This window comes from Rhinolophus sinicus, chromosome 2, assembly GCF_057876585.1.
Source record: "Rhinolophus sinicus isolate RSI-liver-muscle chromosome 2, RSI-T2T, whole genome shotgun sequence".
Taxonomy (NCBI): Eukaryota; Metazoa; Chordata; class Mammalia; order Chiroptera; family Rhinolophidae; genus Rhinolophus; species Rhinolophus sinicus.
This window is the reverse complement of record NC_142502.1, coordinates 97637382-97778326: the sequence shown is the minus strand read 5'-3', so window position 1 is coordinate 97778326 and position 140945 is coordinate 97637382. Positions and strand designations below refer to the sequence as shown.

At 44.0% G+C, this 140945-nt stretch overlaps 7 protein-coding genes and 1 pseudogene across 24 annotated transcripts; 6 read left to right on the top strand and 2 right to left on the bottom strand.

Moving 5' to 3' along the window:
- Positions 1 to 17691: 17691 nt before the first annotated feature.
- On the bottom strand, positions 17692 to 28010 carry UNC5CL (unc-5 family C-terminal like). The gene is made up of 9 exons (XM_074332869.2): positions 27841 to 28010; positions 23812 to 24233; positions 22774 to 23074; positions 21723 to 21985; positions 20905 to 21006; positions 20493 to 20560; positions 19559 to 19659; positions 19300 to 19413; positions 17692 to 17914 (listed from the first exon to the last, which is right to left on the bottom strand). The coding sequence occupies exons 1-9, from the start codon at positions 28008 to 28010 to the stop codon at positions 17695 to 17697; spliced, it is 1761 nt and encodes a 586-aa protein (XP_074188970.2). The 3' UTR covers positions 17692 to 17694.
- Positions 28011 to 30063: 2053 nt separating this feature from the next.
- Positions 30064 to 33205, top strand: TSPO2 (translocator protein 2). Of its 2 annotated transcripts, none has more exons than XM_088795766.1 (4): positions 30064 to 30165; positions 31427 to 31618; positions 32003 to 32144; positions 32708 to 33205. In XM_088795766.1, the coding sequence occupies exons 2-4, from the start codon at positions 31446 to 31448 to the stop codon at positions 32906 to 32908; spliced, it is 516 nt and encodes a 171-aa protein (XP_088651892.1). In that variant the 5' UTR covers positions 30064 to 30165; positions 31427 to 31445; the 3' UTR covers positions 32909 to 33205. The 2 variants fall into 2 exon arrangements, with proteins under 2 accessions (XP_088651892.1, XP_088651891.1); XM_088795765.1 differs by having other exon boundaries at positions 32633 to 33205.
- Positions 33206 to 42675: 9470 nt separating this feature from the next.
- APOBEC2 (apolipoprotein B mRNA editing enzyme catalytic subunit 2) lies at positions 42676 to 54534 on the top strand. The gene is made up of 3 exons (XM_088795759.1): positions 42676 to 42960; positions 51163 to 51724; positions 54111 to 54534. The coding sequence occupies exons 1-2, from the start codon at positions 42830 to 42832 to the stop codon at positions 51704 to 51706; spliced, it is 675 nt and encodes a 224-aa protein (XP_088651885.1). The 5' UTR covers positions 42676 to 42829; the 3' UTR covers positions 51707 to 51724; positions 54111 to 54534.
- A 793-nt stretch (positions 54535 to 55327) lies between these two features.
- Positions 55328 to 62205, bottom strand: OARD1 (O-acyl-ADP-ribose deacylase 1). 5 transcript variants are annotated; one of them, XM_088795763.1, is made up of 6 exons: positions 62072 to 62205; positions 61293 to 61372; positions 60818 to 60962; positions 59738 to 59796; positions 58636 to 58748; positions 55328 to 57117 (listed from the first exon to the last, which is right to left on the bottom strand). In XM_088795763.1, the coding sequence occupies exons 2-6, from the start codon at positions 61329 to 61331 to the stop codon at positions 57015 to 57017; spliced, it is 459 nt and encodes a 152-aa protein (XP_088651889.1). In that variant the 5' UTR covers positions 61332 to 61372; positions 62072 to 62205; the 3' UTR covers positions 55328 to 57014. The 5 variants fall into 5 exon arrangements, with proteins under 5 accessions (XP_088651889.1, XP_088651888.1, XP_088651886.1 ...); XM_088795762.1 differs by having other exon boundaries at positions 61946 to 62083; XM_088795760.1 differs by lacking the exon at positions 62072 to 62205 and adding an exon at positions 61932 to 62070.
- Positions 62152 to 87928, top strand: NFYA (nuclear transcription factor Y subunit alpha). Of its 13 annotated transcripts, none has more exons than XM_088795750.1 (10): positions 62152 to 62268; positions 68703 to 68851; positions 70415 to 70501; positions 73311 to 73457; positions 77649 to 77780; positions 77973 to 78078; positions 79333 to 79499; positions 80635 to 80808; positions 81638 to 81739; positions 85268 to 87928. In XM_088795750.1, exons 2-10 carry the CDS (start codon positions 68777 to 68779, stop codon positions 85319 to 85321), a joined length of 1044 nt encoding a protein of 347 aa, XP_088651876.1. In that variant the 5' UTR covers positions 62152 to 62268; positions 68703 to 68776; the 3' UTR covers positions 85322 to 87928. The 13 variants fall into 13 exon arrangements, with proteins under 13 accessions (XP_088651876.1, XP_088651880.1, XP_088651873.1 ...); XM_088795754.1 differs by lacking the exon at positions 62152 to 62268 and adding an exon at positions 62526 to 62696 and having other exon boundaries at positions 68706 to 68851; positions 70418 to 70498; XM_088795747.1 differs by lacking the exon at positions 62152 to 62268 and adding an exon at positions 62551 to 62696 and having other exon boundaries at positions 68706 to 68851.
- Positions 87929 to 88932: 1004 nt separating this feature from the next.
- On the top strand, positions 88933 to 115314 carry LOC148758832 (adenylate cyclase type 10-like). The gene is made up of 16 exons (XM_088794325.1): positions 88933 to 89104; positions 90455 to 90559; positions 94186 to 94224; positions 94943 to 95086; positions 103165 to 103370; positions 103648 to 103738; positions 103844 to 103932; positions 105199 to 105390; positions 106103 to 106224; positions 110592 to 110668; positions 110773 to 110962; positions 111454 to 111509; positions 112466 to 112619; positions 112781 to 112970; positions 113759 to 113845; positions 115039 to 115314. The coding sequence occupies exons 1-16, from the start codon at positions 88948 to 88950 to the stop codon at positions 115312 to 115314; spliced, it is 2175 nt and encodes a 724-aa protein (XP_088650451.1). The 5' UTR covers positions 88933 to 88947.
- On the top strand, positions 96489 to 97873 carry LOC148758833 (N-acetyllactosaminide alpha-1,3-galactosyltransferase-like; annotated as a pseudogene).
- Positions 115315 to 129229: 13915 nt separating the features above from the next.
- Positions 129230 to 135113, top strand: LOC148758831 (adenylate cyclase type 10-like). The gene is made up of 9 exons (XM_088796333.1): positions 129230 to 129240; positions 129512 to 129719; positions 131668 to 131872; positions 131964 to 132060; positions 132523 to 132641; positions 132895 to 133012; positions 133437 to 133635; positions 134141 to 134354; positions 134870 to 135113. Exons 1-9 carry the CDS (start codon positions 129230 to 129232, stop codon positions 134935 to 134937), a joined length of 1239 nt encoding a protein of 412 aa, XP_088652459.1. The 3' UTR covers positions 134938 to 135113.
- Positions 135114 to 140945: the final 5832 nt, after the last annotated feature.

The window sequence follows — 140945 nt, the reverse complement described above, 5'->3', positions numbered from 1 at the left end:
GCAAACAAAATCAGGCTAGTTATTATAACTAGCGGACGAAAAAGCTATGGGCTCTGCCTGAGACAAGGTCAAGAGGTGAGAACGAGAAATGCAATAAAGGGCTTGAAAACAAGAGTTGGAGAAAAATAAAGCCACTTCCGTATAATACCGCATTGAGTCAAATTGGTAAACAAACAAACCAATCCCCCAACACAACACCAGGAGGTGAAATTCACCAAATAGAGAAACGCTTTCTTGTGCACCTTGAGCCACTGTTACTGAGGAGGATTGCTGCAGGACACGTGACATGCGATCCTCCACGCCAATGGATACACATTCTCAGGGAAAACAGGGCACTCGAGGGCAACAAAATTGGTTCTTAGAGGGGGAGAGCAAAAAGTCTGAGATATTTCAAAGTTTTATGATCCTAAAAAGTTCAGCCCTACCCAGTAAAATATTAATACTTAGTATTTAATTTGTATAGGATAAAGAAAAATGAAATGAAGTGAAATTGTTTCCTCAGGGGAGCAACAATGAGGAAAAATCTAGAAACAATGAGCTAGAGAGATAGAAAACACTCTATTGCAATCCAGAGCTGATGCTCCTACACCATTTTTCTGGCTTCAAGTAGAGTTTTCACTGAATTCGCTTTGATATCCTGCCTTTTGAGGGCGCCACTCCCCGCCTTCCAAGGTGTTCTTTCTATAAGGACCCAGAAGAGAACTTTCTTTCAGGTCTTGCTATAAAGATAAGCAGTGCTTCTACTGGATAAATGGTTTGTTTACCTTTTATGTGTACTAGAAATTCTCAAATTTTATCAAGTTTCCCTCTTTCCTTCAGCTACCGGGGAGCTCAGGGCACCTCCTGTAACATCTACAGAACTGGGTGGTATGCATACCTGGGGCTTCTTCTCAACTGTGCTTTTAGTATTTTTCTACTTTTAATTCTGTCACCATTCTCTCAACTATGTTTTAACTCTTTTCCATTTCATGTATTTTTATGAGCCCCCTACAATTCTTTGTGGAATACGTGGGGGTATAAATATATAAAGAGGAGTACTTCTTCCTCCTCCCTCTGAAGATTTTTATTCACCCCATTATCCAGTCTATGCAGTGGCTTTTTTTTTTCTCTCTTAACTCAGTGTAGAACTGATGCCTCTTCCATCAAGTTTTACTTTCATCCAAGTTTTCCAGGATACCGAGATCATCTTGAACACTGATTCTGTAACCTCATGCATTTCCCAGTCCTCTCAGCTTTGAGTTACCCATAGCGCCAAGGAGCTACAGACTTACTGACAACAATGTTGAATGAACAGGGCTAACGGAGATCCCTGTGGTATGCCACTAGAGACCACTTTGCAGCCAGTATCAACACATTAGTCCCCTTTTTTCTTTGACATGGTCAAATCTTTCCTTTGATATGGTAGTTAGTTCATCACATTCTACCCTCAGTCCACTGGGATGGCCCAGAGACTTGGTCAAATGCCTCTCTGGACTTCAAGAAGTCTCTGTCCGCAACATTCCTCACACCACCACTCTTCATGCCTCTCCCCAAAGGGACTAGATTAGAACTGGATCCAGGAACTCGACTCTCCTGCAACCTTGCTGCTGCCACCTCTGTGTTAGGAGTTTGACATTGCATCCCAAAAGCAAGAAGCCTGGGCTGCCGGCAACACCAGTAAAATGGATACCCCATGCAGAGCTTTGTATCCGCTTCTAAATGGAGTCTCATGTAGGTTCTCCTGACTGGTGCAGCCTGTCACGTGCTTGACCCCAGCTACAAAAGATGCTAAAAATTCCAGTTGTCTGGGTTCTGCCTTGGGACAGCAGTCAGGACTTCCAGCAAGCATTAGAACAGTATTCAAAAGGCACCAAGCAGTCAGACAATATGGCACCTGTCCCTGGAGCCCAAATGGTGGAGCATGGCTGTTGCACAGAGCCCGGGCTCCATCTTGCAGACCTCAGGCCCTGCTCCAAGCTGCCAGGAGAGGAAACCTAATTGGCTGACCTTGGATCACGTGCTCTCCACAGGCTCTCTAGCTCGTCTAGGGCTGTGGAATCAGGCAGTGTGTGAAGGCTGTCAGTGCTCCACCTGCATCCCCACAGAGCCCTTGAGCAGGTCCCGGTGTGTGTCCACCTGAGTCAGCCAGTTCCTGAATCTCTTTGTCAGAGGACTGTTCTCAGGCTGCCTAACTCCATGGAATTTACATCGCCCTAGGATATTAATCAGTAAGTGACAAAATGAGGGGTAAACATACTGCAGTCTCGTCCCCAATCAAGACAACTCCAAAATGAGACCTACACTATTTCTAGAGTTCCCCTGTGGGACTAAGCCAAAGTTTCCACGGGACCTTGCTTTATACTCCCTTCTCTCCCCCACCCCACTTCCTCGTGCCCCCACTCATTTTTTCCTGGGAACCCTTCTTAACACTTTTATACAAATCTTCATCTCAGGGTCTGCTTCTGGGGAACCCAACTGAGACAGACAAACATGGCTGCCGGAGGTCCACAATGGTAAGTCAGGTATCACTGCACAAGGCAATGAGAAAACCCCCCCTGTGCCATCATCTCCCTGGTTTAACCCTTTCCAGACCACCCTGGTCCTGAAAGTGGGGACCTAACCTCCAAATTTCTGTCTTGGCCCCAATCCAAAACCAGAGCTGAGACTCAAAACCAACCTTCTTGAAGGCATGTACACCTTCCCATAATCCTGCTGGTGAGAACATCCCAGCTCACTGTGCTGTAACCTCCAGGATTAACTCTTCTCCCCCTTTTGAATGTCAAGAGCGCATATGCCCATCTTTTGTCTCTGAGCACAAATCCCCTCCTCTATAATTTATCAAAGATTAATGACAGTGGCTTTGAAATCGCATGTCAAGTTCCTCCAGGGCCACAGGACATAATTCATCAGGCTCAGAGCCCCGAATTCATTACAGCGGCTGCGGCTGCCTTTCCTGCATCCACACGTGTCCTTGACTACAATCCCCTCTTTGCAATGTTTTCCCTACCCTTTCCAGGTAGAAAACCACTTTTTTCCTCACTGGAGAAGGAGGAAGTAAAACACTAATTAGATAGCACTGCCCTCACTTTGTCTTCAGCCCTGAGCATTACGTTATTTTCTCCAAGCAATGCCCACCCTAATCTGTGCATGCTCAACCGAGATAAATAGGATTCCTCACAGAATTCACAACTCTTAGTTCATTCAAGGCGTTAGACTTCCCGCCTTGGTTCTTACAGATAGGGACACACTGCTAGATTCTGTCTTCACCTAGTGACATTTAGGAGACTCCAAGGGCGCCTTTACACAAATCTAACCTCCGTGGCCACTTCTAAAGCCCAGGCCAACTGTTTTGGGACCCAGTCTGCTGGGTCTCTTGCTGACAGCTATCCCTCCTTTATCCTTTGTCATTTCCCTCCTTAAGCGCCTGATTAAAAAGTTCTTAATCAACTCTCAGCCCATATTTCAATCCCCTTTGCTTTCATTCCTGAGGGCAGGGCTCAAGAAATGGCCCCTTCCAGCACTTTGAGAGGAGGCCCACCTGACCCCACCATCAGGAAGCATTCACTTCCTGCAAGGTTAGCCCCCAGGCAATTGTCTTTAGGGTCATCTGAATTTTGGAGCCATCCTAGCATGAGTGAACCCCTGCCTTACGTGTTCCCCCATTTCCTACTATTTTCCCTTGCATTTTTGTATTATTCTCTTTTTATCTAAACTATAAGAGAGATTCACCTAGTTCCTTCAGCTCAAGTACCCTTTTCCTCTTCAGCTGGATCAATGCTATTTTAAGACAACAACAATGCCATGAAGAGTCAACGAGAATCTAATAAAAATAGTTATCTGCAGAAGGTGTGCAGAAATGTAGTGGAAATGGTAAGAATGAGACTTCTCCCCATATATTCCTTTTTATATTTTTTTTTATTTTTCAATCATTTAAATGTGTTCCCTGTTTCAAAAATAAATTTAAACCAACAACTAACTCTATATAAAATCATATAGGGAAAAAAATGTAATTCAAGTAATTTTGAACACAGTACCCTGACGACATACCCTTAATGGTATATGTTCTAAAGAGAAAGGCACAACAAAGAGGCCTCAAATCTGACTTAGTGGGTTTGTTGTTTGGAGTATTTCAGGTGTAGTAATTCTAAAACTACTTTGTGCATATTGTTGAATAGAGAAAATTAGTAAATATATTGACGTTGTTGAGAACTAAGTACTCACTGGGAGAGAAAGGAAACATCACTATGGAGTGTGAAAAGGGGAGGAAGAACCTGAAGTGTTGGATTTGAATTGGACGTATCAAAGTGATTTCAAGATTTGTTTAAAAAATATGTATCTTTCCTAGCTCCGTCCACTGAAAAGGCCTAGAAACAATACCCCAACAATAATGAGCACCCACATTTCCAAATACTGGGGGTTTTAATGCCATTCTCCATTAAAAGGAACCAGGCAGGGCTCCTTGGAGAAATGAATGATTCAATTCTGCAGCAAAGAAAGTACAAAGTGAGCCCAGAACATCGGGTTATACTAAAAGTCAAGAAAGTGCTTAAATTCTAACAAAGGCATAGCAAAGGAACACTGGAGCAGCTCAAGCTTTAACATTTGTGATGAATTATGACACAATGAATTTTTTTTTTTAAGTTCATAGTGATATTCAAAATGGTGGACAAACTCTTTTTTTTTTTTTCATAAGAAAGTCTGTTAATGAAGTAGAAGAAATGATAGAATTAGGAAAAATTACCATTTTCATATTGCAATGTAGTAATCTACTCAGCTAGGGATCATCCGTGTGCTTACTCTCTTAATGTTGGGTAAGATGTTGGTAAAATATTCATGCAATCAAATTGTAATCCCCTCAGATTACTATTCATTAAAAAGGTGCAATGGAGAAAGACACCACTGAACCAATGATCAACTTAGCATGACTAATAGCAGGACCAGTGACCTGAAATGACTCCCAATGTGCCGCAGTGGGAGGTGCCCCCCACCGAGCAGTGTGCTTACCAAAGAATTTAATCTGAATTCAATGAGAGGAAACAATCAGAGAGACCCAGACTGTGGCACAGTCCACAATAGAAAAGGCATGGATTCTTCATAAAGGTCAATGTCAAGAGAGACCAAAAAACTGGAAGGAGCTATTCTAGATTCAAGGATAATAAAAAAGACATGCAATGCAGCACCCTTGATTGGTGTGGGGCTGGGGAGATTACAAAGAACCTTCTGGAGACAATAGGGGTAATTTGAATATGGATGGTATGTTAAATAATGTTGTGTCACTATTACTTTTCTTTGGTGTAATATTTTATTGTGCTTATGTAGGAGAGTATGTTTAGGTAAGGCATGCTGAAATATTTAAGGGAAAGTATTGTGATGTCTACAAATTAACTCAAGGATTCTATTTATATATATGGAAAGAGAGAGAGACAGAGATTAGCATGTGTGGTGAATGTAAGTGAGAGGTACTAGATGTTCACTGTACTCTTCTTTCAACTTATCTATAGATTTGAATTTTTTCTAAATTAAATGTTGAAGTAGGGAATTCCTGGCCCGTACCTCAACCATTTAAATCAACATCTCCAGTTCCCCAGAAGCGTTTACTGGGTGGCCAGCTCTGAGAACCACTGGTCTGCATTATTCACGATGGCATCCTTCACTCCCATTATCTGCTCTCAGCCTCCACGGACTCTGGAAATAGGTCCCTTAAAAGTCACAGGGGCCTCTGAAGCTCCAGCTGGCCTCTGCAGCTCAGACTCAAAAGCTCAGGCAGAGGAGGAGCAAGTAAGTGCCCTTGTAAAAGCTTCTACTTGGCTCAGGAACCGTGACCGTGTTTAGGTCCTGCTGGCTCCCTCTTCCAGAAGGCCTCTCCCTTCAAGGAGCCCCCTGCCCTCTGAGGCACTCCCTCATGCTGCCCCTCAGAGCTGCTTTTGAGAAGCTGAGGCCAGAGGCTGTGTCTTCCTCTCTCCCCCAAACCCCCCACTCCCACCCCATGCTCACACAGCCTCCACACCTTCAGATAACATGTGCCAGGTGAACTCATTCACACTGTGTGCCCTCTTGGTGGGGGGAAGTGAAAAAGTACGTGATCTTAAAGAAAGGATTTTACTATTTTGTCCAGAAAGCCCAGAGGCCGAAGGTCAAGGGAGGAAATAGAGAAAGGTGGAATGGAAGAATCTTCTACAGAGAGCAGACTCACGCTCACTCATCCTGGGCCCTTTATAGGTGCAGGCACTGCAGTAGTGCTCTACCTATGGCATCTCATGAAGTCCACCCAAGGACCCAACCTCATGAAGTAGGTACTGCTGTCGTCCTCATTTTACGCCACAAAAAAATGAGGCCCAGAAAGGTTAATTAACTTGCCCAGCATCGCACAGCATGAACACTAGCCATCTGGGACCAAAGCCCACAGTCTTAACCACGGTGCTGTACTTTACTGCCATTGTAGGGGGCTTGAAGGGAAGGGAAGGGAAGCAAGAGCTAAAATTTATCAAGCACTTGCTAAGACATTATCTTGTTGAATTCTCTCTGCAGCTCCATGAAGTAGCTCTTATCTTTTCTGTTTTGAGGAAGCTACGTAAATGGACTCTGAGATAAAGTGACTCAGTTCTGCCATGTTCACGTTGCACAAAGGCATCACCATTGGCATTGCGCTCTGTGTGAATGGCGCACAGAGTCTGTTAGAGGACCAGACATCCCCCTGGAGTTGTGTGATGCAGGAGCCAGAGTGACTTGCCCAGAGAAACAGTGGGTGGTCCCAGGATTTGAAACTAGGATCTCTAGGACCTCAGCCACTTTCCACAGCACTGCACTCCTCCCCAGAAAAGCCCTGCTGCCCCCTCCCTGTCAGAGCCTTCCTGTGTGCAAGGAGAACTCTACATGCCCCCGGGAGGGTCAGAGGCCAGCTCTTCTTCACAGACCTCAGCTGTAAAAAGGGTGAGAACTTTGCCTTCCTGGGGATGAGGAGGTGTGTGGGGAGGGGTTGAGAAAGGAGAGGCGGAGAAGTCTGAGACACAGGTCCCGCCTCCCCACCTCAGCACACTGTGGCAAGGGATACACATAGCTAGGGTGACCACCTAGTCCCCACTGTCCCAGTACTTGCCCTGCTTTGGCACTGAAAGTCTCACATCCTGGGAAACCCTCAGTCCCGTCAAACGCAGATGGTCGATGTTTTAGCTCAGGCTGCCACGTTTCACCCATTTTTGCCCCTCCCCACCATTACAGAGCTCCTACCTCACCCCAAATCTCAGCCAGTTATTACTGGGGACCTCGGGAGGTTTCTCCTGCAAGCCCCTGGTCGTCTGCCGTGTTCTGCGGCTCATTCCCATCCCATCTGTAGATGTCCTCTGTCCTCAGGTGCTCCAGGGTGGGGCCTCACTGGGGCCCCGCTACCAGTCGAGCTGGTCACCACAGCGTGGATTCAAGAAGCTTCCTGCTAAGGTCAGAAGTCCACTGGACTCCCCTGGACTGAAGCCTCTCAACATTCCATGCAGTAGAAGAGCAGATGCCTGCTACAGGCCATGCTAAGTCACCTGGGCACTAGAGCAAGGCAGCCCATGTGAAAGCCACTCCTGAATTCTCTACTCAGAGACTCAGAGACGAATGCAAAGTTCTGATATACAAACAGAGGCATAGTAAGAGCTAACATTTGCTGAGCATTTACTATGTGCCAAGGCTCCATGCCAAGCAGTTCATTTGGGAAACTCATCTAATTCTGACCGGTAGATAGTCTGTTGTCACAAAGAGACCCAACAATAGAACTCAGTGGCTTAGGGAAGTTAGACGTTTCTCTCTCACATAACATCTGAGGGAATTTGCCTTGTCAGCGACAGCTCTGCTTCAGGCAGAGTCAGTGACCCAGGCTGTCTCCAGCTTGTTTCTCTGCCATCCCCCAAAAGTGGTCCTCGTCCTCACGGTGGAAGGGAGATCACTGCCATGTCTGTTTCCAGCCAGTGTGGGGGACGGAGGGAGCATGGAGGAGGCACGCTGATTGCCCTCCAGCACTGGGCCTGGAAGTCTCCTGCATCACCCTACTCATATTCTGTCGGGAAGAGCTTCCTCACCCGGCCTCGCCTCATGGCAGTGAGACTGGGAAAGCTGTGCCCAATACCATTCTTTTACAGTGAAGAAGAGGGAATTATGTTCTGATGGACAGCTGTCAGCCTCCACTCAGTCACACCCAAAGACTATCATATGGATAAATGTTTGGCCGAGGTAATAGCTACCTAACCTGACAAACTAATTTTAGTCGTTGAGGTAGAGCTGGAACCCCTTCTGATAAAATGGGTGTTTTGCTTGTTTTATTAACAAGGGATCTAATGGAGATGCAAGACTTCACTCTAACAGGGAGGAGGATTTGGGCAGACTTTTCAAATGGCATCACTGTCCAAGTTTTCGAAGGCGGAGGCTTGGATTTGAGTCCGGGGCCTTTACTTAGGAAAGTCACTGGGTGATTTTCCATCACTGGGTGATTTTCCATCACTGGGTGATTTTCCTAAGGCCCCAGACTCAAATCCTTCAGTTCTCAGCCCTCAGTTTCCTGTAGAATAGACTCCAGGAAGATAATGGCTGAGGCATGGCCTGTTAAGCTGAGAAGTGTTGTCACATGTCAGGGATTATTTTTGGTTTAAGGGGACCTGCATTTCTACCACCAAAGGTGCCCCTCAGGAAAGCTACAGGTGGTCCTGTCCAAGGTCTGTACTTAAGATGAACAGGTTTCTGAAAGTGAGCCAGAGAGAGAGCGAGAGAGAGCGAGAGCGAGAGCGAGAGCGAGAGCGAGAGCGAGAGAGAGAGAGAGAGAGAGAGAGAGAATGTGTTTGCTGCTCAGCCAGCTGGGCAGCTAATCATTTATCCCCACGGATGACTTGATTTGTGATTATATTAGCAAGTACTTATTGAACAGTTTCCTGAAGGCCTGTAGTAAATTGGATGCTACACAGGAACCCTATAAATTTTTACAACCCCACATTCTTCAAATATTGGGATGGTATAAAAGATAACTGAGGAGGAAGGGGAGAAAAGGAGGACCCATGGGGAGGTGGGTGAGAAGAGAAAGAGGGAGAGGTTGATTGTCTTTCTTATTTCCAAGTACCAAAGAATGTGTTCACCAATGAGAACAAAGCAAGCCATCGTGCAAATTATTAAAATACATAATCGGGCCTAGCCTGAGCTAATATTCATTACAACAGCTCACAGGTGCCGAGTGCTTATTAAGTGCCAGATACTATGCTAAGTGTTTTATATACACTATCTCATTTAACCCTGGCATCCCTGAAGATGGCACCATTATTGTGACACTACTGTTAGCCCCACTTTGCAGATCCAGAAATGGAGGCAGACAGATGTTCAGTGACTCACTCAAGGTCACACAGATAATAAATGACAGACTCAGGTGTGAAACCCAGGTCTGTCTGTTTCCTGACGCTGTGCCCTTAACCATGGTGCCTGGCTAACTAACACTTGTTGGCCATAGGTCTCAGTCTCGTTGTGAAATGGGGTCACTACATCCAACCCTGTTTTCCCTATAGGGTTGTTGTGAGGACCCACGGAGAAATGATTGCCAAAGAGTACTGGGAACTTACAAAACTCTATGGGAAAGGATTAAACAGTATTGCTCCGAGTTTTGCTAAGATGATCCTACTGGAGAGGATCGTAGCTGGAGAACAAAACTGTTAGGAGCAGCCAAGGTTAAAATATGCCACTTTTGCTAGAAATTTCAGAGGAAGAATGTTGTTGACTGGGCTGGCAGAGAACAGTTCCAAGCACCAGAGGTCACGGTGGTTTTCACCCCTGACCACCCCACCCGAACATCTAGTATCAACAGTGTAGCCATCATGCTGTGAAAAATCCTCAAGAAGGCCTATGAGAGCGCCATGTACAGAGGAACCAAGACCCCTGGCCAGTAACCAGCACCAACTTGCCAGCCAGGTGGATGGATCCTTGTGGATGTGGGTCTTCCAGCCACAGCCACACATGCATATGAAGCAACCACCAGAGAGACCCTGAACCAAAAAATTACCCGTGACCTATAGAAACTGTGAGAGCTAATTTTACTAACAATTGTCACCCCAATAAATTTAAAAAAAGAAAAAGAAAAAAAGAAACTGTGAGAGCTAATAAATGATGATTGCTGTTTCAAGCCACTCCATTTGGGGGTAATTTGTTACACAGCAGTAGATAGCTAATACAGAGTCTAGGCTATTCCATGGCTTACGAATACGGTGAAGGGGTGTTATCCTGGGCTCTTGGCTCCAAGCAAGAGAAACCAATTCTGGCCAACATAAGCCAAAGGGGAATTTTCTGGGAGAGGCCCCTGGCAACCGGGGCCCCAGAACGCCAGCCTTGGCTCAGAAAGAGGAATATTCAGGTAGGCACACCTCCATGGCTCAAGAGCCACTAGCCATTCCACACAGCCCGTCTTAGTCATTTCAGCCTGCCATAATAGGATACCATAGACGGGTGCCTTAACAACAAACATTAAATTCTCACGGTGCTGGAGGCTGGGAAGGCCAAAATCAAGGTGCCAGCACTTTGGTGTCAGGTGAGAGCTCACTTCCTGGTTTCACGTGGGCATCTTGTATCCTCACATGAGAGAGAGCAGAGCAGAGAGAGGAGAAGCAAGATCTCTCGTGTCTCTCCGTATAGGAGCACTACTCTTATTCGTGAGAGCTCTACCTTTACGACCTAATTACCCCAAAGACCCCACTTCCTAATACCATCACATTGAAAGCTCATATTTTAAAATATGAATTTTAGGGGAATGCAAACATTCAGTCAATAACACATTTTCAATCTACTATCTCAGGATTCACTGTCTGGAGTGATAATGACATGGATTATGTCCCAGAGCCCTGGCTACACCAAGGGCAGGAGAGAAAGAGTCTGCCTCTTTGGTATTATCTTCCTCTAAGACTACTCCAAGTTGGGGAAAGATGATTCCTGAAAGGACACTGGGGTGCTGTTGGAGAGGGGGAATGGGATGTTTCACAGTCAAAATCAATAAATGTCAAGCCCAGGGGTCACTTCATAGTGTTACAAAAAGGAAGACCTCAAATATTATGGAAGCAGACAGTGTGCAGGCAGCAGTGGGTTTTACATTTGTGGCTTCATCAATCCTCCAACAGTCTTTCACAGAGGGTTTTATTATCACTGTCATCCAGACAGGGAGATGGAACCTCAGACATATGACATAACTTGTCCAGGTCTTCATGGAAAGTGATGGAGCTGGTTTTTAAGTTCATATCGGTGAGGTTCCAGAGTCCTTACTTTGTCCCAGACTACCAGGCTTCCAAGGCTAGGCCTCAGGGGACTGGAACCACATTCTGCTTGGAAGAAATCAAATAAAAAGAGTTCTTTACGTCTGATATACTGCTGAGGAGGATGTACCTGAGTCATATCTGACCAACTTGGTCCAGAAAGAAGAGGAGAGGCAGTCATAGACAGAACAGACAGCACAGACACACAAAGGTGCGTTTCCAGAAATGGGAGCTTCCCAAGGGCTCAGACCCTGCACACTAAAAGTCCGCTTCTTCCACCTCATCACAGATGGCCTCTTCAGCCCCAGCTCACAAACCCAGCCCTGGGGAAGCCCATGGGTTGGTACACAATAGGCACAAGCAAGATGTGAAGGTTTTCCTCGTCGATATTTGAGATGACAGATGCCACAGGGTCCCCTTCTGTGTCACATACTCTCACATTTTTCTGGGATTGCCTGGGACAGGGTGGCTGGCTTTTCCCTAGATCAGGTGTTAGGCCCTTCCCCATCCCCATCTCTATTCTCTACTCCACTAAGGAATGTTTCTAAAATCCCATCTTCTCCCACTTAAGCATTTCCTCAATATTATTCTTAATTTTCTGATTGCATCTTTCCTAGTTTATTTGGAAAACAAATCGACTCCCACCTAAATGTTGCTAACTAATATAAAGCATATTCCTGTCCTTGGGCTAATGTCTTTAGGACATTATGACACTAACCAGCTAGTATTCACGTGAGCTTTTTGTTGGCCGGGAGGAACCATAACATCTCCACCAACAAGAAACTATCATAAGCTAGAATTAAAACAGCATGAAAAAGATTACCTAAAGATAACAAAATAAATGAGGGAACACTATGATTCTAAGCACATAATAAGTAGTCAAATATGTGCTGAGCAGATGAATAAACATATCTGTGTAAGGCTTTAAAAAGGATGAGCAAGGATGACAGTTCTCATAAAAGAGTATTCCTAGGTTTCTGTATTTCAAAGCCCAATAATTTGTTTTGTTTTGTTTTAATTTGGGGAAGAGAAATCAACATAGGATTAACTATCTTTTTTATTTTGCCAAGTACAGACATTTCAATAACACTATCATCTCCATCACTATCCTTTCATAACATAATAGACCCTTTGACACCAATAAAGAAGGAAGGGTACGATCACAGAATAAGGGACAGCTTTATTGGATGGGGGTCTTAGTTGTACATTATAGAATCCCCCTCTAGCTAGTTTAAGCACAAAACAATGTATTATAGAATCTAGATAGTTCACAGACTCATTGGAAAGCCTGAAGGAACAGACTGTAAGTAGCACTTACCCAAACCACACTATAGAACGATGCCACCAAGGAAGCTGGCAAGTCATGAAGATTCTGCCATAGCTGCTGGCTCCTGGACTACTTCAGCGCCTCAAAATAAGCAGCAGCCTCATGCCCTGTTCAACTCCTCATGCTATTTAATGCCAAGTCAAGGTCCTCCATGAGTTCAGCTGATTGGCAGAACCTGAACATATCTAGATCCCCGTGTTCCAAAGAGTCTGGGAAATGTAGCTTTAGTTTTCAGCCTCTGCAGTACAGGAAGTCATGTGGGGCTGGAGAAGGTATTAAGTCAGGTCATTACTGTTGGTGAGCTTTTGCTGCACTTTCATGAAACATGTCAAGGTCTGATCCTGGATTGCGCAGGGATCAGAGGGACATCCTGAGTGATATGTGCAGTAATACTCTAGTGAGAAGAATCTGACGGTCAGGGGAATAACACCAACACCTGCTAAAGGCGTGATTCTTCTTATGAAGAGATTTTGCTGCCTGGAGCCACAGCATTAACCACACCTGAGCAATAGTGGACCTCTGTCATATTCATGGCTGTCCAACAAGTTTTGAGTAGCTTTTTCCATATTTGGGGATATTTGCATGTAATGAGTCCCACTCAGCTCCCCAATATTAATGTCAGAGTTCAAATTTCCAGACTCCTTTGCAGCTAGGATTTGGCATGCGATCTGGGCTCTGACAATCTGATGCCACCCTTGAGATGGATCCAGAAATGGGGAGCACGAAGAAGTAGACAGTGCAGTGCATGGAGATTCCATTTTTGCCGACAGGGATGGCAGCGGAAACCTCAGCTTTCAGAGGCGGTATGAGGTCTGGTTCCCAACTTGGAAGTGGCAGTGGTAGTGGCAGGAGCAGCTGCAGTAAAGCTGAGTTTCTGAGATTTTGTACTCCATAGTAGCAGCCATAGTAATACCAGTTTTCCCCCCTTGGGCTGGTTTTACAGCACAGTTTGGGGCATCATTGCTGGAAACTACCTCAATTCTATTTCTTAGCCCTCCAAATGATTATTTATGTCTCAGGGTAAAATCTCCTGTCTGCCTCAACCAGCCAGAGTGAATTCTGTTGCCAGTAACCAAGAACCCACCTATATGCTGGATGAGCCAGGAACCCCTGAATCTAAATCTCCTGCCTCTCCACCATACAGCAGTGTGAGCCATTCGTGCAGCAAGGGGGTCTACCTAGACCTCATTCCTCCAATTCCTTCTTGAGTTAGGTATAGAGAGAGACAGAAGTGCCCTTCTCTCTGACTGCCACCATTCCAGGAGCTCCTACAGAACAAGAATGCTTTTCTTCACTGAATTTTTATCACCAATATATTGTGCAGGGCAGATAATCAGCAAATGTTTGATGAATGAATGAATGAATGAATGAATGGTCAAGTACACTATAAAGTTATGCCTAGCTGGATCCATAATCTAGATCTGCACTGTCCATTACAGTACCTACTAGCCACACTTGAAATGTGGCTAATGCAACTGAGGAACTAAATTTTATTTTATTTCAATTGATTTAAATTTTAAAATTTATACCTAATTTTACTTTTGGAAAACTTTTAGCTTGTTTAACTTGTGTATGTAAATATACTTTTTCAGCTACAAATTTTATGAAAACTAAATACAGATCAAATGTTTCCGGTGAACATTTAGCACATTTTTGATACAAATTGAGATGTGCTATAATTGTAAAACTACACACCAAATTCCAAACCCATTATGAAAAAAAGAATGTAAACTATGCCATTAATATTTTTTATATTGTTTACATGTGGAAATTACAATATTCTGGATATTTTAGGTTCAACAATATATGTTAAAACTGACTTCACCCCACAGCAAATTTAAAAAATAGTAATAACTAAAAAAAAGAACAAAACTGACTTCACCTGTTTCTTTTTACATTTTTTTTAAAGGGGAACAGGACTTTATTGGGGAACAGGTGTGTACTTCCAGAACTTTTTTCCAAGTCAAGTTGTTGTCCTTTCAATCTTAGTTGTGGAGGGCGCAGCTCAGCTCCAGGTCTAGTCACCATTGCTAGTTGCAGGGGACGCAGCCCACCATCCCTTGCGGGAGTTGAACCGGCAACCTTCTGGTTGAGAGGACACATTCCAACCAACTGAGCCATCTGAGAGCTCAGCTCAAGGTGCCTGTTCAATCTTAGTTGCAGGGGGCGGAGCCCACCATCCCTTGCGGGAGTCGAGGAATTGAACTAGCAGCCTTGCGGTTGAGAGCCCACTGGCCCATGTGGGAATCGAACCAGCAGCCTTTAGAGTTAGGAGCACGGAGCTCTAACCACCTGAGCCACCAGGCAGGCCATCTTTTTACAATTTTTGACGTGGTTACTAGAAATGTAGAATTAAATATGCGGCTTTCATTGTAGTTCTGTTGGACAGCATGGATCTGGATGCTGGGTGAATGTCACTCAGCAGGCAGACGGGATGCCGATGACACATGTCACCTCTGAGCACTGGAGCCTCTAATACTATAGACCAAGTCCCGACCTCTCCTGCTTTCTCCCCTCCCAGCTCTAAACCCAACAGGAGGTTTAGGCACGGGCCGCTACAACATGTGTAAGAGCAGAAGGTTTTAGGGACCAGGCAGATTACCTACCAGGGAAAGGGCTAGAGGTAAGGCCACAAGCAGTGGCCAAATGCTCTATTTAAGAGTAATACGCAAAGAAAAAAATTCCCAAGTGAATGCCCACTGGTTCACCAGTGTGCCATCTCTGCCCAGCCCATGGAATGAAAAGGCCCTTGGAGAGCCTGGAACACGGTCGCTTTGTTCCAAGGGTGAAGAGACTGAAGCCAAAGAGCTGAAAGCTATGCTAACGAGCGCTAGAGTCAGGGCTGAAAGCTGTCTCCTAATGTGCCCAGAACACGCCATTTCTCAGCTTTAGATACATGCCAGTTGGGCTTGATTTGAGAAAGGCAGGATCCACCCAACAGAGATCAGGCAGCCTGCCACCTACCCCAAGATTTCCAAGCTTCCTTTTCCCGGCACTGCGAGCCCATTCTGAAGAATTGCGGCAGGGACCAGAAGGCATTCGTCCCATTACAGAAACCCTCGTGGCTTCTATTCACAGTTCCAGAAGGCGCGAAATTCTTAAAATGATTTGTTCCAGGGTAGGGAGGAACACAAAATAAAGATGGCTTTGGCTGGCTGGGAAGCAAGGAAGAGGATAGGAGAGAAAGGGAAAACCATGCTGGAACTCCAGGAGAGAAAGATGCTCTTAGCAGAACAACCCTGAGCGGAGTGCAGGGTGAGGAGACTGAGGCACCAACCTGGAGTGTCTGGCAGCCCCTAGTGGGGTGGGAGGACTAACGAGAAGGGTGGGAGAGGATGGATGGGGCTAGAGGAAGAGGGAGAGGGTGGAAGGGCCCCACTTGCTTCTAACAGAAAGAGAAGTGAACCCTCCTTATTTTCCATGCTGTACCCGGACAAGTTTCATACCGGAAGCACAATCTACAAAATGCTTCCTCCAACCTGCCCTCATCGGTACAATTTTACCAAATAAAACCATATCCACAATAAAATTTATCAATCTGAGTGAAATACAGTTAGTAACAAAGAAAGGCAATTTTCATATTTTATTATACAACATCGTTCATCATTGAAAAAAGCCTAACATTTTTTAATTAAAAACAGAAGTAATTGTTCAGTGCTGCTAGAGAAATTGCTCACCGGCCCTTGAAAATATTAACACCTGTTTGCAAACAAAAGATTGCTAGAGTTGCGTCAAACTCTTTGTTCTCTTTTCAGGACTCAGCTATTAATCTCTTTTCTATACAGTGTCTAACACATAGTAGGTGCTGAATAAATATTTGTTGACTGAATGGGGTGTTCTTTAACGCCTATGCTTTATTTTTTAACCCTAAGCTGGATCTTGACTCGTGGGGTAAAGTCCCCATCCACCCATTCCTAGTGTAGCCCAGTGTCCTTCAATACCCTTTGATTCATAACATTGGTTTAGAGACACTTGCCTGAGGGGAATGACTGAGGGTTTCAGAGAGAGAAAGAAACACACAAACACAGGCACAATAATGAGGTAGAAATAAAAAGATGCTAAGACGTAGAGTAACAGATAGACTCAGGGGTGGAGGACTGCAGGAGACAGTGACAGCAAAATGAAGTCTGGGAGACTTAAACCTTACACAGTTTGAGATAACGAGATAAAAAGGTTGGGCAAGAATGATAATCTTGAAGTTTCTTTCCAGTTTTGATATTTTATAACAGACATTATAGCAGAGAAAGGAAGACAAGGCAAGGATGGGAGGATAAAAAGACAAAGGAAGGCAAAGGAGACAGGTGGACAGCCAGCCAGGTATGACTGCCCATCTTTAGATCTGGTCTTGAATCCCCCCCCCCCACACACACACATAGGGTCCGGCTCCTTACTGCCTGAGCACTCCACGCTCACTCTTGGCTCCTTCTACTGTCAGTCTATTTGCCATCTCCCCCTAACCCCTCCTAAAGATCTCTGAGCCATGCTTTGCATGCCCAGTCCTCTCTCCAACAAACTCCATGAAGCTTTCTTACTGCTCCAGCCCATATTCAGCTCCCTCCCTTCTCAACTCCTAAAGCAGCACAGGTCATACCACACCCACATCTCGTAATCACAAGATATTATGTGTTGTTTTAGAGTTTGCCCTCAGCTCATATGAACGCATCTTCACTCCTACAAGGTAACTGGGGGCTTGTCAAGGCTCCAACAATTTCTCTCATATATTCCAGAATTCCCCATGATACCCAGTCCAATGCTGCGTATCACTAAGTGCTGAGTGAATACTTGTGGACCGACCAGTCCCCAGGGGGTGCCAACAGGGCAACTTAACAGTCCATTGGTCTATTCAATAGTTTTCCAGAGGCGGCCGTTTGGGGCCATCTCCTGGGCTCCTGCGCCCCCTGCTGTCCAGGAAGGGATCTGCTTGCGGAATCAAGCGAGTCCTAAGGGTGGTCGTGACACGGGAATGGTGGCACTCCAGCCTCACGGTGGCCCCAGGTACCGTCCGAGGGTTCCGATGAGGTTGGTGGGCAGAGCCAGGAGCAGCTCCTATGTTCTTCCTACGTGTCCAGGCCACCCCACGGCCTCCACTGGCCCAGAGTGCTGCAGACCGCCCCACCCCGCCCCACCCTACCCGGGTTCTCAGAGCTTCACGTCCAGCTCCAGCTCCAGGCCCTTGTTCTCCCAGGCGCCCCCGCGTACTACGGGGGCTGGGCTACTGCCCAGGTAGTTCTGGATGACAGAGGCACAGTCCAGCCGCTCCATGAGGGTCATGAGATAGTGCAGCTCCTGCAGGCTGCCGTTCTGCTCCTCAAACAGCTCCAGGATGGCGGCTGCCGGGCTGCGCTGGCAGGACATGAATCTGGCCGGGAGCGGGGTGGGAGGAGAGAAGAGCGAGGGACAATGCAGCGAGATCCATCCCCTCCCCCAAGCTCTGGTCCTCATCCTGCTGTTGCCTGCCTTGCGGGGGTACCCCAGGTCTGGGAGGGCCCAGGACGGATACAGGAGATTGCACTGGCTCAAAGGCAACTCCTCCCTACGCCTCAGTTTCCTCTTCTTACACCGAGGGCCTGGATGAAAGGACCTTTAAGGTTGCTTCTAGCACTGAGGTCCTGTAATTGCCCTCTTTACATCTCCTACCCCAAACATACTCTTCCCTCCTCCTTCCTCTCTGTCAGGCCACAACAAGCTGCCCACCACTGGGGAAATAGCTGTTCTACACCAGGCTTTTACCAAGACCCTCCCCTACACGTAAACCTTCCAGTCTCTTTTACCCACTAACCAAACCCACACCCCTGACTTTCTGGAGCATCCACCATTCGGCCACGCCCTGTTCTTTCTAACCTTTTCTACCTGCTGTCACCCTGAACCTGCCTTTTGCAGGCCTATCCCTTTCCCACTTTTCACACTACTCCCCCAAACAGAACGGCTGATCCCCCTTCCTCACCTCCTGAAGCCCTTTCTAATTCCCACCTCCCAGGAGGAAACCCTTCTGCACCCGTCGGTTCAGACTTCTGACCAGAAGTCTTTATTATTCTTGCTTTAGCTATTTTGTGCCTCTGTTTTCAACTGACAAGGCAATATTGGATACATACAATAAGGCACAAGAAACATTTGCCTTTATTTTGTTAAGCTCTCTGTATCCCTTACTGGAGTGTGAGCTCCTGGGGGCTGAGACCATTCATCTTGTGTCCCAAAGCTTAGCATAGTAGTAGGTCCTGGATAAATGTTTAATAAATGGGTGATTCAAAAATCCACCCTGTTTTCAGATAGGCCCAGCTCTAATCCCATCTCCTGGGGGCAGTCTTCCCTGACTACTGCACTCATAGTCTGGGTTCTGGGGCTTAGCTCAGAATTATTCTCCTACTGATTTCCCGTGACAGTGACCATGGCTACATTGCCCCCATTATTGCTAACATTTATTGAATTAACATGTGCCAAGTGCTCAGCTACATGCTTTACACACATTATCTTATAGTCATTCTACCCCTCAGGGCACAGCATGTCAAGCACTCAGTATGCACCAAACGACTTACATGTTAACTGACTCATTTTTAAGTATTTATTGAGCACCTACTAGGAGCCAGGCATCATTCTAGGTACTGAGAATACAGTGATAAATAGAAAGAGCTGCCCTTTTATGGGGATTAGGGTGGGGGTAGTCATTCTCTACATTTTAAGTTGCTCCCTTATGTGGGGTCCTGAGAACTCCCCTCCTCTCTCATCCTCAGACCTTGCCCCTCTTACCGAATCTTCATGCCGCAGAGCCCCAGGTGGGAGGCCAGTCGACGCCAGTCATTGCCCGTGATGCTGTTCGGCTCCAACAACATCTGCAGTTGCTCAAAGAGCTCAGGGGGCAACCTGAGGCCAGAGGAAAAGGTGTTCTCAGAGGAGAGGATCAAAGACACCCAGTCTGGTTCCTCCAAATGCTGCATTTGCCCCATAGGCACTGGGGCGGGAATCCCAAACACCCCCCATACAGCAGCACAAGCAACCCCCACCTCACCTATTGCATTGGGGTGGCTGGAAGACAGGGGGTGGCGCTGCCCAGGAATCTTCCTCTGATGCCTGGAATCTGAGGATTTCCATGTACTTGGTTTCCAAGCCCTAGGCCAACAAAGGGGCCAGGAACACATTTGGGGATCATAAGTCATCCCCTGAGCAAGAAGCTGGGGAACCTGCCTCCATTCCTCATGTCTCTCCTTCACCCTGTCACCCAGAGCCACTTTGCCAGGAGACTCAGCCCCACCCCACCCAGGACCTCCCACCCTCTGCTTCCCTGACCCTGGTACATTCAGGCTTAAGATAGCCTACTGAGTTCTTTGGGACCAGGGATGTGAAGACCAAACAGAGTGCATCCTAAGACACCAGGAGAAGTCCTTTGTGGGGTTCTGGAGCAGGGGGGAGGTCATCCAAAAATAGAGACACTGAACTCAAGCACACTTGTCCCCTTCCCTCCATGCCTCCTTTCCTTGGTTCCTCCTCCCCAAGTGACACCCCTGAGGGGTAGCTGCCTACTCTCCACTAAGATGTCACCATGGTTCCCCTGATTTCTTCATGTCTTCCCTTGGGAAATAACTTGCACCCTGCACCTGAAGGCCCCCTTCCTGGCCACTCTCCACACTGACGATACACGACATTATCTCTCAGATGTAGATCATCAGCCTACAACGGAACCATTTCTCTTTGATGCCCAAGTTCCTCTGGGTTGAGAGAAGGGGTTAATATAAGGTTTGTTTCTTCTACCCTCCTACTGGATTCATCCATGGATAGACAAGAGAGCGTCAGGGATGAAGGGTAACTTGGAGGCCAGGTGCCGTCTTCACCTGCTTGATTATGTAATTAGGGCTATACTTACTGGGCACCAGACCCCTCGCCCACTTTGCCCAGGATGCCCCTCCAAGGCCCCGCCCTTCCTCTGCTCCTCAGCTCCAACTCACATCCTGGAAGGTGTGCATGGTGACAATGATCTCATTGGTTAGTGCCGAGCAGTCCTCATTCTCATTAGCTACAAAAAGGAGAGGACATGGCAGGTGAGAGAGGACAAGGCCTGGGATAAGAGAGCAGGAAAAGTAAAAGGGGACTGTACAGTGAGGCTTTAGAAATCTGAAGAAGCTGGGCAGCGTGCTCCGTCTTTCTCTCTGCAAAGATCTGCTGTGCTCCTCACCTTTAAAAGGTCTGAGTGCATGGCAGCATGAGTTGCTGCAGAACTCCAGGGTGACCAGGAAGGGAGAGGAGAGGAGGGGAAGAGAGAGGAAGGGAGGGGAGGGGAGGAGAGGAGAGGAGAGGAGAAAGGGGGGGGGGAGGGGAAGGGAGGGGAGGGCACAAGGTGGACTCGGGCTCCGGGACTACCTGCTTTTCTCCGGAAGCAGAAGGAGCGGAAGGGACACTTCCCGTGCCAGATGTGGAGATGGGGAACCAGCTGGCAACTGCTTTCATCCACATTCTCCCAACCTGGGGAGGGGCAGAGAGCAGAGGGTCTCAGAGAGCAGGGCCTTCTACAAGTGTTTAAGGAAGCCTGCTCTGTGGCAGGTGCTGTGCAGGTGATGTAGCGAGGGACGAAGAAGGGGCAAAGTCAGGCGGGTGTCTCAAGTGAATGGGAATCCCCAGAGCCTGGGCAGGGGACCCCACGAGAGGTCTTCTTTGTACCATCGCACACTCCCTACACACACCACACAGACCCTCCACCATGGATCCTTCCCTCCAAACCCCCCTCCCCCCCACACTAACCCCAGAAGCAGCCATGCACGTGTGCCCTGTCCACACACACACAGATGCCCTAGTCCCAGGGGCAATTCCCACAGCCCATGCCACAAAGAGGGCCCAATCAGAGAAGACTGAGACTCCTCCTCTGACACCAGCTCCATCCTGGTGGATTAATAAATCCTTCCCCTTCCTCCTGGAAATGCCACACTCTCCTCCCCTCCTCCCACCCTGTCCTACCATGGAGGGACCAGGGCTGATGGAGCCACAGAGGGAGGAAGTGGGCAGAGCCTGGGGTATCCTGGAGGCAGCAGCGGAAGACAGAGGGGCCCCTTGAAGATGCTGCCTGCCCAGGAGTCTCTGTAAAAACCTTAAGGTTCCCAGATTTCCACAACAGGGGGAGGCCTGGACCCCTCCCTTTAGTGATGCTCCCTATTGCCTTGTTCCCCGGCTCCCGCCTCCCTCACCTTCGGAGATGTACTTGAGCTTCAGGTACTGGTCACCTCGGGCCCCAGTGAAGTCAAAGAGCTGGCAGGGCCCACGCAGACGCCCGCCATGGGGCTGCTCATTGGTCACTGCCCACTGCAGGGCACAGGGCGTATTGTTGAGGAAGTAGACACGCAGCTGCAGGTGAGACTGCCCTGGCGCCAGCGGTGAGCAGAACACGGCCAGCTGCAGCCATTTGCGAGCTTCGTGGCCCGCTGGTGCCTCCAGCACACAGGTGTAGAGGCTGCGGAGTAGATGGGAGATGGTGGCCAGGACAGGGCAGGGGGAGGCAGGGACACCGGCACACCAGCCACCCAGCTCCTGCTGTGCCAGAGAACTCTGTGGGGGCCTCCCAAGGAGCCAAGGAGACAGTTCAGGGAGTGTATGGGGGATCTAGGGGGTAGGGAGCTGGCAGGAGGACAAAAAGTGAGTCCCATGCAGTGGCCATCACAGAGTGGGGAGAAGAGCCAGCAAATATTCTCCAGCTTGGGAGAGAGGGAAGGTGGACTCAGGGCCACCATGCTTTGGAGGGTCCCACAGATGGCTGGCCCTGCTCTGGTTAATGGGTGGCAAGGAGAATGAGAGGAAGCAGGGCCCAAGATCCTAGAAAAACAGAGCTAAGGACAGATAGGAGATGGGATGGTGTCTTAGAGAACTGGAGGAAACAAACTGCCCCGGACAGCTGGGGACAGTCCTGAACAGGTGCCCAGGCCACAGACAGACAATGTTAGAGAGACAACGGTAGGGAGGGGACAGGCTCCCTCTAGACAGATGGCTGGGGTTGAGTCAGACCCTTGCAGACAGGCAGAGAGACCAAGTGGGGGTGGGGGGTGATGTGTGGTCCTGGACAGGTTTGGTGTGAACAAGCTGCTATAGATACTAGGACAGTGGGACCAAGAAGGGACATGAGGGAATAAGGGATTTGCAGGCCATCTGGGACAAATAAAGGGACGGATGAGGATGACGAAGAGGTGAGGATGAGACAGACAGAGAAAATGTGCAGGAAGGACAGGCTGATGGGCTCGTGTCTACCTGAAGTGGGAGAGTTCAATGCGACACTCGTCCAGGGAAGTGTGGACGCCCGACTGCGCCAGGGGCTCCCATGCCTTAGCGTCGAGCAGGTTGGTGTTGCTGCTGAAGGTGCGGGCATGGCTGGGCTGCTGGGCACAGTGCTTGAACGTGAGGGTGCAGGGCTTCAGGAAGGAGGCCCCGTGGGGGCTACACGCCACCACGGGGCTCACTAGCCCCTGGGCTTGGGACAATGACGGGGCGTCCGACAGGTCCCACACCAAGATCAGTGACACCCGCTCCTGGCGGCCCACAGCCACGGCACCTGGGGAGACAGAGAGCTGCGATGGGCCTGGCAGGGGAAGCCAGGCCAGAGTGGGAGGGGAAGTGGGGCAGGAGCCAGGAGATGGGGTGCACACACAGAAGACAGCACGGAAGGAGAGCATGACAGCTGTGAGCTGGCCGGTGGTGACATCCTGGGCAAGTCACCGCCTTCCTTCCAGGGCAGCCGCTAGCCCATGCAGGGCCTGTATGTATTTATAAAAGGTGTTCTTCCTCCAGATACGATTTCCTTTATTGGAGGATCGTCATAACATACTATTCATTAGAACACGGCACTTGACTTCCACCTGCCAGGAAGTTGTCATAAAAATACATCCATTTTTGGAGTCAATAAAGTCATAATAAAAATATAAACAATGTTCAAAATTATGAAGATGTCTATGAATGACGCTCCTTCCAGTGTGGATCCCTGGCCCAATGCACAATCTGAGCAACTAGCGTGTTCCCCTGAAAATAAGACAGGGCCTTATATCATATTTCCTTGAAAATAAGACCGGGTCTTACATTAATTTTTGCTCCAAAAGACACATGAGGGCTTCTTTTCAGAGGATGTCTTATTTTTTTCATGTACAACAATCTTTATTTATTCAAATACCGTCATGTCATCTTCTGGAACATCGTCATAACGTACGAAATGCGTCCATCTGGCTGAGGATCTTAACTGGGGCTTATTTTCGGGGAAACACGATACATGCTGAGAAGGGAGCTGGGCGCTGTTACCTGGAGGGATAAGCAGAGAGATGCCCGTATCCTGGAGTATCAGGCAGCCGCCACGGTGATCCACCTCTCGAGCCGAAAACACCAACAGTTTGTGCATCAGCTGACGGATGATGGTCTGGCCCTGAGTGGGCGTGTGCAGTTCCTGGTAGAAGGCAACCATCTCCGGAAGGGTGGCCGGTGGGCAATGCCTTGGGGATTCACTTTCTGGTAGGGGAACGGGCTCAGACACTGGCTCCTCTTGGCTCTCCAGGTTCCAGCGGGCCCGCAGCAGCCAGCGAGGACAGTGCCATCGCAGGCACTGGACCAGAAGGAGGGCACTCGCCACCGGAATCCCCACCAGCAGTAGGAACTGGGTGGGTTGGAAAGAACTCTCATGGAAGCACATCCGCCTGGTTGCTTGATGTTGCCAGCTCGCCTGCACCCTACCAGCCAATGGCCAAGGGCAGGAGGAAAAAAGGATTCAGTGCCAGGCTAAGCCTTTTGAATGTCATGGAGGCCTAGACTTGGCTTTCAAGTGGCTGCAATGAGGGAGCAAATTGTCTTTATTCCAGTGCACCCCACACACCTCAGCCAGATCAGTGCCTTGAACAAAGAGCTTCACCTATTTATTTCTTACTCGAGAACCTACCGTAACTCCTCATGATTTAAACATCAAATTAAACTCCCCTGAGGCAGAAAGAGCTTGGATTTAGAGTTAGAGGATGGGAATTCAAATGCCACCTTGGTCACTGGCTGAGTGAGCTTGTCATATTGCTTAAGATGCCTCAGTTTCCTCATCTGTGAAAATATCTACCTTGATCTACATGTGCTGCTATAGAAAAATCTTTAAGTGGAAAAGCAAGTCACAGAGAGCTAGACATCTTCTGATCTCATTAACGTAATAACAAAACGATATACAAATACAGATACATATTTATGGGTATATACATGTAAAGTATATTGAAAAGTCTAGAGTAGAGCTGTGCAATAAAAATATAATGTGAGCTACATATATAATTTTAAACTTTCTAGGGGCCACGTTAAAAAACGTAAAAAGAAACAGGAGAAGTTTATTTTAATAACATTTTATTTCACCCAATATATTCAAAATAGTATCCTTCGGACAGGTAAGCAATATAAAATTATTAATGAGATCTCTTACACTCCTTTTTCACACTACGTCTTTGAGCTCCGTGTGTATTTTACACTTACAGCACATTGCAATTAGGACTTGCTCTATTTCAAGTGCTCAGTCGCCACATGTGCTAATGATTCTTTCTTGGACTTGCAGGTCTGGGAAACACACCCCAAACTATTCCCATTGGTCATTACTGAAAGAGATGAGAATTGGAGAGGGTGGAAGGTGTGACCCAGGACTTCCAATTTTCTTAAACTCTCTATTTTCTGTATCCTTTGAATTTTTCACACCAGGCATGTGTTTTATATTAACTTTGCAATTCTTTATAAAAGCTATTACAAGTGGGAAAAAGATTACCTCTCAGAGAGATTGCGAGCATGGCGTGAGATCATATGAAAAGCATTTGTGATGATAAAGCACTGTCCAAATATGCTTGTTTATTTATGCCCCTCCTTCTGCCAGAAAGGTCTGAAGGGAGCTCACAGGGATACGTGAAATATAACATGAGTAACCAAAGTTAAAAGTGGAGGCAAAAAGAGAAAGAAAAACAAAGGTGGGGGCCTCCAGTGAGGCTGGAATGAGGCAGGACAAAGCAGACACTGACCACCTGCTCACCGGGCTATCCACCAGGGACCTCAGACTGGGACCTGGGCCTTCCAGCAGCTTCCTACACAGATGTCAGCTCTTCCTGAGGCCCTCCAGAACCTACTGCCTCCCCTTCCTACTTTCCCCCTCCCTTAATTTCCAACACCCTATACTCCCACCAGATTGGGCTTCTCACACCTCGTTAATTCTCACTTCTGGCTTTTGTTCATGCTGTTCTCTTTCACCCCTCACCTGCACTCCCCACCTGCCTCATCTCCCCACCTGGACCCCTCCTGCTCCAGAGGCCTCCCCACCCCACCACCACCACCCTCAGCTCACCAGCTCTTGACAGTCTCACGCCTCTGAAATCTCTCTCCACTGCCGTCCTACCATACTGAGTAGCTCTTGATGTGCTGTCGCATGTGGTTTTCCCACCCAAATGAACATTTTCTGAGCACCAACTGTGTACCAGGCACTGTGGGACGTTCAGTCCTGCCAAAAATGGCATCTTGTTTGGATCTCAAGTCCAGGAGGGAATGGGACTCATTTGATCCATGGTTGATTCACTAGGGTCTGCAGTTGAAAAGCTTCTGGCATCCATTCCTTCCCACTCCCTTCACTCAAACCATCCATAGGATGCGGAGGCCTTGACCCAGCTTCCTGGTCTTTCCCTGCCCACCTGCTTCCTTCCTTCCTCGGAACCCATGAAACCTAACCCCCCTTCCTAGTTCCTTCCAGACAGGGGCAGAAACTCCTCTGTATCCTCAGGGTTGAGGACTGAGGCAGGATCTGTCTCCCCATCTACTCTCTGAACATGGAGACAGGAAGGGGAGGTTGGGCATTATTCCCTTTGCCTTAGAACCCAACTGTGCAGACAGAGCAGCAGGCCCCTCACAGGGCACACGAGTCAAGTAGGTGAGTTGGCAATGCCCCAAATCGGGTGGAATGGGGTTGGAGCAGCAAGCTTCCCTTTGCGTCCCATCCATGCCTTTGGGTTCTTCCACAGTAAAGAGAACTGGAACAATAGGAGCTAACATTTACCGGGCTTTACTCCGCACCATGGTGTTACAGCACTCTAAGAGCCCTCTCTCATTTGATCCTTATAGTAGCCTTTGAACTAGGTGTTATTTTTATGTCCATTTCACAGAAAAGGAAGCCAAGTTTTCTCTCCACAGTTAGGATGGATGGGAGATTATTAAGCTACAACTGAGGCAGAAGAATGAGCAGGGACGACAAGGACTTCTAGAAATTCCCCCTTTCTCTCCCTGCCCCTTCTTTTTCCCCGGGTCTCTTCCTTTCCTCTGCTAGAGGAAATGAAGTTGGAAAAGAAAGAAACAAAAATAAAGTAAAAATACATATAAGGAACTAAAGGCACATCCTTGGGTCTGCAGTGAGTGACACACGCCCCTCCCCCAGCCCACCAAGACACCAGAGGCTGGGGATGGACCAGCTAATGTGAAAGAAAGGAGGGTCTTTGTTCTGTTTCCAGAGCAATCACCTTCCTGGGGCCTCCAAAGGCCAGAGTCCAAATCCCCTCGACTCCATTAGGTGGCACAGCAGAGTCTCCTTGCCCGGACTCCCGGCCTGGAGCAGTTGGTATGTAAGGCTCCCCAAAGCCCTGCTGGGCCCCTGACATGAAGCCCAATCACTACCTGGCCTGGAGCAGATTAACTCCTCCCCCAGCTCAGCCCCTCTTCTCCCAGGCTCACAGCTCTCTCCAGGCTGCCTTGGCCCTCACTCCATCCTCCACCTTCCCCCAGGAGGGAGAAGGGTCCCAAATGGACAGCATGGCAACCAGCTCACTGTAGACCGGAGCTTCTTATTACCCCATGCCCGACTTCTTATTACCCGGCCCCCAGTGTGACTTGCCCCAGACTCCAGATCATCCTGGGTAGCGGTTCCCCAAGCTGAGGGTCCTTTAGAATGCTGCCATTACCTGTCCCTAGGGAGTCACCTCTAGCATAAAGATCCATGCTCCTGTTGCAAAGCTCTGCTCATCTCCTTTGAGGAAATTCTCAAACCGGCTCCCACGTCTCTGGTTCTTACCATGCCTATTCAACCCTGATAGGTCTCCAGTTATTGAAGGACACAAAAAGTATCAGATGAATGAGTCCAAACCTCAGTCATAGGAAGCATTCATCTGCATAGCATACACGGCCACAGTGCGTAGAATCATGCCCCTGGTCCTCACACCCACTGGGCAGTGGCCCTCTCCCCAGCCCCTTCTTCCTGTCCTCCAGCAGAGGGTCTCCACTCTCTGGCAGCTGAGCTGGCCTGGCTCCCTTGTAATGCCCTCCCCAGCCCAGCAGCCCCAGCGGCATGCTCACCTGGCTGTGTAGGTGCTCCCAGAAGCCGCCGGTTTATCCCGGAACAGTAGTTCCTTCTCTGACAAACAGAGAGGCCAGCCAGACCCTGTCACCAGGCCAGCAGACAAGTGCAGGTGGGTGGGGAATCCAGCAGGTGTGGCCTGGTGCTTCCTGGCAGTCCTGCCTCCCATAGAATCCTGTTGGCAAAGTCCAGCCAACGTGAGGGAGGAACCAAGGATCCCAGAGGTCAGTGGACATGCTAGTGTAGGTCTGGAAGGGAGTGGACAGAGAGCAGACAACCTCTGTACAGGTGTAGGCAGCCCCTAGGTACAGATGAAAGCCCTCCCTACAGTGCCCTCTATTGGGGAGTGGCTGGTCCCAGCCAGAGGCTATTGAAATGGCAGAAGGTAAGAGGTGGGAAGCCTAACCAGAGCCTTTCAAACTATAAAGTACACATGCACCACCTAGGGATCTTAAAATGTGGGTTCTGGTCCCATAGGTCTGGGGTGGGGTCTGAGATGCTGCATCTCTGAGAAGCTCCCAGGTGCTGCCAATGGGCCGGTCCAGGGAGCGTAGTATCTAGTTCCACCCCATTCCTGCGGAGATGACGGAGGAGGCACTGACAGGGATAATGATTCACATCTTGCTGGTGGCACTGGGCTGTACCCATATCTGCTCCCTACCCTGTGTTATTTTCACTGCCCACACTCACAGCTGGCAGGAACACTGCCCCTTGGGGGAGAACTGGACTTAGGGCCATTTCCCAGCCTAAGTCCTTCCTTCTAAACTCTGCCTAGGAAAGATGGTGCCACTGGAATGAAAGCGCCCTGTGAAAAAGGGCTTTTTTGTCTTTTAGGTGTTTGTATCCTCAGCTCCTGGTACAGCCTGATGCAGGTGTTCAATAAAGACTTGTGGAATGAATGAGGGGACCAGCTGAGAGGGAAGAGGACACATTGGATCGAGACTGCCAGCACTGGACCCAGGTGACCCAACTGTCACTATGTAACCTTAGGCGAGTTACTCAACCTCTGCACTTTCACTCATCTGTCAAGTGCAGAGAATCAGATCTACCTTGCAAGGGTAATGCTTGTCATTACGGAGCTAATAAATATAAAGTGCTCACCACAAAATGGGTGCTTAATACGTGGTAGCTGTTATCTCCATGATCTGGTCTCCTGCGGTTGAGGAACCATGGTGAACTCCCCTAGTCCTCCAGTTATTATTGCTCATGAAAAATAAGTAACTGCCGGGGCAGCCAGATGGCTCAGTTGGTTAGAGTGTGAGCTTTCAACAACAAGGTTGCCAGTTCAATTCCCGCATGGGATGGTGGGCTGCGCCCCCCTGCAACTAAAGATTGAAAACGGCAACTGGACTTAGAGCTGAGCTGCACCCCCCCCATAACTAGATTGAAGGACAACAACTTGGAGCTGATGGGCTCTGGAGAAACACACTGTTCCTCAATATTCCCCAATAAAAATTAAAAAAAAGTAACTGCTGCTGCTTTCATCTCAGTTTATGGTTCTCTTTTCCTTGATTGCAACCCCACCCCTTCTGCAGCTGCCTTCCCAAGGGTGGAGGAGAAAGGTTGGGATAAATACCTCTCAGGGTCCCACAAATGAAGAGATGGGCAAAGAAACAGCAGAAAGCAGCCAACCTGGGAAGGAAGGGGACCTCATGCCTGAAGGACGAGCAAGGCAGAGGTGTTCAGAACTTTGATGGGGACGAAGAAGGGAGATGTTAGTCTTTGCTGGACAAAGCTCTGTCTGAGTCACACAGAAGGCTGCCTTCTCCTCTGAGTCAGAAAGTTCTAGGGGGTTGTAAAAGCTCTGTCAAGCTTGCCTTCCAAGACAGCAAGGACCATGGCAACTAACAGGCTGTCACCAGGAGCTGTGTCCATGTTTTATGAACTCACTTCCAAAGTTGGTTCTTGTTTCACTGGGAGGCAATTCCAGTTACAGGAAGGTTCTGGGGAAATCTTAGGGCCCTACCACGCCTGCAGACACAACGTTTCACAGGGTGCAGAGACCACAGAATGCAGAGGAGTCTCTCAGCCTGGAATGTTCTGTCTCAAGAGGTCTGGTTCTCGCGGTGCCAAAGCATCAACCATCGATCAAGGAGCCCCTCCAGAAGTCAAGGCTAGTAGATTAGGGGTTCCCTGCTGAGAGATCCCTTCAGAGACATGCAGGCAGCAAGCTGGGCTCCCCAGCCAATATCACCACCCTAGTCATTGGAGAAAGGCAGGCCAGCTGGGAGCCCTGCTCCACCCTTCTCCCCGTCCCCCACCCTCCTTGCCTTCCACACATCATATATCATCGGGCACCCAGTCTGGAAGGTGTGCCGTCTGAGGTAAGGGGAACATGGGCCTAAGAAGAAGGAGGCACTGGGAATGGTTGAAAACAGGAGAAAAGAGGATGGGGAGGAGGAGGACAGGAGGGGGGCCTCCGACACTGGATAGGAAAATAGAAAACACAGAGATAGAGAGATAGGAAGGCAGAAGACAAAGAGTGAGGAACAGAGAAAGAGAAACAAAAGGATGCACAGTCAGGCAGACTGGTCAGCCTGTCCCTGGAACTTCCCAGACATACGCGTAGTTGGGGCCCTTAACAGGAAAGGATGAAGTAAGCACTGAGAATAACCACCTTTTTTCCTTGCCTTCCAATCCTATCAATCATAGGGAAGAAAATGAAATATCATGTATATATGAGAAGAATAAAACTGGGTGGGGGTCTTGGTTGGAGGAAGGTCTGTGCATCATCCCACATGGGAATGACATGCAAAGCAACATGCAAATGAGTATGGCAGCTTCTTAATAGAAAAAAAATCAGGTGGTTGTTTCCTTGAAAAGTCAGGCCACAAGAAATCCGGGTATGTGTGTTTGCAGCCCTGTGGCATCCTCTTCTCTCTCAGCTGGAAGTGGAGCGATGTAGGGGGAGCCTCCCCCAGCCCATGAGGGGAAGATGAGACCTAAGGCTTCAGAGAAAGGAACCCATAGTGTCACTCGGCTGAGTTTGCATTCAGGCAGGAGCTCAGGCTGGGTGGGCCCCTGGCGTTGGCCAGTCTGGAATAGTGAGATAAGCCTGGGGCGGGTGGACTGGCCCCAATGTTGACTAGAAAAGACCCCCAGGGATCTCTGACTCCTGCCTTCTGAACATGGTCCTTCCAGGTTAGCTATGTCAGTTCCGTTGAGTTCAGTCTAAGGCACCATCCCCGTTGTGGGTCTGTTTGTACCTGGCCAAGTGTCGCCTGTGGAAAGTAGAAAAGATGGTCATACGTGAACCTGAGCTGCAGGATTCAGATACAGCTTGGGGGGAGGAGCCTTTCACTCAGAAGCAGTTACCGATACCAGATAGCATCCTCCAAGTACCTAAAGAGAGGTGTGGGCAAAGTAAGTCCACGGAAGCCAGGAAAGAGGCACAGCAGTACAGGCTCACAGGAGCAGGACAGGAGGTGCCCGGCACAGGAGGTGCCCGGCACAGGTGCCCTATGCCTAGGCCTCCCATGGGGGGAGGGGAGTCGTGACAGGGAATAGTGTCAGGGAGGAGGAAGAGCACACACATGGAAAGGATTAAGGGGAAACCTCACCATCAACACGCACTCTGTGCCCCAGGTTTCCCTCCTCGAGGAGAATGTGGCCTCAAGGGGCCATCTTTGTGGCCCTGCCCCATCTGGGGCCTCTCCTGGTCTGGCTGCTCGCCCCTCATCGGATGGCTGGTTGGTGTGACAGCCCGAGAAAGCTGCCCTGGTGCCCACCCCACAAAGTCTTGCTGCTTGTGTGGACAGCCATCTATTCTGTCATGGGGTAAGCACCCATTTTTCATGCCATGGCCCGGTTACCCACTGGGGTGGAAACGAGTCCCTACCTAAACTACTGCTGCACATTGACCTGGAAAAGGACCCCACTGTGCCTCTTATGATGGGTTCCTTCTGGGCCTGCCTAGGATTCCAGTCAGCCCTCTTCTTCCACCGTCTCCGAGTCTCCCCTACCCCCTCAACCACCTCACCATACTCAACTGCCCCCACCCTCTCCCCTCGCCCAGCTGTCAAATGATGCCTAGACCCACTTGTTCCCATTTCAGCCCATAGTGTTCCCTCTTTGCAACCAGGAGTCCTGATGTCAGAGGGCTTCCTCCATTTGCTATGGAACATCCTCCCTCTGAGCGTTTCTGCCACCATCTCTCCACAGCTATGCCTCCTACCTAGTGTGGAAGGACCTGGGAGGGGGCTTTGGGAGGCCCCTGGCCCTGCCTCTTGGCCTCTATGCTGTGCAGCTCACCATCAGCTGGACCGTCCTGATTCTCTTCTTTGCAGCCCATGCCCCTGGTCTGGTAAGGTGCCCGGTGCTCAGCAGTGGAAGCAGTGTAGGAGCAGATGAGACCACCAGGCCCCCAGAAGCACATAATCTACCATGTTTCCCCGAATATAAGACATAGCGGGACCATCAGCTCTAATGTGTCTTTTGGAGCAAAAATTAATAAGACCCGGTCTTATTTTACTATAATATATGACAGGTTATAATATAATATAATATAATATAATATAATATAATATAATATAATATAATATAATATAATATAATATAATACAATATAATACCGGGTCTCGTATCATATAATATGATATAAGACTGGGTTTTATATAAGTCTAGTCTTATATTAATTTTTGCTCCAAAAGACGCATTAGAGCTGATGGTCCGGCTAGGTCTTATTTTCGGGGAAACACGTTAGCAGATCAGTCAGCGGCAGGCAGGTAACAAGTGAGCAGACTTCTCTGAGCTCTGGTGTGATGCATAGAGCTGCATGTATTTGGCTCACAGGGCCCCAGGTGCTGCAGAAAGGTGGGGGGCCTGGTCCTGAGCGCAGCCTGTCTGACCACCCTGCCCCCGGCTCAGGCCCTGCTGCCTCTACTGCTGCTCTACGGTCTTGTGGTGAGCACGGCACTGATCTGGCACCCCATCAACAAGCTGGCTGCCCTGCTCCTGCTGCCCTACCTGGCCTGGCTCACTGTGACCGCTTCCATCACCTACCACCTGTGGAGGGACAGCCTTTGTCCAGAGCACCAGCCTCAGCCCGTGGGAGAGAAGAGCGACTGAGGCACCAGGGCACAGGAGACGAGGAGGAGGAAGGCCAGGGCAGAGGTGGGAGGACGGCAGGCAGGCTGTGGGGCTCGGGTGGGGAGGCAGGGGGAGGTGGCCAGCGACTGATGAGTCCCTAAGCGTGACTCACCCCAATGTGGCCACTATCCTGGGTCCCCTAGTGCCAGTTTTCATTAGAATTGAGAGAAATGGGAAAGAGAAAGGAAACTTATTTTACACTTAATATAAATTAATAAATCCTGGTTTTGTAAACATTAATTTAGTAATATCAATGAATAAAATCCTGTTATTAACTTTGAGGGTGTGACATGAAGTGTGTGTGTGGGAGTGTATGAGGGTGGGGGTCGCACAGTGGGAACAGAAGTGTCTGTGCATGTGTGTAAGTGTGCACGTGAATGGGCAAATGAATGTGTGGACACATGTATGAGGCAGGCTGACACACCATCTCTACGCCACTCACGTGCCCTCCAGAATCTGGCCAAAAAAGGTAGGACTTAGGTTTTTAATTACCTGAAAAACGAAATCTTTTTGAAAAATCACATAAAAGCAAAACAGAAAAGTAGATAAAGTAAAAAAAGGATAATAATTTTACATGTCAAGTTTATTATATATTACATTACTTATGTATTATATTATGTAATATTAATTTTATTTAATTAACTTATTTTAATTACTATGTCATATTAATAACCGTGTTTAATATATAATATGGTTATATGATATATATTGTACATTATATGCCATACTAAGGCCTTATGTGATTAATATAAGTAATATTACAGATCATTTTTATTTTTGTTTTCATATACTCTTATACTATTGGTTTCTTGCATCAATTAATAATTATTATAATAAGAAAAAATGTTGAAAAAAAGATGTAAGCCTCATGTTGACAAGTGAATACAATTAGAGCTTCTTGTTCAGCCTTGTCTCTTGCTTCTCTTTCTGAACCTTTTCATTGGCATTTTTATTTTCATCTCTTCTGCCTCTTGTTTTCTTCTTGTTTCAAAGCCCTGAAGGTAGCAAGGAGTGACTGCCCTGGGGCTGCCTCCCCAAATCCTAAACAAGGCAAGCGGGAAGACCCAGACGCCTTTCACCTTCGCCTTCCAATAGGAGCTTTTAAAACTATTGCCCAGGCTCTCTAGGGAAGGGCCTGGGCATCAGTGTTTTTCAAACTCCACAGGGCTTCCTCCTATGCAGCCCACTGAGAACCACTGCTAAGAGTGCACCAGAGCCTTTTGGGAGCTTATTAAAAATGCATATTCCGGGGTGGCCAGATGGCTCAGTTGGTTAGAGCGCGAGCTCTTAACAACAGGGTTGCTGGTTTGATTCCCACATGGGCCCGTGAGCTGCACCCTCCACAACTACCGTGTTTCCCAAAAATAAGATCTAGCCAGACTAAGGGTCTTTTGGAGCAAAAATTAATATAAGGCCCGGTCTTATTTTACTATAAGAACCCAGTCTATAATATAATATAATATAATATAATATAATATAATATAATATAATATAATATAATATAATACCGGGTCTTATATTAATTTTTGCTCCAAAAGATGCATTAGAGCTGATTGTTTGGCTAGGTCTTATTTTCGGGGAAAGAGGGTAGATTGAAGACAACAAGTCGTCGCTGAGCTGCTGGAGGGATGGCAGGATGGCTCAGTTGGTTAGAGTGCAAGTTCTTAACAACAAGGTTGCCGGTGCGATTCCTGCATGGGACAGTTGGCTGCGCCCCCTGCAACTAAGACTGAAAACAGTGACTGGACTTGGAGCTGAGCCACGCCGTCCACACCTAGATTGAAGGACCATGACTTGACTTGGAGCTGATAGACCCTGGAAAAACACACTGTTCCCCAATAAAAAAATTTTAAAAAGAAAGATTTTTTTAAAAAATGCATATTCCTTAGACCCCACCCGAGACCTACAAATCAGAACTTTGGGGGTGGGTTCCAGGCATCTTTGGATTTAACAAGCTCCCAGCACTTATGGTCAGTGGTCAGCTGGTCTCTAAAAATTTGAGCACTCTACGCATGAAGAGTCTCTTGGGACCCTTTTCACTTTGACAACTGTGGTTCTGTGAGCTGAGTTCTGAGGCTGGAACAAACTATGCCCTCTCAGTGGGAGCCAACGACCACACAAGGGGAGAAGCCAGAGGACATCATCCTTTGAAGGAGAAGGAGAAGGAGACTGGCTCTTTCTGGAGCTCACCCAGGGAGAACAGGTGAGAAGAAATCTCACATTCCCCTCCTCCTCACTAACGGCATGCTCTGCCCAGCACTGGTTGGTCACCCGCATTGATAGAGGGCACACGGTGTCCCACCCACCTTTGTACCTCCAGCCCCACAGGGCACAGAGCAGGTGGCCATACATCTTTCTTGACAGATGATGGATGGATGGATGGATGGATGGATGGATGGATGGATGGATGGATGGAGGATGGAATGAACCCATTATCCTATTAAAAGAAAATGCTGACACACACCACACCAACACCTGCACCCCACTCTGGACCAATTGGAGAAGGGAAGGACATTCATAATTGAAACTTCTCAGGTGTTTCTAATATGCAGCCACATTGAGGACAGCTGCCATAGGGCGTTGCCCAGTGACCTCCTGGGGCACTGGACTCCAGACCCACGGATTCATCATCTGCTGGAATGAGGGCCATAGGATGCAGTGGTTTGCAGTTCTCGCCCTGGAGACAAACCTGGGCTTGGATACTGACTCTGTCATTCATTAACTGACAAACCGGTGCAGCTTACTTCACTGTGCTTGGTTTTCCTCAGCTTTAAAATGGAGACCTCATAGAATTGTGGGAGGAGAATAAATGACATAATGAGTAAAAAAGGTGTCTTAAGCACAGAGGAGGGCTTGATAAATGTTAGCTGGTCTAGGAGGGGCACCCCGAAGGCCACCTGTTTAAAAAAGCACACGTGGTTCTGATTCATGCGACAATTGGAGACCCACCCACCCTGCTTCAAGATCCCAGCAGTACTTTCCTAACTTCCTAAGAGCCAGGAGAGTGAGGAACCTTCCCTTCGGGTCTGTGGGCTAGCCTGACCAGTGCCAAACACACAAAACGATTTGCTCTTTATCTTATGCATTCACGAGGATTTTCTCTTCACCTCCATTAAATTTCTCAAACCTGTTTTAGTTGAATTTCTAACTCCATTTATGTAGCTACTTTTAACTTACAAGTGTAACCTGCAAATATGGATGGAGGATGGGTTTGGGGGCCACTCTACATCGGTTCTTATCCTGGCTCCATGGTCGTGTGGTCTCAGACTAAACACCCTAGAAGTATCTGTCATTATTATGACCATCATCATCTCATTTAGGTGTTATAAAGAAAGATTTCATTCATGTCACCAACTAATTCTAGAAGTAAAACTGACCCTCCAAGAAGATGCAGCATGCTATCGCGTGACCTTGACCTCTCCGGGTTCAGCTCATGCCACAAACCAAGGGTCCAGATGCCTCTAGTTTTCAATATTTGGCCCTAGAAGGGAGTTTCATTTGGGCAGTGTCCCAAGCCCTGCAATAGCAAGACTGCCCGATATGGCATGAGCCAAACTAAAGAATTTCCTGGCTTTGTGCAAAAACAGCTGGAAGAGTCAGGGCCCCAACCCCAAACTCCCATCTTCTGACCCCCAAAGTCATCCTCAAAATTATCCCGCCCCCCGCTACACACACCAGCTCCTTGGTTCCTGGGTGGGAGCCTCTAATCCCCAATCTCCCACCCTGCCTGGGCCTCTTCCTCCACCCCACCTCTCAGTTCCGAACCTGCCTGGAGCACACGCTGCCCTCAGGCCCTCCTCTCTTGCTCCCCAGAATTGTGCCTAACCACAGTCGGAGCTGCCTCCTGTCTTGGCCAGATGTATGCCACGATTCCACCATCCAAATCATGTGTGTGCTTCTCTGTCCTTGGGCAGTGTTTTTCCATTTGCCTCTGAGTGGACACATGGTGTCTGAAGATGATTCCCTCGGTGGGTAGGGGGAGAGACAGCTCTTCTTCGGCTGTACAGATCTCCCACCCAATGTCTGGAGAGGTGGGGAGCAGCACCAGGTAAACTAGCAGCCCAGAAGTGGTATGTCTCATTGTACCGTACCCTAGTTCCTCCTTTCCTCCCCTGAACCCTTCACTCGTCCCCCCTTTGCCAATGTCTGCAGAAGGGAGACGCCCAGGACGAGGTGAGGAGGGCAGATGGGTAGGGGGATGTCCAGTGGAGAAAGGTTGGTGGGCTGGGCTGAGGGGGGGGCAGAGTGCAGGAAGTGCTTTCTCTGTGCATGGCTGGCCCCCCCTGCCTACAGGCAGGGACAGGTGATGCAGTAGTGGAAGGCCTCCTGAGTGTTGTCAGGCCCAGGCCAGGGCTCCAAAGTCTGCCTTCCTTTGTGGTGGCCACCATCCATTCTATCTCCTCAGGTTCCTCAGCGCCTCAAGCCCCATTTCAGAGTTCTCCTTTGTGGTAGTTCCCAAAAATAAGCAGACACTATTGCTTTAAGGATTGATTGCTGACCCTCATTAGTGGTTCACAAGGAAGCCATCCATAAAAAGCCTGGCTTGGGTCAGGACCCCCTCAGAACTGAACCCCCTTTTTCATCCTCAGGTAGAGAGTCCAGAGAGGCGTCTTCCCCCTCCCAGGCTTTCAGGGACCATTCACACAATATGCCCCCTCTTCTACAGTGCAAGCCACGAGAAGCCCTCTCTCTGTCACAGCTGGAGCCTCAGCAGTGTCTATTCAGCCTCATTTGTCCCTCTAGTGTCTATATCTCTGAGGTCCCCCAGCACCCCCAGAAATGATCTACACCAGAAAAATCCCTTCCCCTCCATCTGCACTTACTCCAACACATTTCTAAGGACGGAAATTGCTAACGACTGAAATTCTCCTCTCAAAATGTGATGGTTAAGTTTCCTGTTTTCTCCCAATAGGTTCTTTGGCCTCGAAAACACTCCTTCAAAAAGGAACACTATGAGGGGTGGCCGGTTAGCTCCATTGGTTAGCACATGGTGCTAATAACACCAAGGTTGTCGGTTCGAATCCCCGCATGGGCCACGGTGACCTGCACCCTCCTAAAACAAAACAAACAAACAAACAAAAAAAAAAACGGAACACCATTAGTCACCATAATGTACATGATTCTTATCAGATAACTTTCCTCAAACTCCAAACCTGGGAGCCTGGCGGTGCTGGGAGTGGCCACTGGGAGTGGCCACTGGAATGGAGGAGCTTGATGACCAGGACTAAAGTCCCGGTGTCACCACTTGGCGCAGGGCGACGTGTCCTGCGTGGCAAGCCAAGCATTGGGTCCTGCACGGGAGGAGACTGAAAACCCTGGGATTCTAGTGCCTTCTCCAATCCCAGCCTCAGACTCAGGGAGACCCTTGGCTCCCACCCCATACCCAACCAAAGCTCTCGACACACCATGTTTATGTCAACAGAGCAGTTGCTGGAGGGGGCAGGCTCCTGCCTGCCAAGGAGTGTCCAGCTCCTTGTTTGTGTACGTCGTCTCGGTAGTGACCAAGGGGCAGGCATGCCCTGGCTGGGTCTCTGGGGCAACGCACTGTTGAGGTCCCAGCTGTCCCTCTTCTCACTCCATCAGCGTGCTCCCGGGGTGTCTTCTTTCACAGGGTGAGAATTTAAACCTTCCCCTGGTAAGGCTACTATTTTCCACCAGCCCCTCCTGGCTTCTCTACTCCCTTCCCGGTGAGGGCTGCTCAGCATCCAGCTGAAACCCAAGGAATCGCTGTGCCTGGCCCTTCTCCCCAGCAACCTCCTAGTACCTCTGAATGTTTCCTGAAATGACCATGGGAAATGGGACCGGCAGACTCAGGCTGCGGTTTCTCCTGTGCCTAACCCAGCTCCTTCCAGCCACTGCTACCTGACGGAGGGGGCTGGGGTCTAGAGGGACAGACTAGGAGAATTCCCTTTTTGGTTTCAATCCTCACTCACCAGCTGGCTGGTGTCTCTGCGCTTATACCCCCTACACACGCACACCCTCCCTCATATACTAATTGCTTCCACAGCCCAATCTCCCTACAAGAACCCCTCCCCCAACCCCCTTCTTATATCTTCCTCCCTCAGAGCCTGGTCTCTGGAGTCCTGGCAGCAGTAGGGATGAATGGTGAAGGGGTTAAGAGCATGACACTGGAAGCATGTGGCTCTCATTAACTATGTCATCTTGGGCAAGTCACTTAACCTCTCTGGTCTCAATTTCCTCACCAAAAAAAAAAAAAAAATGAGGCTAATACTACCACCTACCCCAATGTCCTAGGGAGGACTAGATGAGTTTATCTATGTGACCTGCTTACACGAGTGTCAGGCCCCCAGGAAGGACTGTGCTAGTGTCTCCCCTCACTGTTGCTGAATTCCAGGCAGCATAGCACAAAGGGAAAAGCTTGGAACTTGGAGGCTGACAGACCTGGGTTCAAATCCCAGCATCCCACTGACTTCTTCTATGACCTTAAACTAGATACCTTATTTCCCAGTTTCCTCCTTTGCAGGAGGAGCATATTGATAGAAACTTACCCAATAGTATTAATATGGGGAATGGGGGATGCCTGCCCTAAAAAGAGTATAGTGGCAGCTGCATGAGGAGGCGTCAGGCTCCTGGCACCCGATCCCCCAGATTAGCTGCTGCACTCTGAAGCTGGCAGGGGAAACTGCTCTGACTTGGAAAGAAGAGCAGGGACCAGCCAGGAATTCAGGCCCCCAGGAGGTGCCATAAATAGCCAGAGTTGTCTGAGGGCCTCCAGGGAAGGGGGGGAGGGGTTTGGAACAGAGCAGTGGAAAAAGGAAGTTGTCAGTCATCGGGCCAGAGGAGGGTCTAGGGCACTCACTCAAATATCAAAGGAAAAACTGTGTGTGGGTAGGAGTGAGGGGTCATCTCTTCAGACAGGACCAGCCTGGGACCACGTCCCAACATCACTCAGAGTCAGCATGTTTTGGCCTCACTATTCATCTCCACCTTGCAGGTCCTCAGGAGCCAGCCCTGCTTCTTCCTTTCCATCCCTTTCACCATTCTAGAATAGAGAGCAATAACTCAGCCTGTCACTGGTGTGAACACTGAAGCCCAGAGATGCTAAGTGATTTGGCGGAAATCACACAGTGAATCAGGGCTGAGATGGGGATTTTCCCCCCCCACCTCCGGATCCAGAGCTATACATGACAGACGAAACATAAGATTTCCTCAGGGAGGAAGTCTCTCCCACGGTGAAACAGTGAACTGAAAGCACCCCTCCTCCTTGCTTTCCACCCCCAGACATTTTTCTCCCTTTATCCAAGCACATCACTATAGTTTTGACTAGGCAATGGGAGAAGGACCCATGTTGATAATGCTTCAGAGATATAGTCATCAAAGCTAGCTGGAAGCAGCCCTGGAAGTAAGAACTTAGGCCCCGAAGACCCAGACTTACCTCCTCTTGTATAAATCTTGTATAAATCCCTTCACCTTTCGGAGCCACAGGTCCCTAACTTGCAAAACATCATAAAGACTGGGAGCTCCTGGTGAGGCAGTACCTTCTTCATCTCTGTCTTCTTGGTATTTACTACAGTGTCTGGCACATAGGAGCCCTTGATAAATGCAGATCAAATAAAAGAATGAAGTCAACTCTTTGCATGTAAATGTTGTGTGTGTGATGATAATAATAATAATATATGCTTGTGGTTTACCAGCTACCACCTGCCTTTTCCTTTTGGACACAGGCACTCCTGTCACTATCCTGGGCTTTAAGGCCCTGGAAAAAAAATGCCTGGAAAAAAAAAATCTCTGGATAAGATGCTTTTAGTAATAAACCTAATCGTTAGGGTAACTATATATAATAGTTTATTGTCTATACTGGGGTACTTTGGGGGTGAAATGGGCGCTGGTAATAATTATGCCTGGACAGCAGGTATAAACTATGACCCTCCCAGGTGAACCAAAATGCTTGGGCATCTTAGGGTACCGTCTGCACAGAATTCTCTGGAGGAGAGAGTCCCAAATCCTCCAAAACATCCTAATTCCTGTTCTCTAGTCAGGCCATGGAAAGGATGCCTCCCTTCTCATCTCCACCACCCAAACCCACGGGGAGTTGTATTCAGACCAGTCCCCCTATGTTCTTACATTCCTCATTTTCAATCTCTGGGTGACCCAGACCCCACTCTTTCATTGCCCTAAGAATGTCCTAGAGTGTTTGCACTGCCCCAAACATGAAAACCTGTGGTCCCTGCTACGTAAGCACCTGGTACATGAACTACAAAAACTATTCATCCATCTTCCAATGCTATTCCATCTCAGGGATTTTTCTAGGAGACCCAGTCATCTCTCATTAGCTTCAATAGGCTTATAGCTGGTCCCTCTGCTGCAGCTGTTTCCCACCTTTCGTCTATCTTCAACCAAGCAGTCTGGGGAATTCTGTAAAACATAAGTCAGACCATGTGTCTCATCTATTCAAAGATGGTGGCTTCCCATCTCACTCAGAGAAAAAACCAAGGTCCCTATAACATCCCATCAGCCCCCCCCCCCCCCCAGCCTATTTCGCCCTTGTTTATTTCTCTGGCCTCATTGTCTAGGATTCTCCAGATACACAGGTGTCCTTTCTTCTTCCCGCCTCAGGACCTTTGCATCTGCTCTTCCCCTCCTTGGAACACTTTCCCCTTAGATATCCACGTGATTATTTCCCTCACCTCTTTCATCTCTCTTTTCAGCTGTTTCCTTTTCAAAGTCCTCCCCTGGCCACCTTATAAAAAATGTAACACACCCCCATCACTCTGTCCCCCTTCCCTGCCTTTCTCCTTAGCATTTAGCTCTACCAAATAGATCATATGGACGAGTATTACTTATCCTGTTTATTGCCCAACCCCCTCAATCTCTATGATGGCAGGGATTTTCATTTGTTTTATTCCTTGCTATATCCCCAGTACCTGACACAGCACCTGGCACATACCAGGTGCTCAATAAATATTTGTTAAATGAATAAAAGACCAACTAAGGTAGAGCATAGCATGGTGGTTGAATGTTTGGTCTCTGGAGTAAAAAGAGCCTGGGTTTTAATCCTGGCTCGGCAATTTATGGGTTTATGAGCTTAACCAAGGCCCTTACCCCTTCCGTTAGTCTCAGTTTCCTCATATGTATAACATGGGGGTAATACACGTTGCCTCCCAGACTAAGAGAATTAAGTCCAATTTTTCATGAAAATAAACCACTCAACTCATTGCCTGGCCTATTTCAAAAATTCTGAGCTTCGTAAATGGCAACATTATAACTAATGGAGGTTCCCAGTAGATTTCACATTGCATTTTGTATCCAAATCAGCATCAGCTCTCTTTGAGTAACAACTCAGTGTCTTTCCAAATCCACAGTTCATATTCCACCCTGAACCTACGTTTCCCCAACCAACTGGCCTGGATCTCTTTGCGACCATCTCAACCCTGCTTAAACCTCTGAGAGAGATTCTTTCCTAAATCTCAGGATGCCTGCCAGTACAGCTGGGAAAGTTGGGTGGGAAACAAAGGGAAGGATATAAGGTAAGGAAGGAGAAGGGAGAGAATATAAATATATGTGTGAGCCGGTGGAGAGAGGGAGAGCAGGTCAAGCCATCCCCACCTGCCAACTTCCTGTCTTTGCCTACTGATAAATAGGAGCTACTAGTGGCCAGATTTTCCATTCCACAACCCCCACCCCCACGCCCGGCCATCCCAGCACCCACTGTCACTCAATTAAAAAGAAAGGGAGAGGGCCTGGGGGAGGGGCAGGAGGCCTCTAGTTATAAAGCCTGTGGTGAGAGGGTGAGCGCGCTCAGCCTGGCCTGCCCAGTCTTCTGCCTGTCATCCCCCAGCGGATAGAGCTGCTGACAGCTGCTTGGGACTCTGCTGCCAGGCCCTGGCCCAGGCTGCTGCCTCTCCGCTCTCTCAGTGACTCCCCAGCCACAACTCCTCCATGGCCCAGAAAGAAGAGGCTGCTGAGGCTTCTGCGCCTGCCTCCCAGAATGGAGAGGATTTGGAGAACCTGGAGGACCCCGAGACGCTGAAGGAGCTGATTGAGCTGCCGCCCTTTGAGATTGTCACAGGGTGAGAGCCCGTGTGGCCTGGGATCGTCTTCTCTGGGAAAGCATGAGCTGGGGACGGGCTGGGGGATTCAGGAAGATCATAGCTGGGGTCACGGTGAAACTGTGAGTACACAGGTGTGAAAGGTAGGGGCTTCAGGAGACACAGCAGCAAAGCCCTTTTGGCTTCTGGGGGTGACACCACGGACCCTCTAATCAGGGGGGATAGGAGAAACTCCTTGGAGGCCCAGAGAATGAAACCACCTGCCGGGTCTTGGGATATCAATGGTTTAGTCCTGGGGAATTTGGTAAGGACATAGAATGACACTGGTACATTTAGGTGTGGCCCCAGGCAAAGGAAATCCTCCCTCCATTTCTCTCTCTGCTTCTGAGTGGGCCTCTCCTCTAGCTGTATATCTCTTGCTCTTTCTTTAGAGCTTCCCTCTGGAGGAGGAGACCCTAAGACAAGGAAAACCATCCCATCCTTTCCTAAGCCAGACTGAAAAGCAGGTTTTTCCTTGTTCTGTCTTTTCTGAGTTTCGCCAGGACTGTCCACATTCACCCCCAAGGAAACAGAGAAGGTATCACAGGCCAGGGCCGGGAGCTTCTGGACAGAGGAGGTATTCCCACCCCCTCAGCTCCCGCCTGGAGGAACCAGGACCCAGAGCAAAGGTCTTGAAGCCCCAAAGAGAAGGCCGCATACAGGGTCCCCCTCTCTTGTCCAGACCACGCCATCTTCAGGAGTAAGACCAAGTGGTCTTCCTTCACTCCTCTCTGTGTGCCTTTAGTAGATGACCCTGCTAAGTTCCTGAACGAAGACTAAAAAGGAGACACATGGGGCTACCTTTTCTCTTGAGCCCGAAGGTTTCCTTCCAGGGGTTCTCCACCAATGCCCACGGGCAGAGTAGGGACCATACTTAGAGAATTTTCAGGAAGAATGGAGGTGTGGTGCCTTCAAGGGGCAGAAGGACCTGCTCTGGCAATTTGGACCTGCTGTTTTAAGCTTGGCAAGTGATTTTCCAGTCCTGGCCTTAGTTTTTCCAATTGTAACATGAGGAAGTTATGCGAGTTGATTCCTAAGGTCCCTTCCAGCTCAGATAGCTTCCGATTTCTAAGAGAACCTGAGGGGGAGAAAATGCATCCTAATTCCTGAGGCAAGATGTCAGTGTAGAACCCCTGAACTTGCATTCGTCCATGCCCAACCATTACCCTGAAAAAAGCAACAGGCACAGCTTAACATAGTCACAGGGAGAGCCTATTGCCGGCAGGCCAGGAGACTCCTCGATTCCAGTGGCTCTCTGTGGAAGGAGATCCTTTTTCTGACACCTAAGCACGCTGGCCCATGCCATCCTGGTCCCAGACATGCCCACGCTGTGATCTCTCCAGGAGCGGGGTAGGTCCCAGAACAGAATTACACTAGGTTTGTTGAGTTGAACAGGCTTTGGGGGTCCAGGGCGGTGGATGCTAAAGGGTTAAATTCCCCTGGTGTAACTTACATCTGTTCAGAGCTTTATAATCACGGCATATGTTCCCATGCATGAGCTCTTTCAACCCTCAGCACAGTGCTAGGAGAGGGAAATATGTTATTGCCACTGTCAGATGGGGCAACTGAATGTCAGGGACATTGAGTGATTTTGCCCAAGACCTCAGAACCAGTAAGTGGCAGCCAAGTGTCCTTTCCATTGTTCTCTTATTCATTCTGGGTCCCAGGTTTCCCAAACAGCTCCACCTCTCTCCATCTGCCAGGTAGTGAGGTTCAGAGGCTACCCTGACCCAAGACTCAGAAAAAGAGGCACAGTGGGCGGCTTTCTGGGCGCTCTGAGAGCAGCTCCAGAGAGGTGGAGCCCTGAGTGTTTCCCAGTCACAAGTAACAGCTGTGGAGATCTGTCTCCTGGGCCCTTCTGGGTAAACAGATGGCTTAAAATAGCCCAGAAGTGTGGCTGTCTCTGTGCAGGGACAGGATGAGGGAAGAGCTTTCCTCTCCTCTCTCCTTCCCTCTCTAGATGCCCTGGAGCCAAAGAGGTCCCAAGCAGGTCCTTTCCTAGCTTGGATTCCCACAGGAAATGGGTCTGGGTGCCTTACATTTGGGGTACTCACTAGTGGAAGAGCAGGTGGCTTTGCAGGAAACAGTCTGAGGTGGGGAGGGAGTACCAGGTAGATACCCTGCTTGTGGTGATTCTGGTTTGAATAGGGCACTCAGGATTGAAAGTAGACATAAGAACATTAACAAAATAACATGGTAGGAAAAGGTCTAAAGCTACCACCCTTTGATCTCACATTGAGAGTGGATCATGTGCTTCTCTTCCCGAGTCTGTGTTCAGTGACTCTATGTTCAGTGACTCCACACGGGTTTCTTGAAATCTCCAGAAGGAGAGTGTTTGCAAAAATCAGCAAATGTTAGAATGCGGGGCTTTTTTCTTTCTTTCTTTCTTTTTCCTTCCTTCCTTCCTTCCTTCCTTCCTTCCTTCCTTCCTTCCTTCCTTCCTTCCTTTCAGTTTGCTAGGTGCTAAACTAGCACAGCCCTAAAAGAGAGGACCCTCTGAAAATGAGAGGATGAGGAGAAGGGATGGGGTTTGGGAGAACTAATGGATAAGATTTGAGGCCCAGAGAACACATCATCCATTAGTTTGTACCAGGTTTAATTTCTTGAATGTTGACAATTGCTCAAAATCTGAAGGGTTGGATCACTCAACCTATATTTCAGATGAGAAAAAACAAGACTTAGAGTCACTTGCCCAAAGCTAATGGATGGAGGAGGGCGTGAACCCCAGGACTGTCTGACTCCAAATCGTCACACTGTGTCTGACAAAGCCATAAAGAGGAGTCTTTTTATAGTCAACAAATATTTACTGACTAGGAATCATGTCTTTCCTGCCTGTTTCCCCCACTAGTATTTAACTTCCACGAGGACAGAGACTTTGTCTTTTTAACTGCTTTGGTGCTAGCACCAAGAAGAGTACCCAGCTCCTAACAGGTACTCAATAAATATTTGTTTTTTAATAAATAAATAAACTAACAAACGAGCCCCTATTATGTGTTGGGATGCGGCATTACCTGTGGGGAGAACTTGAGGAGCCAAGTTCAGGATACATGAAGATCCAGCAGCCCGAGGCTTAGAAGAGACTGTCACTGGTTCGTGGCTGCCTCGGGATTCAGCTTGCTTTAGGGGAGCTCTGGAGCAGCAGAATTGGTTGTCTCCCCATCTTTCCATCCCAGTGACGAGCAACTGTGGCTCGGCCTGGCAGCACCTGTGTGTCTGTCTTTGTCTCTGGGGAGTTATGTTGTGTATGATTATGCATGAAGCTGAACGTGCTCTCCAAGGGGCTATTATGGAACAGAGATGAATGGCACAGGCAGTGATTCTCCTTCCAACCACTTCTTCAGCTTCCAGTAGTTTACTCTGACCACGTGAGCAACACAGACGAGGCAGGGTTCAGAGGAGAAGGGACAGGCAGGAAGTGAGGTGCCTTCCACACCACTCTGAATGCCACGAGGCCCTCCCCCCTCACCTGGACTCTGGAGCATGCTGGGAAGGTTTGTTCCATTAAGATAGAAGACAGCCAGTGACTCTCTGACCACCCTAACCTCCACTGAGAGCTGGTGGAAGGTCAAAGCTCAGTGTAAAGACGGTGCCTCCCAGGGAAAAGGGGCAGGCTCATGGCTTGCCCGGGCAGAATCCTATCCAGAACTGCAAATCAGGAGCTAGCAGCCCGTCAAACTCCTCCTCAGCTCTAGGAAGGCAGTCTGTCAGAAACCTCTCTGCTGCCCTGCCCTCTTCCTTCTGACAAGGCCCACTCCTTAGCATCCACTTTGAACGTGGTCTGAAAAAGGGAAAGGAACCTGAAAGCCAGCAGTTCTGCCTCTTTTGAGCAGGTCATGAAAGGTCTGGTGAGGAAAGCTGAAATGAGTCAACACTCAACTATCTGTGGGTGGATTTTCCACTGCATTGATTATCTTGGAGCAAATGTTTAATCTCAGACCAGCTTCTGCTGTCCTTTGGGTTGCTTCTTTTCGCTATTAGATTTATGCTTAGGAAATGCAAAATGCAAATGTTTTTAAATGTGAACGTGAGATACACACACACACACACACACACACACACACAGAGGGTGCCCAAAAAAATGTATACACATTTTAAGAAAGGAAAAAACTATTAAAATTACACTGATGGTAACCACTTGTAATTGCAGAAGTCAAACGTGACTTGTATTCATCTTTTGTTATCAGTATATATTGAGTATTACAATTTTAATAGTTTTTCTTTTCTTATAATGTGTATACATTTTGGGGGCACCCTCTGTATATATATACACATTTACTCACATCCTTTCACCCTCCAGCAAGCCGACCATTTTTTCCAGATATTAGGAGTCTGTTTCCTCGCATAGAGAATTGCAATGCCCAGTAGCCTGCGTCTAAGCAGATGAAGTGTGAATGGCCTTGTTTGCAGAAAGAATGAGGAAGTGGTGCTTAAAGAGGTGCTCTGTGAGGATGGGAGGAGGGGATAGGAATAATGCTGTTGATTTCTGTGCCAGAAGAAATGACTGAGTCCAGGTGAAAACCTCTACCTTCAGCATCTCTCTCCTGACCATCACTCCAACATACACGTACACACACACCCCACTTTCACAGTAAAATATTTGCTGGGGTTGAGAGTATAAGAAATATGGTTCTCAGGCATATCATGCCAGTAGGGGAAAAAAAAGATGTTTGTGATTATCTAAGAGTTAGTGTCACTCTTTCCTTCCTTCTACTAGTGGGCATAATAATGTTGACTTGTTCTGTGATTCTATAATGTCACCCAAGATGACCATGCTGTCTTAGCTCCCAGGAGAAGTTGCAGACAGACCTCTAACCAACTCTGCTCTCTGGGTTTCCCTGGTGAGAGGCCTAAAAAAAACCTCATTTGACCTTTACGCTCCTTCCAGAAGACCAAAAAGGAGAGAAGCCAAGCAAGCTTAGTCTCTGAGGAAGTCCAAAGGAAAGACAGGGAGCCTAGACCTTCCCTGACATTCCTTTGCCCCTCGAAAGCATTTCCATTCCTGAGGCACCTGTTCTGTCTTACCCTATTGTTTCTGCTGCGGGACAGGTACACCGTTAATATAGGGAAGGTGAACTAATATAGGGAAGAGGCATGAGGACTACTTTTGCAGAAGAAACAAGGAGGTTGGATTCCAGGCCTGCTGCCTGCGTGCTGCCAGGCACAGAGCTCAGGCAGACGCTAATGAATCACACAGAACAGACCATCCAAGGCTATAAAGAAAAGAGATCCCATTATGACCATCCCCGTAGTAAAGCCCACTGCAAATAAGGCACAGGTTGTGCTTCACAGGAGTTAAAAACAAACCTGTCCCTATTGTTCCTGCATCTTACTGAAGTTAACGATAAACTCACCATTGTTCATCTCTCCTCTCCCCCCCCCCCCCCATACCAATGAATTTTCCATAGAAGCGGAAAACATACAAACCCTAGCCTGGGGGATGGAGAGGGTCTCTCTTCCACTAGCAATTAGAGACGGCCACTCTGTTTATTGGGTGACTTTTGTTTTCTTACTGACTCTCTGCTAAATAAACTTACTTTTCCTTTAAACTCTATATATTGGCTCACGCCTGACTTCTTTCCTACGTGAAGCCAAGGACCCTCTCTTCCTGTAACACCATGAGGCTGCTAGCCAGAGGGGTTGGAAAAGATATTTAGAGAGAGGTGAACTTTCTTCTTCTCCCTCGGATTTCACGCTTCTCAGGGTCCTCTCCCCTTGCCAGGGAAGAGGAGGAGGGAGGGGAAAACAGCAGAGCTTAAGAGGGGCTGAGAAAAGCAGCAGTCTCAGGCCATCCAGCCGATTTGGTGTGCTGGACCAAATTCAGACTCACGGCTGGGCTCTACTGGCAAAGTTGGAGCAATACTTTTGCGGGGATTCCAGAAGAAACCTAAGGGACCACACAGGCAGATTTTGCTGAAGCCCCCAAGCCAACCATGCAGTCATGAATACAGCAGGTCCTCAAATAAGGCATTTCTTTCACCATTGATGAGATGCTGTAGGAGCTTAAGTCTTGTTTACATCAATTAGCCTACGGTGAAATTCGTTTCCTCTTATACGTTGTTTCCCTTAAAGTCGCAGACCTTATCTAGCGTTAAGTGAAGACTTACTATATACTTCCAAGGGTTTCACCTGAGAATCCATCATAGTCTAATCCTCTGGATTAGATTTGGGGTGGGGTTGGGGGTGGTCTGGCAAAAGACCTTGAAGAGCAAAAAAGGGCTTGGGTAAGGAAGGTAAGCTGTGTGCTTCTTGGGAGGAAAAAACCACTCCAGGAAGAGAAGGGATCATTTAGCAACTGGCAAAGTTCAGGAGTGGTCTGGTGGGGTGAGCTTAATTAGGGAGAGCTAATCTCAGCAGGGATTGAAAGAGGAGAGGGGAACCATCAGGCCATCCATTCTCCCAAAATGTTAAGTAAATAATAAACACGTCCAACCAGGGACAGAAGGGGCTTAGAGAGCTAAGTATAGTACCCAAAGCAATCCTTGGGGCTGGGTCCTCACACACATCCATCTCCGCAGTGGAAACTGAACTTGACAGCAAGAGACATGGAAACTTGGGTGGAGAAAAATTGGTGATGGGGGAAGGGAGTATTGCAGGGAAATAGCTCAAGTTCACTCAGCTCTTTGGCATCTGCTGCTTATCCCGAAGAAGCCAAAGCCCTGGAACACCAGGGATTCCCCTGCAGCCCGGGGAGTTGGGTGACCTCTCTGGGGAAACAGAAGTCAGGGCGGAGTTAATGATTGCCACATGTATCTTCGGGGGCCGCCAGAGAAGTTACATTTTTTAAAAAGAAAACATTTAACCTGTACAGCTGCTACTCATTCCTCGCTCTCCTTCTGGCATTTTCAGTCTCTCCTGTTAAATCCTCCTCATTTTCCTAGGCCTTCAAACCTGCGCAAATCTTCCCAATTTTAGAAAAACACACACATACACATAAAAGATAAAAACACTCGGCCAACTCTGATGCCCTCTCTAGCTCCTCTCCATTTTTCTCTTTCTTCTTACTATGCAACTTTAAAAACAAACAAACAAACAAACAACACCCTTGGCCTTTCTCTGCTGCTTTCATTTTCTAATCATCCATCTCCCCCTTGAAGCCACTGGACATATTACTCATCACCAAGCCTGGGGACACCAGGTGGGCTGTCTTCATTTCAGGCTTTCCCCAGTTTCACTCTGTCTGCCTAAAGCCCCCACAGCCCTCTTCCATGGATGTGACGTTTATTATGCCTTTCTTTACTCAAGAACCTATAACGATTCTCTATTGCCCCCCGAATCAGAGCGAAACTTTCAAGAGCCTTCGTACATCCTTCACTCTACCTACTCATTTGGAGCCGTTTTCACTTGTTCTCAGCTGCCTTATGTACTTCTCTGTCCAGCTAGAATCCAGCTGCTAGATGCTAAGCATCTGGAAAGCAGAGGCCAACTCTTTCATGGTTTTGAAATGATTCAATACTACATACAAGCTAAATCCTATCAAGATACCCTTAGGTAGTGTGGCCTCAAAGACAAAAATTCTTGGACACTCATGTGAGAACTCTTCTTTCACCCCAGGGCTTGAGAAAGTCACTAGGAGAGCATGGCACTGCAGGTTGTAGGCCACTCCATGCCTAAGATGCAATATACACGAGTGACGAGGGGGAATGAAAGCATGAAATGTTGTTAAATATTTGTTTTGCTGTCATGAGAAAGTTGACATGCAGTCACTTTGCAAAATTACTATTTGAACACCGCTTTTCAAACCTGGCCACCTATTAGGTTCATCTGGAGAACTGTCGCAATGCTGGTGCCTGGGCCCCCCTTCCGGGTGTCCTGCTTTCATTGGTTTGTAGTGGGGCCCAGGCACTGACGTTTGTAGAGTCCTCTAGGTGAGTCTAATGTAGAGCCAAGGTTTTTAAAGTCGCTGAATTTAGAAATGTGCGCATGTGTTACGTGTTGGGAGTGATGGAGTGTTTGGAGACCCTTCCTAAAGGGGTGACCAGAATGCATCTCTCTCCAAATTCTCTCCTCTCCTCCCTTTTGGGTTCTTTCATGCCTTTTTGTCACTGACATTACCATAGACGAGGCCTGTTTTAAAAGTAAGAGTGAATGGGCCTGAGCTCGTGCAGAGCTACCTCCTCCAGGCCTGTCCTAGGAGCTAGAACTCATCCTTCGTCTTCCCTGTGCCTTTGTCTCCTCAACCCCCAGAGAGCGGCTGCCAGTCAACTACTTTAAGTTTCAGTTCCGGAACGTGGAGTACAGCTCAGGGCGCAACAAGACCTTCCTCTGCTATGTGATTGAAGCGCAGGACAAGGAAGGCCAGGTGCAGGCCACCCGGGGATACCTGGAGGACGAGCACGCCACTGCCCACGCGGAGGAAGCCTTCTTCAACACCATCGTGCCGACCTTCGACCCCGCGAAGCGCTACAATGTCACCTGGTACGTGTCCTCCAGCCCCTGCGCAACGTGCGCTGACAACATCATCAAAACCCTCGGCAAAACCAAGAACCTGCGCCTGCTCATTCTGGTGGGGCGCCTCTTCATGTGGGAGGAGCCGGAGGTCCAGGCTGCACTGAGGAAGCTGAAGGAGGCTGGCTGCAGGCTGCGCATCATGAAGCCCCAGGACTTCGAGTACATCTGGCAGAATTTTGTGGAGCAAGAAGAGGGCGAATCCAAGTCCTTTGAGCCCTGGGAGGACATTCAGGAGAACTTCTTGTACTACGAGGAGAAGTTGGCAGACATCCTGAAGTAGGCGACGGCTCGGCCTCACGTGAGTCACTCTGTGTAAACCATCACTCTGTGTAAACTGTCAACTTGGGGAGAAGGCTTGAGGTCCAGTGGACTGAGCGGGACGTTCGATTTTCCTTGGGAAGGATTTTTCTTTTGATTGGGAAGGATTTTTCTTTTGATTGGTTGGTGAAAACATTGTAGAAGACCCCAGCTTCTTTCATTTCTTCTCAATCCTTCTAAGTCCTTTTCCCTCCAACCCTTTTATATCGAATTAACTTTCCCCATCATATGGAATATTTAAGGTTGACAGGAATCGGAAAGCTTTGATGAGACAGAATGACTTTCTGTGGTAAGATCTAGATGGTGCAAGAGCTTGCTACCCGACCATAGCCTGGAAGATATTTCAGTTACCTAAGCATGCCCCCATGGACGTGTCCAGAATCAGTAATTGTACATGCCCTGCTCCCACCCCCATTTGCAATCCCACCATTCCGTTTTTCTCGAAAGCAGGTGTTTCATTCCATCGGGCGATTTTATCACTTTTGGTACTTTTGAAATTCCCTAAATTTGTATTCAACCTCTTTTTGGCCAGAGCAGCTTTCATGTTTTCAAAATGGTTCTGCTTTGAGGGAGACAAATTGCTGTGTGAATGCATAATGCAAGAACTTTTTTTTTTTTTAATGTTGAGAAGACCTCATCAGAACTCATAGAAAAATGCTGAATGCAGAAATGGGCATAGTAACAGCAACAACTCCTTCCCTGCAGAACTGTTTAAAGGGTTAAAAAGATGTCTGTACATTAGGCAGCAGTGCAGAAGTAGCGACTACAGATACCAAGATGTGATAGAACTGGAAGTAAAAATTAGCTGTTTAAGCAAATAATTAGGACACAATTAAGGCCAATTTGGCCTCTTGCTGAGGGTAAATTAGACTCTTGCAGGCACAGACCGATTACCCCCAGGAAAGAGGGTAAAGGATCCTTTACCACCTTTTTTTGATTTTGGTCTAGTTTGCTCCGACAGCAGTGCAATGACTAAGATCCTTTACAAAGCCTGAGTTACTGATCAAAGCCCTCCAGCAACAGGGAAAGGTCTTCACCACGCTCTTATACAACTTTCATTCCGAAACAAGTCACGTATTACTAAAACATGAAAGCAGTTCGCTTCCATGAAGATATTCAATTTATTTGTGGTGTCTCTCACTCTTAATATTCTTAAAAGATGTCACTTCATAGACACATTTTGAAAATATCAATGTTCTGGAGCTTGATGTTGGCAGGTGTTTGCTATTAGACATGCACTCAGGTGCCTGGTAATTCTCCAGCTGAGCATTCACCAATCCATGAAGACACGAATTCCAGCCGTTTCTTACAAAAGGCAGGACCCATTCATTGAATTCAGTGAGACTATGGTCAGGTAATGTCACATGGTACTCTGCTCATATAAAATAAAGACATCACTCTGAGTGGGCGTGAGTGATGATAAAAAGATTTCTAAGGGTGACCTCTGAAGACAACAAAATTAACTTTTAAATTCCTTGATTTTGTTAAGTGTAGGTACTATCACTGGAATTATAAACCCTACATGGATTCTACAGCATGATGACTGGTAACTTCATTTTAACCTTAGTATACTTTCCTCTTAAACATCTTTCAGTCACTGGCCACTTCTTCCAGCTGCCTAACTACCAAGTCCTCGGGGATGTGTGTGTGTGTGTCCCCATTAAGTCAAATAATTAGGTAGCTCAATCTGCTATAAAAATTAAGCATTTCAAGGAGGATTAAATAGAGCTTTTAATTTGGGATAATTGAGGGTTGTATCTTATGCTAAGCTAAACAGAACTAAAATAGAGAAATCAGTTAGAGGGAAAAGTCCATTTCTAAGTCAAATTATTCTTAATAAAGTATTATTGAACATGTTCCACATTATAAGCCTCCTTCCATTAGTGTACATAACTGTATTATCTAGATCCATTAACATGCTTCCCTGTACTCTATTTGACTTGCTCATGTGTCCGAAGAAAAAGGTTAAAATGTACCAAAAAAAATTGGCATGCAACAGAATTGTAATCTAAAAGCCCCAAAAACCAACTCCACTTAATTAAAATACTTCCAAGAAATGGGCATTTGTTAAAATTTGCCTTACGTCTTATTCCATCTTTTTTAGAAAAATGACAGAATACGATTTAACCAAACAGTCAACTCAAGACAGCAGAGTTAAAGCAGATCTCTTCTGGGGCTTCCTCTGTGGGAACCACACCAAAATTGAACAAATTCAATCCTGGGTAAACCAGAAATCCCAGGAGACTATGGAGAACTTCAGGGACTTGTTGGGGAAGGTGCACAGAAACCCTAGTTCAAAAAGAAAACTCTTCATTGTTTGGGGCCAGCATTGCTCTCAGTAACACGCTTTCTGTTTTCTCACCAAGGTCTGCCTGCTGCCACAGAGACAGTGGTGACATGTATGGCCATCTGGGATATGCCTGACTTCCTAATACCAGTTGGAGCTGGACAACATTCGACAAATGACTCCCACTGCACAAAGCCCTCTGAGGACTCAAAATACACTTTTCATGCTGTAAATCATTTTAGCTGTGCCTCTCTCTCCAAGGCTGCTCCCAGGAAAGAGGAAAGTAAGCTGCAAAGAGAAATAGCAACCATATGTAGGCATGAGGCATCCGTGGGGCTGAGGGTCCTAATTATTCCCAAAAATGGGCTGCTTAAGGCAAAGAGCCTCAGACCCAAGATCTGCGCAGATCTTTGAAATATGTCCAGAAATGCATTTTATGTTAAGTTGGTTTTTTTTTAAAGAAAAATAACCAGCAACATTAATAAAAGAAGTGGTGTGGTTTTTCTGTGACTAGGTTTTTTAAGGAACTTGGGACATTTAGAAATTACTATGGATAGTGATCAAGTCCCAGTAACAGAGATGTCCCGGCCTACGAACCAAATCATGACGTTATAAAGGGGGAGGGAGGCTTAAACCAGGACTTGTCTAGGCAACACAAGATGCTAACTCTTCCATGTAGACTTCTCATCCTGGACTTGACCTTCATAAAATATTTTCTTGAGATTATTGTTGACTTTTCCCTTCTCTGAAGACAAGGAATATGGCAGAGGGTGAAACAAGAAGCACAGGAAATCTGTTTATAAGATACACATATCCCAACAGCCAATTAATAAGCAATGAGCCTCTTGATTAAAGAGGTGAGATGTAGGGGGATTTCAATGTTGAGATGCACGTAATGTAAGAGTAGTCAACACGTGGTACTTGATGGTGATGGCAGAAGGAGATCAAAATCTCATTTCTTAAAAAGTTGGAGTCCTATGTAGAAATTTCATGTGTGAATTTCTGGGTGTTTGCCAAACTCTATCTAACTAGGTTCACAGGAATAATGTGTTCATTCTGATTATCAGGCAATGCCTCCTTTCCCCAGGCTTTGAATGTGATAAGTCATCGGAATTTGACCCCAAGACTATCTGCAAATGACAAAGAACTTTATCACATCCCTGCTGAGTTCCACAATTCCACTTACAGCCAGTCCTCAGAGAGACTAAGCTTTGTTAAAAGAATCAAGGTTCATACTCTATGAAAAAAAATCCACGCTAACCCCTTTCAATGTAGAAGAAGCCTATAAAACCAACGTTTTGACCCGTGTTAAGATTTATTTGCATAGCTAGCAAAATAGTTTGATTCTACATTGTCTTTTATCACTCCATTCGCATTTCCAGTTTTGTACATTTAGACATTGTTTCCCTTTTCCCCCCCTTAAATTTTACTATCTGTATGTGAACAGAAGCAAAGCATGGAGAAAAGCATTAGTCTAAAAGTTTGATAATGAACTTGCTCCTGAACTTCCCCACCCTGATAACTTGTCTGGAACTTGTCTGTTCCAGAAATATTAATACAAAAGAAGTGAAATACTTTTTGAAACTGCTGCCTCATATCAGGCTGCAATGTGTTAAGAACACAAGTCTAAAGTACAAAGGTTACATTTAACAGTGCTCTGCTGGTGTTTCAATAAGCCCATTCTAAAATCTAGTTTATAGTTGGGAAAGCAGCAAGTCCTGTGAAGACTGAGAACTCACTCTAGAGGGGAAATCAATAGTAGATCTTGCTGTTTTAACTCCTAACACCACAGTGGGGGGGGGGGGGGGCGAGAAAACTCCACTAGTTTTCCCAATACCTCTGACACTGAAGCACTGGCTAAATGAATCTTTTTTTCCCCACCACAAAAGCAAGAGTAAACAAAGTGCTGCTCTCCTAGCTTAGGAAGAAAACGAGACTAATATTTACTGCTCTCAATCCCAGTTGGTTATACCTCAAAATCCTCTGGAGCTTAAAAACACAAAGAAACCCGGCTATCCTCCCTAACCCCCCCAACTTCCAAAATAGAATTTAAGGGGGAGTGGGTCTTCTTTTTTTTTTTTTTTAAAGAAGATTCATATGGATTTTGTTGCGAACTGACTCATTACTCTGCACTAAGCACTCTGTCAGGCATTTAACATACATTATTTCATTTGTCTCATGAATGGATTCAGACAGGTTCAATCACAGAAACTACACAGGAGACAGAATTACTATGCAGTTTACAATGAAGAGGTTCTGAAAACCTGCCTTTCCACTATGTTGACACTTGCTGTCCATTATTTCTCACCTTGCTGCTCTTCCCACTGGACCCCCTCTCTGACTTTTCCAAATTAAGTTACAGGTGAATCCTCCATGATCCAAGTCCAGAATAACCTAGACATGTATACAGAGCCTCAGTGGAGCCCAAGACACTGATTTTCCCATTTTTCACCAAATTTTTCCACCAAATTCCTTGTTAATAATGTAAAAACCCATTTTTGTAATTTAAACAAACAAAAAAATTCTTTAAAATTCTCTCCTAGGAGGAATCTGATGACATAAGGACAATACCAACTAAATGCACAAGCTACAAGAGACACAAAATTATATGTTCATCCTTCCTGAAGTTTCTCTTCAACAGCAGAGAAGTAGAATAAATGCTGTCACCTAGTGGCAAGCCAAACAAATCAGGTAGCATCCTGGAGCAAAACACGGGTCATAGGCCCAACATTTGATTCCCCACCTACCATCAGGCTGTCTACTACCTACCTTCCTGGAAAAAAAAAAAAAAAATCACATCCACATTTCCCAAGCAATCCCTCCTCCACAGTTCCAGTCCAATTACAGAAATACAGCCTGGCCTGCAACACAGACTACTTCACATGAAACTTTCTTCTGACAATTTTAAGGTCAGTTTGCCCAGTCCTATGGCCTAGTAAGGATGACACAGGAAAACATGGACACTTCCAAAATGTTCATCTGTTCAGAGTGTGTACACAGTAATTCTGATGTCTGTTGCCTCAAACACCTCCTCAATCATTGCAGATACATTTTCCCATTGCAGACGATCAAGACCACAGCCAATCCTGAAAAAGACAAAAAACATCTCTGTTGGCTATGACGAAGGTATCCAGACAATCACTCTTTCCCTCTTCCTTTAGGCCGCATTCACCCAGAGCATAAGACCAAGTTATCTGGTCTTACGCCCATAGGCAGCCATGGTGGGAGTTTGGAAGTTAATTCCTATTGTGAGTCACCCAAGGCTGTTTCTAGACAGCCCTAACATCCCATAGCTGTCACTTCTCTTTTGCCTAATAAGGTTACCACTTCCCAATTATTTCAAGCTACATTTAGAAATGTATAATTCTGCTGTGACATGGGAGACTCACTATCCTTCTATGCCTACTGATGAAAACTAGCTGTGGGTGGATGGGAAAAGGCTGGTATTTTAAAAATACTCTTATAATAATGGAAAGTTAAAGAAGATAAAAAGAAGACAAAGGACAGGATCTCTGCAAAAAAGAAGTCGAGATGCAATGTTGAAAAATGCCAACCTGATTGCAATTTTGGTCTTTGCAACACCCTGGTAAGAAACCTCGATCAGCCCACAAAACTCTACTACCTAGCACCGTTCTTCTAAGATGTTACTTTATCGATCTTCAACATTCCTAGGGGGAAAAATGGGGGCTCAAAATGGCTAATATCTGGGGCGGCCAGATGGCTCAGTTGGTTAGAGTTCGAGCTCTCAACAACAGGGTTGCTGGTTCAATTCCCACATGGGATGGAAGGCTGGGCCCCCTGCAACTAAGTTTGAAAACAGCAGCTGGACATGGCTGAGCTGCGCCCTCTACAAGTAGATTGAAGGACAACGACTTGGAGCTAATGGGCCCTGGAGAAACACACTGTTCCCCAACAGAATAAAAAAATTAAAATTAAAAAAAAATTTGCTAATTTCATACGTGATGATTAAGTCCCTGGAAAAAAAATTGTGATTAAAAAAAAAGTTTCTGCATAATCCATAAATACATTAAAAACCAGTGTGAGATGAGGCACCCTGTAGCCTTGGACCTTGGAATAAACCTGCATGCATGATCAGCCCCAACTCAAAATTAGACTGACAAGAGAAGTGAATCCAAGCCCATAGCCTGAAAAGGAGGCAAAGGGGATAATGAACCCTCAACGTCACTCCTTAAGTTCCCAATAGGTAGGGTCTAAGATATCACATCTTCACATCCAGGACACAGCCAGACACAGCCGATATGACCTAGCCTCCCTCTGGCTAATTGCCCATGGTGACGACAAACAAGCACGCAGTTTAAAAGGCAGTGATTGTTTACAATTTAAATGTGATTGAACAATGGTTCCTCCCTACTACATAGGCTGAGGCAGTTGTGTGTTTTAAGTTCATTACCCTGATTCTTTCAACGTAGGCTAAGAAATGGGTAGGTCTGACAACTGATTCACTGGTGATTTTTTTAAAGTTTTGAAATTGTCCACCTTTAAATCTATATTTTGGATTAAGCTTTTAAGCCATTTGTCTTTGGATAAGACAATAACCTCCACCAATCAACTAAATCTTCACTTAGAGCCTTGGATTTCCTTGCCTGGGCATGGAGAGGTCGGTGACTCCATTCTTCAGACAATGGGACTTCATGGCCTCTAAACTCTTCTGTAAATTTTCATAAGTTGGCTTGTGTGAAGCCCTTTTCTTTGTAATCTGAGTACAAAGAAAGAATTCAAACTTCTGTTAGTCCAAATTGATAGCAAAAGAAAAGCCATCACATTCTCCCAACATCCTGATAAAATAATGACTGCATTTTTATAGAATAGTCTAGAGCAGGGATGAAAAATGTCAGTGTCCCTTCCAGTTATGGGAGATCCTCAGGAAAATCAACTACATAGGGCCTAAGAAACCCAGACATTGCCACATAATAATCTTTCCTTTTCTCAAGAAGCCCAGGTTAACAGGCTGTGCCTATTGTCTATTGTTTTTAAGCAAGGTAGGTGAAAGTCTTTGTGCCACTTCCAAGAGATAAGCTGCAAATCTCTAGTTAAAGGAAGAACCCAATACTACCTGAAAATTTCCTGTTACGTGTATTTATTTAGAAACCATGCTTGCTTGCTTTTTGTTTTTCTATAAAAGAACAGAGAAACTTACAGCGTCCCAAATAATATTGGGAGTAACATCAGCCTTAAAGATAGCATTCATGAACCCACTCAGTGTGCTGTCTAAAACAAGCTTATAGTGGCTTGGCTATAATTCACCCAGCACCATCACCAAGAAGCCACTCTCTTTCTGGGGCCGAAAAACATTTGGAAAGTGGAAGAATCTCACACTGAGGCAGAGGAAGGAAAGGAGTTAAGCGCATTTGATAGGGAAGAACAAGAGGAAAAACTCCTTTGAGCAATGTCCCTTGTTTCTGTCTCACTATGACTAGGAAGGAATTAAAGTATGGGCGGCATCCCTAACTTTTGCAAATCTTAGAACACAGACCTTTGGTTGATGTCACAATACTCTTTCCCATGGAACTAGGATGCAGTTTCATGTTCCTTTCTAACCCACAGCTCCAAATAACCACCACCACTGGATCTGAGCTGGCATGAGATCAGAGGCTTTTTGATGTCTTTGCCCGTCTAGAATGATCAACACAAATTCCGCACAGCTCCCCAGGTCACCAACCCTTACAACTCAGAGAGTTATCTTACCAAGTAATATATATATCGCCCATCTCTCTTCAGAACAGCCACTTCTCCAGATTTCTTTTCTAAGATAGTTATTTAATAGAAAGGAAAAAGAAAATCAAAACACTCATCTCCATTCTTAGATTTTAAAAAATCTTTACAGATCTGAGTTAACCTCAGAACTAGAAATAACCTAAAGAAATCTATTGTCGCCTATGAACACTTTGCTTCTTATCAGCATTCCTAAATACTGTACTTTAACTTTCAGCTTCTTTAATTATGTTTTCTCAATGTTTTCCTCACACCCTATCTTTTGTCCTGCCCTTATTTTCAAATACACCCTTACTTGTTCACTTAAAAAACTTTAATGTGTTTTTTTTGCCTTGAAATATTTTAGAATGTACAGCATTTTTCATTTGCCAAATGTGTGTTCATTCAATAATGATCTTTTTACATACACAGAGCTAATGTTTAAGCATTATGGAGAACATAGGTGTATAAAAAGGTTCCTAATTATTATGAGTTTTCAATCAAGAAAAGGTGTCATGTTTACAAATAACAATACAAAGCATTAAGAAATTGCTCTTTCAAAGGCTGGCATCAGAATTGCCAGTGGAGACCCCGATTAAGCCTGGACTGTGGTCTGAGCAACTGTTTCAGAAACTCCACGATGTTAATACACATCTCTAGTTTAAAATCATTGGTAGGAAGTGATGGCAGGGGTCTGTAAGGAAGAGGAGGATTCTAAACTCCTAAATACGATATCCGTGAACAGAGGATTTTGAATGCCATGCTAATACCTGTGGACTTTGCTAAGCACTCCAGTGTTATTAAGGGTTTCAGAGAAGTAGAGTATTACTCAGAGAGTTTTATGACAGAGGAGGAAGAGATCAGCGACTTTCACAAGAATTCAGGTTTGGTGTGATAAGGACCCAAACTAGAGACCATTTTTGTGGAGGAAAAACTTAATCTGATGAGTTAAAAGGACTCCGTGGTTATGAACTCCCTCTTTGCATATGTATCTTGTTTAATAATTAAAGTATGAATATAACACAGTCAAAAGATGCTCTAGTGAGGGCAAGTTAAACTGTTTTCAAAACTCACGTTGATTTAACAGTTCCTGCACCCCTCCAAATTTCTTCTTGAAGAGTACAGCTATCCCAGCCCCCATTCGACAATCCTCACTGATACAGTGGGCTAGAGAGTCTGTTTTGGGACATGCAAAAAGGTCTCCTTTTACATAAGTGATCTAAAATGGGCAAAGGGAAAGAAAATGTTTTATTAGATACTGAAAAATACTAGACTATTACTTTCATTTTCTTTTACTGTGTCCTCCACCCCACCCCTTTCATTGAAAGCCAAATCCTCAGAATTTAAGGGGTTAATCACAATGAATTAAAGCTTGCGTAAAGAAAAGAGACTGACGGTCTCTGCCTAAATTGTATTAGCCTTTCTGAAGTAAACCAGCTAGAGGGAAAACAAGACAATTCAATTATTGGTTTAATTAAAAAGTGTTTATGCTTTTAACCTCAATTATTCTGAATTTCAGTTCACCACTAAGTTAATAGTTGTTACGCACTCTGCTTCCTTCTGGATCTTCATTAGGGCTGCCGGCCATGATACTGAGTTGCTATCTCCAGAATTAAAATGTTTCTTCAGCTACGAGAAGGGAAAAGGACAAATGCTTAGGCAGCCTGAATATATTGTATCCAGATCGCCCTGACCACCCACTTATTTCCCCAACTGAATGTGAGTTCGTTCAGCCTCTGGCAGTAACACCAAATTGTTCCGGGGCGAGGAAGAATGCCTAGGTTCGGAGGCAGCCATGCCCCGCTAGTATTTCGCGCTTTCCTGGAGCGTCCCGCTCCGCCAGCGAAGAAAAGGCGGCCCCACGACACGCCTCCTCCTTGGCCCGCGCCCGAGGCGGGCGGATTTAAGACAGTTCAGTAGGTTTGGCCTACAAGAAAAAGGGAGGGACTTGGGGCCGCAACTAGGGAGTGTACGGACCAGGGGGAGTGTACTGCCCGGCCGTAGGCAAGAGGAGAGGAAAGGTGGCCTCTCAAGAAAGGCTTCCTCCCCTTTTTGGGGGGTAGGGCAACAAGTCTAGAGAAGCCTCCCATTCTCTGTTTCCTACCCTACGGCGGGTCAGCGAGGTGCAGAGCCTGTCCCGGAGTCCCGTGGGAAGGAGCGGGAAGGCTCGCTCAACGCCCCAACGTACCAGTTACCCTTCACCTGGAGTCGCCGATACGAGGTCCCGCCCCACGGGAAAAGGCTCCAGATCCGGCCCTGGTAGGTGGGAAACAGCAGACAAGTCCAGACGCGGAGCCAATCCCGCCACAGCCCTTTAATTGCACGCACCTAAGATGGCCGCCCACTACCCGAGCGATGCGGAAACGAGCCCCTCTAGCTAGCTAGCCGAAACTGCACTCTTTGGTTATGGCCGCCGAACTTCCGGCGGTGAATTCCGCGGAGTCTCCTGCCGCCACCCGGGCATGCGTAACGAGACAGCCGACCTCGAGCGGGGGAAAAACGGCGCTTGCGCATTAGCCCCAGAGGTGTGTCTCTAGTGGCCGCATAGAAAGGGGTTGGAGGTTGGCAAAGAAGCTAGTTAGCGCCTGCGTAGTATTACGTTCAGGACGGTGTTTGGAGTCGCAAGGTCTGGTGCGTCCCCAGGGCGCCTGCGTATTCCTTCGGTCGGTCGTGGTACCTAATTAGGAAAGTGGGCGTGGCTTAAGGGGACGCCTGCGCAGTGCTCTTTCAACTGGGGATGGGGCGAGCCCCGAGCGGGGGTTAGGGGGCGTGGCCTCAGAGGCGCCTGCGCGGAGGCGGTTGGAGGGAGGCCCGATTCCCCTTTGTTCGGGTTCGCCATTTTGCGAGGCAGCGGCAGTGGCGGCGGCAGCGGCGGCTGGAGCCTCTGATTGGGTTTCGGAGTCCGGTACTGGAGCCAATCAGCGCGGGCAGCGAACCGGGGGAGCGAGGCACGGTGAGTGTGAGGAGCCAATATCCAGCGGCCCAGAGCCGGCCCCAGCGCCCCGATTGGCGGGTCTCGCTGACCACTCAGGAGAGGCCCAGGCGCCCGTCGAGCCTGGGGAGTCGAGCTGAGCCTAGCCGAATGGGGTGGCTGGGGCCCCCGGCTGGGAGCCTGCGAGCGCCGCGGGGCACTCCCGGCCGAGGCCTGCAGGGGGCCGCCCCGCACGGAGATGGCGCCCCCGGGGGCAGGCACCTCGGGGTCCAAACACTTGCAGGGTGCCAGTGCCAGTTGGGGATGCGTCCCGGTTCCCCCAACTCTAGGCCCCCGTTCTCAGGCCCCTGGCTCGGGAGTGGCGGGCTTGCCTGCCACGAATGCCCCTACGCTCAGGTACACACACGCGCACGCCTCGCTGCCTCGGCGGTTTTCTCCGGGTGGTTCCGACCTCACACTTAAGCCCGCCCTTGCTCTCTTTCCGCTCCGGCCCTCGGGACGGGAAACCTCCCCCCGCGGGGCCCGCGTACCCCAGCCCTCCGTGAGCTGGGTCTGTCTGTCGCCCTCCTGGGTCCGCAGGGAAGCCTGGGCAAGACACGCGCCATGGCTACAGGGCCCGAGTGCGGCGGGGAGAGGGGCCCGGCCCGCCCGCCCCCGCCGTCTCCATGGACTGGATGGCGGGGAGTCCGTCTGCCCACTCCCCCTACCCCGCTGCGTCCCTCCCAGCACGCTCGGCCCGGGTCTGCGGCCCGGCGCCGTTGCCACCCCCTTTTTGGCTCGTCATTTCCTCTTCTCCCCGCCCCGCTTGCCAGGCCCGAACCGCACACCTCAGTCTTGGAGCCCAACCAAACCGTCTCCCTTTCTTCCCCGGGCGCGAAGTCCTGTCCATTCGGTGCCTGGAACCTCACTTGTAGAAAATTGCTAGCCCTGTTCATTCCTTTTCCCCGGAGGCTGCACAGCTTGCTTATGATTTTGTTACTCATTCGTTGCTCATCTTGTGAACTCTCCTAACCCCCGAGGACGTGCAATTCGTTTTTCTTTCACCTTTCTGTGTCACTTTGAACGTGTCTGGCTTGACGCAATTAGCTCAGTCCACAGCCATCTCTTGGTTTATTTTTTTATAATACCTTTTCTAATTCCATGTTGACATGTTCTCAACAGATGTTGTCGGGTTTTCATTAGGGTTAGAAGAAATACCTGTTGACAACCAAATCTGGAGCAGTTAGTGTGTAGCAGACATAAATCTCTGTGCTGGGGTGGGAGTGGGTAAAGGTAAATAAGAACCTTCCCTGCCTGGTGGAGATTGACAGGTGAACAACTAATACCTAACGGTTAGTGTTACAACGGGACCAAGTTCAGTTCTGGAAAGTACAGTACTGATGTGTGAGCTACCAATGGCCTCGGTGGAAGGCTTAACATAGCCACACTTGTGATTGGCCTCCAAGAAGGATGGGATTTCTTACAGGAAAGAATACAGGAGCGTTGCTCACAGAGAGAAGAGCATGGGGTGAGGCACCAAATTGTGCTGTGTGCTCAGAGGGTAGATAGGAAAGGGCAGTGGGCAGTAGTGGGGACAGTTTAGGCTGGACAACCCAGCTTGTAAAAGCACTTGTATATCTTAGTGAGGACTATTTTGTAAGATTGGAAAAACAAACTTCGGACTTGTGGGACTCTGCCCCATTAACAGTGGCTGGCTTTTGGGGAACAAAGGGAAATGTCTTCCCTGAGACATTAAAAATTTGTGTTTATGTGAAGTGCCTAGTGCAATCCCTAGCACATAGATTAAGGTATATGGTGCTGGCTTTTATAGTCACATTTACTAAGCTCATACAACTAGTAGGTTTCAGAAAACTCCTAGTCCAGTGCTCTTTTACTACTAAAACTTGGGAGACAGTTTTTGTTTTCACTTTTTAGGGTGAATTTCTCATTGTTTAAATCATTTTTTAAAAATTCACTTAATTATCCACGTTAAAAGACGAGGCAATTTGTCTTACATATTTTTCAAAACACGTATCTGGTGACTTTAAAACAACCACTTTTGCTAGACGATCTAAAAGGCAGTTACAGTCTGGTTACTTTTTTGCGGAACATCTGTAGAGCCTCCACCTGTCTGCAGAGGAACTTCTTTGCCTGGAATTTTGAGAGACAGTAGTCTGGCCTCTTTCACTTGACAAATGGGGCTTTTTAGTCTTGTTTTTTATGCTGGCTCTTCATTTGGAGTACTCCACCCCTTCCCACATCATCACATATAAATCCTTCTCACACTTAAGACCAGGTCAGATGCCACGTTTTCCTAAAGCCTTCCTTGATTTATCTATCCCCAACTGGAAGAAATCTCTATCTGCCAGACTCCCATATTTGTTTCTCTTGGGGTTCCGGGATAGATTTTTACTCCTTTACTAACCTTAAAGATTCTTTGAAGTTAGGATCTTTGTCAGAGTTTTCTTTTTATTTCTAAAACCTTTAGGACAGTGTCTGGGACATGTACATTATTAGTGGAGAGTGGTAGCAAATTAGGAACTCTAATCCAGAGACCTCTTGGACAATGAAGAAGCTGGACAGCTCTTAGTTCCCCAGTCTTTTATCAAACAAAGATCGGGCCCCATTTGCTGAGTTGTAAAATCAATTTAGTGAACTAATGCTGATAAATTTGTATAATAAAATAAATATCAAAGTGTGTATCTTACGTTATAAAATATAAATATGACACTTGTTTCAGTTTTTAAATATGTGTGCAGTGATTTGTGATACGAAATGTGTTTCTTACTGTGAATTGTGGTCAAAGAAGTTTGAAAGCTACTATTCTAGGCTTTACCTGGGAGTGGTTATCAAATACGGTGATTTTGAGGGGCTTTTCACGTGCTTATAGTTGATTTTCTGGAAGTTTTAGTTTTGAAATGTGCACAAGTCCACATTGAATGGGTTCCTAGTAGTTAGCTATGTTTCAGGTTCTGCACCTTGAAGTGGGAGGACGAGACTATTCGTGCCGGCCAGAATCAGAATAAACACACACACTCTTTAAGGAAAAAACATTCAAACCTTTGAGTTAAAAGCAAAAGCTTCTAGGTAGGTTAAATCTGGCTGACTTAAGAATTGTCAGAATCTTAGCAGAGAAGCACTTGAGGAAGGACAATGTCAGATTTTATTGCAGTTCTGCTAATTGAAGCTCATAGTGACAGGAATATATATGGCTCTACTGGAGCCAGTGAGCTGTGTCACAGCCTTCATCATCAGCGATCTCAATATCGTGCTCCAGGCTGAATCACCGCCACATGAATGGGAGAGAATTGCTGTTAGATTTGAAGCTGCTGCCTTTAAATTGCAGCATTTGTGTTATGGGATAAACTAGTTAAAATCTGCATGACATGTTTATTAGTAATTCCCATGCTCTTTGAGTAAGATGTAAATGTCTGGAAATTAGTGGTTAAGAATCTCATACAGTAAGGGGATTTGAGGTGGGGGAGGTGTTGAAATAACAGAGGACATTCTTTCATGATCCTTATTTTTGAAATCGACTTGATTGAGGTATAGTTTAGACAGAAAGAGGAATCAGTTTAAGTTTACATTTTGATGAGTTTTGACAAATTTATACACCGATGCAACCACCACCACAATGAAGATAGAAAACATTTTCATCACCCAGGAAAGTTCCAGGTGCTCTATGCCAATCAACCTCCCACGTTTCCCTCCCCCACTCCACCCCTCTCCTCCCGTCCCAAGGAACCACTGACCTGCTTTCTGTCTCTAGATTACTGTTGTTTTTTCAAGGTTTCATATAAATGAAATCACATATGTTCTTTTGTATCATGAACCTTAACTTAATTTTATTAGTTTAGAAACATGAATGTATTACATGTACTGCAGTTAGAGACAAGATAGAGTTTGGGGAAGACTGTTCACTTCCCTGGCAGAGCCACTTAGTATGTCTGAAAACCTGATTAAAATTTTCAGTACTGTTCCCAGTATCTCCTTGGAGCTGTCTCAGTCAACCAGTTCAGAAGAGACTGGTGTAAACATCTGAAAGCCAGTTTGTCAGTATGCAATGAAAAATAGCTATCAAGTTTACTTGTATTGCTGCTCTATATGTAAATCCAAATTATCGCTCGATATTTGCTTGGTGAGTTTTTTATTAGAGCGAGGGTAGTGAGTTGGAGAACCGTGTGACCAGTTGCTTGGTGCTGTGATGGCATAGTCATCCTGTCACTTACAGCTCTTACATTCCCTCACTACAGACGTTTTGGTTATGAAAGATAGGCTTGATTGATTTTTGTTTAATTTTTCTTCCAACATTTTAGTATAAAATTTTCAAACATACAGTAAAATTGAAAGAATTTTACAGTAAACATCTATGTACTCACCACTACAGTCTACCATGAACATTGTACCATACTTGCCTCATCAGATATTTATCCATCTTTCTACCCATTCATCCATCAATCTATCTTATTTTTTTGATGTATTTCAAAGTAAATTTTAGGTATCAATACACTTCCTCCTAAATACCGGGGCATGCATTTGAATATGTTTCGATTTTCTCTTTGACATAATACTGAGACACTTTACACGTGATTAATCTCATCCACCATGTGTGTCTATGGAGAGTTGTGCTTTGCGTTGCTGCTTAATGTGCAGTTTAGCTCACATAATTGTGTCATTCAAATTTTAGAATTTATGAAGGCCTTGAGGAAAATTGAGGGAAAAGATTTACCTACATTTTGTGTGTGTGTGTATCTATCTCTCTCTCTATAGAGAGATAGAGAGATAGAGATAGAGATATAGATATATATATAGAGAGAGAATACATACACACACACACACCCCTGTACTTCTCTCTTATTTCCAAGATGGATTACCCTTAAATTTTTGAATCAGATGTTTATTCAAGGTTCTCAATTATCACTTCATTTTATTAATACCTAATTGTGTCCTTATTTCAAAAAGCAGTCTTCAACTGTTAAAGTGTATAAGGATGGTAAATTTGAACACTGGCTAGACACTTGATGCTGTTAAGGACTTACTAATTTTTTAAAGTTTGAAATTATATCATAAGAGACAGTGTCATGAGAAAATGATAAAGACAGAAGAGTCTACTCTTTAGCGATAGATGCTGAAGTATTTATGGATTTGGGGAATAATGCAGTTTCTGGGATTTGCTTCCAAATAATTCATGGATGGGTGGAAAGTGGATGAGATATATGTGAAACAGAATGACTATGAGATGAGAATTGTTGAAGTCGAGTGATGGCTATGGGAGTTCCTTTTAATGTTCTCACTACTTTTGTATACGTTTGAAAATTGCCATAATAAAATTATACAATAAAGGATGGCATATTTATTAGGCATTCAAATTCAATAGTGGGGAAAACCTAAGTTCTATTTAGAGAAAATCATAGCCTTAGTATGTCATTTAAATTTTTTTCTTATATCTAATCTATAAATAATCATTTTTAGCATTAGTATAATTCCTTTTTATTTCTTGCTCTAGATTAAAATGCAAACTCCTAAATCCTCCCTAGAGCTTTCTTACTTAGTACTACTAAATGGAGATTTTGATAAGTAAAATGTTTGACTTCAGCTTTGGATAATTTACTTACTAAGTAATAAACTGAAATTTTAAACTCTAGTATGTGGTTGACTAGAGTTTTGTGGGCAACAAATGTGTTACAAATTAAACTGTTTATTCTCTAACGTACATGTGCAGACTTGAAAATCAGTATTAAACAAGCCTTTGTAATAAAGTGATATTGTAGCTTAATGAGTACTTCTGAGGTGCAAGTGTTGCTCTTGTAGTATTGAAAGGTAAGGTTGCTGGTATGAAATGACTAAAAGCATTTTTAAAACAGGTGAAATAACATTATGATATTGTCATAATTGTGCCATGTAACCCTAGTTAAAAATGGTACTGAATATAAAATTTCTTATTCTGATTTCTTGCAAATAAAATAACAGTAATAAGTTATCAAGGTTAATTATCTGTCACGGCCTTTACTGACAATCTTACTCTTGTTTCTTCCCGAACGTTTCTAGTAGGAGTGCACCTCGCACTTGTAGGACCTCGGGGGTGCACCTCAGCGTATACGGGACTCTAACGTGGAGGGATCATGGAGCAGTACACGGCGAACAGCAATAGTTCCACGGAGCAGATCGTTGTACAGGCCGGACAGATTCAGCAGCAGGTACGGAAGTCAAACTGCTCTAAACACGCTGTGGCACTGATCACAGCGCTGCTCGGTTGGGGAATTATTTGAGAGGTGCCAGGTGTTATACAGATGGTTCCGATGACTTGTGCTGCAGTCACTTGTGCTCTTTGAAGATTGAAACTGTTGCAACTGTTGCGATCTCTCCTCTGTTCTCTGTGTTCAGAACTCTATTTCTAGTCCATGACCACTTAGAATTGACTCTTCATGGGGGCCTGGTTAATAGTAAATTGCCCCTTTTATCTTATTAAAAGTAAAATTACCTATAATCTGTTTTCAAATGGAAATTTGGAGCTTTTCTTTTTTCTGGACTCAATTTGCTTGTTCTTGATTAAGCTAGTTTGTGTTCAGGTAAGACTTTGGCCACAATACACAAACCGATACTCAGCTTCCAAGAAATTCCATTTATTTGATCCACCACAGTACTTATTCTGAAAACTTCTGGTTTACCATGAGGGTAATGTTTAGACAGCCACTCGTCTGGATAAGCACAATTAGAAAAGAATTCCCTGCTCCTGGTTTATTCCTAATTGATTTAGTTGCTTTCTTGAATTTATACACAGCTTTCATTTTCTGATGCTTTGTATCTGGCTTTATTTTAGTGATACTTGTTTTTCTCCCTAGAAGAAGTTTATTATGTATCAATTTAACCTTAGGCCAAGATTGGGAATATTTTGTTTCCAAAGTAGAATTTAGATGATACAGAAAAGCAGTTAGTAGGGAGGGCAAAGGAAGTTTTTAGGTGAATTGTCCTATCTAATGATCAAAGGAAGGAGCTACTCTTGATTAAGAGAGTAATTATTTAAATTCCTTCGCTGGCTTTTTCTTCCATACAGCTGCTGTGCCTCTGGCAGCTTCCTCCAGCTGCCTTCTTAGTAAAGGTGATTCCACCGAGGGTCCTCCATTCACACCGATGCCCTGGTGGGTGAATTCTTGTTCTGTCAGAACTTGCTGTTAGAGGATATAAATATTAGGTTGAATCACTGAAAATATTGCTTATGAGGTAGTCCAATTGAGTAGAAGTAATCTTAGTTTTAGTGCATACGAGCAGTGACCTCATGAAAATAATTTTGGTTCACAGTGATTGTTTTGTTCTTCCTTTCTGGTAATTGCGTTTAAGCTCCCAAAATTCTTCGTTGTAGCTTCAAGGCTGTTAAAAACCTTTGTTCTTGTGAACTCATTTGAGGAAATAAAAGGAGCATTAAAATAACTTTTAGGCAAAAGGACCAAATGCCTATTTCTGGAGGAAAGGACTGTGTTAAAATTTTTTGTGTTAATGATGACAACTGTTTTGATGTTTTTGAGTCGTGGAAGTGTGTTTTGAGTTCCATTTTGGGGACACAAGGCTAATAATCTTTAATCCTGCTACCTTCAACAAAACAACTTCGGTATAGGGAATCTGTACAGTTTGAAAGTCCTCTGTAGGGTGGGCTGTTGAAAGATGACTCCCTCCCTCTCCTGTAAGAGGTAAGGTAATCTCATGTCTTGAACCATACATTTCCTTCCTGACACATTTCAAGCTCTTCCTGTTCCTGTTCTCAGCAGCAGGGTGGTGTCACTGCTGTCCAGTTGCAGACTGAGGCCCAGGTGGCATCCGCCTCAGGCCAGCAAGTCCAGACCCTCCAGGTAGTGGTGCCCTCTCTGATTCTCTGTAAGCACTGCATGAACTCCTCCTTTCCTCATGTCTGGTGCTGTTTGTGGTAGGATCTCAAAGAGGAATGGCAAAGTCTTGGATGCATGTCTTTGATCCTAACTTGGCTTTGAGGCTTATAACATGCTAGTTTTCTCATGTTTCATGCCAAGTCGTGTAGTGACCCCGGGGTCAGTTTTCTGAAAACTGCATTTGGCTAGTGTATTTCTTGGGAATGCCTTGGAGAGAAATGGTATAAGTGACAGGAAGAAATTCTTACAAGTGACATTAGAACCTGGTTAGAGCTCAAACTCTGTAACCAGATTTCATGGTAAAATGTCATGAATTTGTATTATAATAGTAGAGAAGAAAATATATGCACATTAGCTAGGCTAGATTGTGCTTTATATTTAGTAAAAGGCTAAATCAGCTGCAAAATAATCATTCTACTTGGCAAGGTTTATCTAATCTCTAAATCTTGTTAATCTCTTAACTGCTGCTTTTTTACTATCTTTTCTGGGGAAACAGTGACCTATCTTACTAGATCTGCAAAAATTATCCCACACCTCTTGGCTGGACATAGGGGGGTTATGCTTTGTATAGGTCTTAGGTGTTGTAGCCACTGTAAGAATTCTTACTTAACCAATGCAGTTCCCTAACATTATGTATGGCCAAGTTAATATCCTAAATCAGGGTGAGATTTAGGCCAGTTCCTATATATAGTTCGGAGTAGGAGCATTAGTCTTTGCTGTATCTGTAGGTTTGACGAAAATGACCATATTTTTGAAAAATTGGCAAGATTTGAGTGCCTTACCTTTTTTCCTCCATTGAATGGAAACTATTCAAAATAGGACCTAGAATGTAGAATTCTCACCTCACTTTATTACTGGTGTGCTAAACATTTTGCAACTTCTAGCCCTTATTGTCATCATTTTACTTTACCCTTTTGGCCACACCCCCACGTATGCCACCCATAGTCTTTGATGATGATAAATAGCCAATTCTGAACATAAATTAGTCTGAAAGAAGCTGAGTTTGTAGTTATCCCAAACTATATTGGAATCTCAGAGTTCAACAACTTGTAATTCATGTTTTTCGTGCTTGCTTCCTCTTACTGATACATAAAACAGTATTGTCATTAACCACTTGTGGAATGGGAATGTAACATGCTCTTAACTGTATGGCTTCTTGTGTGATGCATGTATTCTTATAATCATTCATATGTTATAAATCCCGGGGGCTCCTTAGAGTCTCAAGTCTCAAGTGGTTTATCATGGGCACTTAGAGCATGTCAGTGAGGGGAGAAGTTAAGATGATGGATAGCCAGAAAATTAGGAATAGTTATGCCTTAAAACTTGTATTTCCTACCTGTGTAGATTTTATTTGAAAGAAATGGAAACACTTTATGGAAATAATGGAAACTGTTCCTTAGGGGTCTCATTATTTTTGGAGAATTTTAAATAGTTCTTTCAGTTATGCATGCGATAGATATTCTGAAAAATCTTTCCTGAGAGAGCATATGCAGACATTGGTGTAGCAAAGGGAATTTGATTTGGAATGGGGAGTAAGGGAGGGAGAAAGCATGAAAATCAGATTATAAAGCCATTAAAAGTAAAGTGGAATTTCTCAATGAACAGTTTAACAAAAGCTAGGATTTTGAATATTCCTAAAGATTTCGATACATTAATATCTAATCTACTCCACTAGGACTGACCGATCTTTTTTAACTAATTACTGGTCGTTGAACATACTTTACTGGCATTAAGAATAAATATTTTAGTCATATTACTATTCTTTTGTTCTGTTACAAATAATGCCTCAAAACAAAGATAGAATCTTCAAATAAAACTTTTGGACTTTGGGCTATTCTGTTCAATATTCCATCTCACTTTTAAAATGTCTTGTTTTTTGGCTTCTAGAAAGCATTCTATTAGGTAGGTATTTTTATATTGGGATTCAAGATGTTACACAGAGCACTTACAATGTCCTGGCTTCTAGGGTATTCCATTTACTCATGGGAGCTTGAAAGTTGGGATTGTTTTGGTATATTTGAGTGCTCTGTGTAATTTCCGTATTTGTCATTGCTTCTGTTAAAGTAACTGCAGGCATTGTGGGGTCCAGTGTGAGGAATTCCACCACAGATACTGCAAACTAACCAGAAAATATTTCTAGGCAATCTTTATTAGTGGGCTCTTTAAACATCCATCAGAGTAGAATTCCCAAGGTAGGATGCAGAGGGTAAAAGATGTACATTTCATTTATGCTTGAGAAACTATGGAGAGAAAGGGTCTTTTACATAAGATTCCTGAGCTGCTTGCTACCCAGCTGCCTGGAGTCATTGCTGGGTACAATTTGATTTACTTCCTCCAGGTTATTTAGAATTTGCACTCAACCATCATCACCACCATCAGGTACCCTTCTCATTGCCTCCCCTTCAGCCCTCACTAGAGACCATTGCTGGGTTCTAGTCTAAAGAAGCAAATAGTCTGGACGTTTTGGTTAAATGCTTCTCATGGATTTAGCCTGTGTTTGGTGATAAGTGCCTTATATCTGTTGAGACTTCCCAAAGGCTGGATATACTCCATTACATCTGACTTTAAAGTATTCAACTTGGCCTTTAGTCAAAGATACCATAGGTGTTTGAAGAAAGTAGAACTTGAGGATGAGGACTTGAGACTTACTTTCCTGGGGTCTCTCTTACCTTTTCCCCCTCTGACAAGGCAGCAAAATAGTTCCAGTGATTGTCTTTTAGTAAAAACCGTTCTATGTCTTATGTTACTTCATTGTTTTTATTGTATTTTATTCTAGGTCCAGGGGCAACCGCTAATGGTGCAGGTCAGTGGAGGCCAGTTAATCACTTCAACTGGCCAACCCATCATGGTCCAGGCTGTCCCTGGTGGCCAAGGTCAAACCATCATGCAAGTCCCTGTATCTGGGACACAGGGTTTGCAGCAGGTGAGTGGTATGAAAAAGTGTTTAGACAGTATCAAAATAGAGGTTTTTAAAGAATAGTTTATTACCAACTGTCTGACATTTGGCATTGCATTTAATTGCTTCCTACCCTCTATTTGCATCTAGTTGCTATTCCACCTGTGTACTAACAGTGATTAAGCAGAACTATACAGAAATTGTAATCTCTGGTAGGGACTGAGGACTCATTTGGCATGATTTTGAATCAATGTGAAGAATATAAAGAGATGAGAATCTAGTTTAATAGAAGTAATTCGTTGGTGTGACCTTTGTTGGCACTAAAAATGAATATAGAATAGGTATAACTATTAATAATTTTCTGGCTATCCATCATCTTAACTTCTTCCCTCATTAACATGCTATAAGTGTACATGAGGGAGGGAATTGGCAGTCTGCTTTGGATATTGTTGGTTTTGGTCAGAAATATTATCCTTTTCATTTTTTCCCATGTAATTTATAATTTGAGTTATCTATAATAGCAAGTGATGCCAAAAAAAATATTTCAGTCCATACGCATCACACACGTCATGCTGTACTTGGAACAAAATTTATAACCTCAAAGATTTAATTTAAATAATGGTATTTCTTTTAGCGTGTGAGGAAAAGAACAAAATGAGCAAAAAGAGGTTAAAATTAATGAAGTAGAAAACTAAGAAAAATGTAGAAAGGGTAAGTAAAAGCTGATTCACTAAACAGATCAATAAAACAGCTAAATCCACTGGAAAGACTGATTCAAAAACAAAACAAAGGTAAACAAGACAGAGATGTAGACAAGATTAAAAGAAGTATGTAGGATTGTTACAACTCTGGCATCAAATTTTAAAATTAGAGGGATTTTTATCAATTGGCAAAAATTAAAAAGAGTGATTATACCCAGTTCTACAGCAGATGTGGAGAAAAGGAAACACTGATTATTTTTGGTAATTTTAAATTCTAAAGTAATTTTAGAATGGCATCTCACTATTAAATATATAAACCTTTGATTTACCTGTTTTGCTTTTGAGAATCTATCCTATAGGAAGAAAAGCATTGGTATATAGGAAGAAATGTACAAAAACATTTTTTGCAGCATTGTACTAGCAAAAAAAAAAAGAAAGAAAGTTCCTAACTTGAATGTCCATTAATAAGAATAAGGAAATGGCTAAATAAGTCATACTATATTCATGTGTGGAATATTATGTTGTTGTTAAGAACGATGAACTGTTGAGGTGGGTGGTTAATACTGAAGATGTTTAGTGAAAAATAATTTTCAGAGAAATAAATATTATGTGATCTCATCTTTGTAACTAATAGCCAAACCCATAAGGGTATATGTGTTTATTAGAATGGAAATGGGGATGAGGAAAAACTGACTTTTTACTATATCTGTATATTTTGTTGTAACAATTAGAATGATCACATTAAATGAATGATCATTTATTTAATATAAGTTGGAAAAAAACAGCCATAATCACCTCCCTGCTTGATAAATCAGACTTGTACTTTTTGCACATTCCCTGTAGTTTTTATGCATACTTTTGGGGCACAGTTGTACCATGTATATAGTTTTCTTTTTCTTTTGGTTTTACTTTGTTTGTAAAATTTATTTCCACATGATTTTCTTATTTTTAATTCCTTCATATAGGTCAATCAATCAGAATTTATAATTTACAAAGTATATTTAGGATTTTTTGTTTTATTCTTGCTTTTATAGGTAATGTTACTATAAGCGTATTTGAGCATGATAGTTTTTGTTTAATTAATTAATTCTTAGAGTAATTTCTTTGGAGTCGGGGGATTGCAGTGTAAAGGGGTAGGAGCATTTTTAAAGCTGTAGGCATATTTTTGCCATGATAGAGTTGTAGTTGGGATTAAAAATAGTTTCCACATTTCTCCATGTGTAAATGTATGAGGCTTCAAATATATTTTCAGTATGTGAACTTTATTTCACACTGCTATTTCATTTCTGTCCTTCCTCTCATTGCCTCCTTGCCAGCCCTCCTTGCCACACTGTCCTCTCCACCCTTAAATGGAGACAGTGTGATCTAGTGCTAAGAACAGTGTGCTGGGAGTGCAGTGACTTGACTTTCATTCCCAGGTCTGCCCTTAAACAAGCTTTCTGATCTTGGTTTGATTGTCAGTTTTCTCATCCAAAAATGCAGTTTCTATCAGGTGATTTCTAGGGTTCATTCCAGCTCTAAATTCTGTTGATTTTATGGTTTTGTTTTTTTTGTTTGTTTGTTTTTTTGCCTTAAGAGACTTTGACAAATTATTTTTTGTTAGCGTATATAAGGCTCTAGGAAAGATTCCATAGTCTTCTGAAGAATGCGTAAGATTTCAATTCTTTTTTATAATGTCGCTTCTCATTAGTGTTTTTTGAAAGTTTCTCTTAGAAGAGTACTTCTTAATCTTTTTTGGATTGCATCCTCTGTTTTAGAATTCCAGTGAAACCTATACCTTCTTAGAAAAGGTGCAGATGTCCAGATACATGCAAAAGTTTGCATACAATTTTAGGTTAGGATCCCTGACTTGATACAGACAATGGAACTGGAGTAGTGAGCCAAGAAATAGGGTCAGGAATATTGAAAGTTGGTATGTAGTGACAACACGGATGAACCTAAAGGGTAAGAGAAAGACAAATACCATGTGATTTTACTTATATGTGGCATCTAAAAAACAAAGCGAAACAGAAATAGACTCATAGATACAGAGAACAAACTGATGGTTGTCAGAGGGGAGGACAGTTGGGGAAGGGCAAAAAAGGTGAAGGGGATTGAGAGGTACAAACTTCTAATTATTAATATAAAATAAATAAGTCATGGGGATGTCATGTACAGCTTAGGGAATACAGTCAGTAATATCGTGAAAACTTTGTATGGTGACAGATGGTTACTAGACTTATGGTGATCACTTTGTAAGGTATAAAAATGGCGAATCACTATGTTGTACACCTAAAACTAATATATTATTGTATATCAACTCTAATAAAAAAAGAACGATACAGAAGAAGAAAATTGATCTCTTCATACTATCTACAAAAATACTTGCTAGGTAAACATTTAAATGAAAAAAACATACTTGGAGAGTTTTATATTCTCTTTACAGGAGAATTTTCTTTATGGTCTGGAATAAAGAAGGATTTCTTAAAGACATTAAAAGAAACACAAATTGATTTGACAATAGTCCCCCCCTCATTCATGAGAGATATGTTCCAAAACCCTTACTGGATGTCAGATACCGCAGATAGTACCAAACCAAAATGTTAACAGGAATATATGAATAAATTATAGTATAATTATTAAATGTGATACTTTACAATGAATAAAATGAATGAACTAGTTCTATTTCAACTGGCTATGTCTTGAAAACAATGAGTGAAAAAAGCAAGTTGCAAAAAGATACAGTATGGTGCCACTTAATATGAAATTTATAAACACATAATACTGAACCACATATGTTTATGGATACGTAATTATGTATAAAATAATGCTCTGTAAGGAGTGTCACCAATTTTAGTAGAGTGATGACCTTTTAGTTGGGAAGGGAATGTTAAATAAATCAAAAAGGGCAGAATATTAATTTGTTAAATCTGAATGGTGGCTGCACGAGTGTCTAAAATGATAGTCTCAACTTTTCTGTATGTTCAAGGATTTTGTATGCATATTTATATAATCCCAGAGTCGGAAGTTGGAAATAACTTATTTTTTTTTAACATTTAATTAGAGAAAACTTCAAACAGACAAAAAAGAGAATGGGATGATAAGTCCCCACACCCATCTTGAACAGTTATCAACACATAATCTGTCTTCTTTCTAGTTTCATCGGTATTCCCCTCCTCCCTGAAGAATTATTTTGAATATATAAAATACCATTTCATCTGTAACAAACACTTCAAAATATATTTTTAAATGAACATGCTTTAAAAAATATACAACCATGCCAACACTATCATCTTTTTAAAAAACTGACATTGATTCTTTAATATCATCCAGTATCAACAAGTGGTCAAAATTCCCCCATTGTTTCAGAAGTGGAAATCAAGTTATCTCTCATAAATAATAGCAGAACAGGACGCCTGTGGTTTTCTCCTTCACATCATTTTCTGCTTTCTAGAGGAATTTGGGTAACTAACACTCCAGGACCAAGAGAGAGCAGTGTCAACGGGGTGCTGACCTTGCTTGGTGTTCTCGTCCACAGATACAGTTGGTGCCACCTGGGCAGATCCAGATCCAGGGGGGGCAGGCTGTGCAGGTGCAGGGCCAGCAGGGCCAGACCCAGCAGATCATCATCCAGCAGCCTCAGACAGCCGTCACCGCTGGCCAGACCCAGGTAATTCCACGAGCTCTGTGAACACAGGAGCATAGCTCATTTGGAAGGGTCAGACAGCTGTCCAGATAGTTCACAGGTCGTAGAAATGGGGGAGAAAACCATCAAAAATACTATTTTAGGAAAGGTCTACGTGGTCCTTTCTGTTGTGGTGTCTGGAATCGGGGAAGTTATGTCGTCATTTATTTCCTACAGACACAGCAGCAGATTGCTGTGCAGGGGCAGCAAGTGGCACAGACGGCCGAAGGACAGACCATCGTCTATCAGCCAGTCAATGCAGACGGCACCATTCTCCAGCAAGGTAACTGTGCCCGTTCATTTCTCTGTAACTTGGGGGGCATCTTGTCATCCCTTGAGCAAATGACTGCTTCAGAAAGTCTCCATTGGTTGTTGGAACCAAGTCTCCATTGATTGTTGGTTCCTTGTCACCTATACATGATCAACATAGATTCCATTTGTAGGAGTTACTACAGTGGTTGTTAAAACACTGGTCCTAGGGATTATATAAACGCATAATCCTTTCTGGGAAGAAATGTTTCTAAATGGGAGTTTCTTTGTTGGTAGTGAGAGAAATAGATCAGAAGTCAAGTTGGCATTTGGAGTATTGTTGCTGCTCAGGTTTTTTTTGTTTTTCTCAGGGCCATTTCATTGTTTATTCCAAAAAGAATTATATGCCTACTATGTAGCATTTTGCTGATAAGAAAAAGAGCTTTCTTCTCAAGGAACCTCTAGTATAAGTGAGGCACACATGTGAACAAATTAATACAGGGCAGAGCCCTTATAGAGGAATGTTCTAGGAATAGATGATGGATAAAGAAGGAAGAGGTGAAATACAACTTGAGAAGAGCAGATGGCTCAAACTGAACTGGAAAGCTTTTGGAAGCATTTGTCAGATAGTTAAATCTAGAAGGGACATCTTAGATTCCATGACTAAAGGTTTGAATTGTGATTAAAACCTAGCTGCATATAAGGTCCAGTGAATTCAGTAACAGTATGCTCTCATATGACTCAGGAGGGAGCCCAAACTGGATTGAGCCCTGGCAGGATCTCAGAGAATGGTGACCAGATCCTCAGATGCTGCTGTTGATTGGGGACTGGGGATGCTTTATTTAATCTTAAGTTTTAGTCCTGCAACTGGCTGACTCATCAGTTTAGGATAAACAGATTACGAGTTTATAAAATCTCCATCCTGAAGCAGATTGTTGCAATGTACAAAAACAGTGTGTATAGCTATAGTCAGACTGACCCATGGAAGGGGACGCCTCCAAACTGTCTCTCCACCCATTGAAAACTATTATTGTAATGCCAGAAAGGTATCCATTTCAAGGATAGATTTATTCAGAACTGGAACCCAGATGGTTAATAGAATTTCAAAGATTGATTACTTGGATTTTCTATAGTAAACGAGGCAGAGAGTGGGTGAGTGATTTCTCCCCTTGTGTTGTTTAGTATGTTTTTCCAGGGTGAATGAATGTGTGCCAGATAGAAGAGGGACTAACCGTTTCCCTTTCTGTGTACCTGTTTTTTGTTTGTTTTACGTTTTATTTTCTTAAAGTTACAGTCCCTGTTTCAGGCATGATCACCATCCCAGCAGCCAGTTTGGCAGGAGCACAGATTGTTCAGACAGGAGCCAACACCAATACAACCAGCAGTGGACAAGGAACTGTCACTGTGACACTGCCAGTGGCAGGCAATGTGGTCAATTCAGGAGGGATGGTCATGGTAAGAAAATTGATTCTTCAGCTCACTGTTTTCATCTGTAATTTATTTTTCTATATATCTCTTTGTCTTTGAAAATTCTTTAATTTGCAGAATGATGTCTTTAGTAAAGTGTTGACCTTTTGGGATTGACATTGATCCTTAAGGCACTTACAGAGATCTACTTTTGTAATAAACATCACAATGAACCATAAATTCATTCTGAGTACCTACTATGTGCCAAGTATTGTTTTTGGTGCTGGAGATACAGCACTGGTTAAACAGATGTAAATGTCTGCTCTTATGTGATCTTATTCAGAATTCAAATGATGAAGGGAAAGTTAGGTTACTAATCTTCGATAATTGAAAATATATTGTCCATGGTGGGTGAAACAAGAAGTAAGCTAAAAATCAGAAAGATTGTAATCAGAAATTAAAATATGTGTGATATAAATACATTGGGCAGATAGAGAATGAGAGTTGGCTGGTGTCTGTGCAAGCTAGATCCTCATATGTCCAAATAGGATGTCAGTTCATGGTACCTAAAATAGTTAAATTAAGACTTGAGCAGTAGAAGCCTGCACAGAGGTAGAGGAAACTATCAGGAGAAACGATACAGACATTCAAATTTGTTGTTATAGTTGGGAAGGGTGTGGGGCACAGGAAACTATTACTTGTTTCCTCATACGGTTAGTACAGTGTATTGTTTTTGTTTGTTTAGAAAAAATAGGATTGAATTATATAGTAAGCTAGCTGTTTGATTGAATTTGTTGTATAACTATAGGCATTTAGTAGCATGGTAAATTTGTACCCGTTTTCTTTTATACTGTTTTGTCTTATGATTACTGTTCCTGACCATTAGATGGCAGCAGACATTCCTAGAAAGTGTAGCCATTGATGAACAAGAATTTGGGCCTGGATATGTCATTTTTCAGTGTGGCTCCTGGGCCCCTTATGACAGAATCATGTATAATATTTGTTTAAAATGCAGGTATTTGGTATAAATGATCTCCAGGAACTACATTTAACTGAACGCCCCATAAAAGTGACTCTTTATAACATTCAGAAGCAAATAGATTAACAGGGAGGGACCAAGAAACGTTCATATGTCCATACTTGATGTTACTTCTTAACAAATTCTGGTTTTCTCTTCACACAGATGGTGCCTGGTGCTGGATCTGTGCCCGCTATCCAAAGGATCCCTCTACCTGGGGCAGAGATGCTCGAAGAAGAGCCTCTCTATGTGAATGCCAAACAGTACCACCGCATACTTAAGAGGAGGCAAGCCCGGGCCAAGCTAGAGGCAGAAGGGAAAATTCCAAAGGAGAGAAGGGTATGTATTACATTGGAAGAAATGTAGGAAGAGAACACCAGGGTTCTACCTTTGGAATTAACCTTTTAAATGGATTGTTTCCTTGACTATCTTCCAAACAATTGAGGGCAGATAATTGTTACCATTTCTAAAAGTTGGCATTTGCTATTGTTATAAGTAGGTTGGACTACAAACACAAAAAAATAACAGTGGCTTAAATAAGATGTTTTTTCTTACATAAAAGCAGTCCAGAGATAAATTGTCCTGGGCAACACATTTCCACAGTTGTCAAGACCCATTCCTCTTCTGTCGTAATTGTTCTAATACCTTAGTATTGCTATTCATAGTGTAAGATGACTGCTTGGGCTCCAACCCAGGAGCAAAGGGAACAAGAAAGGCACCTCTCTGTGCTCGCTTCGGCAGCACATATACTAAAAGAAAGGCACCTCTCTTTCAAGGAAACTTTCAGGAAGTTCCATACATCTCAGCCAAAATTTCATTACATGGCCCCAACTTACCTGCAAATAAGGCTAGGAAATGCAGTCCTTTTACTGAGCACCCATTTGCCCAGCCAAAGGAGAAGCTATATATCAAGAGGTAGGTAGTGACCTCCACAATACCTTTGGGGAATTTTTTTATTTATTCATTTAGCATTCACCTTCTTATGGTAGTTATATACGGTTAGCCGCTAGCTTGTGTTTTCTCCAAAGCTGTCTCCATAATTGAAAGTCGTAATTGCCCCGGTGGCTTTGATTACAGCTTTTCTAAACTTTTGAGGATGGAATGTGTGCTTTAGGTAGCTATGCTGGTTCCCGCTAGTAGTTAAATGATTTTATTTCTCTTGTTTTAGAAATACCTTCATGAGTCTCGGCACCGACATGCCATGGCACGGAAGCGTGGTGAAGGCGGACGATTTTTCTCTCCAAAGGAAAAAGATAGTCCTCATATGCAGGTAAGAAGACTTAAACCTTGCATTCTTCTTATTGCCTTACATTTTTTTTGGATGGAAGCCTTTACAGTGTCCTCTTATTATTTTCACACCTAAGGACTAATCACATTCTCTAAATAGGATGCAATATTGTGTCTCTTATATCCCCTTTCTTTTTTAGGGTGGGGGAAGATTTTTTAAAAAATTGTTTGTTTTTCAGTTGCAGTTCACATTCCATATCATTTTACATTAGTTTCAGGTGTACAGCATAGTGGGTAGACATTCATATAATTTATGCAGTGATCCCCCTGATTATCTAGTACCCATTGGGTACTATACACAGTTGTTGCAACATTATTGACTGTATTCTCCAGGCTGCACTTTACATCCCCATGACTATCTTGTAACTGCCAATTTGTACTTCTTAATCTCTTCTTTTTCACCCAGTTTCCCAAAACCCCCTCCCCTCTGGCAACCATCAGTTCCTTGTACCGTGTTTCCCCGAAAATAAGATCTGGCCTGACAATCAGCTCTAATGCATCTTTTGGTGCAAAAATTAATATAAGACCCAATATATCATATCATACCATATATCATATCATATCCTGTCTTATAGTAAAATTTAAGACCGGGTCTTATATTAATTTTTGCTCCAAAAGAGGCATTAGGACTGATTGTTCGGCTAGGTCTTATTTTCGGGGAAACACAGTAGCTGAGTCTGTTTCTGTTTCGTTTGTTCATTTATTTTGTTCTTTAGATTCCACATATAAGTGAGGTCATGGCATTTGTTTTTCTTAGTCTGACTTATGTCACTTAGCTTAATACCCTCTAGGTCCATCCATATTGTCGCATTCCCTTTGATCTTAAAAATACCAAAGGTCTTTAATCCAGTGGCCTTTATTCCCTGATCTTTGCCAGTTATTAGTATTAATTCCTTCTTGAAATTCTCACTTTTCTCGATTTTCAAATAACAGCAGCAGCTAACACTTAACTGCTAGGTGCCAGCTATTAAGCACTTTTATAAGTTTTTTTCCCCCCCATTGAATCTTTACAGCCCCAGAGATAAGAATTACATTTCTGTTTTACAGTTGAATCTGAGGTTTAGAGAAATAAAGTAGTTAGCCTAAGATAATAAAATGGTACAACTGAAATTCAAACCCAGGCAGTATAATTCCAGAACTTACTCTGTAACTACTGTAGTATGCTGGTTCTTATATCTAATTCCACTGATTTTATCTTATTGCCATTTTTGAGTCAGTACATCTAAAATAGAACTCGTAATTTTTTAAAAAACTTATTTTTTTGTGTGCCTTAACCAGTCAGTCACTCATCTCAAGAAGTGATATGTTCATCCACCCAGTTGCTAAAGCTTGAATTACCTGCTTCTTGAAGAGGTCCTCTTGGTTTTACCTCTAAAATACAATCTGAATCAGTTTACTATTTTCCCTCCCAATGGCTGTCAGCCTGGTCTACCCTCCCTTCTTTTGCTTTAGTTAATACAGCAGCTGCCTACTGGTCTCCCTTCTTCCATTCTTGTGCCCCTGTCATCCATTATCCACATCTTAGTGTGATCTTTTGAAATGTGTATATATCACATCACTGTCCTACCAAACCCCTTCTACCCCCGCCCTTGCCCATTTGCACTTAGACTAAAATCCAAAGTGCTTACTTAGGCCAACAAGATCTGCGTGATCTAGGGCCTGCCTACCTCTGGCTTCGTTTCCTCCTGATCCCTGGTCTGGATGCTCTTGCTATACTTTCTGTGCATCAGTCTGTCTCCTGCCATTGGGACCTTTGTCTTCAAAATAGCCAATCTGTAAAGCTTTTCACTCTAATTGTTTGCATGACTGGCTTTTTATCTTTTGGGTTTGGTTTAAATCTGAGAGTCTATCTCTAACCCAGCCTATCCAAAGTAGGTCTCTTCTCCTCCATTATTTCTCCACATCTTCCTTTTCTTTAGAGTGTAATAATGATTGAATTGCTTTATTTGTGTAGCTGTGCAATGGTTGTCTCCTTCATTAGACTGTCAGCTGTGTAGAGAGCAGAGGATTGTTTTGGTCTTGGCATAATGCCCCATCCAAAACAAGCACAGAGTAAATGTTTATTGAATTATAGGATCCCTCCCAGTACTCATACTACTTCATTCTGTATGTCATATCCCATCTGCACTATTGCCAAATCGGTTTTTATAAGGTAATGCTTTTTCATTCATGCCAGGCGCCTACTCAAGGATACATGCTGGTTCCTCATTTCTTCCTGCAACAGATCTCAAACTATTTCTGTAGGACATCTAAGCAACTTTGCCTCATCACCCCCTCACCAATCAGACTAGGATTCCCCAGGGTCTCCACGCATGAGCACCAGTTCCTATGCTATCAATTCCTACCTGTAATCTGAGAGCCCCTCCTTTCTCGTTATGCATGCAGGGTATAGATACAGAGTGCCAGCTGTGGGCATTATGCCAGGAACTCTCCTAATTCTTTGTGCTAACAATATGACCTCGGTCAAGTTACTTAGCCTCTTTTAGCCTCAGTTTCTTCACCTGTAAAGTGGGTGTTATTGTGTTGTTTCCCCGAAAATAAGACCTAATTGGAAAATAACCCCTAGCATGATTTTTCAGGAGGACATCCCCTGAACATAAGCCCTAATGTGTCTTTTGGAGCAAGAATTAATATATGACCCGGTCTTATTTTTGGGGAAACATGGTACTTCACAGGAGTGTTCTGGGACTTTCGTATAGTAAACCCCATTCGGCACCTACTTAGCGTAATGCATTGTATTCCTAGTGCATGATGACAGCTCAGTAAATACTGGTTATTGTTCGCACTCATTGATCAAGATATAGCTCCAGTCCTACCACCTTCAGAAATCTTTCAGCTTTTCCTTTGATCATGCCAGCTGAGACGTCAGGGCCCTGGTGTGGAAGAACTGAAGGGTTCCATGGACTGGTCCTTGTCTTAATACTGCAGGTTTTAAGTGAGGTAGCAGGCAGAGTTTAGTGGAAAGAAGATTAAACGGGAGCCAAGAGATTTGGGAGTTAGTCCTTGCTGGGCTCCTGACTGACTTTTTGACTCTAGTTCAAGCAAGTTAATCTACACATCGGGCATCAGGTTTATCTACAAAGTGAGTGCATTAAGTTAAATACATTCCAACGTCCTTTCTAGTCCAGTGTCGCTAAGTGCTCAGTATTTAAATATGAGAAAATAATGACATAAAGGTACAACATGACATGGTTCCTCTGGGTCTTTTTCTTAGCCACCTCTAAGGACCCTTAAACCTTAAGGGTAGAGCACACAGGTGTTTGGGAAGAGATACTATGTCAACTCTGCAGTGTTCGGTAATGGAGTGCCAGCCCAGATTTTTAATCCTTTTAAGAATAAGGTTTATTGGCTCGTTTCCTGGTGGAGCTGCATTTTAATCCAGGTATGCAGACTTAGATGCATTACAGGGCTTCGGTTTACTTGGCAAAGTGCTGTCTATTCCCTTGGTGATAAAGTTCCCTGCTGCTTTTGCAAAGGATTTTAATCATCATTATGCTTTCTTTATCTCCAGGATCCAAACCAAGCAGATGAAGAAGCCATGACACAGATCATTCGAGTGTCCTAACCCCAGGCCATGTGATGGAGCTGATTAAGGTCATGTTCCTCGCCACTGTTGCCCACTGTTCCAGGAAAGTGATCAATTCTTCCGATGGGACACTGATGATCACATTCTGCCCTTTTCTACAGGACAGAAACCCACTTAATTTTTTAATAAGTGGCTGAGCATTATACTTGCAGTGGTGTCTGGCAAATGAAGTTGCAAGCCTTTGTCTCACCCTTTCAGTCGGGACCTATTTTAGACTGTTGATGACATTGACATTTCATGGATTAAGATGATGCAAGGGACCTCTGCCAGCCCAGCAGTACCACACACAGCACTTGTGTTGACTGGTGAAGCCAGCCAGCCATCTCAGCAGGGGAGAACAAGCTTCTCAACCTAAATTGCAATCAGGGAAGCAGTCCTTCCCATGGATTCTAAAAATCACCCATCCCTCCAATGAGGGATCTCAGGCGGACTAAAGTGAATGGACACTTTGTATTCAGAGATGACTTCCAGGCAAGGAAGTTCCATCTCATGATATGGAAACAATAAATTCTCTGAGATACATTTATCTAATCTGTGGTAATAATGAGAATCTCTGTCTACCCAGATGATAGGTTGGTATTTTTGGACTCCAGCCAAGAAAAAGCTAATTCTGGGGATAGAGTTTTAAAAGACTCAAGCACTAAAAATATAAATTGCAGAATCGTCTTTAGCTTTGACAAGTTGTGGTCTGCTTGTCTGTCTGTGGAGGTCATCTGTACCATAGTTCTTACTATGGCTACTTTTAAGACAATTAGAAGGTATTGGACCTTGAAACTGCCTTTCCTAAGTAGAGAACAAAACAATACAACAACAACAAAAATACAACAACTTCTGTGGTGAAGTGCTAAGGACATTTTGTAGTAACTCCTACTAACCATAGAGCCAAACTAGAGATTTTCAATCATAGACTTGGTGACAGCATTTGGGAAATAGAAGGGTTTGTGTGTGTGTCAGTCTAGAAGAAGAGAGCAAGTAGTATATATACCCATTTGTTGTCATACAGCATGATTCTCCAGTGGATGGATGCCTGGGATGGATCTTTAAGATGAAGAGGCTAATTTACATTTACACTAACCTTTTAATAAGCACGGAACAGGAGAAGTCTGAGATGTGGTCCTTGACAATTTCTGGAAAGCACTGCTCAATCAAGCTGTCCTGGACAATGCCAGGTTACCTGTTAGAGCATGAGGTGGATGTTGGCTTCCCTCCTGCAGCGCTTTGTGCTGGCCACAGAGAGTACACATTCTCATTCTTCCCATGGCAGCTGACTCTTTTGTGCCAGTTTCCATTTGTTTCCCCCTTTTCTCCATAGGCCTTGTGCAGAAAGGTTTTCACATTGCACCCACATTTTGCAGATAACTGCAGACTGGAAATAGAGATTTCTGCAGTGTTAGACACTGGGTCACAGTTCCCAGAATGAGTTGTGCCTCAGAACGCCATTTCCTTTCCAGATGTTGAACCCTGGGAGAAAAAAGATGGTATTTCAGAAGAGCCGCTGCCTTCTCTGGAAACCAAGAAGGAAAACTTAATTCTTTTGAAGAACATTTGGGTTTGACTTAAATACCAAGAGTAAAAGATTGGCTCTGTTTTTTATAGTTTTATTAAGAAGGAAAAGATAAACCCTCTAAAGAAAACATCACATAAGGAAATCATTGTAATGGTAGAAATAGAGGTACAGAACTATGCAAAGGAAGCAGGAAGTGTGAAGTATCTTCCTAATTCCTGGAATCTGTCCTAGCTTCCAGGTGTCAGGAGAGGCAGATACTTTGGTAAGCTCACTAGAATCCTGTGGCTCTTTACATGAGTTTCTGATATTTATTCAGTAAGCCCCAAGTTCTTCAGATGATAGATTACTAAAAACCATGAGGAATTTATATCCCTTGGTTTGTTTAGGAATCATTAAGTTGCAGAGTTCAGAAAGAAATTCCTCAGACCTAATTTCTAGTACTTAAGTCAACAGTAGTTCTAAAATGCTATTTATTTATGTCTATAAGTTTGTATATAGTAATACCAACCTCATATTGTTGCAGAATTTTTTGTTTTCATGAGTTTGAGTTTTGTTTGAAATGAAATGCTTCAGTTATCATTTTGTCTTTGCATTTCAACTAACTCATGGCCTTTTTATTGTGGTCATTTTAGCACACCATAACAACCCACAAAGTGGGGGAGGGGAGGGTTTGGATATTTTTTTTTATTTGTTACCAGAAGTTATTTTACTCATTTGTCCTTGTGACTAGTGATGATTTCATAGATGCAGAGTGAATGGATGAGTGAATAATTGGTTTAATGCATAGTTATTTCACTTGAGTGCTTTTTTTGCAGGATAATTGTAAATGTATATATTTTAATTACACTGGTACCTTGAACATGTCAGTATCTGTACCACTGGACCAACAGCATTTCCTGGCTATTGGGTGCCTGATAATAATGTCTTGATTTTCCTTTGGGACTCAACTACATAGAAGGCTCCCCCCCACTTCTCCCCCAGGAGTAGGGGGAGTACAGGTGATTGATCATTGATGTCATTGCAATTGTTATTTTTTAAAATAAATTTATAAAAACAATAAAAAGTGATTTGTATTTTGATGAATCTCCATCCCCTGGATTCTAGGTTGCATTTATAATGTTGAAATTGTGATCTCTGTAAACAGATGGGACCTCTGTGGACAGTGCCAAACTTGTAATGTCCGGGTCTCTTAGTCATCTCTCTCCCATTAATTTATTTTCCTTCCCTTTTGGTCCTTCCACCCTGCTGAGGAGATATTTTCTGTCACCTGTGAGCTGATCGTATTTTGGCTTAATACTGGAAGTGTTAAAATGCAAAGTAATTCCATGAGTAAAATTAGCTACCAAAACAGCGTTGATTTGTTAGGTGTTGGAGAACTACAGTGAAGATGTAATTTTTAGATTTTGTTTTTATTTCTGCAGAGGAAAAAAAACACCTTTTCTGATTGTTAAAAATCCGCAACGTGCTCATCCTGTTACTGTTTGTTCTCCACGAATCTGAGCAACGACCTAAGTTAGGTGTGCCATTATACAAATCTCAGAACCCGGAGTTAAGAGAAAAACAGCCTGGGGGAGCCCTCCCATAAGAGACGGGATAGATCTGTCCTGGCAGACAACAGAAATAGAAGGAACTCTGCCTAACAATTGAAACGGACTAACAGTAAAACAGGCTTAGTCTGATGGTGTTTGAATTTAAAAGCCATCCTGCGTTGCTTTAGTCAGATGCCCACGGAACTTTTTAGAAATCCAAAGATAACCCAAGTTTGTGCATCAGTCATATGAAGCAAAGACTACCCTACTGATGTTGATCCCAGATGATCTGTTTTATCGTACATCACCTTCACCACGTTTCAAGATACAAAATACCTTTGCTACTTTTAACGCGCTTCTCTGCGCTGCCTCCCGCCCCCGGTCCAGAGCGAGGGCTACCTCATCCCTTAGCGGGTGGGCGGGGCCCACGGCCGCTTTCAATTAGCGCTGCCACAAGGAAGCCCACACTGATTGGTTCGTGGGAGGGCTCTTCAGGGCCGTCGATGCGGATTGGCTGCTACACAGAGGACCCTGTTTCCGGTAGCCCAGCGGTCAACTCCGCCGCCACCATGGCGACCGGCGAGCAGGTTGGGGCTCCGTTTCTGTGGCCCGTGGAGGCCCGGTTGGCGGCGCTGCTTCCCGACCTGCTGGTCTTCAGGAAGCCCCGGGGATCGGAGCCCGAGCTCGCAACGGCCCAGGGCGTTCTCCTTGGCGTCCACGTGACGGGTGAGGGCGAGGGGAGGCGTGTTGCTCTCCTGCCCTGCCAAAGGGTTGGCCGCTTGGGCATCAGCTCCCAGAGGCCGCTGCGGTTACGGGCTTGGCCCCGCGAGGCGAGCTAAGGTGCAGCGCGCCGCCTCCGCAGGCAACTTTGAGTGTCATTTTCAGAGCAGCAGGACGCCTGTAGGGGTGATCCGGCTTAGCCCTTGAGTTCTCTTCAGAAGTGATGAGATTAAGACCCAGAAAGGGGAAAGGATTTTTCTGGGGCCATACAGCAGGCTTTGTATCCAAGTTTCTCCCAATCCTGCGCATTTTCCCATAAGCATTTTTCTTCATCCAATTATTGTGTTCACTCAGTTCATTCTTTAGGTCCAATAGTATGTGCCCGCCATTGTAGGAGTTAGAGAACTAGCAGCTGCTTTGAGAGTAGTTCATTTAACAAATATTTATAGAGTTCATATGTCATGGATATGAAGATGAGTGATAACAAGGTGCCTTCCCTGAAGGAGCTCAAAATACGAGTTCTCCATAAAGCATTAATCCATTCCCTTGTCAGTGGTTTCTCTGTCTCTCACATGGGGGGGAATCCTACAGTTTCCCTCCGGGAAGCCTTAGAGGATGGTGGGAAAGAAGTAGCTGGCTTCAGATGAAAAGGGACTTGTGGGTGAATATTCTCTATCTGCAGCTTCTGAAAGCATGGAGAGGGTGGCCTTCTGGATACCTGGAGGCAGTAGCAACCAGCCTGGCCCTGAGTACTTTCTAAGGAACACCATGTGTGGGGACAGAGCCCCAGAAAGCAGTTTCCAGGCTCTCGGCCTCACATAGACAGGTGCTGGCTCAGGTAGTAAATGGCCATCAACTGTGATTGCATGGCCATCAGCTGTGGCTAGTTAGCCGTCAGCTGTAACCAGTGAGCCATTGGCCACTAATATAACTGCTGTGGCTACACTAGCAGAGAAGAGAGAGAAGAATGGGGGCTAGCAAGAAGATGGCGGCTGGGCTGGCAAGTGTGGATGGCGGTTTGCGGACAGTGTGGATCCAGCCTCCAGTGAGAGTATAGTGCCGCCAGAGAGAATATAGTGGTATGACTCCCCTACTTATGGCTCCGTGGGTGTTCCCTTTTGGCCTCACCATATCCTGTGTTCTTGTGTGGGGAGCAGGAGCAGAGACCCCGCAGGCCGCCCCGCATGACAAATGGCGCAGCGAGCAGGGTCTCCCGCATGACACCATGTTAAAGGATAATGGAATTACTCAACTTCCAAGAGATCTGCTTCCTTTACACTGGTCTGATGCATGGAGGGAATAGGGCCTAAAACTGTAGCATTTGCAGCTAACGGTAATTTCTGCTTTGTTGGTCAGGGTTTACAGCATTAATGGACAGGTTCAGCCTGACCTGCAAGTCGGAACATGACATGGACAAACTGGCCCACATCTTCAGTTACTACATTAGTGACATCGTGGAGCGTGAGTGACCATTGTAGGGGAGCAAGAAGTATGGTCCTGGGCTTCTGAGGCGTGGTAACAGAAGAAGGCCTGGGGTAGTTTAGAAGCGATACTAAAGGATCATTCTTTTCATGTTACTCATCTTATTTCTTCAGGTTGCCGCTGACAAGCTAGATCTTTGCCTGTATCTGCCATTCCACTCAGTTTCACATCCAGTTGACTCAATGTTCAAACGGGGGGGGGGGGGGGGTATTTTATCTTTGCATGTTTGTACTTTATTTCAAAATAAGGTATTCCTCAGGTTGTCCCTTCTGGTATACACACAGGAGGCACAATATAATGTGCCTCCTGTGTGTACCCCAGATATAATTTACAAAACACTTTCCTATTCTAGTATTGCATTTTGATCCTATGAGTAGGAATGAGTGTTTTCATTATTTTCTGCCATGTAAGAAGCTTGTGGATATTTGCCTAATCTGGGGGGAAAAAAACATTTTTGTTTGTGCAGCAAACATGTTTTGAGCACCTCCTCTGTGACATGCACTGTAATAGGTGCAGAGGGTACAAAAACCTATTCTTGAGCTTTCAGTCTAGTAAGACCTAACCAACAGAAATTACTCTGATCCTACACCCTTTAGTATTTATGTAACATTCCTTTTCTTTACTGATAAGTGCCCCATACAGTTATGTCCATCAGAGATTCACCAGAATACTTACTTTGTGGCATCTCCTTTAGAAATGTGATTATTTGACTCACCCCTTTCCCCTGAGGAACAAGTATAAAAGATCTTTCAATTTTTCTCATCAAGTTTATTTAGATGAAAGGGGGAGATAGGAGATAGAAATTAAGTATTAAGTAGGAATTATAACACCAGGAACTGCTGGGTGCTAGAAATAAGGGGAAAACAAGACATAATACCTGCCTTTGTGGAGCCATTTTAGTGAGAGAGAGATAATAAGTAAATGAGATAATTGTAGGTTATATAGTCTACAAAGGAAATAAATAGGGTGTAGTGGTTAAAATAAAACGAATTGTAGGGTGAGAGAGTTTCTGTATTAGATAGGGTGTAGGCTCTTCTGAGAAGATGACATTTAAGCTGAGACGTAAATGATGAGGGGAACACCTTGTGAAGAGCCAAGGGTAAAGCATTTCAGACAGAAGACTGCCCGGTACAAAGGTTTTGAGATGGGAGAAAGCTTGGCATGTTCTCAGAACTGAGCAGGCCAGTATGGCTATTGCATAGCTAGCAGGGGAAGAGTGGCTTGAGGTGTGGTTGGAAATCATCAAGCTCTGTAGGCCATAGTAAGGAGTTTGGATTCTATATGTTTGTACCAGGGGAAACTGGAAAGGTTCTAGCAAAGGAGTGATGTGATCTGATTTACATTTTTTTAAAGCTCATTTTAGCTGCCTCATGGAGACTGCATGGTAGGGAGCTGATGGAGGGTAGGTAGTAAGAATGGAAGCTGAAGAGGCAACTGGAGCAGTTGTAGAGAGATGATGGAGATTTGGGCTAGGGTAGTGGTTCTCAACCTTGGCACATTAGATAACCATTTGGGGAGCTTTTAAAAATCTTGATATCTATGCTTCACCCCAGACCAATTATATCAGAATATCCTGTGGTAGGCCCAGGAATAGGGATTTTTTTTTTAAAGTTTCACAGGCAGTACCATTGTGCAGACAGTTAAAAATGTTGGTCTAAAGATTTGGCAGTGGAGCTGTATAGAGATGGATTGATTTGAAATACATTTTTGAGGTTCTATAGGCAGGATTTGCTGATGTATTGGATTTCAGTGGAAGTGCCGTGTAAAGGGAACCTCAAGTTTTTGGCTTTCATGATTGAATTGATGGTGGCATCACGTACCAAAATGGGAAATTCTGGGCTTTGAGAAAGAAAATCAAGGGTTCTGTTCTGGAGATACTGAGTTTGAGAGGTCAAGAAGTCATTCAAATGGAGTAACCAAAATGTGAATTGATGGGGAGAGTATAAATAAAGAGAAAGAGCCTAAGACTGAGGCTTGAAGAACTCCATGGAAGGATTGTGATTAGGAAGAAAGAACCTACAAAAAAGACTGTGAGATAGCCAGCGAGGTAGGATATTCTGGTATTCCTGAAACTATAAAGGAAGTAGCGTCTCTAGAAGAGGATGGTGGCCAGCTGGGTTGAAAATGAAAAGTGTCAAATACAGGGAGGTCAGAAAATATTGAATTTAGCAAGACGAATGTTGCTGATGAAGTACAGAGATGAAAGTCAGACTGGAGTAAGCTGAGAAGAGAATGTAGAAAAAATTCAAGAGTGAATAGGATATGAAGAGAAAATTGTATATAGTCAATTCTTGAGATTTTTTTTTGTGTGTGTGACTATATTACAATTTATTTAATCCCATATTGTATGTTGTTTACATTTTTTTTTACTATAAAGAACAATGACATTGACATCTTAGAACATTAATCTTTTCCTACTTGTTTGATTTCCTTCGGATAAACTACCTGAAGTGAAATATCTGGTATGAACATAAAAAGGATGCACATTTAAAATTTTGATCATATTATTCTCTCAGAAAGTTAGATCAGCTTACACTCTTGCTAAAAAATATGTTAAAATGACAATCTTTCATATCTTTGAAAATTGAGGATTATCAGTATTTTTATTACTTTTGAGAGAATGGAAGTGATGTCTATTTTAACCTATAATTGTTTGATGATTATCCATCAATAAATACATTTTCCTGTATTTGTGGACTTTTTCTTATTATTAATTTCAGGTGTACAAAACAATGTCATAGTTAGACATTTATACCCCTCACAAAATGATAACCCCCCTCCCCAGTCTACTGTCCCTCTGACATACACAGCTGTTAGAATTCCATTGGCTGTAGTTCCATTGACTATATTCCCTATGCTGTATTCCACATCCTGTGAATATATATATATATATATATATATATATATATATATATATATATATATTTAATTATAGTTGATATTCAGTATTATTCAGCTTTCAGGTGTACGAGTATATAGCACAGTGGTCAGGCATGTACAAAGTCCACAAAGTGGTCTCCCTAATAAGACAAGTGCCCATCTGACGCCTTACAAAATCTTTACAACATTATTGATTATGTTCCCCAAACTGTCTCATATATTGTGGCAATACTGTGACTACTAATTTGTGTTTTCTAATCCTGTTACCTTCTCCCCCATGCTCACCCCCTCCCATCTAGCAACCATCAGTTTGTTTGTTTTGCTGGCAATGTAGCAGAAAAATAGCCTGAATAGCTAGAAAAAAAGGTAAAGTCAAGAATAGGTGGGTTAATTTTGTTGTGTTTTGTTTCTGTTTTTTTTAAATATTGATAGGAGTGATCCAGTAGAGAGAAGATAGGCAGGGAGTGAAGTTCTTGAGAAGCACAAATAGAAGAGAACAGGAGTACTTCTTCCATTTTAGAGAAGACAAATATAAGTACAGACAGATTTGGGGAGAAGCTAGGAGGAAGGAAAAAAGGAACACGAGCCTTGGAGTACACAAATAGATCAGAAAAGATATGAGGAAAAACTCTGTAGGCCATTCTTTAGATCACATATGATTCTGCCATGATCTGTATACCTCTGATTTTGACTTCTTTTCCTCTGTCTCCCTTACTCATTTTCAGATGTGCTCTGTTTTGGAGGGGATATCCTAAATATCACAGGTATTTATCAGTTTTTCTGAGTATTTAAAGGACTGCAAGTGAGGGAGACTATATTTGGATGGAATTTGGCATATTTGTTTATTCAGCATTGTTTGGTTATTTAATATGTGCTGAGCCTGCGGAAACAAAGATGAGAGGACACAATCTGCCTCTAAGTGGCTCCCAGTCTAATTGGAAGCCTTGCCCGTATTAAGCTACATATGCTTTACATTTTGTTTAGACTGAATGACCAAAAAAACAAGTGCTATAAAGTATTCATGAGAAAACTAATGAGAAACGTGGTCATTAGTAACAAGCTACATGTAAGATAAGGAGGAGTCGAATGTCTCCTATCTGGAGAACTCTCAGGATCATTAACAGCTTTATGCCATAGAATTGGCCTTTTTATTAAAACTTAAACCAGCCATAAAATTATACTTGAACTTATATTTTGTGAATCTCTTTGCTAGTACCCCTCCCCTTCTTTTAGTATACTGATGGAGAGAAGGTTACCAAAACTATCCTTAAACATTAGGGACATTTCAGTTTCTACCTAATATAATCATGTTTTTGTATGCTCAATGGTTTTGAGGATCTAAAGCAATATTTTAACCTAGGAAGGGCCAAGAAACCTTGCCTGACACCTTACATGAGAACTTCTGCATTACTGGGGACTTTGCCCTGCCCAGGTGAATCCACATATTTGACCTCTGTCAGCCTATCTTGTGTGTTTCTGCAGGGAATGTGCTCCTGGCACTCTGGACAGTGGAACAGAATCAACTCAGTGACATCATTACTCTGGTGGCAAAATGCAGTCTGGAGATACAGGAGAAATTTGGGATCTACCATACGAGAGAAGGCCAGGATCTACAGCTAAAGATAGGTATTAGCTACTAAAAGAGATCCCGTTGGAAAAACAGACAAACAAAAAACCCAACCACTATAAAAAATTCAAACAATAAATGACAAATTGGGGGAAATACTTGCAACTCATATAGACAAAGGCTGAATTTTTCTAATATAGAAGAAACACTTAGGAATCAAGAAGAGACTAACATGTTAAGAGAAACGTGGGCAAAGGATATGAATAAATAGTACATAGACAAAGAAATACATCTCTTTTAACATGTGAAAAGATGGTCAACTTCATAACTAAAAAAATGTCAATTGAAAGTACAGTGAGATCATTTCTCATGTATAGATACACAAAAATTCAGATGCTAAACACACTGTGTTGAGGCTGTGAAGAAGGGTATTGATTGCAATATGCTTTGTAATAAACGATTGAAAACTATCTATAGGAGACTGATTTAATAAACACCGATATGTCTACTCAGTGAGATTCTTTCTCTGCAACTTTAAAAAGATGTTCTGATATAGCAATATCTCCAAAATATAGTTGAGAAAATGTAAGACGCAAAACATTATGTTTAGTATGCTACCTTTTTATGTAAAGAGGGAAAATAAGAATTTTTATTTTTTTATATTTGTATTAAAGAAACATTGGAAATATATATAAGAAACAAAAGTTTACTTTGTTTTGTGCACCTGAAACTAATAAAAAAAAAGAAGCAAAAGTTAAACTACAAGAGGAAAATTGTGTGTAGATGGGTATATAGATGGAATCAGACTTTTTAATGTATATTTTTCAGATTGTTTGGTTTTTGAACTATGTTGTTTTATATAATAAACAATACAATAAAAATTAAAAAGCTGCACACAGAGTCAGGATTGGGGGGAAGCTCTATACATAAATCTTCTTCACAGGAGTTCAGAAACCTCAAGGCGTTTTGGAATTAAGGCAAAAGTTGACTGCCGCTTTTCATTTATATTTTGAGCAGTAGTGAAGAATCTTATTCTGTCTTGTAGATCATCTTTCCTGGCCTACAGTTCTTTTTTGTTTTTTGTGTTATTGGGAAATAATTCATAATTGATACTGAACATAGACATATTTATATACTTTCTAAGCCATCACTGCAATCAAGACAATGAACATATCCATCACTCACAAAAGTTTCCTTGTGCCCATTTATAAACCCTCCCCCCCTTATAAACTACTCCCCTCTTGATCCCCAAGGATCCACCGTCTATCAGAGTTTATTTTGCATTTTTAAACATGTTATGTAAGTGGAATCATACAGTATATACTTTTTGGCTACTTTAATTCAGCACAATTATTTTGAGATTCATCCATGTTGTAGTGGATATACTAAAATTTGTTTATCCATTCACTTTTGATAGACAATTCAGTTGTCAATTTTTTGGCTATTAGAAATAAAGCTGTTATGACTTCTGTGGATCAGGAGTTGGACCACAATATCTTCCATTCCTCCCAGCCTTTCCTCCTGCAGGACGAAGTGCAATAGAACTTTGTTGATTTGCCTTTTACTCTGAGGGAAGAGAAGCAAATGATGAGAAAATAACGAATGTCAAAGGAAAAGTGATTCTGTCAATGCTGATTGTCTCAACTGTAATTGTTGTGTTTGGGGAATATATCAACAGCCCAGAAGGCTCTTTCCTGTGGACATATCACTCAAAAAACCCAGAACTTGGTGACAATGGCAGTCAGAAAGACTGGTGGTTTCCAAGCTGGTTTAAGAATGGGACCCACAATTACCAAGGGGAAGAAGAAGACATAGACAAAGAAAAGGAACAAAGAAAGGAAGATAATGAAGAAGAGCTTAAGCTAAACTGTGGAAGAGCATAATCCACAGAAACGCCCAGCGGTTGGGACAGTGACCAGATGGAAGGCACCAGTTGTGTGGAAAGGCACAACAGAGGCATCTTAGAAAATTACTATGACAAACAGAAAATGACTGTGGGTTTGATGGTTTTTGCTGTCGGAAGATACATTGAGCGTTACTTGGAGGAGCTGTTAACATCTGCAAGTAGACTCTTCCTGGTTGGCCACAAAGTGCTATTTTACCTCATGGTGGACGATGTCTGCAGGTCTCCTTTGACAGAGCCAGGTCCGCTGCGTTCCTTCAGACTATTTGAGATCCAGCCTGAGAAGAGGGGGCAGGACATCAGCATGACGCGCATGAAGACCACTGGGGAGCACAGTGTGACCCACATCCAGCACGAGGTCGGCTTCCTCTTCTGCATGGACGTGGGCCAGCTCTTCCAGGACACCAATGGGGTGGAGACACTGGGCCAGTCGGTGGCTCAGCTACAGGCCTGGTGGTACAAGGCAGAGCCTGACGAGTTTACCTATGCGAGGTGGAAGGACTCAGCAGCATACATTCCATTGGGCCAAGGGGCGGTTTGGGAGAAACCCCCATTCAGGTCCTAACCATCACCCAGGAGTGCTTCATGGGAATCCTCCAGGACAAGAAAAATGACGTAGAAGCCGAGTGGCATGATGAAAGCCACCTAAATAAGTATTTCCTTCTCAACAAACCCACTAAAACCTTATCCGAAGCATATTGCTGGGATTATCATATAGGCCTGCCTTCATATATCAAGACTGTCAAGATAGCTTGCCAGAAAAAAGCATATAATTTGACTAGAAATAATATTTGACTATAAATTGTGCCATTAGGTTTCTGAATTTGAGAGAGTAATATTTTAGCTACTTCCTCGGAAAAGTAACTTAATTTTAACTTAAAAAAAATACTAACAAAACACCAACCTAGCAAGTACATACTATTCCTCCTTTTAACTGAGCCTTGTAATATGGGAGAATGAACCTACGGTAATCAGATGTGAATTCCCAGTGATTTCCTATCTATTCTGGGTTTGGGCAAAATACTATCAGCTGAACGAAAAAAAAAAAAAATAAAAATAAAAATAAAAATATATATATATATATATATATATTTGTCACAGGCAAAGAAAAAGCCAGGAAGAAACACTCTACATGTGCCAGATAATAAGCTGTAGAGAAGGGTGCTAAGGGAAGTGTTTGGCAACAAGATACAATTGTGGGGAGTTCCCCTTGATTTCAGTGTTTTCCTGTCTTTGCTGAATCTAAAGCAACATAGAGTTGCTTTGCCGCAGGAGAACTCTTAGTGAGGACACAGTCTGCTTTGGCAATCCTCAAATGGTTTCAATAGCAAGTTGCTTCAGGCCATTTGTAGCCCATGTCCTTTTGTCTCAGGGTGTTGTTTGGCTTCTGTGCGAAAGACTGGTTGAGATTCTCAGTGGATATCATGGTGTTGAATGTTTGGAGTCACAGAATCTCAATGAGCCAGTGGGTGCTCAGGAAGTGCAAACAAAGCCTCAAAATGGGTTTTCCATGAAATAGCAAAGAGAGCGTGGAAAGAGAGGGGACAGTGCCACCTTGGAGGAGCACAGGACATGGGGCTAGTGCTTAAATACAGCATGGACCCAGGTGCTGAATGGGGGCGGACAATGTGGATGGTCTCCAGCCGCCTGGATCCCACGACAACCAAAGCAGAGGGGACTTGAATAGAAGATGCTTCTTGTTTTGCCGAAGTCACATTCAGTCTGCCAGATTCTGCAACTTGTGTCTTCCAATCCTTGGCCAGAAGAAGTAATTGATGTCAGAGAAGACAAAGGCCGGCACTGGATTGAAGAAGCTTACAAGGAGTTATATTTCCCAGACCTGGGCTTCGTGGCAATCAGTTATCAGCAAGTACCGCTGCCACCTGCTCTAACCTGCAGAGTCCCGCAACCTACCATGTCCCACTCGGATGGCTGACATCAAGTTGTGGATTGGAGGAAAAGCCCTCCCATCAAACAGCCTCTTATTTTCCCCTGCCCCTTCTGCTACTGAGGTGCAACAACCAGACACATTTAATAAAATACTTAATTGACTTTATATCGAAAGCAGAGGGGATGGCAATGGAAGACTCAGTCCTCATGACTGAACAGCTTAACGTTCAATTCCCTTCTCTAAGAATTTCCTTCTTCAAATAATATGTAGGATTTTATATTATTTAAAGTTAAGCAATTCAATGTAAAGGAAATTAGGAGACAACATTTACATATGCAGGAATATTTATATTTTGCTTGTGTTCCAGTTTAGATCATTTGTTTCCATTTTTAAGCTATTTATTTGAAGGACCATTACACTGGCTTGAAATTCAGCACCATGAGCTTCTCTGAGAAAATAAAACGTACATTTTCTCTACCGTTGCAGTGTGCCTTCTACTCTTCACTTCTTGCCAAAAAATATCAGAACCCAGCAAAGCAAAGCCACCAAAACTCCTGAAGAAATGCACTTTGTAAAAGGAGATCATGTGTCAGATAGGACCCTTGCTTCTCTGTAACTCAAGTTTTCTGGAATCCATTCTGGAGTGGGCAACTTAATGATTTAAGTCCTAAAAGAAATGATCTATCCTGAAAGAATATAGAAAAGGGCTGATGTTTACTTTTGAGGGATTCTTGATTTTTTTAATGCATTTAAATTTAAATCCCAAGTGAACAAAATAAAGATCTCATTAATAGTTATTCTTAAACATTAAAAAAAAATAGTTACTGATTAACAGTTGAATAAATTATTTTCTCATTAAAAAGATAAAGAAAGCTGTTATGAACATCTGTGGACAGGTCTTTGCATGGACATAGGCATTTCTCTCAGGTAAATACATAGGAGTGGATGGTCTGGGCCTTATGGTGGATGCATATTTACCTTATTAAAAAATTGCTAATGTGTTTTCCAAATTGGTTGTTCCATTTTACATTTCCACCAGCCATGTATGAAGGTTCCAATTTCTCCATGTTCTTGTCAATACTTATTATTGCCTGTTTGAAGAACTTCCTTTAACATTTCTTAGTATGGGTTTGCTGGAGATGTGTTAGTTCAGCTCTTGTATGTCTGAAAAACATCCTTTATTTCACCTCTGATTTTGAAAGGTATTTTCAGTTGTTATAGAATTCTATGTTGACAAGGATTTTTTTCTCTCTTACATGAAAGCTACTGTTCTACTGTCTTCTTCCTTGCTATGTTTCCATCAAGCAATCTGCTTTAATTTTTATCTTTGTTTCTTTGTATGGAACATGTCCTTTTTTTCTTCTGACTACTTTTAAGATTTTTCCTTCATCACTGGTTTTAGGGAATCTGATTATGATGTGCTTTGGTACAGTTTCCTTCATTTTTCTTGTGCTTAGGACTCATTGAGCTTCTTTGATCTGTAGGTTTTTAGTTTTTATCAAATTTAGAAAATTTGCCTTTATTTCTTCAAATAATTTTTTTTGTTTCTCTCCTCCTCTTGCCAATGACACATATTAGACTGCTTGAAATTATCCCATGGCTCACTGGTGCTGTCTTCACTTTTTTTCTTTTTTCTCCCTGTCTTTCATTTTGGATAATTTCTATTGCTGTGTTTTCAGGTTTACAAACCTTTTCTTTTGCAATGTCTAATTTGCCTTTGATTCTATCTAGTGTATTTTTCATGTCAAACCTTGTAGTTTTTTGCTTGGAATTTTGATTTGGGTCTTTTTTTTTTTTTTTTTTTTTTTTAAATCTTCTGTAGCTCTACTTGGTCAGTCTTTTCTCTGGATTCTTGAATATATGGAATTAGTTATCATTCTTTTAATATCCTTGTCTACTAATTTTATCATTTGTGTTATTCTAGGTTGGGTTTGATTGATTGATTTTTCTTCTCATTATGGATCATATTTTCCTTTTTCTTTGCATGCCTGGTAAATTTTGGTGGGTTCCAGCCATTAGGAATTAACTTGTTAGGTGCCGGATTTTTTAAATATTATAATATTCTTGAGCTTCGTTCTGGGATCTGGTTAGCTTGATCGTTTCAGTTTTTGCTTTTACATTTTGTTGGATGGGACCAGAGTTGCACTTAGTCCAGAGCTAATTTTGCCCCATTCCTGAGGCAAACCCCTTCTGAGTTCTGTACCTAGTGTCCTGTGAATTATTAAGTTTGACGCTCTGGCTAGTGGGAGCAGGAACTATTCCATCCCTGTGTGATATCTAGCATTGTTCCTTCTAATTTTTTCAGGTGGTTCTTTCCCTGGCTGTCGGAGCCTGCCGACGAGATGAACGGTTCCTGAAGTGGGGAGTGAGGATTGAGAAAAAAACAGACAAGAGACAAAGATGGGATCAGGAGGGCAAGCAGTTCTAATTAGACTGCAGCGCCTGCTTTATTTTCCAGCTTTCCTTTATACACACAGAAACAAGGTTACATAGAGCAGCTGAGGCAGGAAGTACAGATTAGTTATGTTTTTCAAAGTTTGGCCCTGACTGTCTTTACCTTTTTGATAATTCCTCATCCCCAGAACAGCTGGTGTCTGTTCTTTATGCTTATCGAAGTTCTCCTTAGCGATCCTCCCAAACTCTGCTTGAAGTTACATTTTCTTAACCCTTAATGCTCCAGCTCCCTACACCTGGCCTCAGGTGGTTTCCTCACATTGATGCACTTATCAGTACTCAGCTAAAAACTTGAGGTGGGGACCCTGTACAGACAGCTGGACTTTTCTTTGTATACGTCTCTCTGGTACTCACAGTGACCTATGAACTCTAGCCACTTTGGCTTCCTCAGACTCTGAGCTCTGTCTTCTCAGCTCGGGGAGTTCTCTGGGGTGCAGCTGGGTTTCCACTCCTGAGATGTGTCCTGGAAACTCTCCAGACAGTAAACTGGGGTATCAGAGGGTTCACCTTGTTTATTTCCCATTTCTCAAGGGTCATTGTCCTCCGTTACCTGACATCCTACTGTCTTCAGAATTGTTTCATGTATTTTTTTCCAGTTTATTAGTTGTTCCCAAGCATTATGGTAAATTCACTATCTGTTTCCCATCATGGCCAGAAGCATATGTCTTTGCAATTCTCTTAAAACTATTTTCCAGGGTTGGCTCGGTGGCTCCTTCGATTGGAGCTCTGTGCTCCTAACGCCAAAGGCTGCCAGTTCAATTCCCACATGGGCCAGTGGGCTCTCAGCCACAAGGTTGCCAGTTGGACTCCTCGACTCCTCGACTCCCGCAAAGAATGGTGGGCTCCGCCCCTGCAACTAAGATTGAACACAGCACCTTGAGCTGAGCTGCCGCTGAGGTCCTGAATGGCTCAGTTGGTTAGATCACATCCTCTCAACCACAAGGTTGCCGGTTCAACTCCCACAGGGATGGTGGGCTGTGCCCCCTGCAACTAACAACGGCAACTAGACCTGGAACTGAGCTGCGCCCTCCACAACTAAGATTGAAAGGACAACAACTTGACTTGGAAAAAGTCCTGGAAGTACACACTGTTCCCCAATAAAGTCCTGTTAAAACAAAACAAAAAACAACTATTTTCCCCTTGTTTTTAGCTTAGATTGGGTGACTAACTAAGGGTAGACTTCTCAGTTATACCATGTTTCCCCGAAAATAAGACCTAGCTGGACAATCAGCTCTAATGCATCTTTTAGAGCAAAAATTAATATAAGATCCAGTTTTGTATTATATAAGACCTGGTCTTATATTAATTTTTGCTCCAAAAGACACATTAGAGCTGATTATCTGGCTAGGTCTTATTTTCGGGGAAACATGGTAGTCACTTTTCCCCTGGCGAGCAAACCATTTCTTTCAGATGTGTTAGCAGTAAGAAATCCCTCAGGGCAAGAAAAACTGGAGGAGGAATAAGGGTGTATGGCAAAGCCCATGTCTGGTAAAATATTGATTGTCACCAGCCCTGGTTCTACATGAGGAGGGATGATGGAGTCACTATGACAACGCTTCTGAGCATAACCATTAGGTCTCTGCCATGAGAACCTAGCTCTCCATGAGAAGAGAAATTTAGAGACAAGGTTCTTAGATGCCTAGAATCTTTTGTTCTTCTCCCATAGAACCCAAGCTTGTTTGAATGTCTCTAGGTGTGTTTGAGACAGAAGGAAACCTAGAGCAAGGTATTATTTTTCAAGGTGAGCTCACCTAATACTTCTGCAACTATGGGCGGTAACAAGATTGTCTTTATGCACTGAGCAATGTAAGGACTCCAGAACCCTCCCTGTGTGTGGTTTTCCAGTTGAGTTTAGCTGTTCAACACTTGTCTCCTTTTTTTCTGGATAGGTCTGTCTGCAGGTCAGATTTCCCAAGTTGTTGTTGGAGACGAGCAGCAACAATACCTCTTGGTGATTGGACAAGATGTAGACGATGTCCAATTAGCTCAGCGTTTGGCTCAAGCAAATGAGATAGTGTTGTCCTGGAACTGCTGGAAGCTCTGCGAGCAGTACATGTTTGAAGTGGAAATCGTGAGGGAGGATGAAGCTGTGAAGGTAGGAGACTGGCCCCACCTGTTGCACATCCTGAAAAGGCCTTTATGCTGCACAGGGCAGTGCGGTGCTGGTGGTCACATATCGTCTAACCAAACCAACAACCATTGGAACTCTGTCTTGGAGGGAGGTGGGGGATAGTCTCCCAGAAAAATAGACGAGGTAGAACAGTAAGGCTGGAAAGATAATGATAGACGGATAATGACAGCCCCTCTGTTAAGGAACCAGAGGTAATCCAATTGGTGGGTAGACACAGAATTGAGCCGTTTTCTTTCTATAGTTAAGAGATATGCGGACCATTGACCCATTTGATTTTGATGAGCATTTTGACAAGTGCCTCGATTATCTGCCACATTACCGGACAAGTGCTGGTAAGTTACTTTGTCCTTTCTACCCAAGCCCAAAATTTTAAAGATTAATGTTTCCAGGTGGCTGGAAACATTTTTTGTTTGTCTGTTTTGTTTTCCTTTTCTCAGATACTCTAAGAACTGCGCTGGAGCTGGATCCAGACTCTGCACTTGAGAAAACCCTGCGGAAGCACATAATAAAAAACCTTTTGAAAAAGGTTATTTCCTCGTTCTTAAGTCATAATGTAGACTCTGCATGTGTTTATGTAAACAGGTGTACATTTATATGTGACAGCCTTTTTGTGTAGCTCCAATTCATCTTCTGCTCCCCATTGTAACACCAGCAGCTTTCTCTACCTGCACCGATTATTGTAATGATGTGTCTTATAACTTTAGTTGATTTCTCAGTCCTAGAAAGTAAGAGCCATAGTTGTTTTTCAATTTGTCCCTCAAGAAACTAGTATACTGTATAGCAGTGTATAGAGTAAGTATATACTTGGTGAATATATATTGACTGATTTTGTATATATAAATATATGTGAATCCCTTTAAGTGATATAATGACTAATGGAATTAGAAATATCAAACTTACTCTTAGAAAAATATAAAAACCTGGCATTTAGGGGCCGGCCCGGTGGATCAGACGGTTGGAGCAGGGTGTTAACAAACACTTAAAAGAAAATTCAGGTTTGAGAGATATAGAAGACATACAAACCAGTGCACTTTGAATAAAAACTGTTTGACTTTAAACCTAAATGCCAGGGGGTTTTTTTTTGTTTGTTTTAGATTTTATTGGGGAGGGGGAACAGGACTTTATTGGGGAACAGTGTGTACTTCCAGGACTTTTTTCCAAGTCAAGTTGTCCCTTCAATCTTAGTGGGCCTTCAATCCCACATGGGCCAGTGGGCTCTGAACCACAAGGTTGCCAGTTCAATTCCTCGAGTCCCGCAATGGATGGTGGGCAGTGCCCCCAGCAACCAAGATTGAACAGGCACCTTGAGCTGAGCTGCCGCTGAGTTCCTGGATGGCTCAGTTGGTTGGAGCGCGTCCTCTCAACCACAAAGTTGCCAGTGCGACTCCCGCAAGGGATGGTGGGCTGCGCCCCCTGCAACTAGCAACGGCAACTGGACCTGGAGTTGAGCTGTGCCCTCCACAACTAAGATTGAAAGGACAACTTGACTTTGAAAAAAGTCCTGGAAGTGAACACTGTTCCCCAATAAAGTCCTGTTCCCCCTCCCCAATAAAATCTAAAAAAAACACACAGAAAAAAAACCTGGCATTTAGGTTTAAAGTCAAACAATTTTTATTCAAAGTGCACTGGTTTGTATATCTTCTATATCTCTCAAACCTGAATTTTCTCATAAGTGTTTGTTGACACCCTTAAGTTATTTTCTCATACTCACCATGGAATGTGTCACTAAGATTCCTAAACATGATACTGAGAGTTGAAGATACAGGCAAGGTAACTCACTGTGTCTTTGTAGATTGATGAGGGCCAACCTATGGAGTATATATCCGAACTCCGTACCGTGACGATGGTTTTGGTCAACCTAGAGTTCCACGAGACAGCGTGGATGTTGCATTTCTGTCATCTTATCCAGGAGGCTGCTTTATCCATCTCCACAGTCATAGAGACAGGGGGTGGCCAGCTGATCCGGATCTTTATGTTTGAGAAAGTAAGTACAAGGGAACTTGACCCATCAGCCTTAAAGGGGAGTGAGGAATAGTAGTCATGTGTGACCAGTTTGCCTCTCGTATAACACAGGCATAAGTCAGAGTCCTTGCTGCTTATTTTGTAACAAGCTATTTTACATTAAAACTTCAACTAATAATAATATAGGACTGGGATGTTCTAGTTAATTTAATTGTCAGTCTAATTGAGGATGACTCTCTATATCCTCTTCTGATTCGATTCTTGTTGAAAAATCCTTGTGAAAGCATGAAGAATGTTTCTCTGGCTCTATTAGGAAAGTCAATGTAATCAGATCTAAGATAATTGAGGAGCTTGGAAAAGAGCGGTGTCATAATACTTGACATTATAGGGAAAGAAAATGTGGTCACATAGACTTAGCTCAAGGTATATACAGTAGAGATTGAATTTTTGAGAAGTTCTTGGTATTAATTTTCGTCACGTTTTAAATTTAGTTCTTAGAACAGTTAGTTAAATTAAGATTTTATGTCTTCTTTGTTACATCTCCATATTGATTTGACCCAGAATGTTCATTTGAATGAACATTCAATGTTCATGAATCTTGTAGACTCCTACATTCCTAACAGAAGACCAGTCAGGAAAGGATCTGGCTTCATTCAGGGTAGTTGCTTCAGTTGAGGCAAGCCGTAGTCCTTTCCCAGGTAAACACTCTTGTCTTTTCTTGTCATCTGTGCCAGAGCTGCATGTTCTTCTGTGGTTTTGGCCTTCCTGGGGATAAGAAGCCAGATGAGTGTGCACACGCCCTGGAGAGCTCCTTCAGCATCTTCCGCTTCTGCTGGGAAAATCTTGCTGAGGTCAAGTAAGGAGGAAGGTGGGGGCAGAGAGGAGCTTCTCAGACCCCAGGGGGCTCTGACCCCAGGCAGGGTCAGAGGCAGTCATAACAGCAGGGTTTGAAGGCATCCGTCATCTGCCTAAGGAGAGGGAACATGCTAAGGGAAGTCAGAAAACAAGCTCTACTATGAAATCACTAGTTACAGAACAGTGTACTAGATACCCAGAGTAAATGAAGATAAGTTTCCATCCAATGGAGAAGGCAGTAGGAGAGGGGGAGGAACAGAATACACATAGCAAGATTCAAGACAATGCAAAGGAACAAGCAAGTGTGTAAATTAATAGAACACAAATAATATATCTGTATGTGGAGGGAATGCAGAACAATATATCTGTATGTGGAGGGAATGCTGCCTGTCTACAGGGAGAGGAGGTCTCTAGGTAGGAAGGGACCACGCTGGTTAGTGCTCTTCTCTGGTTTTCACTCTTGGTCTTTCCCAGGCCCATTGATTTTTCTGGAATTCACACTGATCTGATCACTCTCCTCCACACCCACCGCACCTCCCACCTTCTGTAAAAGCCTAGTCCTAATGAAGGTAGAGAAAATTTCATTTTCCCACTAGTTTCACTATGACAAGGTTGGTGTGAATTTTTTCAAATGGGTCTTTTTTCCTCTAGAAAGCTATGGGAAAGGTGTACATATGAATGGATTTCAAAAACAGTTATTTCTAATGTTAACATTGAGTCAAAGATTTGTTTGCTTGCCATCCTTATTTAAGATAAATAAAATTATATCACATTTATATAGTGCTTTAACATTTATAGAATAATACATGCTACCAGTGTGAAATGTTTATCTCTTTTACACACTAGGAAACTAAGGCCACAGAAGAGAAGTTGCTAACATACAGCAGAGCTGGTAATAAAACCCAAATCTTCGTCCTCAATTGCTGTGTCATTTTGATTATTCCACAGCCTCTTATAAAATGCAAATACTCCCCAAAAGGGATGTCATATATTACCCATGTAATACAATTATAGAGGTAGACTCATAGAATGTTAGTCCTGAAAAGAACTTAGATGATCTGATCCAGCTCCTTATTTTACAGATACATAGATGCTACAGTTGCTTCATAGATGTTCAGACTCTTAGCCCAAGACAGATATATGTTGGCACTTCTTTCAGGCTTGGTGGGATCTACCGATACTCCAACAGTCTGCTTTCCTCTCTTATCTCCAGCGAGGGGATGCTGTGCCCTCCCTTCCAGTGCTGATCTGGTCTGCTCTTGAATTCTGCATTGACCTGTGGCCTTCAAAAGCCCCGCCCTTGGCACTTACTCCTTACGGAGATGGTCATGGCTTTGGCCTTTGGAGGTGGTCTTACAATGCCCTCAAGGATGCCTTCTATGATTCTTAGGGCATAACTTGGCTCTTTCAGTCTTCTTTAGTTCAGAATATAGTAGATGCATAGAGCTATATAGGAGGTTAGAGTTTCCTTAATCTGACTTCTTTAATTTAAGGAAACTGAGATCCAGATGTTATGTTGGTAAACCAAATAGCTTGACAATGCCAGAGCCTGAAAGCTAGTTTCAAGGTCAGTGTTTTTTCCCTTGAAGACCATTACTAACTCAATAATGTTCCCAGATGTATTTGTTAGAACATCAGTTCCTTAGTAACTCATGAAAAACAATATTTTCATGGCCAAATATGTTTGGGAAGTGATGCAAACTATTTTTCCTTCTTGGAGGTTGACAATATACATCAACGTCAAAGGTTCTGAGTAGTCCTACAGTAAAGAAATGTGCGATATTTTGTTTTACTCAACATTCCCCAAATTTACTTGCTCACCAAACACTTTTCTCCAGAACCCATAGACATTAAGAAGAATGAATGTGCTGAGGAGCGTATTGGGAAATACTGCTCTAACGAGCTACTGACGCTTGCCTTCTTCACCGCAGTTCAAGTCTCAGAGGTGCCTGTGTGGCCTCACAAGCAGCTGCCGTTGCTTACGCCCCTGCATCATATCAGCCTCTCCGACCTGAACCACCTCCCAAGTCTCCTTTTTCCATGACCCTCTTCACCTTGGGTCATCTCCTACATTCTTTCTAATCTGAGAAATACCTTCAATTTTCAACTCATTTCTAGAAGAAAGATGATTTCCAGAGTCCAGTGATTGATCAGGTTGCTTTGGTTTGTGACTATTTCTCCAGGATATTTTTGAGACCCAGGGAGTGCAGTCGCAGAATCTCATTATTATAGCTTTTCAACACCAGAACTACTTTAGGTATATTGTATACTTTATATATAATTGTACATATTGAATAAAGGCTATATTCTTCATCAATGAAGAATATTTTTTTAAAAAGGAACATGGACTGCCAGGAAGAGCCAGGGGGATTATAAAGTACAATAGAAAGAAATAAGAAGTAACCAAATGAGAAAAGTATTGTTTCATTATCGTCATCTTGTTAAGGGCTGGGTTTCTCAAATGCATAAATACATTCATTCAACCAGCATTCGTCAAACACAGCTATGAGCCAGGCATGGTGCTGGATGTGATGGACATAAAGAGAAATAAGATGCCACCTCCTCAGCTAAATAAGTAACTAACTTTAATACAATGAAATTTAAATGCAGGAATAAAGTGCTGTAGGAATTGCAACGAAGTGCTATGGGAAGAAACAGTTAATTCTCACCAGAGGTCCCAGGAAAGCCTTGACCATACAGGTAACTTCTGAGCCAGGTTGAGAAGGAAAGGAGTTCAGTAGGTGTGAAAAGTAGGAAAGCTCATTCAAGACAAAGGAAGCATCATGAAACGTTAGAAAATTTTTAGTCTTGTTCTTGGTCCGGCAACAGGACCAACTGCCTGTTTTTTTGTGTTTTTTTTTCCTTGGGGAGTCTCTTTTATTCACCCTGGGCAATGGGCCCAGTGAATGAATAAAAAGTCTTCAATCCTGTCCTTACAGGGAGGCACAAGACTTTTAACGTCTCAGAGACAAAAACATTGGGATTGTTGTCACTATTCACGCTCTACAAACAACTGAAAGTTGTTATTTGTAGATTTAACTTAAAACTGTGCTCATTGCACCCTTTCTTCATCCACATATCTCGTTATCTGTTGCATGAAATTTTCACATCAGTTGAGTAAATCTACTCATTCTCTGTTATGTATGAATAGCTCATTGCCACCTTTGAGCCTTTGCGTCACCTGGAACAGTGTATGTCCTCTTTTTAAATAATTCATATTTTCAGTACTTTTCCAGCCATGGCCTAGGAAGGACCACTTCTCCTTTCAACTCTCCCTACTCCAAGCACCTTCTGTGCTCTAGCCTTCTTGAACTATTTAGTTTTGCAGAAACACACCGGACTTTTCAAAACCTATGTCTTTTCCCACTAGACAGAATGCTATTGCCACACTTCGGCAGTATTTCAAGTTTTGAGGTCTGATAGTATATCCTCTCCTTTATGAATACGCTTTCTACTCTGCAGTTAATGCATCCCTTCTGGTCACGCTATTAGTTTGCTGCACTGATCCCTAAGATGTAGTATTTATCTTGCTAACTTGTAAATATAAATATGTCTTTTCACCTCCCTTGATCCCTACCACCCTCCACCCCAGACAGACTTCTCCAGGGCAGGGTATTTTTATACAGGTCTTATGTATAAATACCCAGCCCAATGCTAGGTGCCGTACATACTTCTCAATGCTTATTAAATGAATGAATGTTTGCAGGCATGAATGAATGAGAAAATACTACTCATTTAAAAAAATTATTCTGAAGACTCATTTGCTTCGTAAAGCCTTGCATCAGCAGCCTGACATTCTGATTATTCCCTTACTCTGACATTCTAGCATTATTTGATCCATGAACCCTGTTCTGCCATCTGTTGATCTATTTAATTTGGGAGTTTTATCTGAGGCAGCGTGGTATAGAGGACGTAACGCTGGTCTAGGCATCAGGAGGCCTGGATTCTCATTCTGACTCTCCTGTTGACTTTTGCTGTGTAACTCTGGGAAAGTTAATTAACTCCTTCAGTTTTTTTTCTTTTGTCAAATATTTGCTCCACATACGAGTACATACCTCACATGTTTGTTGTTAATTATCCCTTAAAGGATCAGGTGAGGTAATCAATTTGAACTTCAAAAAGCATATATGAAGTATCTGATAGATATAAGATATTTTTAGTCTTTTTACTAATAATGACCCCCCAACTAAAATTCCTGGAGTAGGGGGACCATTCTGTTTCCATCACATGTTGTAGACTGACTGCTGTTCTGGCCTTTTCCATCTGAGCTCTAAATCTAGACTTCTGGATATAGTGGTGGCAGATCTACTACCTGACCTGGCGGCTTCTGACTGTGTGTTTACCCATCGTTGCTTTTCTGATCCCCAGGCTTGTTTCCGTCGGTGTCACCAATGGACCTGTATTCTGTGGCATGGTTGGGGCTGTAGCAAGACATGAATATACAGGTAGAATAAGACACGGGACTGTTGGTTCTGTGACTTAGGGGGTAAAGGTGGAGGAGGTGATCCAGAAATTCTCTATCCTTGTTTTCACTGTCTCCTTGATACAGTTATTGGCCCGAAAGTAAGCCTTGTGGCCAGAATGATAACGGCTTATCCAGGTTTGGTGTCCTGTGATGAGGTAACATATCAAAGATCCATGCTACCTGCTTACAACTTCAAGAAACTGCCAGAGAAGATGATGAAAAACATCTCCAACCCAGGGAAGATGTATGAATATCTTGGTCATAGAAGATGTGTGTGAGTGTCATTGTGTGATATTTCATTCTGATCTCTTTTACAGAATCAGGGCATAAGAGTAATCAATGTTTGATTGTATGAAATTAGAAAGAAAGATGCTTCTAGGAGCGGCCTGTTGGAATAAGAGACATAAGGGGAGGGTTTAGTGTCTGAGATCTTCAACTTTTATGTTTAGCTCTTAGCTAGTTCCTCGGTGGACTTCTTGCTATTCAACAGGAATAGCAATAGATTATTAATCTATATGTTCTTTCTTCTTTGCATACTTGACACAGTATATTTATTTCCTTGAACTTGGAACAATCAATAATACTTCTCCCCTCCCTATTCCCCAAATTTTCAATTTTTTAAAACTCTTTTATACAGAACTCTGTACCTCTTGAGTTATCTGAAACACTTGCTTATGAGGACAATTTTTCCTGTCTATTTAGAGATATATTATCTATCCCAGACTATATTTTAATAGACACATTTCCATTTGTCCTTCTTCCTAGAATGTTTGGGAAGAGAGATTTGGCCAGAGAGAGAAATAAAAATCACCCTTTATTAGGTGAGTTTTTTTCCTACGTTAAATTATATGTTTTTTCAGCTATAGATGATTAAATGTGATTAAAAAAACAAAATTCAAGACTAAATGCTTCTAAGCTTGTATTAAACATCAGAAAGCAACCTTCTTAATGAATTTAATGTTAATTTTGAAGAGGACTTGCCATTTCTTTTCCATGATGAATGTTTAAGTTTCAGGTGGAGTAGTATCCCTTTGCCTGAGAAGTACCAACATTTAGTAATAATCTTTGTAAACCAGAGTTCAGCTGTTGAGATCTGACCAGCTTGCTGTGGTTCACCTGTAGAGGGAAATTCCCTCATCCTTAGTTAGTGAAGATAGCAGCAGGACTATTGCCACTCTATCTCTATACTTACTTTACCTATATCTGTTAGTCCATTGTCTTTACATAGCAGTGACAGACTTTGAAAACTAAATAATTATTATGGAAATTTTTACAAAAAGCTAAGAAGATAGAGTCGCCTCATGTCCATGTGGTGCCTGGTTGTCCTGAATGTCATTTCTTAGGCTCTGGAGCAAATCACCCAGTCCAGCACACATGTCTGTGTACCGTGTTTCCCCGAAAATAAGCCCCAGTTAAGGTCTCAGCTAGACGGATGCATTTAGTACGTTATGACGATGTTCCAGAAGGAGATGACATGACTATTTGAATAAATGCAGATTGTTGTACATGAAAAAATAAGACATCCTCTGAAAATACGCCCTAATGGAGCAAAAATTAATATAAGACCTGGTCTTATTTTGGGGGAAACACGGTAGTCCAGAGTTAATTTTCTGGAAAGAGATAATGTGAAGCCTCATCAAAGAATGGGATTCTGCTAGGGATTCGGGTAGGGGTTTGGGGAGAGCCATTCTGAGACTTGACTTTGCACATTAATTCAAACAAATAGAGTGCCTATGAAAAAGTACAGGAGACTTAGGTGCTCCCTGTCTCTCTACAGACCGGGAGAAAGAACTGGAAGACTTCCGAATGGCACAGCAGGGGTGTTTGCACCAGAAGAAGGGACAAGCAGTTCTGTATGAAGGTGGAAAAGGCTATGGAAAAAGTCAGCTGTTGGCTGAAATAAACTTCCTGGCCCAGAAGGACGGGCACAGGTAAAGACTCCTGCCTTCTGACTTAGGGTCTGCTTCTCTCGAGGCTCCTGTCCCTTTCTGGTGAGACTCTTCTATCATTAGATTGAGCACCCTTGTGCTGGAGGAATGAGTAACCTCTCTGTGGGTCATGGACTCCCTGTGACCTTGGTAACATTCCCCAGGGTGTTGCCATTGAAGCTGAAGGAAGCAGATTCCACACAGTGTTTCTATGCCATTCAGACCCTCATGGCCATCTTCTTTGAGCTTGACACATGTCCAGCCTGTGACCGGCAAGAGTGCCTGCAAAAACAGCTGCATGGAATGGTGGAGGAGCCGCTTCACTGCCTGTTTAACGACCTCTTCTTTGTAAAGGTAATGAACGCAGTGGCTTTCTGAATTGGATTACTAATATTAGTTTACCCAGGACTGTCTTCTAATTGAATACCTTTAGGCCATATATATGCTAAGAACACATATAGTTAGCAATGGCAGCATTGAGATTTGAAATCCCTTTGACACCAAAACCCAGCCTTTCTCTTTTTTGAGGAGAGTGAATTCTAGGACTGACGGACACTTGTTAGTTGTATGTCCTAGCCCTCTGAGCCTCAATTTTTTCACCTTCACCATGAGGAGTATAATATTGGTGTGGGTTTTATAATCTGTCCCTCAGCATAGCCCTGTCTTAAAGCAGGTTTTCCCTGGCCACCGTGGTGGAGGAGCAGCCCCACTTTGGCTCTGAGGTCTGAGGTAGCTAATGTGCCTCAGCCTCGCACAGGAAACAGTGTTAGGAGATGCCCACCGCAGTTGTTTCTGAGAAGTCTCCTGCGCGCATTTGTCCTGGTATAATTGGAGTACCTGGGGTACTGGAGCTGTCCAAAGTGGCATTGCTAAGTCCAACCCGTCATTTTACTCCTTCGTCATGACCCTTTAGGGGTCTGCCAGAGTCTGGTATGGAAAGGAGCTCTCACTCTCTTAACTGCCAGGGGATTTTCAGTCTCACCCTCTGAGCTGTATACTGATGTTTGTAACACTAGGCCCAATACTACAGAAACCCATTCTCACTCAATATAGAATCATTTTTCTGTTCTCTTTGGAGAAGCTGTATATTTCTTTTAGATTGTCATTTTTGATGCTAATATATGAATAATTTTCCTGGTCAGTTTCCTTTGTCCTTCAAAGTTTCACACATGGATGACCTGGCCAGACAAAGGAAGATTAAGGAGTGTTTTTTTCAAGTGCTACAAGAGGTGGGTACTTTTGCTACATACCATTAACTCTTAATATGTGGAAATAGTTTTATGCTCATTTTAATCTATCAACATCACACCTTGACTTAGGCATTTCTTGACCTGCCCATTTGTTGATGTCTTCATTGTATCTGTCTATAACCTTCAATCCATCGTACAGCACAGCATACACTAAAAGGTCTTTGCTCTTTCCTGATCCTGTTTCTTAATGAAATTTTAGTAACTTAATTTAAAACGGTAGTTTCTAAATGCAGATGGATAGCTATTAAAAATACTAATACTCAGGCCCAATTCAGGATTACAGAATCAAAAATCTACATGAGCAGAAACTGATGTAGCCATTCTAGAAAGCAATCTAGAAGAAACTAGTCAAATGTTAACAGCATGCATCCTCTAGACCCAGCAGGTTTACTCCTGGACATATATCCCAGGGAGTCTGGTTATTGCAGTGTTTGTCTGTGGAGGCTCGGGAGGCCGTTGGCATGAGCTCATGTATGAACACGATGGAGTGTAATGCGGAAGTTAGAGGTCAGGGAATAGGAGAAAAACAACACGGGGCGATCTTAAAAACAGTCCTGAATAAAGAGAGAGAGAGAGAAATAATGAGATCTGTAATACAGTATCATTTATACAATTTTCTAGACAAAACAACCACATTTTATAAGAACAAGTTACAAACAGAGGGCTAAACAATAAAATTAAAATAGTTACCTGTGGCACTAGGGAATGGAATGGGTGTGGGGAATGTGGAGAAAAGTGACTATACCTTTTTTAAGTCTACATGAGAGGGGTGTGGTAATTGGTAGTGTCAGTAAGCTCTCCCAGGGGATTCTGATGTGTGTCCTGGTTTGGAAATTGCTGGTTTAAAGTGTGAATTCCCACACATTTTGAAGCCTTGCCAAAATAAAATATTTGAAAGCTTTAAGTTTGATTTGGAGAATATTTTTATGCTTATTTCTTTTTTCAGTTAGAATATTTTCTTGTCCAAAGAAACTCAGTACACATCTTTGGGAATTAGATATACAGGCTATATTTCATATTTATAAAGTAAAATATTTGCTAGATTTAGGATACATTTTACTCTGAAACCCCAGCACTTGTTGACATTTTATTTAAATTGTTGATGGGAAATTGCAGATCAGGTGACTTCATTTCTAATGAGAGGTTGTTATTTCTTTTGCTGCTATTTCCAGGCAGTGAGGGAAACGCCGCTAATTTTCCTCCTTGATGAGGCCCAGCATCTGGATGCAGCTTCCTGGGAGTTTTTGGGAGCCTTGCTCTCCCATGTGCCCATCCTCATGGTGATGACGCTGACGCCTCCCTTCACCTTGTGCGGCTGGGCCCAGCACTTCCTGCGGAGCCCTCAGGCTCTCCTGGTGCCCATTGCCAAGTTAGCAGTGAATTCACTGTTGAGAATGGCATGTTGGGAACTGAGGGTGGTGAGCATCCCCCGAGAGCTGCAGATGTGAGTGTGTCGGACCAGCTGGGCACTTCATTAAGGGAGGAGCCAGTACCATATATCAGGGAGAAGGCTCAGGTCCCACAGAACCAGAGCTGGGGGAGGAGAATGGTGTCAGAAGCCATGATGAGGCCCAAGACGAGATGTAAAAGTGGACAGTCTCCTAGTAAGCCCGGAAGGGCCTACCCCCTTGGGCTAGCCCCCCAGATTTTCACAGGACACTTAGGACTTGGATGGCTTGCTTCATTTGTCAGTTATATGTAGTCAGGCCAGTTTCTGCCAGGCCCTTTAGCAACGGGACGTTAGTTCCTTTTAACATCCATAGAAGCAAAATAGTTAAGAAAGAAAAGTTACTGCCAAAATACATTTCAAAGCCAATCATAATTTTTTGTTTACATTTCTGTGCTGCTGTTTCCCTCCATTAATGTATATCAAGAGCTCACTGCAACAACAGAAGAAATAGTCCTATTATGAAATAGCCTTATGCTTGGCTCTCTTCAAGTGGGCATCTTTAGTCCGCAAGCCCTACTTACCTCTCTACAGCTACCTTCTCCACAGGTGCTTGGGAAACCCCCTCTACTGCGAGGTCCTATGCCAGGACCTCCTCTCTAAGGACATATTGCTCTTTCATGCCGTACAAAAGGAGGAGGAGGAGGAGGAGAACAGCAAGTGGGAAACCCTCTCGGGTAAGCTTAGCTTCCCAGGGGTTGACCCTGGTCCAGCTGCTGGAATTCATCTTAAACATGGCATCGCCCAGCCCTTATAAGACACATACCTATTCTCTGCTGCCATTGTTGGCAAGATTAGGCCTTCCTGGCTCAGTGCACTATGCAAATAATATGCAGCTATGGTGCAAACACTAAGTACCTGCCTCAGAGAACTTAATTGAGTCGATCAATCTTCTGTAGTTCCTTTGCAAGCAGCACAGGTGGTGGCGATAGGAAAATAGGATCTATAAACATGACAGTCCACTAAAAGGGATTTATAAACATGAGAGTTCAATAAAGAATTGCACATTACTTAAGAGAAGAATGCCTTGAGGATTTGGATGGGGGGAATGGGAGAAGGGATGAGGGCGGGAAAGGAAGAAAGGAGTAGAAGTATGTGTACATCCAGAAAGGCATCCTAGAGCTATGATTTACTACTGTGTTTCCCCGAAAATAAGACCTAGCTGGACCATCAGCTCTAATGCGTCTTTTCTTGGAGCAAAAATTAATATAAGACCCGGTATCATATCATATATCATATCATATCATATCATATCATATCATATCATATCATATCATATCATATATCAGACTGGGTCTTATTTTACTGTAATGTTTGCTCCAAAAGATGCATTAGAGCTGATTGTCCAGCTAGGTCTTATTTTCGGGGAAACACAGTAGAAGTGAGGACTATTGGAAGGTAAACAGGAAAAATGAGAATGTTAGATGCCATTGGTGCAGAAAATGCTGTTTGTTTCTAAGAGAAAATCAGAGAACAGGCAGGATGGGGTAAAGCACTTTAAACGTGATGGGCTCCATTCATCTTCAGCCTTTCAGTTTCTTGACTAAATTGTTGTACTGTTCTGCTTTTAAACCTGCAGTTGCTGAGCATGGTGCTTTCCTCAGCTACAGTCTTTTTCCCTTACAGCCAGTGCCATGAAATCCACAGTGTACAGTGTTTCTCCTGCCATCTCTGAAGAAGACGGGGAGCTTTATGTCTGCACCGTCAAGGATGATGTGAGCTTGGATGCGGTGCTTCTCCCGCCAATGTTAAAAGGCAGGTCCCTTGAACTCAAGTGCACCAATAACAGATGCCGTGGCAATTGGTGATTTGGTGGGTGATCCGAGCATAAGTCTCTTATTATCATGCTAGCTTCATTGTTTTTCTAAAAAAAAAAACCTGCCTTCCAGACATACGTTCTGGTGCTACCTGAAGAGCCCTTTAAAGACTTGTAATGCTATTTGAGTAACGGTTTATTGAAGTGAGCCCATTATTCTCTTTTGGGCTTACTGATAGCCTGGAAATTATTTTTTAGCTGTTTAATGAAAATTATGTCCTCAGTTTCCCTTTCTGCATATTCCTATGCTGGAGGAGACAGTAAGCAAGGCCCATAATGTTGCTGAAATTTAAGAAAATCCATGGTGCTAGTGAAGAGGCAGTGTTAACGCACATCGCAGGAGTTTAATAAAAAGAGTCCAGTTTGTAATAATTAATGAGATAAAGAAGCCATTAGAATTAGGTAGGCATAACTGGACAGGGATGCTCTTTTTAGAGGTGAGATTTTCTTCTCATATTTTACTCAAGTGTTTGGTGGGCATGTAGTAAGCCCTCTGGAGGGCCATGATGGTGAATGAGCAAAGTAGGTCTTGCTGAGAATATGACACGTGCATGTGAAACAGCAGCACAGAACAGCGCGGGGGCTCAGAGCCAGGGCGCTGGAGTCAGGAAATCCTGGATACGATCAGCTCCTCCTCTTACTGGTTGTGGAACCTTAGGCAAATGAATTACTTATGTAAGTCTTCGTCTTCTCATCACTCAAACGTGGGCAGTGGTGTGGTTCCTACCTCATGGGGTTAGTTGAGGATTAAATGAAATAAATCATGATACATAATAAATATTCAATGAGTCGTAGCTATTATAAGCTATCCACTGTGGAGGGTTAGGTCCGTCTAGACGGTTCACACTCCTACAACTACAATAGGCCACGCTTGGCAATGGCTTTACCGACTTAGAGGAACACGAGTCAGGAAACACCGCATCCTAACAGAGCAGAGCAGGAGTTTTCTTCAGTGAGCGTCCTCGCAGCAGTTTCCACTGCTATTCTCTGGAGCGTCCAAGAACAGCTGAGGTGAGATGGCATGAGACCGTGATGAATGGGGTGCTGAGAAGCCCCACGCCCCCAGTAGGAACTGGTGTCTCCTATCACAGCCTCGTGGGCATAGATAGCTTCCAGGCCCTGCAAGGGACATGACCTGTTATAAGATTTACTACACCCAAGGAAGCCCAAAGCTGTGGCTGTTCCTGTTCTTGTTCCTGGTCCCTGATGGCAAACTGTGGATAAACTGGGACCATATATTTATAGCTCATTCACAGCTTTCCTGATCCAAATTCAGTTTCCAGTCAGGGAACGGGAATATTCTTAGCGTAAGCAATGTTACCTGGTAACTCAGCTGATGTTCTAAGTTTATCAGGATCCTGGAAACAGCTAGAAAGTTAACCCAAGGTCAGCATTGTGCACAGAGAAGGAAAAGGGATTTGTTAACTCCTAAGTTAAAATTAATAGCTCAGTCCACAATGTTTTGGTCTAAATGAAAGGCCAAAGCTAGATTGTGAAAGGCCACATAAGTTATGAACGTATTTAAGGAGACTGACATGATTATATTTGTACTTTAAGTATATAACTCCACCACTAGCTAATACGTTATTGAGATAAGAAAGAGAATAAATTGGAGATGTTCAAAACAAGGTATTATAGTGATCCAGGTGAAAATGACCACTTATACTAAACTTATTTAGGAGGAAACACGCAAGAGCATTTAGAAGGAAGATGAGTGGGTGACCAGTTGGTTATGAGGGAAAAGAAAAGGTTTAGAATTATTTCAAAATTTTGGGTTTGGTGACTTACTGGTTTGATATGCACTGCTTTAATGTATGGGTCAGAATATGGAGAGATTTACTATTAATATAACGTTTGGCGTTAATTAAGATCTTTATAATTATTAGAGTTCGGAGACCAAGAAGCCTGGCCTCCCTGTTTAGTTGAAAGTAAGAAGGAAAGAGTCTGAGTACTTATGTGTCATGAAAATGGGAAGAAGTATTAGTATAGCTGAATGGTTCAGAGCATAGCTTTGGGTCCACCAACAAAAGGCTTTGGTGACCGTGAGGAAACAGTGTCAGTGGTGACAATCTGGCTGTTGTTGGCTGAACAATGAGGACACACGAGGACATGGAGATAAGGCTCTTTCCGGAGGTTTGGCTGAGAGGACAAGGGGTGACAAAAAGCAAGACTTTATAGATTTTTAAATGAACAGATTTTCAACACAGTGCATTCCATGTTAGTAGAAAGTTTGTTCATTCCTGATTTTGTTTTTCCTCCAGAGATAGCAGTAAACCAGCTAGATCAACTGAGCCCAGAAGAACAGCTGCTGATGAAATGTGCTGCAGTCATTGGTCACTCCTTCCACATAGACCTGCTACAGCACCTCTTGCCTGGCTGGGATAAACATAAGCTGCTTAGGGTGCTCAGGGCCCTTGTGAACATACACGTGCTCCGCTGGTGCAACCAGAGCCAGGAGCGTCCTGCTGAGCCAATATTAGAGCCTTCCTCTATCAAGATTATTGAGCAAACCAAAGAGGAAAAGAAAAAGTCGGGTGAGGAAGAGCTGCTCCCTTGTTCCCAGGCCTGGACTGAAAGCTTGGGGCGGGGTATCTGTGTTGAGAAAGAGCGCCAATATCATATATCAAGGGCCTCAGTCTCTTAAAGCTTATGGCTGAGAAATGTGGAAACACACACAATTATTTTAATCATGAGGGAACCATGGTGACAGTGAATGAATAACCTGTATATTTCAGAATTGTCTTAATTTCAAGAATTCTAGCTCCTTGTTAACCCCAGTTGGTAAGTATTTGTGTTTTGATTTTTGGTTCAGAAAATATTGCCATAATCTTTTATTGGCTTCTAGGTATAAATAGTAAGAAAAAAGGATAAACTATTCCTCATTTTAGAAATTCACAAAGAAGATAAATACATGTGCTATTGAAACAGACATGAACAAATTAAGATATATATATGTGTGTGTATATATATATATATGTGTATATATATATATATATATATATATATATATATATATATATAAAATAGCTTGCAATGTCATATTCTCCACATGAAAAAATAAAATTGTGGCATAGAATACCCAAAACACATGTAATCCACAAATAGTTTCCTTTTGACTTTGAAATATGTTTGGGCCTTATATTTGAACACAGCATTTCTGATGATTTGACGTTTATAATAATTTGTAGTAAAAAAAAAAAAAAAAAAAGCTCATTTTAGGAGGAACAACTAAGAAATCTACTTCTGTACCACTGATCATTTCTTCCCTATGGTACGTTATATAGATATGGTCAATATCACTCTCTGATTGGTATAAAATTCTTTATACAAAGTAGGCAGTAATATCAGACAGGGATTATCCATGAAGTTTCTTGTAAACGAGCAGCATGTGCTGGGGAGTTTGCCACATGGCAGCACAAGAGGGCTTTGAGGGAGACTCTCACTTAGATTTTTCTGGGTTTCAGATGCTGGCTATCCTCTCCGGCTCCAGGAGGAGCTCTCCATACCTCAGACTGAGGTGCTGGAATTTGGAGTGCCTCTATTACGGGAAGCTGCTTGGGAGCTGTGGCCCAGGGCACAGCAGATAGCCCTGCACCTTGAATGTGCCTGCTTTCTCCAAGATTTGGCCTGCCGCTGTGGGAGCTGCCATGGGGGGGACTTTGTCCCCTTCCACCGCTTTGCCGTCGGTTCTACGAAGAGCTCCAGGGGGACCTCCCGGTTCTGTAGTTACAAAAGTACTGGCTCGGTGCTAACACAAGTGATCACGGACAAACTGCAGCTGCCTTGCCCCCAAGGTAAACCCAGGGGGCAGAAAGAGGACATGTGGATAGCACCTCTCTTTATTCATAAACTGGGAGCTCTTCATCCAAAAGGTGAAATCGCAGTAAGGGAGAAAAATAGGTGGAAAGAGCTTTTTATCCTTCAAGTATCCGAGATAAGAAAAGTGTAAGCTCAGAGTTCAAAGGAACTTGTTTTAGTTGGCAATCTTGGACAAGTTACTTAACCTGTTAATTGAGGAAAATAACAATGCCACCTTTATAGGGTCGTCGTGAGGCTTGAATGAATTAAAATATATAACGTGCTTTGAATAGTGCCAGACTCATTTTAGTTATCACTTTTTTATTGTTATAATTATTTGGCTCAGTACACATAAATTCCAAAAAATAGTATACACATTTTAAGAAAGGAAAAAAATGTGTTAAAATTACGCTGATGGTAACCATTCTGAGCACCTCTTTTAATTGCAGAAGTCAAACGTGACTTGTATTCATCTTTTGCTATCAGTATATATTGAGTGTTACAATTTTAATAGTTTTTTCCTTTCTTAAAATGTGTATACATTTTTTTTGCACCCTCTGTATATGGAGTCTGTATCAGATGTTGCAACTGATACAGATGGAGTCTGTATCAGATGTTAGAATACAAAGAAGAAGCCTTGGTCCCTGAAATTATCAGGGTTGTTTTTTTTTGGGGGGGTGATACAGACATATAGAGAATTCCAATATGACACATGATAAAGGTGATGAAAACGGCATACATAAGGGATGGGGTGCCTAGAGAAGGGGCCCTTAGCCCAGCCCGAGGAATGAGTAGGAGACAACTCTTCCTTGAAGGAGATACTGCCGGAAGTGAGACTTGAGGGAAAAGTAGGAGTCAGCTTCTTAAAGAAGGTTGGATTAGTGGGTAGATGGTCCCCAAAGCCTGTACCCCTTCTATCACATCCCAGATAAGAGTTGTTGTAACATTGTCAGTTAGCTTACCTTACAGGACATCCTGTTTCATTGTCAACAGCTATTAGAAAGTTTCTTCTTTCATCAATGAGGTGTCTACCTTCCTGCAACTTCACCCATTTTTCAGAGTTGTGCCTTCTTCCACAGGTGAAGACAGCTGTCAAGACCCAACCATTCTCTTTTTCTACTTTGATAAAAGAGAAGTTGGTATTGGTGTTGGCAGGGAGGAGGGATATGGGAGAGAAGGTGAATTATTGGCGGTAAAGAACTAAAATGAAGGATTTGACCTAAGATCCTAATGCCTCTTTCGCTGTAACTTTCTGATGATTCTGTGAAGGTGAATCAGTAACTTGGAGAAACTGGTCATTGGCTGATGAACTCTGAGCATTTGCGCTTTCTGAGAGGAAAGAGGAAAATAACAGTAAATGTCCTAGTCTGGCACTGTGATGAAATTATGCTGCCATTCGTATTTCCTATATGACGTTTTGTTTTTGAGAGGTCAGTGTCAGCTTTAGATTAGACAGCCTGGCGAGTCTGTATGAGAGAGGCTCAAGACCTTCCCAGCACAGCCAAGCCCCGAGGAGGCTTCCCAGACCCAGGGCCTCTGTGTGTGGCCGTGCAGAACAGGTAGAGCACAAGTCTAGGGGGTGTTATTCACACAGCGTGTGAATAGTGTCCCTGGGACACTGTGCATTGCAGCAGTGCCGCCAGCTCCTTAGGTACCTTAGCCTTGCCTTATCTGACATGGTCAAGTAATCAGAGAGCCAGTCCTTTCACTTCACACAAGTCCTCCCTGTCACAGTTCTCTTAGACTGCTTTTCAATCCCACCACCCATGCTTCTGAGCCCTAATATGTAACTTATCAACATCATTCCCAGTCCTTGCTTTTTGATCTTGGAGAAGGCAGCTGCTTAGGAAGAGTCAAATCTAGACGATACAGAGTATTTAAGGCCAACCTGATGACGTTGCAAACCTCTGCTGGCAACTGAGACACGAGTGGGCTGTGGCATCTTGCACTCCACAGGTTTTCTTCCCTAGGTCTTAGGTTCTTTGGTTCACTGTGATCTGTTCATAAACGTGATCCAGACATATTCAGGGATCTCTACTGTTAGAATTAGCCATCAAACCAAATGGACACATTCTTTATTCATTTATTTAGCGAACATTGAGGGTCTCCCGCAAATTAGGAACTGGTTTAGGAGGTCGGAGAACGAAAGGAGTTACTATTTGAATAAAAAATATTTGCCATTAAGGAATTTGTGATCTACCTTCCTAATTTTGTGTGTTGGCTAATATTAAACCTAAATGTATCATTTTTATACTGGGGAAGGCAATCAGGTTACGCACTAAGCTGCAGAGGAAAGGTAGTCGGGGATTGAAAGTGTCTACAGTTAGTACACACATGGCCAGATAAAGATAATCTCCCTACACTCAGACCGATTTTCTCCCTACAGATCGTTTTCAGTTGCAGACAGAACCATCCAGAAGCCAGGAGGCCTTCACAAGTGAACACTGCAGGTTAGATGGAGGTGCCGAGAATCATGGGTGTGGAGGGGGACAGACAGTGAGACACAGGTGACCATTAAACTGGGGCACTCGCCTCACCAGCAGACTGGGAAGGCGCCTGACTACCCAGAAGTAGTGACTCTGTATCAGCCCCAAATTCAAGTTAATAGAGATTTCAAAAGGCAATTTTTGATTCTGTGTAGAAAACCTATTTCTTAGTGGTTAACGAGAACTTTAATAGTTCTCAAACGCATTGCACATGTAGCAGATTACTTTTCAGCTACAAATTTGCTTTCTCAATTATTTTTGACCCCAAACTAATATTAAAATGAATTTACATTTCCAAAGCCATGTACCTCCTGGCTTTCGAATGACTAGCCCATAAATTTTAAGTGTCTGTACCTTGAGTTCACCAGCTACTATGTAGTTGTATATCTCTCTTATCCAACTTGATATCCCAGTTTTCAAACAGAAATCTATCTGTTTGACACAAATCACTTCTCTACTCACCTGTGTGTCTGGCTCACACGATTCTCCCTTTTAAAAATACTAAGTGGCCTCCACTTCCTTTCACTTATCAGAATGTTCACCATCCTTCAAAGCCCTCCTCACTGCCCACTTTTTTCCATCATTCTGTCTCAGAGAGACCTGACCTCTTTTGAACTCATGGTACCTATGGAAAGGGCACTGTACTAGTACAGAGAGGTGAGCTCTAATTTTGGTTCTACTCAGGTGCTGTGAGGCCATATATGTCACTTAAGCTCTCTGAGCTTCCATTTTTTTCATTTGGAAAAGGAAGGTAACTTATTATTTTTCCTACGTCACACGAGTAATGTGCCGATGTAAGAAGGTAACTTTTGTCTGCCCAAATGACAGGGTTATTATAGGATAAGATGGTGGTGGTATATAAAATCATACTCAAATGTGCCACAACAAAGTTCAAACGTGCTAACAGACAAATGTATTGTTACTTATTGCTTTGTATCACTTTTATGTTTTTATTTAACGTATTGTTAGTTTACTCCAGGTGCAGTCACTTCCCCATTTTGTGGGGTGTTTAAATTGGCTTTAGGTTTTTAAAAATCCATAATAGGGTTTTGTCATTATAGACCAGGTCCCTGGCTTTGAAAACTTATGGAGTGATGGAGGAGGATAGACACAGAATGAATGAATTATAAAGGAAAGCTTCCTGGGAAAAGTGGCGTGGAGATCGGGGAATGCCCCGACAAAGGGGCTGCTTCCTGGCCGCTCTCAGTTCTCATCTTCTCCCCACAAAGAACAGAGGAGGAGTTCCTGGATCAAGTGAACAGGAAGCTGGCTCAGACCGAGAAAGGCAGGTTGGCCATGAAGCCCTGTCACTGTGAGGAAATCCTGAAGTCCGTGCTCGCACCTCTCACCCAGCACTGCCTGGTCATCGGAGAAAACACTTGTGCGTTTTATTACCTGCTGGAGGCCGCCACCGCCTCCCTGGACCTGTCTGATAATGACATGGTGAGTGAGCTCTGCTCTCCACCCATGAACCCTGTTACTTGGCGAATTCAGTTGGGATTTCTTACTATCCAGTAGCCTGGAGTGAGAAGTGGAAGGAAGTGGGAGACAGAGGGGAGCTGGAAGGGGTCAGGAGAAAACATGAAGTGTTTATGTGGTAGTGACAGTGCCAGCCGCTGCCCGCCAGCCCCGACCTCCTGCAGGTGCACCCAGCTCCCTGCTTCTCATGGGAAATCTAACCCGATTCAAATACAAATCTTGACCCTCATCATCACCTTGCTCCAGCCTTCACCCTTACGCACCCCTAGCATCACCTGAATCCTAACCTGGTTTCTCCATCTCTTGTCTTATTTGGAGGCCTTCTTTTATTTGAGGAAGGCAAGTAGTCTTCTGGGACAACCCTCAGCGTTCTCATTTTTGAAAAGGCACAAGGTGAAGATCTCTCAGTTTGAGGAGGCCACTTTCTGCCGTCTTCGGTCAGAGGTGAGGGCAAGGGGAGACCTTGAAGTTTAGGTCATTTCTCTTTGAGGGTTACCCTTTTATTTCTTATAAAATCCCTTCGTATTTTGTGTGCAGTTGTAAATGTGATAGTGTGATAATAGGTATATAAATTCAAAACATAAATATATATAATACGTAGAAAGTGAAAGAGCCCTCACTAATCCCATGCCACTCGCAGCATAGCTAATAATTTGGTACAAATTCCACCAGCTATCTACATACGCATATCATTATTGTTTTTGTTGTTTTTAAAATTGAATCTTATTGCTCATTCTCTTCTGTAGCTGACTTTTATTCTCAATAGTACAGATTGAACATATTTGCATGTTGGTCTACATCTGATCACAATTACAACTGCCAAGTACTCCATTGTGTGCATATATCCAAGTTTACTTAACCATTTTCTTCCTTATGTGCATTTAGGTTGTCTCTAATTTTTGGTTATTATAAACATTACTATGGTGAATTTCCTTGTAAATATCTCTTTCTTCTGTTGTGAGAGTGTGACTATAAGAGAAATTTCCAGAAGCAGAAAACATGAATGACTTTACATTTAGTAAATATATTGCCAAATTGTGCACCAAACGTTTATATCAATTCAAGTTTTTTCCGTATTTTCACATCCTTACTAACATCAATTATTAGTCTTTTTAAAACTTGCTAATACATAGATGAAAGTTATATGCATATTGTATTTTAAGTGTGTATTTCTTAATTAATAAGGTACATTATTTTTATGTTTATTGGTTATTGATTTTTCTCTGACTTGCCTAGTTATGTCCTTTCCTCATTGGAATACACACATACACACACACACACACACACACACACACACACACACACACATATGGTGGGCAAAATAGGAAAAGGTGGTCAAAATGTACCAATTTCCAGCTATAAGATAAATGAGTCATGGGGATGTCGTGCACAGTAGTAATACTGTGTTGTATATTTGAAAGTTGTTAAGAGAGTAGATCTTAAAAGTTCTCATTACAAGAAAAAAACATATAACCATGTGGTGATGGATGTTAACTAAACCTATTGTGGCTATTATTCTCCAATATGTACAAATATTGAATCATTATGTTGTACACCTAAAACTAATACAATGTTATATGCCAGTTTTATCTCAATAAAAAAGCATCATATTGCCCACCTTAAACTTAAATGTTGTATGTCAAATATATCTCGATAAAGCTATGAGGTGTGATCAAACAATATGGTGAATGTTTAAATAAAAAAATGTATTACAGCAAAGACACATTGCCATTAATCCCCTTCTATTTGAACACACTTATCCCATCGTTCTCACCACTTTCTGAAGCAGTTCTGGAATCCTCTTTCATGTCTTTAGTTGCGCTGTCATGGCTGCCTCGATGTCCTGAATTGATTTGAAACATTTACCTTTCATGGTCATTTATGGGGAAGAGCCAGAAGTTGCACGGTGCCAGATCCAGTGAATAAGGTAAACGAGGACACACCGTAATGTTTTTATTTGACAGAAATTGCCATATACCAGAAGCGATGTGTGACACGGAACCTTTCCATTGTGATCAACAAATAAGGTGAATGCTGCTGCCGAGTGCCATCCAGGGGAAAGGCAGGGATCTTCAATACTAGAAGTGGCACGTTGAACCTTAGTAACAGTGTGTGTGACAGGTTTCAGCTTGTTTGGTGCAGTCAGTCAGGTGTGAGCTATGGTTGAGAGAAGGTGTGTTTTAAAGTGTGCCGTAAATCATCCTCCATCATGACAACGCTCCATGTCACACATCGCCTCTGGTTTATGGCAATTTCTGTCAAGGTGGATATCCTCATACACCTTATTCACCAGCTCTGGCACCGCACCATGTGACTTCTGGCTCTTCCCCAAAGTCAAAATGATTTAGAACGTCGAGGCAGCAAAAACAGCGCAACTAAAGACACGAAAGAGGACTTCCATAACTGCTTCAGAAAGTGGCAAGAACGATGGGATAAGTGTGTTCAAAGCGAGGGGGAGTATTTTGAGGGGGATTAATGGCAACATGTCTTTTACTGTAATAATTTTTTTTAAATGTAAACATTCACCGTATTATTTGATCACACCTCATAGAAGAAAAAAACATACAGTTGAAAGTCTCCCCAATCCCATCCCTTAGCCACTATGTCCCCTCCCAGTGTTATTGTATCTTCACGTGTTCTACCAGAGGGGCTGGGCACACATAAGTATATATAGTCTCCCTCGCCCTTCCTTTCTCATCTTACTTTTTTAAAAAACAGTATTATTCCATATCATTTATAACAAATTTCCTCAGAGAATGAGATTTGTGTAACAAACAGACACTCTGAAGAAAGCTTGCCATGAGAGACTCTGTTTTCAAAGGACATATAGGAGCAAACTTATTTATTGTACATGAATAACTCAGGACAGCTCAGTAACTTCTAGCCTCATTACTATTAAATCCAATAGAATATAATGTGTTGGGATAATTATTTAGCACTTTATAAATAATTACTCCATAAAACCATGGGGGATGTTTTATTAAAGAGCTGAACTTCGAAACTTTCTTAAATTAAAAATATAAAATTAATTTCAATATAAACCTTAAGATAATCTGTTAGGAGAATAAAGTTCATGTGTGTAGTGCTTTTGAACACCAAAGGGAATATGAGAGTTGTCCACAGTGTTGGCGTTATTTGTGTTTCAACCGAGAAGTCTTCGGAGAGAAGTTAAATAATCATTTATTTTCATTTATAAGATGTGATTGTACAGTCTTCCCAAGATTGTTCTGGAATCACTATAGCCTTGATCACTTTCTTGGAGGGTGTAGCCTTAGAATGTGAAGGTACATAATTACCTCAAGGTAGTTCCCCAGCTCCGCCCCCCACATTCACTGTGGCGGTGCAGCCTGTTTAAGGAGAGAGATATGGGATGTGTTGGTATCTAGGATGCTTTCTGTGGCGTCTGAAGCATGACGATCCCATCTCGGACTAGCAGGGCCCAGTTCTAACTCACTGCCTCTCCTGCTCACTGACAACTGTGTGGGGCAGGAGAAAGGAGGGCGTTTTCTCCTTATCCTCGTTCCTCACTCCATAACTTGCTCCTGGCCCTACTGGTGCTTGTTAGTGCCTCCAGGCTCTGCTCCAGCTCAGCTCACTCTAGCACCTCGGTGGCCCCAAGTACACATCCCAAAATGAAAGAGCCAGTGCATGATATCCAGGACCTGTCCATAATACTCTTCCCACATTTCTGTTACTGGTTCTTATTTTCCCACCTCCAGGTCTGTTTCAACATGGGACAGATCACCTTGGCCAAAAAACTGGCGAGGCAAGCCCTTCGACTGCTGAAAAGGAATTTCCCTTGGACCTGGTGTGGTGTCCTTTTCCAAACACTCCTAGAAAAATATTGGCATTCCTATTCCCCGAACCAACCTCTGAACAACCCCGGCGAGAAGTGAGAAGCCTGGTCAAGTTGCCCTGGTCCCCGTTAGGGCTACAGAGAGCCAAACTAACATCCAGCCTAGAGTTTTGCCACAGTGACCTAAGACTCCACTTTTCAACCATATCACAGGCAGTTCTAGTTCTTTCTACCTTAGTCGGCCAATTAAATGTAACAAAATGGGGACTTCTTAATTTTGGGAGTGTGGTGTTACCCTGTCTCTTTCAAATAAGGATAGATACATAGATATATAACTAGGTAGCAATTTAATGTTATTAATATAATTAATATAAGAATAGATACATAGATGTATAACTAGGTAGCAATTTAATATGTATCTGTGTGCAGACACAGATAGATCTAACGAAGTATAAATTTAATATTATTTAATATCTATCTTCTTTGGTTCCAGGGAAACAGACAAGTGAAATATATAGTATGTTAGGTGACACTAAATGCCATGGAGAAAGAGTAAGTGGAGGCAGGGGACACGGGGTTTTAGGAGGATAGATACATAGATAGATAGTTATTGAGCTGAATATAGGAAATATATTCAACCAAAGTAGCAATTCAAAGAATGAACCTTCTTAAAACACCTCTCTGAACTTTTCCTGCTCAAGAGGGGTAAGTTAAAAGACCTATGGGGTTAGAAGTAGTGGGATCCCAGAAATAATAGTTCAGAGTTTGGAGGTCTGTAGGTGGCCCCCTGGCGATAGACCTGGATTTCCTGTGGGAGGGACAGCTGGGCATTGGTGAAGAATAAGGCCCCCCGCCATGCTGTGCCTCCCAACAGTGAGAAGAACTTGGCCGTCCTGCAGCAGCAGGCGCACTGCGTCTCCCTGCTCTGGCGGCTCTACACCCTGGAGGCCACAGCCAGCGGCCGCAGATTTGCCTGCCTGGCCGCCCTTATGCAGCAGAATTCAGCTGAGGAGTTTGCACATGGCGCCCAGGTAGGCGAGTCCTTGCTTCCCCTCTAGACCTCACTCGGAACCCTACAAAGCTAGAGAGAGAGCCCCTGCCAAGTTCCTGTTTTCACACGGCTCCCCAGTCACCCACACTTCACTGATCATGGGTGAGGGCAGGGTTTCTCCACTTGCCATTTATAGAGGGGTTTTTAGGCTAGAGGTTGTCTGTGAACTCCCTGAGCTGAATTTAGAACTTTGTCTGTTCAAAAGAGCATTTGGGGAGTTCTGAGAGGTAGGGAAGGGGTCAGAGCTTTCATCAGATTTCTCAAAGAAGTTCATGGTCTAAAACAGGATTGAAATTGCTGACTTGCGGAAAAAGGAAGAGAAATGTGTCTTCCTAATTTTAGTGTCTCTCTCTCTCTCTCTTTCTGTCCCTCTCCCTCTCTCTCTCTTTCTCTTCTATCCATTTGTTCAACAAATATTCGATGAACACCTATGATATGCCAGGCACTGACCTTGGTTCCAGGGAAACAGATAAGTGAAATATACAGTATATTAGGTGATGATAAATGCCATGGAGAAAGATTAAGTGGAGGCAGGGGACATGGGGTCCTAGGAACTGGCGGGTAGTTTTAAACACGATGGCCAGGGAAAGCCTTACTGAGCAGGTGACAGTTGGGCAAATATTCGAATGAGGTGAGGACGTAAGCCACATGGCTATCTGGGAGGAGAGTGTTCAGGCAGAAGGCCCCGCGAATGCACAAGGCATGCCCTCTGTGTCTGAGGAAGAGTAAGGATGCCAGTGTGACTAGAGGGAGAGCCAAACGATGAGTCGGAGACACTGGAGTGCGGCCTTGTAGGCCACTGTCGGAGGTTTGGCTTCAGGGAAGCCATTGGGGGCTCCTGAGAAGGGGAGTGACAGGAGTCTACTTCTATTTTGATAAGATCTGACTACTGTATTGAGACTAAATGGAAGGGGCAAGAGAGGAAGCAGGGATACCGGTTAGGAGGCTATTGCAGCAATACAGGCCAGAGGTGGTTGGCCTGGATTGTGGCAGAGGAAGTGGGGAGGAGCGGTCTTCTGTCATGAGAGCCATCAGGAGTCACTCATGAATCAGTTCACAATGTAAGAGAAAGAGACTCGTGAAGGATAATTCCAGGACTTACAGCCTGGGCTTCTGGAGGGTAGAGATGCTCTTAGTTGGGATGGGGAAGCCTACAAAAGGAACATATTTGGGGGAAAACTGGGAGCCAGGTCTGGGACATGCTTCATTTGAGATGCACATTAGGCGTCCAGGGGGAGGTGTTGAGTAGGCAGTTGAATATACAAGTGTGGGGTTCACAGGCGAGGTCTGGGCCAGAAATAGGAATATGGAATCATCAGTGTATAGATGGTGTTGAAAGCCGTGAGCTTTAGTGAGATCACCAAGGGAATGCGGAAAGGTCCAGGGACTGAGTTGACAGCTCCAATGTTAAGAGATCAAGGTCATAAGGAGAAACCAGCAAAAGGATCTGAGAAGTTGCCAGAGAGACAGGAGGAAAACCAGGAGGGCATGGTGTCCCGGACACCTAGTGAAGACAGTGTTTCAAGAACAGAATTATCAACTATGCCAAGTGTGCATGTGGTTATCAGAAAGATCTAGAAGCAGTTCTGGGGAGCTCTCAGAGCAAGAATCAGAGGCCTTCATTAGAGAAAACACGGAAGAGGTTTGGCCAGCGTTTTGAAAGGAAAAGTCTTGGGTTGGAGAAAAAGAAGAGGGGCAGGTAGAGAAAGTGGTTTGTGTAAAGAAGGGACAGTGAGAAGGATCAAATTAGAAGCGCAGGCGTGAGAGGAGTGTGTTTCCATTGCTGGGGTGAAAGTGAGTGTAGGGACACCCCAGGAGCCCCGACCGAGTGCACAGCGCGGCACCAGAGTGAGCACTAACTCAGGACAGATGGGAACGTGGTGTGGGTGGGCAGTCAGAGGATCTGCCCTGTGTTTGTTGCCCGACAGGCTGTCTCTACCTACGTGGCCCTCTCGCAGTTCTTCCAGAACGTGGGTGACAGGGAGAAGTGGCTGCACTGCGAGCAGATGGCCATTCAGAAGAGCAGCCTCTGCTGGTTCTCCAGGGAGGGGCTGTTGGCCGCAGCCCAGCTCATGCAGGCCCTGGCCTACACCAGACTCTGCCTCGGCCATCTGGAGGGCTCCATGCAGCTGGGTAACGGGCTTGGGGCTGGAGGGCCCAGGGCTGGCAGAGAGGCCAGGCTCCCAACTAGATGAGGTGTCACACCACGCTCTTACCTTCATAGGTTTTCAAGCCCATGAGATATGCAGACACCTCAGGAAACCAGCTCTGGAGAATCTGATTCTCTCTGTTCTCTTCCGATCTGCATTTCTGAAGAAGAAGTACTAAGATCATTTTCTGTTATTTGTATTCGTTGCCTAAGAGGGGAGGGTATGATCTCCCGAAGAAGTTTGGAGTGGAGGGGGAGAGGCCGCTCATTTCCACAGCCAGGGCGGTCTCTTCTCTGGTCCCAACACTAGCCTCATCTTCAGCGTGGGGGTCAGGAGTGGAAAGGGCTGGCTCTGAGCTGCGACGTACTTTTTTTTTTCTCCAGGGAGGTAGAGAATTGCAGTAGTTCTCTACCCTGGAAACTGTCTCAGAAGCATTTTCCCACTTCCGTTGGTTAGAGACAGCTCTGATCCCAGGCACGGATGCTCTCTATCTAAATAGAGCTATGGAGAGGAGCTATAGGGGAGGCCAGGCTGCTTTGAGGGTGTAAGATCCCCTCCTCTCCCGAGCCATGCTCCCCACTCCCAGTGAGCTGTTCCCAGTGAGCTGTTCCCAGTGGTTCTGTCTCTCGGCAGATTTGAGCTGTGTGTCCATGTGCTGGAGAGTCAGTGGGCACTCATTTCCCAGGGTCAGGATGTCCTTGGCCTCGCCTGCTTCTATTCTGCTTGCTTAGATCTGCTGCTCTACGGAAAAGGTAGATCTTGTCCAGGGCTCTGTTGTACCCTGAGGGGTTCAGACTTCCCATGGGGCCCTCCGTGTGGAACACGGGCAGCCATGAGCCTGCCCCTCGGCATGGCTTCTGCCCCTGGCCCCTGGCTCCATGACGTCTAGGAACCACATTGTGATTTGGGGGATCTGCCTTTCAGATAGTGCCCCCTCCCCTATACCACACACCTGTGTTTCCTACGGACAACGCATCCTAGCCTGGTTACCTTCTCTGTCCGCAGGATCGCTGTGTCGGCCCTTTGGGGAGTGTCTGCATTTCATTCAACACTGTGAGCGCAGCTGCGTTCTAACCGCGCAGAGCAATGTCATGCTGGGGGTCCACTCCTCTCTGGCTGTGTGGTAATGTGGGCGACCAGAGTCTTCTCAGGGCCTCTAGGAAAGGGTAGAAATTGAAGGACACCATGAAGTCATTTCAGCTGTACCTTTCACCCATCCAGGAAGGACTGTTTTTCATCTCTAACCCACTTCTAAAGACCGTTCACCTCCCATTCCACCCCCCATCCTATGAGAAGAGTTCCTCTTTTGTTCTTGTCCCTTAATAGGCCTATAGGTTGAGGGTTACACTTATGTGCTAGGTGACCCATGGCCAGGCTGAATACCACAGGTCTCCTTTTGCATGCAAGTTAGTCGCCTTGGCCACTTTCCAGTAACACAATGTTCGCATCCGGGAGGTCATAGGGCCTTAAAGAAATGATGGTTCTATGAAAGAGCCATGGTTGGTACGTGAAGGACAGAGCTAAGACCTGTGATTCCTTCCCTCCAGGTTTGCCCAGGACTCACAGTGGGACCTGTGTGAACACCACTTCTCCAAGGCTCGCCAGTTGGTGAAAAGAACCAATGCCTCACTATTTGGTTCACATGGTTTTGTCCGATTCCTGGAGTGTCACGTGCTAATGTTACAGAAAATGCCAGAGGGTGTCTTCAGGCATATTCCCCCAGAGACTCACAGCCAAACCCTCAAGGTACCTGTTTCTCCACTGTCCTGCAATGAACACCTAAGTTATAGTTCGACCCTGTGGTACCCCTGCCACTGCATCTGTCCCTGGTGCTTACCTTTCCCTGCCTCTGTCTCTTTTTACCCCTTGAGCCTTTTTTTTGCCTGCACCTAGAAAGTCTGTCCACCTACCTCATGTACCCTCCCAGGTATTCTTGCCTGTGGGGCAGGACTGGATTCCCAAGGGGGAAGCCTTTGCACAGCTACTACCCAATACCATTCAAACGTTAACTTAGCCCTTCTCAATGGACCCACTCTGGCGAAGGCTGTCATTTGACACATCTCCCTACGGCCTTCTGAGTTAAAGACATTCCAGTTCCTCTGTACCTCAAACTAGCTTTCTGGGTCTCCTTTGCTGTCAGTAACTCCTCCTTGTTCCCCGAGCCCTGAGTGAGTATGCTGAGTGGGGTAGAATGGAGGGCGGGGGAAGAAAGCACTAATCCCTGAGCTAATGGACCTTCCTTTCCTTTCAGTACTTTAAGGAGTTCTTCTCGCGATGTGCGACCTGCCCTGTCTATCACCCATGGGTGTCTGAGCTTAAAGCCTCTGCAATGAGATGTGGAAAGAGAGAATCCATGTCCTTGACTAACATCACCAGTCCTTTTGACACTTGCATGACCAGGATTTGGGTAGAGGGAGAATTCCTGGAGGAAAGCAACTCGTTTGAAGAAAATTTAGGAATACAAAGTAAGCATTCCTTCCCAGAACCGTGGGATTCTTGTCTGAGAGACATAAAGACCAGCTCGAATTCTTACAAAGGCTGCACCTCCAAAGTAAGAAGGGACATGCAGACATAAGGAGCTAGTCCTCGCTCCGGGGGTAATTACCATCCTCTCACTGTGCTGGACCCACCTAGAGAGACAGGGATCCCTTATGTTGTTAAATACTAGAAGAGCCTCTCCCACATCTTTGCTGCAACATCTAGAATCCTTAAATGTAGAAAGTTCCTTCTTGGTCCCAGCTGAAACAACTAGATTGTTCCCTTGGAGTCGCTGGATGGTTACTAAGGGAGAAAGAAGGCCTTACAAATCACAATGTGATGTTTGTGAAGGTAGATGGTAAGATATGGGCAAGAAACAGGAAAGCATATACTTCCTCGCCATGGGGCCCAGCAAATCTCCTTATCCAGGGTCACGAGTTAAATTTGTAATTGCTGAGGACATTCTTTGTGCTTGTGATATTCTTCATGTTTCTGTTTTCAGGATTTGACAGAGTGGCTGAAGCCAGGGAGGACAGGGATGAAGAAGAAATTCAAGAATGTATATGTTAAAACAAACAAAAATCATCTGAAGGGATCATGATTCTCTTGTTGTATATAACAAAGAAATGCCCCAAGTTCTCCATTTTAAGTTACTGTATGGTGTACATATTAAATATGCTAGCCTTCTACAGTCACCACTGTCTGTATCTTTGTCAAAATAAAAGCCAATGTTCTGAAGCATGAAACTTAGATCTTTCTTAACATGGAACTGCCATGAGCACAACTGTGGATAAACGAAAAACAGGGTCTGTAGAGCAGAGGCCTGGGAGGCTCCGAGATGAACTGATTGCACCTCATGTAAGGTGGGACCCATTAACAGATGGAAAACACAGCCCTAAGAAAAGAGGTTGGCATTACGTAAGGAAGGTCGGCAGTGCGAGTGCTCTGGTGTTGCCCTCTTTTGGCACAGGTGTGGAAATGGGGGGCTAAGAAGTGAAGGAATCTTTTGAGAGGTACATACCGTGTTTCCCCGAAAATAAGACCTAGCCAGACCATCAGCTGTAATGTGTCTTGTGGAGCAAAAATTAATATAAGACCTGATTATATTATATTATATTATGCTATATTATGTTATATTATATTATGTTATATTATATTATGTTATGTCTGGTCTTATATTAAAATAAGACCAGGTCTTATATTAATTTTTGCTCCAAAAGATACATTAGAGCCCACTAGGTCTTATTTTCGGGGAAACATGGTAGTAGAGATCCATTTCTCCTTTGCAGTGTGTGATGTGGGCATTCCCATGTGGCATGGTGAAATTGCCAGAGGGTATATGATTCTAGCTCTCTTTATTCTCTGTTTGACGGCCTTTCTTCCACAGAGCGTGCTCTTCCCACTGATGTTTATATTTTATAACTCAATCGTCTAGTGTTCCTAGAGTCAGTTAACTAGTGCTTTCGTAGCTACCATTTATTGTTCAATGACTCTGTGACAGGCCCTATACTAAATGCTTGAAATATGTTCTTTAAATCCTTACAACTCTGTGAAGCAAGTACTTTTATTATCACCATATTACAGTTGAAGAAACTGAAAGTTAGAAAGGTTTTACTCCAAGAAACACAGCCACAAAAGAGAGCTGAGATTCTAACTCCAGTTTCATTCCGGAGTTTATGCTATAGGCTAACTACTAGGCTATACAAGCTTTCATGGGACCTAGCCTACAGCAGGCTGTGCTGTACCCAGTCTCCAATATTCTGTTCAAATACCAAGATCAGATCTTGAAGCACCCACAGGGAGATGTTTGTGAACAGAAGGCTGTGCTTGCCCTTTAAATCATCTTGCATTTCCCCTCCTTCCCCTCTCTCTCCTCCTCATTTTCTCCCTCCTCTTGTTACCTTTCTTCCTCCCCCTTCCATTCCTCCATCTCTGACCCCTCCTCACCCACATTCCCCCATCCTCCTCCTCCACTCCGTTAAATTTCTGGGAGGCACTATTCTGGACATTTCATATAAATGGAATCATAATGTGTGGCCTTTTGTATCTGGCTTCTTTCACTTAGCATAATCTTTTCAAAGTTCATCCCTGCTGTAGCATTCCTTTTTATGGCTGAATAACATTCTATTGTATGGGTATGCCGCATTTTGTTTATCCATTCATCACCTGACGGACATTTGAGTTTCCACTTTTTGTCTATTATGAATAGTGCCACTATAAACATTCATGTACAAGTTCTTTTTGTTGTGTGGGTGTGATGTGGTATCTCATTGTGGTGTTGATTTGTATTTCCTTAATGACTGATCATGTTGAGCATTTTTATGACCTTATTGGCCATAATTATTGGAAAAATGTCTAAATCTGCCATTTTTTATTGGGTTATTTGCCTGTCTTTTGTTGAAGAGTTTTTGTATATATCCTGGGTACTAGACCCTTATCAAAGTTGGTTTACAAATATTTTCTAGTACCCACTGACACCATACATAGTACAGTATTATTAACTATATTCCTTATGCTCTACCCTACATTCCCTTAACTACTTTGTAACAACCAATATGTACTTTTTAATCCCTTCCCCTTCTTTCACCCATACCCTTAACCCCCCTCCCATCTGGCAACCATCAAAATGTTTTCTGTATCTCTGAGTTTGTTTCTGTTTTGTTTGCTAATTTGGTTCTTAGATTCCACATATAAGCAAAGTCACACTGCATCTGTCTTTCTCTGTCTGACATACTCCATTGAGCACAACACCCTCCAGGTCCATCCAGGTTGCTGCAGATGGCAAGAACTCATTCCCTTCCATGGCTGAGCAATATTTCATTGTATATACTATGTACCACCTCCTCTTTATCCATTCTTCCATTGGCGGACACACATGTTGCCTCCACATCTTGGCGTTGTAAACAATGCTGCAATGAACATATGGATGAGCACGTCCCTTCATAGTAGCGTTTTGGGTTTCTTCAGATAAATACCCTGAAGAGGGAGTACTGGGTTCTTCATTGTCTCTTCATATGGCCTTTGTTTTAAAGTCTATTTTGTCTGGTATAAGTATTGCTACCCCAGCTTTTTTTGTTTTTTTCATTTCCATTTTCATGAAATATTTTTCCATCCCTTTACTTTCTGTCTGTGTGTGTCTTTCAATCTGAAGTGAGTCTCTTGTAGGCAACATGTAAGGGTTTTGTTTTCTTATCCATTCAACCCTCCTATGTCTTTTGATTGGCGCATTTAATCCATTTACATTGAAAGTAATTATTAATAGATATGTAGCTATTGCTGTTTTATTATTCACAATTTTGATTTTTTTTCCCCAACTTAAAGAAGTCCCTTTAACATTCCTTGTAATACTGGTTTGGTGGTGATGAACTCCCTTAGCATTTTCTTGTCTGGGAAGCTCTTTATCTGTCCTTTGATTTTGAATGATGGCCTTGCTGGGTAGAGTAGTCTTGGTTGTATGGCTTTGCTTTTCATCACTTTGAATATTTCCTGCCTATCCCTTCTGGCCTGCAAAGTCTCTGTTGAGAAATCAGCTGACAGTCTTATGGGAGCTCCCTTATAAGTAACTAGTAGCCTTTCTCTTGCTGCTTTTATGATTCTCTCTTTGTCTTTAACCTGTGCCATTTTAATTATAATGTGTCTTGGTGTGGGCCTGTTTGGGTTTGTCCTGTTTGGGACTCTCTGCACGTCCTGGACTTGTATGTATATTTCCTTTTCCAGATTAGGAAAGTTTTCAGTCATTATTTCTTCAAATAGGTTCTCAATCTCTTGCTTTCCCTCTTCTCCTTCTGGTACCCCTATGATGTGAATGTTGTTATGCTTGATGTTGTCCCAGAGGCCTCTTAAACTATCCTCATTTTTTTAATTCTATTTTCTTTTTGCTGTTTCAATTGGCTGTTTTCTGCTACCTTGCCTTCCAAATTGCTGATTGGATCCTCTGCTTCATCTAATCTGCTCGTGATTCCTTCTAGTGCACTCTTCATTTCAGTTATTGTATTCTTCACTTCTGATCTTTTTGTTGTTGTTGTTCTTTTTTATGGTTTCTATATCCTTTTTTATGCTTGCAATCTGTTTGTTGAAGTTCTCACTAAGTTCTTGACACCCTTATAACCAATGTTTTGAACTCTGTATCTGGTAGGTTGTGTGCCTCCATTTCATTTAGTTCTTTTTCTGGATTTTTCTCCTGTTCTTTCATTTGAGATGCAGTTCTTTGTTTCCTCATTTTGGTTGCCTCTCTGTGTGTGTTTCTATGTATTAGGTAGATCTGCTATGTCCCCCAGTCTTGGCCAAGTGGCCTTACGTAGTAAGTGTCCTGTGGTGCCCGTGGCACAGTCTCTTTGTTCACCTGAGCCAGGTACTCCAGGAATGTCCCTTGTGTGGTTTGTGTGTGCCCTCCTTGATTGCTATTGGCACATCAGTGTGTGTGAGCCTTGATTGCTATTGGCACATCAGTGGGTGCAATTGACCCTCAGGCTGACTGACTGTGGGGTTTGGCCATATCCACACCTTATGGGCTGCTGTGCAGGAGGCTTACTCCACTGAGTGGGATTTTCCCAAATGGGCTCTGGTGCCTGTTGAGACCATTCTTTGTGTGTGCTGCTTGTGGGGCTAATTGGGTGATGCTCTGCTATGGTCTGAAACCAACCTCCAAATATGCCAGTTCTGGAGCCTCTTGGGAGGGACTCCCATGCAGGCTCAGGTCAGCCACTACCTGGTGGGAGCTACAAAGTGATCTGCAGTGGTTCAGTGCCTGTGCTAAATCTGGATGCATGTGAGAAAGGCCATGCTGCAAACTGAGGATCACTGCAACCTGTACCAGACTTGGGATAACTCTGCAAAAAGCCAGAACATCCAAAGGCCTGCTGCCACCTGCCAGCTTCTGTAAGGTTCAGCCACTGGTAAAGCCTCGTGCCATACACAAGTTGGGTGAAGCAGGGTCTCGGAGTCACTAGAGTGGGAAGAGTTGTGGTGACCAGGTTAATGTAGACTCTGTTTTGGTGCCAGTGCTGAGCCTGGAGTGACTCAGCAAAATTCTCAGAGCACACAGAAGCCCGCTGTCATCCACCTGGGGCCTATGGACTGCCAAGTGTCATCCAAGAAAGAGTGTAATGGGGAAGGGGCTGGCTGCTCTCGGAGAAAGTGTCTGCAGCTGTGCGATAGTTGAGTGGGGTCAGGGTCCCAGCTGAGTCAGCAGGGTGGAGCAACAGAGCTCACCAGGCCAATCAGATTCAGATTTGGCCTGTGGGGGCGGGCTCAACATAGGAAAGATGGCACCCACCTGCCAGTTGCATGGGAAGAGGACCACTCCCCTGGAAAGATTGTCTGTCCTCCAGTCCTCCTCCCAAAGCCATATGCCTCAGTCTGCCCCCCCATATGTCTCCGAGGCCCCCAAGTCATTGGCCCTCCGCTGGAGTCCAAGGTGAGTGCCGGCAAGTGAGTGAGTCTGTGCACAGGCTATTTAAGAGGATGTCCAGGATCCCTGCAGCCTTCCATCCCACCTGAATGGTTGGAATCCCCTGTTTTTCATAGCTAGATATTGTAGGAGCTCCTCTTCCCAGCCCCAGGGCTGGGTAGTCTAGTGTGAGTGGCTGGGGTCCCTCACTCTCTGGTGGGAAACTCTGCAGCAGAGATAGCCCTCCTGATTCTCAACCACCACAGGGAGGTTTGGGGCCCGTTCTGCATCTCTGCCCCTCCTACCAGTTTCAACGTGGCTTCTTCTTTGTATTTTCAGTTATAAGACTTCTGTTGGGCTAGACTTCAGATGGTTCTCCAGGTTGATTGATCTATAATTCAGTTGTAATTTTTAATGTGTTCATGGAAGGACGCAGGCACAGTGTTTATCTACTCTGCCATCTTGGATCTCTCCCAGTTACTTGTATAACTGTGACGGTTGATATTCATAGACTTCCTAACATGAGCCAAGATGGAATTAATGTATTTCCTGTCCCTCTTCTCCACCAACCAACTGATTATCTTTCTCAGTATTTTACCTAGTGCTATTAAATATATTTGCTTCTATCTGGTTCTAAAAATTTCAAAATTCATTTAGGCCAGGGTAAGTTTTTCTCAGAGGGGTTCTTTTTAGACTTTATTCTGTCCTTCCCGCTATTCTACTCCCACCCCACACCCCCTCACCTCCCCACCAGGCAAGTCCTTCGTCATCTTAGCCAGGGAAAACAAGGTCTTAGTTGATTGGTGGGCAGCTGCAGCCTCCACAAGGGACAGAAATAAATTTAGGTTCTGTCACGGGCTGAGACTCTATCAGAGAAGCTCAGAACATCCTGCCAGCGCTCCATAAAAATAGCATCACTAGGCTTACACAGCTGGAGCCCAGGGTCTAACCCTGCCCTGTTCCTTCTCCTGAGGTGCCTAGACAAGCTGAGGGTACCTCCAGATTGTGAAAACCTCTTTATGCCTGTCTTCCCATGATTCTAAGACAACTGGGTTCCTGAGCACCTCATCCTCTCCACATAAGGCTCTCATCTCAATATGCACAAACAATTTCAAATTAAACGGTTTTCAGAAGAAATCCTGGCAGAGATCTTAAAGGCCGTCCACCCCAGCCTGGGCTAGCTTTCACG

Excerpts from the sequence above, each read along its gene's own strand:
- TSPO2 (XM_088795765.1), top strand. The coding sequence starts at position 31,446 with ATGTGGCCTCAAGGGGCCATCTTTGTGGCCCTGCCCCATCTGGGGCCT. Across the intron at positions 31,619-32,002 it reads GCCATCTATTCTGTCATGGG|CTATGCCTCCTACCTAGTGT; the intron begins GTAAGCACCCAT and ends ATCTCTCCACAG. Across the intron at positions 32,145-32,632 it reads CAGCCCATGCCCCTGGTCTG|GGCCCCAGGTGCTGCAGAAA; the intron begins GTAAGGTGCCCG and ends TTTGGCTCACAG.
- OARD1 (XM_088795763.1), bottom strand. The coding sequence starts at position 61,331 with ATGGCCGGCAGCCCTAATGAAGATCCAGAAGGAAGCAGA. Across the intron at positions 60,963-61,292 it reads AAGATCCAGAAGGAAGCAGA|ATCACTTATGTAAAAGGAGA; the intron begins GTGCGTAACAAC and ends TGCCCATTTTAG. Across the intron at positions 58,749-59,737 it reads GGCGATATATATATTACTTG|ATTACAAAGAAAAGGGCTTC; the intron begins GTAAGATAACTC and ends CTTTGTACTCAG.
- UNC5CL (XM_074332869.2), bottom strand. The coding sequence starts at position 28,010 with ATGGGAGGCAGGACTGCCAGGAAGCACCAGGCCACACCTGCTGGATTC. Across the intron at positions 21,986-22,773 it reads ATTGAACTCTCCCACTTCAG|CCTCTACACCTGTGTGCTGG; the intron begins GTAGACACGAGC and ends TCTACTCCGCAG. Across the intron at positions 17,915-19,299 it reads CTCTGCGGCATGAAGATTCG|ATTCATGTCCTGCCAGCGCA; the intron begins GTAAGAGGGGCA and ends GCTCCCGGCCAG.
- LOC148758832 (XM_088794325.1), top strand. The coding sequence starts at position 88,948 with ATGGCGACCGGCGAGCAGGTTGGGGCTCCGTTTCTGTGGCCCGTGGAG. Across the intron at positions 89,105-90,454 it reads CCTTGGCGTCCACGTGACGG|GGTTTACAGCATTAATGGAC; the intron begins GTGAGGGCGAGG and ends TTTGTTGGTCAG. Across the intron at positions 111,510-112,465 it reads TAAAAATCACCCTTTATTAG|ACCGGGAGAAAGAACTGGAA; the intron begins GTGAGTTTTTTT and ends GTCTCTCTACAG.
- APOBEC2 (XM_088795759.1), top strand. The coding sequence starts at position 42,830 with ATGGCCCAGAAAGAAGAGGCTGCTGAGGCTTCTGCGCCTGCCTCCCAG. Across the intron at positions 42,961-51,162 it reads CCCTTTGAGATTGTCACAGG|AGAGCGGCTGCCAGTCAACT; the intron begins GTGAGAGCCCGT and ends CTCAACCCCCAG.
- LOC148758831 (XM_088796333.1), top strand. Across the intron at positions 132,061-132,522 it reads TCTGCATTTCTGAAGAAGAA|ATTTGAGCTGTGTGTCCATG; the intron begins GTACTAAGATCA and ends GTCTCTCGGCAG. Across the intron at positions 132,642-132,894 it reads TCTGCTGCTCTACGGAAAAG|GATCGCTGTGTCGGCCCTTT; the intron begins GTAGATCTTGTC and ends CTCTGTCCGCAG.
- NFYA (XM_088795750.1), top strand. The coding sequence starts at position 68,777 with ATGGAGCAGTACACGGCGAACAGCAATAGTTCCACGGAGCAGATCGTT. Across the intron at positions 68,852-70,414 it reads CCGGACAGATTCAGCAGCAG|CAGCAGGGTGGTGTCACTGC; the intron begins GTACGGAAGTCA and ends TCCTGTTCTCAG. Across the intron at positions 80,809-81,637 it reads AAATTCCAAAGGAGAGAAGG|AAATACCTTCATGAGTCTCG; the intron begins GTATGTATTACA and ends CTCTTGTTTTAG.